Here is a 132,158-nt window from a genome sequence, read left to right as displayed (position 1 = left end):
CTGGGTGGAGGATTGTGGTTTAGCAGTCGGGACGTCGTTGGGGCTATGGCAGTATTAAGTCCGCATCTACAATGAACAGTGGAGTCGTTGTGTTTCTTGACAGTATTGTAGCGAGCTCGGGGGGCAGCCCGGGAACGCCACAGCCGGGACGCGAACCCGGGTCTCCCGCACCACGGGCGATTACGAATTCGCGAATTCGCTACATTGCTGTCACAAGTGGGATGGTGAGATCGTAAAGGACCGTGAGGCCATCGGAAGCGTTTCCCGAAAGGGGGGGGGGTAGAGTAACGTACACGAATAAGTAGATACGTTAGCCCTTGGCTAACGGGTCGAACACTTTAGTCGACTGGTTAACGTAGTCGCTCGTGGTGCGGGAGACCTGGCTTGCACCATTCTGAGTCAGCTAGGTGGCCTGGGACTGGACAGGTCTTTGGTTTTGATGGACTTGAAACAGCTTAACATCAAGGACCTACCTGACTTCTACTGTGGGCTGTTCAAGGTGTGGAACTTGTTAAACAAAGAGAGACTGAGACAACATGGTGTTTTGTTTTGGCTGCTCCAGGAACCAATCATACATGGCTTCCGTTTCAGTGCAGTCTGTCAAGTGGGGCCAACTCTGCTGAGGCAGTTCTGTGTATCGAATGTGGTGACTCTGGGACATGTAGTTCAGCTTGCAGGCCCAGACATGGACAATCCAGATCCTCTTGCCTCCCGCTTGGGACTGAGATTAACTTGTGTCCTAACTCTGTCGCTTAATAAATGGAGGGAAGCTCTCTGAAGTGGTGAGCGGACGCTGTTGGTCCAGTATTATAATGGCTCTGTTAGACCTGATGAGAAGGATGTTCTCCCTTCAATGAACATTTCACTAGAGAAAGAAACAGAGCAGAAGAAAGAGAATGGATGAAGCTGGGGATGATGATGGTGCTGTTTTTGTGTTTGTAAAAATGTTAAGAGCTCGTTTGAAAGTAGATTTTCGCTACTTCATAATGATGGAAGATCTGGAAATCCAAAGGAATTGAATCGAGTTCAACTGGACTTGGTATATATCCGTGAAGACGTTTCGCCTCTCATCCAAGAGGCTTCTTCAGTTCGTGCCTTTCTGACTAGACCAAGCTAGTCTGACTGGCTGGTGATGAAACTCAGCCAGTCAGACTAGCTTGACTGGCTAGTGATCCCACTTCCAGAAATTCGATTTAGTATGATCTCATCCGGACTGACATGTTTACATCCATCCATCCATCATCCGAACCGCTTATCCTGCTCAGCGCCGTGGGGATGCTGCGGAGCTGATCCCAGCAGTCACTGGGCGGCAGGCGGGGAGACACCCTGGACAGCCCGTCAGGCCAACACACACACACACGCACACACACACACACACACACACACAACCCTAGGGACACTGTAGTACGGCCGAGTCACCTGACCTACATGTCTTTGGACTGTGGGAGGAAACCGGAGCCCCCGGAGGAAACCCACGCAGACACGGGGAAAACATGCAAACTCCACACAGAGGACGACCCGGGACGACCCCCAAGGTTGGACTACCCCGGGGCTCAAACCCAGGACCTTCTTGCTGTGAGGCAACCGCGCTAACCACTGTGCCAAGAAACAAACAAACAAACAAACAAACAAACAAACAAACAAACGAAAAGCCAAGCCAAGCCAAGCCAAGCCAAGCCAGGCCACAGGCTGCTGTGTACACTGCTGAGCGGGAAGCTGTATCTGCTCGCCAGTGATTGTGTTCATACTGGTGATACATGCTTGCGCAGAGTCCGTGCGTGCTGGACGCACATGAGAAAGTGGTGTGTTACACCGGTGTTGTGTAGTGTGAGCAGCTGTCGCTGGATTGTTTGGATGATATATGTGCCGTCACGACTCTGCTGTGCAGTTTTACAGCCAGCGTTATTGTATTTAGAAATCACGTCAGGACACAGCGCTGTCGATCGACACAACCGCTACGTTGCATTCTTTATTTAGACTGACACAGCATCACAGGCAAGACCCGATCAAACAACCCAGAGCCCGCAGGCATCACTAATCGATCCCAGCACAAAAGAACAGCATCAAATCAAATGCAGCACTGTCGATGTGTGCAGACATAACATCCCCCCCCCCCCCGGCAGGATTTCAAACATGAAAGGTTGACACAAAGTCCTCTAGGTGGCCAGGGCGTAAACGTGTGCAAACAGGTCGCGGGGCGGCCTGAGGCTGGGCAGGCCGAGGTGGGGAGGGAGAAGGCAGGGGAAGCTGAGGCCCAGAAATGTCTGGGGCCCGTGTAGGAGCTGCATGAAGCCCCGGGGCGTCTCGCCATGCTGAGGGAATGGCTAAGGTTGTGTCACCAGCTGTGTGTGGCGGAGCTGACACCTTCCGTAGACGACTGGAGTGCCACCGAGTGCCATCGCTGAGGAGGTAAGTGGCTGGGCCCAGCTGACGGGTGACTTGGAGAGGAGAGGACCAGTATGAAGCCATTTTATTGTCCCTGTGGGGCCTGCGGACCCTGACCCAGTCTGACACATTGATGTCTGGCACCCTGGTTCGTTTTGACTGGTCAAACCGTTGCTTCATCCGCGTCTCCTGACGAGTGACTGAGGCTCTGACCCCAGAGGGAGGTGCCTGGGGTGTGGAGGGGCGGAGCCTGTCAAGGGGCATGCACAGTTCTCGGCCTAGCATGAGAGAGGCGGGGGAGACGCCTGTGGTCGAGTGCTGTGTGGCCCGATAGTGCAGCAGAGTGTGACGGATGGCCTGCGTGAAAGAGCACCCTTGGGCCATGTGTGCTCTGAGGCCGTTCTTCAGTGACTGGTGAAAACGTTCAACGCCGCCATTGGCCTGGGGGTGGTAGTATGCAGTGCGTATATGACGGATGCCCTTGCTTTCGAGATAAGCAGTGAACTCAGCAAAGACCAGCTGAGGGCCGTTGTCAGTGGTGATGGTCTTTGGGAGGCCCCAGCGAGAGAAAAGAGAGTCCAGGAAGTCGATGATGATCTGTGAGGTCACAGTGGTGAGTTCAGGCCATTTTGAGTGTAGATCGTAGGCGACCACCATGAAGCATTGGTGGTGGGGAACTCCATGGATCTCACCACAAATGTCCAACTGCAGGTGTTCCCAGGGCTGAGAGGGCCAGGCGAGAGGTTGCAGGGGTGGGGGAGCCTGGTGGCCAGTCTTGCCACTCACAAGGCAGGCAGAACAGTCCTTCACCAGAGCCTCAATATCTCTGTCTATCCCCGGCCACCACACCAGGTCTCGGCAGTGCTGTTTCAGTTTCACAATGCCCAGGTGGCCTTCATGCGCCATATTCAAAACACGTGCACGGAGAGCAGCTGGGACCACTGTGCAAAATCCACGTGCGACGCAGGTGTCGTTCCAGCAGGAGAGCTCCTGTCTGACACGGGCGAACGCAGCCAGCTCCTCTGGGACCTTGTGAGGCCAGCCGTTCTGGATGTAGGTGCGGAGCTGGGAGAGGACAGGGTCCTGTTCGGAGGCTGCCCTCAGCTTCTGCAGAGAGACAGTGGTCTGAAGGGGTGTGTGTAGCATTTGGACAATGTCCTTTTCACCACAGTCAGTGTCCGTCTGTGGAGCTGGGGTGGAGACAGAGTGAGAGAGCAGGTCGGAGACAACATTGTCTCTGCCTGGGGTGAACTGCAGGCTGAAGTTGTACTGGCAGAGGCGGTCAGACCAGCAGTGCAACCTCAGGGGTTTGTGGCCTGTCCCAGATGTGGACAGCAGCGCTGTCAGGGCCTGGTGATCTGTCCTGAGGGTGAAGGAGCGGCCATAGAGGTAGAGGTGCCACCTTTCACAAGCCCAGATACAGGCTAACGCCTCACGCTCACCCACGGAGTACCGCTGCTCGGTCAGGTTGAGGGCACGGGAGGCGAAGGCGATGGGCTTCTCCACACCATTCTGGGTTTGAGACAGCACAGCCCCTATCGCTGTGGCTGATGCGTCAGCTGACTCTTGAGATCACGCACAGCGTCACTGCATGCCTTTGACCACACCCATGGCTCGTCCTTATGCAGCAGCTGGCGCAGGGGGGCTGTGGTTGCAGAGTACTGGGGAAGAAACCTCAGGTAGTAACTTGTCATACCCAGGAAGGAGGCGACCTGGGCGGCCGAGCTGGGCTCAGGGATGGCCTGAATGGCGTCCACGTTGGATTGTAGTGGAGTTACACCGCTCGCTGACAGCCGGAACCCCACGAACTCGATGGCTGGCACAGAGAGGACACATTTCTCAGCATTGAGAGTTAGCTTGTGCTTGGACAGGGCTGCGAACACCATGTTGAGGCGCTTGTCGTGGATTTCACTGGTGGGCCCGTGAACCACTATATCGTCCAGATAAATGGCCACGCCCAGTATGCCAGCCAGCACGGAGACCATGATTTTCTGGAAGCAGCTAGGGGCGGAGCTGAGACCGAAAGGCATCCTGGTGTAGCGAAACACTCCTGCATGTGTCACAAAGGCTGTGAGGTTTCGGCTGCTGAGGTGGAGGGGCACCTGTAAGTACCCCTGTCTGAGGTCGAGCTTGGAGAACACCTCAGAGCCATAGAACTGAGCAGTGAGTTCTTCTGAGGTGGGCAGTGGATACTTATCAGGGACCACTGCCTTATTTACTGCACGTAGATCGACGAAGACACGCAGGCCCCCCGACTTCTTCTTAGCCACCACGAGGTTTGAGACCCAAGGTGACGCGTCCACCGGTTCAATGATGCCAGCTTCCAGCAGTTGTTGCAGCTCGGCGGAGACCCCATCATGGAGAGCCAACGGGATGCGGCACAGTGGTTGGATGACAGATTTCACAGCAGGGTTGAGGAGAGGTTGATGGGCGAAGGCGGAGAGGCAGCCCAGCCCCATAAACAGCGATGGCCACTTCTGCTGCCAAGGTGTGGCAACAGTCAGGATTGCTGCCCCCCTTGTATCTAAGAGGGAGAACCCCAGAGCGGAGAACAGGTCCAGGCCCAACAGGTTGGCCCCACGGCGTGCCACATGAAAAACTGCATTGGGCACCAGCTTGGTTCCATAGTTGACAGTCATTTGGAGAGAGCCAACCAGATCGATTTTGGAGTCAACATACCCACAGAGGGCAGCTGAGGGTGCGGACAGTGGCAGTGAACCGAAAAATTGACTGTAGGTATCAACATTCAGGAGAGACACACTTGCACCGGTGTCCAACAGCAGGGGAATGCACACATCATTAATGTTGACTGTTCATGATTTCAATGACCCTGGCCCAGAGCTCACCTTGTGAATGACGGCGGTTGAAGACTGGGGGGTGTGGCCCTCTGACCCAGCCGGGGAAGATCGACAGACGTTGGCAAAGTGATTTTGCTTACCGCAGCTACAGCATGTCTGGCCACGGGCAGGGCAGTTCTGAGCCCTTGAAACACGAGACCGAGATCCACAGTTACCACAGGACTGTTGAGGGCGGGGCCGAGAACGCCGTCGTTGCAGTTGCAAGACGTCCCGAGTGGAGTCGGCGCCCGCCTCGCTCTGGCTGGGTTGCGTCCCGAGGGGCAGCCGTGAGTAGAGGGAGGAGTCGTTGGCAGCGTGACTGGAGGTGGCCACTTGCTGTGTATTTAGCATAGCAGCACACTCAGCTGCTCCCTCAACCTGTAGTGCGATGGTAATTGCTCTGGACAGCAGCAGATCGTCTTTTGCCAGCAGGAGAGTCTCTCGCACCTTTGCGTTGTTGGTGTGTTCGATTAGCTGGTCGCGAACCATCTCGTCCTGAAGCGCGCCAAACTTGCATGAGCTAGCTAGCCCTCGCAAATTAGCTACATACTGCTGCACAGACTCACCAGGCAGTTGATGTCGCTGACGGAATATAAATCGCCGAAGGAGGGCACTCTGTGGAGCAGCAAAATGGGTGCTCATAAGTCCCACAGCTTCGGCAAAGTTTGTGACGTTTCCCAGAGTCCCGAGCACACGATGACCCTCTGCTCCCAAGCAGTGTAGCAACAGAGCCGTCTTCCTAGCCTGGCTCACGTCGTCGAGCCCTGAGGCGATGATGTAATTTTCAAAACTATGTAGCCAGCGAGTCCATGGTACCGGAGGCTCGCCAGGTAATGCCAGGAAGGGGGCAGGTGGTGGGAGAGAGATATCACGTCAGGACGCAGCGCTGTCGCTCGACACAACCTCTACGTTGCATTCTTTATTTAGACTGACACAGCATCACAGGCAGACCCGATCAAACAACCCAGAGCCCGCAGACATCACCAATCGATCCCAGCACAATAGAACAGCACCAAATCAAATGCAGCACTGTCGATGTGTGCAGACATAACAAGCGCATTGGAGTATTTGTGCAGACTTGTTTGTTGGCTTATTTGTGTATGGATCAACAAAGTGCGCGCATATTGCATCATGCACACTTTAACGCTGTTGCACTTTGAGCACACAGGTGTGGCGCCACACTAATTTGGTTGTGTGTGTGGCCGGTTGGCTTTTGTGTGTTGTTGCTGGTATGTTCGGGTGCAAACGGGAGCAGCGTAATTGTTTTCCGCCTCGAGCAGCGGGCGTGCGTGCCAAACATTTCTATCACGTTTAAAATGTGATAATAGCAGCGAGCCCATTCTGTACACAATGGCTTATGTGACATTGGTTATATTAGAAAATAAGACAAAACGTAAACGCAGCATGAGGTAGAAAAAAGACATTTAAAACCAATAAAAAGAGAGTAAAAGTTACAGTACAGTGTAAGATGAAATATTATATTCATATTTAATAAAAGGCAGCGGCAAGCAGGCAAGCGTTCAGTCTGGGTGTGAAAGAAGTGGGTGAGGGATATGACAAGTACAGATGAGGAGAAACATCGTCTCCCTACTGTATAAGTTTACTGTAGAAACGCGCTATGTAGGTTTGTTTATTATCATTATTATTATATCAACGTTGTAAAGCCACGAAGGAGAAAGTAAAGAGGGTTTCCGGTTCCACATGAAATGCGTGTCGATGTGAAGCAGTTTCATGCCGAGCCATGTTTTGTGTGACACCGGTACGCGAACGCTAAGCAAAAACGGAGCTTCTCGCGGACTTGGGCAGGCGGACGTGAGCTGAGGTCCGCGATTGCGTCATTCTGGTCCGCGTACGGTACGGCAGGACTAGGACTTGGCCTTCAGCAAGGACTCGAGCAGCTTTCGTGGCATGCACCGCCCCCCGGCAAGTGTTTTCATTGCATCTCTTCATGTATGTGTGTGTGTGTATTATCTTTGTGTATAAATGTATCGTGTAATGTTTTGTAATTGCGGAATGATCATACAAAAGGACTCGAGCAGCAGCCTTCCGAATCAGCTGCAGATCTGTTCGACCGTTTTGTTTTTATTCATTAAGAAAGACCTGCAAAGACACCGTTACAGTAGTCGACTGGACTGAAGATAAATGCATGGACCAGTGTTTCCAAATCCTGCTGAGACATAAATCCTTGCTATTGGTGTCATATTCAGAGATGACACATGAGAACCACCACTAGTGGGCGCTCGGCTGACATCTGAGCTGATACGTAACATTCAATGCAACTAGTGTCTGTGAATGTTCTCGTTCATCCAGGTCATGGTTATCCAAAGGAGTTGAATCCAGTGCAGCTGGACTTGGTATATATCCGTGAAGACGTTTCGCCTCTCATCCAAGAGGCTTCCTCCGTTGCACTTGATTCAGCTCCTTTGGATAATGCAGACTAGTAGCTGCCGAGAAGGGCGTGGCTTCTCATCCCAAAGCAAAACGTCACTGCTTCAGTTCTTACTGCGGGACACGTGGTTTGGGTGGTTTCGGTTCTGAGCTTCCGTGGTGCTTGTTGTGTGCTGCCTGCGGTAGTGCAGCATCGATAGGGTGTTATGTGCACCCTGCTTGTTGTTGTATTTTGTTCTTATTTCTATTTCATCTTTTATTTCTATTTGTTTCTGTTTTTCTTGTTTCTGTTTTCTTGTTATCTTGTATCTTGTTCGGTTTTAGTTTTTTCTTATTAGAACGTGACTGTCTGTAATAGAACCCAATGTCCCCTCGGGGATGAATAAAATATTCTGATTCTGATGCTGAAAATACACTTAAGATTACGTCCGAAAATATGCCGTTATTGACGCAAACCAACTTGAATCCTCGCTTTTTTCCATTTTATTTTATTATTATTATTTTTTTATTTGTTTTTTTTTTTTGGTGGGATAGGGCCCCAAATTAGCTCTTGAAACGGACCCCCAGATGCTTGAGGGACAACAGTGGATTCGTGTTAGCGAGCCCCTGTTCTCCATGTAGGTGGCAGGGCTGGCTGATGCTAGGGGCAGCAGCCTGCTATGAGCTAGGCTGAGACCAGGAACAGACCGTGTTTCCAACGCCTCAAGAGTGCTACATACTTTTAAAGTTATTCATATAATTACTGTAATAATCATCTTTTATTATATTTATATATAACTTTTAATTGCCCAGTTCAAAACTGGAACACATTAAACGTGTTCCAGTTTTGAACTGGGTAATTAAAAGTTAACGGTTGACGTAGTGTTCACACAGCAACAGACCGACATGCTCAGACACACTGTAGATTCTTTTCTCTAGCAGACACACACACATCTCTGCAGTTCCTCGTTACTCACGTAACAAATCAGGAGGCCAGTATAAATACACACATTCCACCTAATTAAATCAGACCAGGTATATTGCATTTCCCACGCTATGGTTGTAATAGATAAACTTCCTGCCAGATTCAACAAAAGTCACACACCAAGACACATACTGCCCTCACTTTGGCAGCTAGCCAGCATGCTAACAAAGACGTGTACTGCCCTCACTATGGCAGCTAGCCAGCATGCTAACAAAGACGTGTACTGCCCTCACTATGGCAGCTAGCCAGCATGCTAACAAAGACACGTACTGCCCTCACTGTGGCAGCTAGCCAGCATGCTAACAAAGACACGTACTCCCCTCACTGTGGCAGCTAGCCAGCCTGCTAACAAAGACACGTACTGCCCTCACTGTGCCGGCTAGCCAGCATGCTAACAAAGACGCGTACTGCCCTCACTGTGGCGGCTAGCCAGCATGCTAACTAAGACGCGTATTGCCCTCACTGTGGCAGCTAGCCAGCATGCTAACAAAGACACGTACTGCCCTCACTGTGGCAGCTAGCCAGCATGCTAACAAAGACACGTACTGCATTTGCTCAGAAATAACATGCTCAGTGTTATTAGATAGACTGCTTCAAACAAGGAGACGAAGAGAAGATGGGGAGCGATTGTTGAGAGCTGTTGTATACAATATATATACAAATATACAAAACAAGATAGGAAATAAATGTCCAAAAACAAACATAAAGTTCAGGCAATGGTGGCAACAATGTCACATCAAACTAAAACACAAAAAAGAAAAAAGAAACAATTAGGTAAACAGAGAGCACAAAGGAGCAGGTTAAGAGAAATTAAAAAAGCAAGGACCTAGATACAGAAGCACCCGTTTTTGTGTTTTGTTATTTTTTGTTTTTTGTGATTTTCTATTCGCTTTTTCTAAATATTTCAGTGATTTGACGCAATCTGCAAATGTACGGGAAAACATGGTAAAAGAGGGAGGGCTGCCTTTCCAATTTCAAGTGTGTAAATTGTATTTACCCAAAAGATTCACAAGATTAATACTGTCTGAAATGTTTGCATCTAGATTATCCATGAAGTAGATTATATCAATGTATGTAAATGAAGGTAAGTTTACTCATTTTAAAGACAAACAATTATGGATCTCAGACCAAAACAAATTAGAATAAGAACACTTAAAAAATAAATGGTCAATGGTTTCATCCTCAGAAGAACAGAGCCTTCCTGAGCCTAAGCGAGGTAAATTACAACAAACTCGATGCTGCCACCAAGTGGCACTAAATTGCAATTTCAGTAAATGAACTACATTTATACTGTCCAGAACATTAACAAAGACACGTACTGCCTTCACTGTGGCGGCTAGCCAGCATGCTAACAAAGACACGTACTACCCTCACTGTGGCGGCTCGCCAGCATGCTAACAAAGACACGTACTGCCCTCTTGTGGTGCCACTAGATCAGTTTCCAGGCACGTCCTCAGAGGTACAAGGGTTTCCTGTCCCGCCAGGTCAACACCGCCCTGACTTGAGGCTGCAGCTTAATGTTATGAGACGCCTGGCACAATGGAAAGCGCAACCCTACTCCATGACGTCATTTATTATTTATTACCCACAAGGCACCTATCTGCGTCTGTAGAGGCACCTGCCCAACCTTAAACCTAAACGCTCGGTTTATTCCAATACTGCAGCGATATAATAAGATGTGTTTTATTGGGTCCTGTTAAATAACGGCTTGAGTCCGGAACCGCATATCTGATGTGTTGTGATGTGTTGTTCATGCAGCAAAATCGAGCACAAGTCTTTCTTATCACGGCAGGCTTATGAGACGATGTCCTGGGGGGGGGGGGGGGGCGCTGTTATGTCGACGCTGTGTGTGTGAGTGTGTGTGTGTGTGTGTGTGTGTGTGAGAGTGTGTGTGTGTGAGAGTGTGTGTGAGTTTGTATGAGTGTGTGTGTGAGTGTGTGTGTGTGTGAGAGAGAGTGTGTGTGTGTGTGTGTGTGTGTGTGAGAGTGTGTGTGAGTTTGTATGTGTGTGTGTGTGTGTGTGTGTGTGAGTGTGTGTGTGAGTGTGTGTGTGTGAGAGTGTGTGTGAGTTTGTATGAGTGTGTGTGTGTGTGAGTGTGTGTGTGAGTGTGTGGGTGTGTGAGTGAGTGTGTGTGTGTGAGAGTGTGTGTGTGAGTGTGTGTGTGTGAGAGTGTGCGTGTGTGTGTGAGTGTGTGTGTGTGTGTGTTTGTGTGTGTGTGTGAGTGTGTGTGGGGGGGATGGGGGGTGGGAGGGGGACTCAAGTCGGCAGGTTGGCTGGCGTGTTGTGTTATCCGTGTGTATAATTCAGTCTCTCGCCATTACAGGTATGTGATGTACTGCTTATTGGCTCCTTGCTTGTGCTCTAACACACCTTACTTTAAACCATTCTTTGCTTCGACTGAGCAGCATAATCATGGTTGGGGGCGTCCGGATAGTGTAGCGGTCTATTCCGTTGCCTATCAATACGGGGATCTCAGGTTCGAATCCTCCTGTTACCTCCGGCTTGTCGGGCCCCCTGCAGACAGAATTGGCCGTGTCTGCGGATGGGAAGTGTAACCAGGTTAAAATTAATGTTTTTATTTTATTTTGTTTGAGTATGAAATATCACCAAATCCTGTCTGTGTGCTGTTATTTGTGTTTACTACATTTTATTTTATGTCATTATTTACTTTTATGTATGTTTTCCAACGACCGTCATATACGTGTACTGTCGCTTTAAGAGAGAGGTCTTGTGGGTACACGGAAGAGGGAACGCGGGAGAGGCCATTTTTGTTTTGTGGGAGGAGTCTCAAGCAGCAATCGAGCCGAGCCACACGTGTTTCTTACCGTGGGACAGTTTTGCTGGTTGAGGAGAACGTAACCTTGAGTATCCCTGTAAGAAGATACTGCAAGCTGTGGGATAAAATACTTGTTTATCCTTTCTTACATCGGAGTCCCGTGGACGGTTTCTCCTTCCAACGCACACGAGTGGAGTCCGGGCAGTGGTTGAACTTCGACCCCCACGTCCGTAAGAAACACCGCTCCCGCTGGAGGACTGGACGGTTGTCGAAGGGTTTGAATCCAAAATAAATGGCAAGGTGGGCCAAATAGAGTCCTGTGTGTCCCCGCTCCTTCCTTGATCATGATGATGATGATGAGAGACTGAGGGCCCCCCACAACACCTGGGGCCCCACACAACTAGAACACAACGCAGAGCTACTGATGAGAGTGACGGGCATGCAGCAGGCTGACCAGCATAGAACAGCATAGGACTGCCCCCGTTACAGAAGCTAGATGTGGGTATGTGTCCTGGTCGCTGCGCTAGCGCCTCCTCTGGTCGGTCGGGGCACCTGTTCAGGGCGGAGGGGAAATTGGGGGGAATAGCGCGATCTCCCGCGCACTGCGTCCCCCTGGCGAAACTCCTCACTGTCAGGTGAAAAGAAGCGGCTGGTGACTCCACATGTATGGGAGGAGGCATGTGGCAGTCTGCAGCCCTCCCCGGATCAGCAGAGGGGGTGGAGCAGAGACCGGGACGGCTCGGGAAACGGTGTAAAAAAGCATAATCATGTTTAGTTTGGAGAAGAAGAAGAAAAGTGACAGTAGGGCATCTGGTTGACTTCTCTGACCAACCCAGAGAAATCCTCTGAGACCCAGGCTGTCCGGCTGCAAACGAATGTCTGGAGAATGTCTGGAGAAGGTCTGGAGAATGTCCGGAGAATGTCTGGAGAAGGTATGGGGGATGTCTGGAGAAGGTCTGGAGAATATCTGGAGGATGTCTGGAAAAGGTCTGGAGAAGGTCTGGGGGATGTCCGGAGGATGTCTGGAGAAGGTCTGGAGAAGGTCTGGGGGATGTCTGGAGAAGGTCTGGAGAATGTCTCTCCCAAAGAATGCTGTCATGGCAATTTTCTAATTCCACTCTGACATTAAATGAGGAGCGAGACATAAATCTCTGACAGTATTGTCACATTTTAATATGCCCAGATACTGAAGTGAGCGCCCATCAGTATAGAGTCTGTGTGTTCTTCTCCTCCTTATCTCGTCTTCCAGCTCTCATCGCTTGAAGGTCGTGTCTCCATTTCTGCCTCAGCTAACAGCTCATAGGCCTTTATTTGTTCACCTGGACCTTTGTTCTGCCACATGTGAACTTTTATCTAAGCAACACTGATCAAAATGTCCATTTTGAAGCCCCACCCTACTTTGCCTCTGATTGGCTCTAACCCTACGAAACTCCGCCTCTGATTGGCTCTAACCCTACCAAACTCCGCCTCTGATTGGCTCTAACCCTACAAAAACTCGCATGCTCGTTACTGTCATTCATGGTCGCACTGGTTTCTCTTCCTTCCTCCGCTCTCTGTGTTCGAACGAGGGTGGGGCTCAGCCCCTCCACACACACACACACACACACACACACACAAACACACACACACCACTGCTCTCAAAAAAAGACTGGATCGAGCAACTGGCGATATTAGTCCATGGGCCAGAGCCCAAAATTTCCTATTTCGGTACACTCAAGGTGGCAAAACTTACTTATAATTTTTGAAAGGATCCATGTCTGTAGATGATATTTTGGTATGATAACCATTCCTGAGTGGCAGCTGTATCACAGTTATCAGCTCATGAAGTTAACCACCCCCTAAAGTAAATTGCATTTTAGACGCTGGTGCGTATCCTGGTTTAGCCTCATGGTCAGGACATTTTTCAATGTTCTATAATATTGTCTTTGGTATCATTTTAAAGGGTACCTTCTTAGCTTTCATTCAAGCCCTGTTGTGGATATTTCTCACAAATATAGAGGTCACTTGAGCTCTTCAACCCGTCAATAACACACATCTTTCTGCAATGTTCGCCTAAACTATATACTTTCTTTTAGCCCTGTGGCATCTAGGAATATCAGGGACACAAAACACAAAAACTGGAATACTCACAGGACTGTAAAGACTCAGGAAATGTATAATATACCCATACTATTTCATTGTGTGAGGTGATTGTGAACCTTAAATTAGAAGGGCATTATTACTAAGAAACTAACTAGACCAAAGCCAGTTAGTCCATGGGTCAGACCAGATATCGATATCACCCAAGGTGACACAACTTCACTGGTGCCATTTTATTTGGTACACTAACAGAAGTAAAATAATACATGATAACCTTTCCAAATGAGCAGCTATTTCATTTTTCTTTCAGGAAACCTGTTTCTGTGCCTCTCACGATTGTGTATTTGCCCAGATTTTTACAAATATAGCATTTCAACACCCCTGGTACCGATTAGCCTAGCTTAAACTCTGGGACAGTTCTTAGTTGGCCAACAACCAAGGATAACCAGTACTGTGTACTTCCATTCATTGTGCTAAGCTAGGCTAACGTGCAGCCAGATAGCTTTCTACTAAACACATATAGAGGAAACTGGTATCTATCTTCTTGTCTCACTCTGGAGAAGATTGTAAGCTAATTTCCCATAATGTTAGCATGTTCTTTTAATGTATATGTTAATATGATTAGTTAAAGTGGCTACGAGGAACTTTCATCTTGTGTTGATTTTAGCGGCCTCATGTGGACAAAATACAGCTGTTGCATAGCAACTAGGTAATGTATCTATTTGTGGCTATGTAAGATAAATAATGGTAATATGACGCTGGTGAAGCAAAGTAAACTTTGTTTTAGTAGTGTTCATACACCTAAGTTACATGTATTTGTTTGTATGTGGCAGGTGAAAACTGACTGAATATGGCCACTGGTGAACAAGCAAGTTTTTACCCAATACCAAAGCGCCCACGGGTGGAGTGCATTATCCACTGTTCTGATGATACAGATAAGCTGGTTTCACTACAAAGTGTCGACTCATGGAGAACTCTGCTCAGGGCAGCTCAGATACGAAATCATGCACCAGTTTTGAAACTGGCAAAAGACATTCCTGAGGGACAGATTCCAGCAATCTACTACCACAGAAAGTGTCGCAGTATCTTCACTATGAAGCAAATTCTTGATGGCCTCCTTGCAAAAGAAAAGAAAAGTTGTGTCTCTGCTGAAGAGAAACAATCTAAGAGAGTAGCTCGACATGCTCCAAGTACATCTAGGACTTATGATGCAGAGTGTATATTTTGTCAGAAAAACAGCAAATATTCCAAGAGACAGAATACGAGAGAAGTACTGGTGCAGTGTCGAGAACTGCGAGCTGATGCAAAGATCAGGAGTGCAGCCACAAAGAAAAGGGACAGCAGAATCCTTGCCATTGTGAGTAGAGACCTTGTAGCAGCTGAAGGGCACTACCACAGGTCATGCTATAGACTTTACACCGAAGAAGAGGTTTCCAAAGGAGAGGTTGCCAGCAATGAAGATGATGATGCTGCAGCCCAGTATGAAGCTGCTGTGAATAAGGCATACAATGAGCTGTTCCTCTTCATCAGGATGGAGCTTTTTGGCAATCCTCAAGTGATGACAATGACTGATCTCTCTTCTAGACTGGTAGCTTCAATGAACTCCCAAGGCATTGCCCAAGTCAAGGAATCAACCAAGAAGCACATAAGGCGAAACCTGGAGAGTGAGTTTGCTGGAGCCCTGCAGATATTCCCTGATGAGAAAGGAAAATTCCTCCTCTATCCCGATAACTTGTCCATGAGGGAACTTGCCAAAGAAAATCAGTCTCTCAAAAGGGAGCTGCAGACCCTGAAAAGTGTCCGTGCACAAGATGTTATAGCCAAAGCAGCCATCAAATTGAGAGCAGACATTAAAAGTCAAGATGTTCCTCAAACCTGGCCGCCTGAAGTCAAACCAGAAGCAGAATGTCCTACCATTCCAGAGTCGCTCATTATCTTCCTGTACTCTCTACTCACAGGCTCAAATGATCCTGATCATGCATCCCAGAGAGTGCAGTGCCTTCTGCAGTCATTTGGCCATGACATAGTATATGCAGTGACATGTGGAAATACCAAGCCTTCCAAGCACATTGTTCTGCCATTCAGTGTCAAATCGTTGACAGGAAATGTAGAGCTGATAAACATCCTCAACCGACTTGGTCACAGTGTGTCCTATTCACAGATGGAAGAGATCAACACTGCCCTGTGTCTCCAGAAACTCTCATCATCAGGGAGTGGCATTGCCCTTCCAGCTAACATCCATCCTGGCATATTCACAACTTTAGCCTGGGACAATATCGACCGTCTTGAAGAAACTGTCAGTGGTGAGGGAACATCTCACAGAGTCAATGGGATTGCTGTGCAAGCAAAGCCAGTCAACCCACTTCCTGTCCAACCCATGCCCACTGTTCCCAAAACAAAGAAGAGAAGCATTGATGGACCCCCACCAATGTTACCAACTTACAATGCTGGACAACGGGTAGGGCCCCCACAAAGCAAAAAGTCAGATGCCGATACTGCAGCCAATACTAAGCTTGCCAGAGAGAAAAACCTTCTTTGGGTCCTAGCACGCATGTCACAACAAGAAGAACAGTCAGTCAGCAGCTGGACAGGCTTCAACATCCTGACTCGAGGAGAGATGACGGTCATCCCCGACAATATAGGCTATCTGCCTACCATCAATGCTCCAGCGACACAAATGTCTACTGTCAACGAGGTGCTTAACCAGTCACTGAGCATCATGCAGTGCTTAGGCCTGAGGAAGATTGTCTGTGTCTTTGACCAAGCCCTGTATGCGAAGGCTGTCGAGATCACATGGAAAAACCATGACAAGTTCCATGATATCATCGTTAGGCTTGGGTATTCCACACCATCTGCACACTGCTGGCAATAATAGGAAAGCGTTTCCAAGATGCTGGACTCAAAGACCTCTGCATTGAGTCTGGCATGATTGCAGAAGGCTCAATTGCTGGTGTTATGGATGGCCGCAAGTACAACAGGGCAGTGCGACTACACAAGCTCCTGTATGAGGCTCTCATGCGACTGACCTTGAATGGTTTCCTGTCCTGGTTGGAAGAAACTCACAGGAATGACATGGTTCACCTGAATGAGACACTGAAGACCATTGACAGCCTTGGGAAAGAAGTCTCACAACCTGCTTTGAAGGAGGTCCTCGAGAACAGCTCTTGTACACGCATCATGGATCTATTTGAAGTCTACCGTGAGTTCCTTAGAGGTGGAAACGGCAGCCTCTCGAACTTCTGGATGTCCTATTTGGACATGGTTGAAATCTTGTTGGGGCTCATCCGAGCATCCAGAGAGGGAGACTGGATGCTACACTTGGCTAGCATTCGAGCAATGATCCCATGGTGCTTTGCTTATGACAGGATGAATTATGCACGCTACCTCCCCTACTACTACGCCCAGATGTCTGAGCTGCCCATCACACACCCAGATGTGTACACAGAATTCATGGAAGGAGGCTTCTCAGTCCAACTGAGCTCCACCAATCCCTTTGGCCGAATCCCTGTTGACCAAGCTATAGAAGAAACGGTGAACAAAGACACCCAAACAGCTGGAGGGACAAAGGGATTCAGCTTGAAGCCAGGAGCTGTGACCAAATATTATCTCACAGCTGAGTATAGAAGCATGTACCTCAGACAGCTGAGAGACCTGACAGGTCAAGGCAGGTGCAAATGGTCTCATCCAGATCTACAGAGTCCAAGGATCAAGAGAGATGAAGCAGATGTCCAGTCTCTCATGGACCTTATGGAGAATAACTGGCTCAATCCTATGTCCCCTGATGAGATTGATTTGGTTAGCCTCTCCACTGGCAACATGGCTCCACCTGATGTGACCATAGATCTCTTGAGAGCTCTTGAGAAAGGAGAAGAGGCCTACCAAGCATTCCAGCAAACAAGGTTAGATGCAGACCCACCACCTGTGAAATTCCACGACAAGATGACCAAGCAAAGTCTGAAAACATTCTCCAATGTCAGCACAAAACAAGCTCATGGAAAGAAAGCACAGGATGTGGTTCTGAAGGCAGATAGAAACCTTTTCAGTCACATGATCCTGGTGGCTGAAAGCAGGAAGGTGAATCTGAAGGATGTCCTTGCCTACCCATTGGGCCCACTACCATGGGCACTGGCAAATGCTGATGGGTCCTTACGAAAAACAAACAAGGCTGCACTTGCCAGAGAGCTTGAAAAGAATGTATCTCCTGCAGAAGACATCCCAATCCCATCTACTTCCATCATTGATGGGATGAGCCTGGTCCAAAAAATGAATGGCAACAACAAAACCTTTGCACAGGTGGCAGAGTCAGCCTTGACCCAGGTCCTCCATGAGGGAGCACAGAGTGGGAGGATTGATGTTGTTTTTGATGTCTATCACCAGACTTCGATCAAAGATGCTGAACGACTGAACCGGGGTGGAGACATCACTCTCCAGTACAAGAATCTTGCAGGGGGACACCACGTCCAGCAGTGGAGAAAATTTCTGTGCAGTTCCTCCAACAAGACCAGTCTCATCAAGTTTCTGGTGGAAGAGTGGAAACTCCCACGATACAGAGCTATGCTGCATGGCAAGGTGTTGTACATGACCTGTGAGGAAACCTGCTACAAGTTGACAGAAGATGGGTGTGAGGAAGCAGCAGAACTGCACTCCACACATGAAGAAGCTGACACCCGTCTGCTCCTGCATGCATTGCATGCAGCAAATGCGGGCTCAAAGTCAGTTATCATCACAGCTGAGGACACTGATGTCATGGTGCTTTGTCTTGGCTTCCAGAAGGACATCACCTGTCCCATCTACCAGAAGTGTGGGACTCAGAACCGCACACGGTTTGTCGACATCACCAAACTGGCAAGTTCACTTGGAGACAGCATCTGTGACAGCCTAATTGGCTTACATGCCTTCACAGGCTGCGACACTGTCAGTGCATTCGCTGGTCGAGGGAAGCTGAATGCCCTGAAGATAGTGAGAAAGCACACTTCCTGCCAAGAGACTTTTAGTCAACTGGGACAGACATGGAATGTGAGTGATGAGCTGTTCCAGAAAATTGAGCAGTTCACCTGTCGGATGTATGTTGCTAATAGCAGCACTGCTGAGGTGAACAAACTGCGTTACCAGCTCTTCTGCACCAAAAGGGGAGAGGTTGAGTCCAGCCAGCTGCCACCATGTAGAGACTGTCTCTTTATGCATGTTCAACGAGCCAACTATCAGGCAGCAATATGGAAGTGCTGTCTGCAGGCTAACCCTGTGGTGCCAAGCCCTACTGAGTATGGATGGACAGACGATGAAGGCAAGCTGGCCATTTACTGGATGCGCTCCCCACCTGCACCAGATGTGGTCTTGGAAATGCTAACATGCAAGTGTGTGCATTCATGCAAAATGCCAAGCTGCATGTGCCTGTCAAATGGACTTCCATGCACAGACATGTGCAGGTTACAGACCTGCAGTAACCAGAAACAGCAGGATGGTCCAGAACTGGACTTTGAACTTGGGGAGTCAGATGATGAGAGAAACGAGCAGTTTGATGAATGACAGTGTGATGATTCTGATGGTATTACTGTGGTAGTAGTCTATTGATGCACAGGATGTTGATTCTGGACTTGGTTACCCAGAGCTTGATAACAATAATGTAACCATATTCACATATACCCATTACCCTACCCATTACCATTACATATACCCACTAATGATATGGGATTACATGTATCATTGACTAAGTATATGTAAATGTCAATGTTGTTTAAAATATTAAAATAGTTCATTACCTCACTATGGTATTCCTTTTTATCATGTATTTTGATTGTGTATTTAAACAAATGTATAGAGACCAGTTTGTGACCTAACTGGCTTTGGTCTAGTTCTCATTTAAGGCTCACAATCACCTCACACAATGAAATAGTATGGGTATATTATACATTTCCTGAATCTTTACAGTCCTGTGAGTATTCCAGTTTTTGTGTTTTGTGTCCCTGATATTCCTAGATACCACAGGGCTAAAAGAAAGTATATAGTTTAGGCGAACATTGCAGAAAGATGTGTGTTATTGACGGGTTGAAGAGCTCAAGTGACCTCTATATTTGTGAGAAATATCCACAACAGGGCTTGAATGAAAGCTAAGAAGGTCCCCTTTAAAATGATACCAAAGACAATATTATAGAACATTGAAAAATGTCCTGACCATGAGGCTAAACCAGGATACGCACCAGCGTCTAAAATGCAATTTAGTTTAGCGGGTGGTTAACTTCATGAGCTGATAACTGTGATACAGCTGCCACTCAGGAATGGTTATCATACCAAAATATCATCTACAGACATGGATCCTTTCAGAAATTATAAGTAAGTTTTGCCACCTTGAGTGTACCGAAATATCGTCTGGCCCATGGACTATATGAAGTGAAGCCGGCATGGACGACTCTGTTGTGTGTAAACACCAGTCTCATATTCTCATGTTCTGCATCATGATCTTACGTTTACATTTAGAAGTTGTGTCAGCTGTTTTCGCAGCTTCTTGCCAGCTAGCTTTGCAGTGCATTCCTTGCCAAGATGATCCAGTCGTATCTTGCAATAATTACAAGATTACTTTTATAAGATTAAAAACATGATTATCCGTGACAGCTGTGTCGAACATGTGAGGAGCCAGCTCGGGAATTTTCTTTTGACAAATCAAGGCATCTTAAATCAGCAGTTGCTATAGCATCTTGAATGCAAGAGTCAAATAAAAAAGGGTACTTACTTGTGAAATGTTATATCTGAATTGCCACTTTTTGTCGACCCTGTGCGGTTAGAGCACTTGTATGCAGCGCAAATCGGCATTTTAGCTGGCAATTGCAATGCAGTTTGATCGCTTTTTGCTCCACCTAAGATGGCGCCGATCAAGTTCTATTGGCCTTCACAAGTTGGTGGCACGGAATTATGGGTTGCGCGATCTAGTCTTCTTTTTTTTTTTAGATCAATGACATACACACACACACGCACACACACCTGCATAGGCCCGCCAGTGAACCAGGTGAGGGCAGTGTTGCTCGAGTTGGCAACAGCTACACTCGGTACATTACTGTGGGTGCAGTAAAAGCTTCACACCACACCCAAAGCAAACTCTGTGGTGTAACGCTAATACGTGAAGTTGGCAGCAACAACACACATGATAGAAAACGTTAGACTTCATAACGTATTGTATACATAACAGAAGGCATGGGCTGCGTCCGCACTGACTTGTCATTTGGTCCAGAAGCGGACCGCGGTCTGGGCTTTGAGAAGCCCTGTTTTACAACAAGTGGATGGCCAGGTGTGTGTGTGTGTGTGTGTGTGTGTGTGTGTGTGTGTGTGTGTGTGTGTGTGTGTGTGTGTGTGTGTGTGTGTGTGTGTGTCCGCAGTGGAGTAAGTTTCACTTGAACATTGGGGGGGACACATTTAGCGGGGGGTCCGGGGGTCCTCCCCCTGGAAATGTTGAGCATCACACATTTAATTTCCTGCATTCTGGTGAATTTGTATGCACCAATTTGCTCCTTTTCTACATCAATGTATTGTAGAAATGTCTTATTTATGTAAAAGAAAAACAACTTTCAGATAGCCTATAGTGACACAAAAAGGAAAATAATGAAGTAGACTGTCATTATGTATTTCAAATATTTATTCTCCTTCAGCTATTGTTCACAAACAATTGGATTCACAAAAATAACAATACTTCACTTTGTATTTAACATAAAGATTAGTCTAATAATCACTATACAATGTCTGTTCCAAAAAAACATTTTTTTAAAAATCTCTCATGTGCCCGAAATTATCAGTTCAAGTTCATTTAAGCTAACATAAACGTCTGAGGGCTACTTTTAGCAAGCGCTAGCTAGCTAGCTAGCTAGCTAGTTCGTGAGGGGGTCTGAACTGATAACCCCAAACACAAGTTATAAACTAGATAAGGCTATAATTCATCCGGAAATACGTAAGAAAATCTAACTCACAAACCCCAAAGGTAAGACAGGGTGGTGTACTGGGCTAGACAAGTGTAGCGCCTCTCTAGCGGGTTTGGCTATAGTGAGAGGTGGCTATCCTGTGTTCTTTAAAACATCTAATCAAATAAGTGGGGTTTCACTAATAAACATATCAGTGTTTAACTTGTATGTGTATAATTACTACTTAGTAGGCTATATGCAATACTCTTTTTTTAATTAACTTAAAATATCAAAAGTAGTCATTCAACACCACTGTGTTATAAGTTTAAAATATTTACTTAGAAAATATTGTTCAGTATGTAAATGCTTCGTTTTCAAATATGTTTTGAAATCTCCCAGTCAAATGCATACACATACACATTGAAACATAAGGGCCCAAGAAAAAAAATAGCCGGCAATAACCTAGCCTACTTTCACCTACCCAGTTCAAATGATGCAGGCCTGAGTGTAGCTTGTGAACGTTGTAGCCTTAAACAAAATGGCTGCTTCACCTCGCAGGCAAAAACAAAATGGCTGCTTCCCCACGCAGGCAAAAACAAAATGGCTGCGTCCCCACGCAGGCAAAAACAAAAGGACGGTACCTTTCCTCAATGGAATGTAGCCTCCAATACACAAGGTCCAAGGCGGCGGCAGCAGGAGGAGATGTGACAAAAAGATTCACGATGCTGACGATCTCGGCAAAGTCCCCCACTCGGCAACGCCATCCGGCTCCGTCGGGGTCTTTGTTCGCCGTCCGTTCGCAGTTCCACACAGGCTTTACTAGTCGAGGTCGATGGTCGCTAGCTTGTTAGCAAAGTCCATGCAAAAGCACTAGCCAGTAAGTCAGCAGCTAACTTAAAATTCTTTCTGTCTTCTTGTGCTGAGTAGTTCACTCAAAACGGACAGAAATATCACCATTAAAGTTTAGTATAAGTTTAGTGATCACTTTCACTAAAAATGGTGTACACCTTAACAGAACATTTCGTGTTTTTCTTTTCAGCAGACCAAACACTTCTTCCGTCTTAGTCCTTCGTCGCTCTCTCTCAACTCCCTCGTCTCCTACACTGTCTTCACGTTTTTTTCTCCACTCCCTCCCTCGCCCTTTGACCTCCAATGTGATTGGCTCATTCACCAGAGTTAAAAAAAAAACTAAATTCACAAAACATTTGTGTACCTCTTTCTTCCTATTCTTACAGGCATTTTTTAAAGCATTTTCACATATATGATTACACAACAAATATTTAACATTTTTAGATGCTGTATTCAGTAAAACATGAACATTACCCAATATGCATTTCTCTCATTGAGCAAAATCATAACTTCCTTGTTGGTCAATGAATCTTAACAATTTAACCGTAAATTCTATTTATTAAACTACTGTAGAGTTAGAAAACAACGAGACAGGAGACGTGAGAGTAGACGTAGTCGAGGTAGTTTACTAGCTCCAACTTTGCATTTCATACGTTCGACAACGACACTGAACTGTGTACCGGAAGCGGAAGTGCATTATCTGACCCCTCACCTCTCCCCTTAAAGGTGCACTGTCCTCTTAGGTGAATGTCTCTAGTTATATAGATGTGGGTCACCACACAGGCCCCCCCAGAATTCACCTACACAAAACAATGCAAAACAGCAAAAGTGCAAGTCATGAACATAAAAATAGGCTCTACAACAGAACAGTCAATGACATAGTGCCAAGTCACGGGGAAAACAAGTGACGAGTCGGGGGGCGGACCCTGCGGCCATAACGGCTGCGCTTCACAGGAGGGGAAACAGATGGGGCCGAAATCCGGGCCATAGGCGGGGCCGAAGCAGGAACAGAGGCAGGTGCCGGGGCCGACCTAGGAGGGCGTCCCCGCCGCGGGGGTAGGGCCAATTGCATTGGCTCCCCAATGTCCAAGTGAGCGGGCTTGAGATGGTCTATAGCGACCCGCTCCGGCCTGCCCCCCCATGTCCACCACAAAGTTCTTATCCCCCGCCTCCAGGACGCGGAAGGGCCCGTCGTATGGGGGCTGCAGCGGGGACCGATGGCTGTCGTGCCTAATGAAGACGTACCTCGCCGATGGTAGATCCTTGGGGACGTAGGACCGGGGGAGGCAGTGTTTAGACATCGGAACGGGAGCGAAGGCACCGGCAGCGCTCCGGGACGCACTGAGGTGAGAGGCGGCCGACCAGGGAGCCGTAGCATCCGGAAGAAAGTCCCCCGGAACTCGCAGGGGCTGGCCATACACCAGCTCAGCGGAGGAGGTCTGGAGGTCTTCCTTCGGGGCCGAACGCAGGCCGAGCATGACCCATGGGAGCCGGTCCATCCAGTCGCAGCCAGTGGGGCTTGCCCGCAGAGCGGCTTTCATGTCCCGATGGAACCGCTCACAAAGTCCGTTGCTCTGCGGGTTGTACGCCGTAGTGCGGTGGATCTTCATCCCCAGGTGCTCAGCGACCGCCGTCCAGAGCTCCGAGGCAAACTGGGAGCCCCGGTCGCTTGTGATGTCACCCGGCGTGCCGAAACGGGCCACCCAGCAGCCGATGAACGCCCGTGCTACCTCTGCTGCCGTCGTGGAGGACAAGGGAATAGCCTCTGGCCACCTGGTGGCCCTGTCCACAATAGTGAGGAGGAACGTATAACCACGGGAGGGGGGCAGGGGACCCACCAGGTCAACATTGACGTGGTCAAACCGCCTCTCTGGAACCACAAACGGCGCCAAAGGGGCCTTGGTATGGCGGTGCACCTTGGCGCGTTGGCACGCCACACACGAGCCGGCCCAGGCTCTAACATCCTTACGGAGCCCAGGCCAAACAAACTTGACGCTCACCAGCTTGGTCGAGGCCTTCACTCCCGGGTGGGAAAGGCTGTGGACGGTGTCGAAAACTCGGCGCCGCCAGGAAGTAGGCACCAGGGGGCGCGGTTGACCGGTGGAGATGTCACAGAGGAGGGTGGTGTTGGCCGCGTCGAACGTCACGTCCTCCAGCCGTAGCGCCGTAGGGGTCGACCGGTAGTCTTGAACGGTCGCGTCCTTGGCTTGGTCCGCTGCCATAGCGGCGTAGTCGAGTCCCAAGTGAACGGCGTTAACAACCGCCCGTGAAAGGCAGTCGGCGACGAAGTTATCCTTGCCCGACACGTGTTGTATGTCCGTGGTAAACTCGGAAACCGCCGCGAGATGGCGCTGCTGACGCCCAGACCACGGTTCTGAGGTTTTGGCCATACAGAACGTCAGCGGTTTGTGGTCCACGAAAGCGGTGAACTGTCGGCCCTCCAATAGGAACCTAAAGTGTCTGGTTGCGGGGAAGAGACCCAGTAGTTCCCTATCAAAGGTGCTGTATTTGCGCTCGCTCTCACGGAGTTGTTTACTGAAGAACGCCAACGGCTGCCAGCCCCCCCCCCCCACCCACTGCTCACACACGGCCCCCACGGCGTAGTCGGAGGCATCCGTTGTAAGGGCTATGGGGGCGGCAGGCGACGGGTGAGCTAGCAGCGCAGCGTTGGCCAGTGCGGTCTTGGCGGCCACAAAAGCCTCGTCCATCCCCGAAGACCAGTCCAGCTCGTCCTTAGACTTCTTACCCCGCAGGGCCTCATACAGGGGACGCATGATGTGGGCGGCACGGGACAGGAAACGGTTATAAAAGTTCACCATGCCCAGGAATTCCTGCAGCGACTGTACAGTGCGGGGGCGGGGGAACATGGTGACAGCCTCAACCCTGGCAGGGAGGGGAACGGCCCCCTGTGGAGTGATGTGGTGCCCGACGAAGGTGATGGACGACTCCCCGAACTGACACTTAGCTGGGTTGATGATGAGGCCGTGTTCGCTGAGCCTGTCAAACAGCTGTCTGAGGTGCGTCATGTGTTCCTCCGCCGACGTGCTGGCCACGAGGATGTCGTCTAAGTACACAAACAAAAATGGCATGTCGCGGAGCACAGAATCCATAAGGCGCTGAAACGTCTGCGCCGCCCCTTTAAGGCCGAAAGGCATACGTAAAAACTCAAAGAGCCCAAAGGGTCTGATGACAGCCGTTTTTGGGACATCCAGTGGGTGGACCGGCACTTGGTGATACCCCCGCACTAAGTCGATTTTGGAATAGATGGCAGCGCCCGCCAGGTGGGTAGAGAAATCTTGTATGTGCGGTATGGGGTACCGGTCGGGGGTCGTGGCATTGTTTAGGCGACGGTAGTCCCCGCACGGGCGCCAACCCCCGTTGGCCTTAGTAACCATGTGAAGAGGGGAAGCCCACGGGCTGTCAGAACGGCGGACAATGCCGAGGCGCTCCATAGTCGAAAACTCCTCCCTGGCTATTGCGAGCTTGGCCGAGTCGAGGCGTCGGGCCCGGGCGTAAACTGGGGGGCCCACTGTGGTGATATGATGTTCCACGCCGTGCTTGGCCACCGCCGAGGAGAAGGTGGGTGTGGTGAGCTCGGGGAAATTGGCGAGCAGGCGTTGGTATGGATCCCCGGTGGAGAGTGTGTTAGCGAGGCACAGCGCTCCAGCGCCCCCAAGCGTGCAGGGGTATGACGCAAAAGAGACGGCATCAATCACGCGACAGTTTTTAACATCCACCAGCAGGTTGAAAGCACAGAGGAAATCCGCACCTAGGAGCGGGATGGATACAGCAGCCATCACAAAGTCCCAGCCGAAACGTCGGCCGCCAAAACACACGTCCACATGTCTGATACCGTACGTCCGAATGGACGTGCTGTTGGCAGCGTCGATCTGGGGGCCGTGACTGTCGGTCATCGTGTCCACAGCTTGTGCTGGTAGTATGCTGCGTTGAGCGCCAGAGTAAACCAGCAGCCGCCGGCCCGACAAGGAGTCTCTGATGAACAACAGCTTGCAGTCACGGCCGGCGCCCATAGCCGTTAACGAGCGCCGGCCTTGGCGTTTTCCTGAACCTTGTAACTGCAGGGTTTGCGACACCGTTTTGCTTTTGCCCCAAACCTGGCATGGTAATAACAGAGCCCGTCGTCAGGTTGGCGGCGGGCTGTCACCGCAGCCGCGGTGTCCATATAGTCGTACACAGGTGGTGGTGGGGCGGTCTGGTGGGGTAACAGGGCATGCACAAACTGTTGCCGGTTGGCCAGGAAAACCCTGTCTGCTTCAGCAGCCAGAGAACGGTAGTCCTTGGAGGCGGCGAGAGGAGAACTGGCCAGTGCTGTGCGTACAGGTGCGGGGAGCTGCCTCAGAAAAATGTGTGTGAAAAGAAAGGCCGGATCAGCCGATCCCAGCACAGACAGCATTTTTTCCATTAACTCAGACGGTTTGCCGTCGCCGAGGCCATTCAGGGACAGTGAACGGTCTGCCTTCTCCAGCTCCGACAGTTCAAATAGTTTCAGGAGGAATGTCTTTATAGCATCGTACTTGCCAGCAGCTGGCGGAGCTTCCAACAGTGTCATTGCTCGCGCCGTTGTCGATGCGTCTAACGCCGCCACTACGTGGAAGTACTGCGTTGCATCCTGCGTTATCCCTCTCAGCTGGAACTGGGCTTCCACATGTTGAAACCACGGCCGTGGATTATGCTGCCAAAAGTCGGGTAGCTTCACAGTAGCGGTGTAAATGCTAGCGTTAGCAATAGCCATGTTGTTAGCACCGGCGTCGTCGTTGTCAGACATACTCGTATTAGTAGTTCGATCACGTCGGGGTCACCATTGTGGAGTTAGAAAACAACGAGACAGGAGACGTGAGAGTAGACGTAGTCGAGGTAGTTTACTAGCTCCAACTTTGCATTTCATACGTTCGACAACGACACTGAACTGTGTACCGGAAGCGGAAGTGCATTATCTGACCCCTCACCTCTTCCCTTAACGGTACACTGTCCTCTTAGGTGAATGTCTCTAGTTATATAGATGTGGGTCACCACACTACGAAATTATTTATTCAAAATGAAATCTTATAATAATGAATAAATTTCAACAGGGTTACACAAGCAAGCTGGCTAGCTACGTTACTTACACTTGCTTACACGATCATTCATGCTCCGGTCTCCTGGTTGTCAGGAGCAACTGCAAGACAGCAACGAGGTCAGCAATCCCAGTGGCAAGGATAAAATGGTGTAAACTACTAATAAGACACGTTAGTCCCTAGCTAATGATAGCCGAGCGGTTAGTGATGTCACCTTGTGGTGCAGTACACCTCGTATCGAATCCCGCACCGGGCAAGAAAATAACCGGTTACAATGGTATGGTCCAGCATAGGGGTGTATGAAATCGTTGGAAATCAAGTATGAATGACGTTTTAAGTAGTTCGACTGTCTGTGTTGTTATTTTACCTTTTTTGGCGAGGGAGTTAACATTATCTTTCATGATATATTTTTTGGTGGAGACAAATTCACCTCTTATAAATATTGAAAGGGACATGGCCCCCCTTGACCCCCCCATAAGTTACGCCTGTATGTGTGTGAGTAGTTTACCTGGGGAAGAGATGGTACCAGGTTACTCTATGGCGGAGGCAGTGTGATACTCTGAGAAATGGTCTGCTGGGAAACCTTGGGTCCTGGCATTCATGTGGATGTTACTGTTAGGGTTTGTGGAAGACCCCAAGCGCACGACACCAGACAGAGATGGGGTTAGCCGAAAACTGGCGTACTTTATTCCTTACGCATACAAATAGTTAAACATAGGAAGGCAATGAGCGACAAGGAAAAAACGGAAAGTCCAAGGGGAAAAACTCGCGGGTAATCCAAACGGGAACACGGCAGGATACTTCCACGGGGAAACGTTGCAAGGGAAAAACATGAACCAAGGGCTGGGATGAGTTCGTAGAGAAAAGGACCATTGGAGGAGAGTGTCGCTACTGCGGGGAGGTTACAACACGAACTGACAACGGGCACGTGGGAGGCCACCAAACTTAAGGCCAGCCCTGATGACTAAGCCCGGCCCTGACGAGCTGATTGGCTGCCGGCGCGGGGTGGGTGGGCCACGGCGCGGGGTGAGCGAGCCATAACAGTTACGTTGACACAACACCCACCTAAACATGGTTGCAGACCTGGTGCACCCTTCATGGCAGCGGCCTCACGTGGTTTTAATGTTTTGGCTGATCGGTGTTTGTGTCTTTGAAGGTTTAGTTGTTCTTCTTAGCCTCTGTGTTCCAGCATCTGCCTGTACTGTAACCATTTCCTTTCATTGTCTCTACGTTACAGGGCAAACAGTTTTCTGGAGGTTGACACATCTGTCCTCGAGTACCACACTATTGCGAGTACATCCTCACACATGGCGCCCTATATCATCCTCACACACGGTGCTCTATATCATCCTCACACACGGTGCTCTATATCATCCTCACACACGGTGCTCTATATCATCCTCACACACGGTGCTCTATATCATCCTCACACACGGTGCTCTATATCATCCTCACACATGGCGCCCTATATCATCCTCACACACGGTGCTCTATATCATCCTCACACACGGTGCTCTATATCATCCTCACACACGGTGCCTTATAGAATCCTCACACACGGTGCCCTATATCCCCCTCACACACGGTGCCCTATATCACCCTCACACACGGTGCCCTATATCATCCTCATACATGGTGCCCTATATCATCCTCACACACAGTTCCCTATATCATCCTCACACACGGTGCCCTATATCACCCTCACACATGGTGCCTTATAGCATCCTCACACACGGTGCCCTATATCATCCTCACACACAGCTCCCTATATGATCCTCACACACGGTGACCTATATCACCCTCACACACGGTGCCCTATATCATCCTCACACACGGTGACCTATATCACCCTCACACACGGTGCCCTATATCATCCTCACACACAGTTCCCTATATCATCCTCACACACGGTGCCCTATATCATCCTCACACACAGTTCCCTATATGATCCTCACACACGGTGCCCTATATCATCCTCACACATGGTGCCTTATAGAATCCTCACACACAGTGCCCTATATCCCTCTCACACACGGTGCCCTATATCATCCTCACACGGTGCCTTATATCACCCTGACACACGGTGCCCTATATCATCCTCACACGGTGCCCTATATCATCCTCACACACACCCTGCCCTGTATCACCCTCAAAAAGGGTGCCCTATGTCCCCCTCACACACGGTGCCCTATATCATCCTCACACACCGTGTCCTATAGCAAGCCTTTTACCAAAGCATCAACATAAGACGCGTAAGGCCGCCCTCCACATCTGTATAGAGATGTGTCACGTATTCCATAGACTGCAGTTTTAAACCTCTGGCCTAATTTAAGAATATTCATGTCCAGCAATGTTAGAAATATAACTGAGAAGGAACGCGCTGTATATGATGCCTCTCCATTTCCGGAAAATGTGTCCATATCTGTTAAACAATAAGTCCCTAATGGATTATATCTCCTCCCGCAGACTCAGCAGCTGTGCAGCACACAGAGACCGCTCAGACGCCAGAGGAGGGACTGGATCATCCCAGCAAACAAGCTGAAAGAAAACTATGATTACACGTCAAGAAGCTACATTGCCAAAGTAAGAGCCCCTTCGAACCACATTTCATCTTGTCTTTGCTTCCATATAACATGGCTATTGGCTCTTCAGTCCATGACTGTTATGTAAAACCAGGGTCAGTAAAGATTATGTATGGATTCTAGTAGGTTACAGTTCGCTATTAAGTAAGCATTTAGAAGATGATAAACCTCAAAAAAATGTTTTGGTTGAAAGTAGATACACTAATTTCTGTTCATTTCTTTTGAAATACCTACTTTTATTTACATCAGTTCACCACGTACCTCTGGAGATGCTGCTGTCACTAAGAGCAGTGCTCAGCATCCATTTTGATTCTGTTTATCCCTTACTATGACCACCCCGCCCTCCTCTGATGCCTCCCCCCTTCACCGTGTTTACCAGTAGCACTTTTTACAGGCGGCATCTGTGTGCTACTTATACTCACATGTAGTGTAGTTATACTCACATATCATCTAGTTATACTCACATATAGTCTATTTATACTCAGATATAGTCTAGTTATACTCACATATAGTCTATTTATACTCACATAGAGTCTAGTTATACTAACATAGAGTCTAGTTATACTCACATAGGGTCTAGTTATGCTCACATAGAGTCTAGTTATACTCACATATAGTCTAGTTATACTCATATATAGTCTAGTTATACTCACATAGAGTCTAGTTATACTCACACAGGGTCTAGTTATACTCACATATAGTCTAGTTATACTCACATAGAGTCTAGTTATACTCACATGGAGTCTAGTTATACTCACATAGGGTCTAGTTATACTCACATATAGTATAGTTATACTCACATAGAGTCTAGTTATACTCACATATAGTCTAGTTATACTCACATATAGTCTATTTATACTCAGATATAGTCTAGTTATACTCACATATAGTCTAGTTATACTCACATAGAGTCTAGTTATCCTAACATAGAGTCTAGTTATATTCAAATATAGTCTAGTTATATTCACATAGAGTCTAGTTATACTAACATAGAGTCTAATTATACTCACATAGGGTCTAGTTATACTCACATATAGTCTAGTTATATTCACATATAGTCTAGTTATACTAACATAGAGTCTAGTTATATTCATATATAGTCAAGTTATACTCACATATAGTCTAGTTATATTCATATATAGTCTAGTTATATTCATATATAGTCTAGTTATACTCACATAGAGTCTAGTTATACTCACATATAGTCTAGTTATCCTCATATATAGTCTAGTTATACTCACATAGAGTCTAGTTATACTAACATAGAGTCTAGTTATACTCACATAGGGTCTAGTTATACTCACATATAGTCTATTTATACTCAGACATAGTCTAGTTATACTCACATAGAGTCTAGTTATACTCACATAGAGTCTAGTTATACTAACATAGAGTCTAGTTATACTCACATAGGGGCTAGTTATACTCACAGAGTCCAGTTATACTCACATATAGTCTAGTTATATTCATATATAGTCTAGTTATATTCATATATAGTCTAGTTATACTCACATAGAGTCTAGTTATACTCACATATAGTCTAGTTATATTCATATATAGTCTAGTTATACTCACATATAGTCTAGTTATACTCACATATAGTCTACTTATACTCACATATAGTCTCGTTATATTCATATATAGTCCAGTTATACTCACATATAGTGTAGCTATACTCACATATAGTCTAGTTATATTCACATATAGTCTAGTTATACTCACATATAGTTTCTCTTGGGTCTCCGAGAAACTCAGGAGAATTTTCAACAAACACCGCGTCCCGGTATACTTCAAATCCAGTAACACACTCCGACAAAGACTGGCTCATCCCAAAGACCGTGTACCACACACCCAAAAAAGCAATCTGGCGTATGCTGTACAATGCAATGAGGATTGCACTGACCTATACATAGGAGAAACCAAACAACACTACACAAACGGATGGCCCAACACAGAAGGCCAAACTCCACAGGACAAGACTCAGCAGTCTGTCTACACCTAAAGGAGAAGACACACTCCTTCGAGGACAGCAACGTACACATTTTGGACAGGGAAGATAGATGGTTTGAAAGAGGGGTGAAGGAAGCCATCTATGCGAAACTGGAAAAACCATCCCTCAACAGAGGAGGAGGTCTGCGACACCACCTATCTCCCACTTACAATGCAGTCCTTTCATCTCTACCCAGGAGACTCAAGAAGCCTAGCCTCCAAGAACAACAGTCGGTCACTAACGGCTCCAACGACTCTCATGACCACTGAACAATTAAGTCGAAACTAACACCCCCAACGACCGTCGCTGCTTAACATCGGAACACAAAGAGCCATGGACATCTATGGCTCTGATAACGACTCCAAAGAAGATAAATGCTGAGTCTCATCACCAGCCAGTCAGACTAGCTTGGTCTAGTCAGAAAGGCACAAACTGAGGAAGCCTCTTGGATGAGAGGTGAAACGTCTTCAAGGATATATACCAAGTCCAGTTGCACTTGATTCAACTCATTTGGATATGGTCTAGTTATACTCACATATAGTGTAGTTATACTCACATAGTCTAGTTGTACTTACATATCGTCTAGGTATACTCACACATTGTCTAGTAATACTCATATAGTCTATTTTTATACTCACATATAGTCTAGTTATACTCACACAGTCTAGTTATACTCACATGTAGTCTGGTTATACTTACACAGTCTATATATACTCACATGTTCTAGTTATTATCACATATAGTCTACTTATACTCACATATAGTGTAGTTATACTCACATAGTCTAGTTATACTCACACAGTCTAGTTATACTCTCATATATTCTAGTTATACTCACAAATAGTGTAGTTATAATTGTATAGTCTAGTTATATTCACGTATAGTTTTTGATTGCATCAAACCTTCTTGTGTGCTTTCCATTTAAAAGGAGCAGTTATAATGTCTTTATGCTCAATAATCCAGGTAGGAAAATCACAGAAAGTTGAATCAGTTCATCTGAACACAACGTTCAGTGGGAGACACGTTTCATCACTCCACTATGTGACCTCTTCAGTCTCAGCTGACTGCAGGTATCCCACCCTTATAAACAATACAGTGGCACAATGACCCAAACCAACGATTGGTTTCATATGCAAATTAGCGTGACCATTAACTAGAGTTGGGCGGCATGGTGGCACATTGGTTAGCGCGGTCGCCTCACAGCAAGAAGGTCCTGGGTTCAAGCCCCGGGGTAGTCCAACCTTGGGGGTCATCCCGGGTCATCCTCAGTGTGGAGTTTGCATGTTCTCCCCGTGTCTGTGTGGGTTTCCTCCGGGGGCTCCAGTTTCCTCCCACAGTCCAAACACATGTAGGTCAGGTGAATTGGCCCTACTAAATTGTCCCTAGGTATGAATGTGTGTGTGTGTGTGTGTGTGTGTGTGTGTGTGTGTGTGTGTGTGTGTGTGTGTGTGTGTGTGTGTGTGTGGGCCCCGTGATGGCCTTGCAGCCTGTCCAAGCTGTCTACCCGCCTGCCGCCTAATAACTGTTGAGATAGACTCCAGCAGCTCCGCAACCCTGAGCAGGACAAGAGGTTTGGATAATGGATGGATGGATTAACCAGATTACCAATAACCATGGGTACTATTCACAGAGGATTGGGGAATAGCTGCAATCACAGTATTGTAAGATGATGACAGATGTACTCTTAGCCACCCCCCCCCCCCCGCCCGGTTCAGGGATGGTCATTCCCTCTTCACATAGATGGCCTCTTTGACTCCTTGTTCAAACCAGCGTTCCTCCCTATCAAGGATGCTCACATCCTCATCCTTGTAAGAGTGGCCACTGGCCAGTAGATGGTGTAGACCAGGGGTCAGGAACCTTTTTGACTGGGAGAGCCATAAAAGCCAAATATTTCTAAATATATTTCATTGAGAGCCATATAGTATTTTTAACGTATAATAAATTAAATATGTCTTACTTTTAATGCGACTTCTGGTGCTGCATGGTTTTGCTGATGGCCTTGTAGTCTGGTTCATACGTGGTGAGGTTGAGCTTCATGCAGGCGTTGAGGCTTCCATCAGTTAAACGTGAGCGTAGGTTGGTCTTAATGTTCCTCATATGCGAGAATGACTGCTCACATGCATATGTAGAGCCAAACATGGTCAATACGGCAATACTCACACGCTGCATTGTGTGGTATGTCACAGGAAGCTCGTTCCAAGTTTTAAGAATCAGCTGGTCTTCAGGTTGAAGATTTTTAATTTCTGTCCACTTGTGTTCCCTCGCCAGCTCTGCTTGCTGTCGCGCAAGACTTTCCAACTCTCCATTAAGTGACTTGAACTTACTCATCCACATGTCTGATGCCTTCAGGTCAGCAACTTCCAGCTCAAAGTCTCCGATAGAGACCCCGGGGATGCATGTCAGGTCGATTTTGTCCACTGCACACTCATGTGGATGAGTGATGAACTTGAAAAGACCAGTGCGCGCACGAAATTCTCCAAAACGTGCTTTGAATGACTGCAGGAGATTGGACGTAAAGCCAGCTAGCTGCTGGAGATCCAGATGTTGAGTGGAGTCACTTGCTAAGCATGCATCTCTAAATTGTTGCAGTCTTTCAAAGTGCAGAAGACGACCTGTTTCAATGTCCCTGAGAAAGACTTCCAGCTTGCTTTCAAATACAAACACTGCTTGTTGAAGGGATGAGATTGTATTTCCAATACCTTGCATTTTCACATTGAGCTGGTTCAGATGGCCAGTTATGTCCACGAGATAGTGAAACTGCAGGAGCCAGTCAGTGTTGTCTGGCTCAGGATGCTTGACGCCTTTCATTTCAAGAAAAGTCCGGATTTCACTCAGACAAGCTGCAAAACGGCTGAGCACCTTCCCCCTTGACAACCAACGCACGTTGCTGTGTAAAAGCAGACCGGGATAATGATTCCCAACTTCTTCTAACAGAGCTTTAAACTGGCGATCATTTAAAGCTCGGGCAACAATAAAGTTGACCACTCGAATGACCAGAGACATCACCTCGCCAAGCTCCTGGCCACACGTCTGAGCGCAAAGCGCCTCCTGGTGCAGGATGCAATGAAAACTTAGGATGGCGCTCTTTTCATGTTCACAGAGAAGCGCTACAAATCCTTTGTTCTTCCCCAACATACAGGGTGCACCATCAGTACAGACAGAAATAAGTTTATCCATCGGTAGTTTTTTTTTCTTTAGCAAACTCCATGAAAGACGTGAATAAATCCTCTCCTCTTGTTGTCCCTTTCATTGGCAAAACAGCCAAGCTTTCCTCACGCAGTGTGTCACCTGCAGCATACCTGGCAATGATACTGCACTGAGATAGATGGCTAACGTTTGTTGACTCATCTAACGCGAGAGAAAAGTATGTCCCGGCGTTTATGTCCTTAATTTGTGTTTCCTCGACTTGATTTGCCATCATGATGCTACGATCGTGCACAGTTCTTGCTGACAGGGGCATGTCTTTTATTCGTTTGATTATCTTGTCTTTATTTGGGAAGTCATCAAACAGTTCATTGGCCACATCAAGCATGAATGTTTTGGCATACTCGCCATCTGTGAATGACTTTCCATTCCTTACTATTGCCAAAGCAGCCGCAAAGCTAGCGGAATTCCCGTCACCTTGCTTGGTCCACACACGTAGTTGCTGCTGACTCGTCTGCACTCTCCGCTGTAGCTCCTCGCATGCCCTTTTCCTGCTGTCCCCCCCGCTGGAGATTTCCATGCAAATGAAGCATGGTGCGTATCGAAGTGCCGCTTTATATTTGACCGTTTCATCGATGCAATTTTATCATTGCATATTAGACATACCACAGATCCTGCTCTCTCCACAAATGCAAATTCCTCTGTCCACGCAGCCTGGAATGCACGGTAATCCTCGTCTTTTTTTTCTTTTCGCCATCTTTTCCGTTACAAGGGTTGAAGCGGATAAACTAGTTGGCTATCTGATAAAATTGATTTCTTCACCTTTACAATGACCCGGACATGCTCGCGAGCCATTGGTTCCCGACCCGACCCACGGGTGACCCGTGACCCGTGAAATTTATCTTCAAAACTAATTTCTGTTTACTTTAAAATTACAAGTATTATTAAGAAATATCACAAGTATTTTAAAATCAGTTCCAAACTGGTTTTTTTGAAAAAAAAATTTTTCAACCCAAAATTGTCTGGGAGCCATATGCCGTCACCGGAAGAGCCATATATGGCTCGCGAGCCATAGGTTCCCGACCGCTGGTGTAGACTGTGGAGTCCTGGTCTGTAGATGGTGTAGACTGTGGAGTCCTGGTCTGTAGATGGTGTAGACTGTGGAGTCCTGGCCTGATGTGTTAGCTCTCCTGTGTTGTGTCATCCTCTTGGCCAGCATCTGTTTGGTTTCCCCGATGTACAAGTCATGGCAATCCTCCTGGCACCTAACAGGGTACACTATATTGCTCTGTTTGTGCCGGGGGACCTGATCTTTGAGGTGGACCAACTTCTGGAACAGTGTGTTTTGGGGTTTGAAAGTAACTGAGATGCAGTGTTTAGAAAATACACATCTCAACTGTTCCGACACTCCCACCACATACAGAATCACCACTCGTTTACACTTAGACAGCTGTTGTCCTTCTCCTCTCTTTGATTGGCTGCTGCACTGATTGGTGTCTTCCTGCCTTTGACAGACACCCAGCTAGGATAAACACCTGTTTAATGTGGGATTGCTCCCCTTCCCCGTCCGTGGTGTCAGTGGGGACATTGTCAGCTCGGTGGTACAACATCCTGATGACTCCTAGTTTGTGCTCCAGTAGATGATGAGAGTAAGACCTTAAGTACTGATCAATATGTGTTGGTTTACACTAAACATCAACCATCACATTTCCCCCTTCACCAACTGTAATGTCACAGTGTAAGAAGGCTAACCTGTCATGTTCCACATCCTCCCTGGTGATCCAAAGGAGTTGAATCAAGTGCAACTGGACTTGGTATATATCCGTGAAGACGTTTCACCTCTCATCCAAGAGGCTTCCTCAGTTCGTGCCTTTCTGACTAGACCAAGCTAGTCTGACTGGCTGGTGATGAGACTCAGAACTTATCCTCTAGGAGTCGTTGTCAGAGCTGTTGATATGCTTGGCTCTTTGCGATCCGATGTTTACCATTGAGAACATTCACAGACATCCTTCCTTGTGAACTTGATGTGGTGTCCACAGAGTTAATGTGGTCAGTGAAATGTGCTACATCCTGAGATTTAATTTTAACCCAGGTGTCATCCACAAATCTGAACCAATGGCTTGGTGGTGTCCCTGGATAGGACATCAGAGCCTCTTTTCCACTTCCTCTATGTATGTGAAGTAGGTGTACTGAAGACACAGCTTCAGGAGCAGACATACTTGGTCAGTGTTAAGGGTGGTCCTATTGCTAAGGGTGGGGTCGTTTTGTAATTTCATATGGACTACCTCTACTGCTTCATCAACAGGAACACACGTGAAGAGAGACGTAACATCATAAGAGACCATTGTTTCATCCCCCTCCATAATGATGTCCCTCACCTGATCCACAACATCCATAGTGTTCTGAATGTGATGTTCATTACTGTCTACCAACGGGTAAATGTAACCCTGTGGTTAAATTATAGGCCTTAGATATATTATATTGCACTATTAGATAAGAGTTTGGCCTATGTTTGTTTGTTGTCTTGTATCTCTATGTAAACTTACTAATAAAGACTCAATTCTAATTTCTTGGCTCAGGTAACTGACCAATGACTAATTTAATGAATTGGACTTAAATGTACTGGTCTTACATACAGCTAAACACATAAAAAGATCCCAGCGGTGCCTCCATTTATGTAGCGCTATCTATCCCTTTTAACTGTCAAGGACAACGCTCCTGAGTTCTCTATACAACTCGGTATCCAATAAACTATTGAAGTATGGTAACTTCGCTTTTTAGGTGTTTAAGTATGTTCTAAAGGCTCTAAATGTCTCACAGTGTCATCTGGTAACTCCAACTAAAAAGGTTGACTACCCCTTTAAGGCGTTCAAATATGGCATATGACCCCTTTAAGGCAATCTAACATGGTCTAGACACCTCAATGTGTCACCGAGTAACTTATATTAAAACGGTGGACTAGTCCTTTAAGGTTGTCTCAACATGTCACTTACCATAGCCTAGACACCACAGGAATAAACACACATGAATAATCCACACTCACACAGGTACATAGAATTATATATACAAATGTATTATGAGTAATAATTATTAGAATGAATGAAAGTGATAAGCCTCAATGGCTAACAAGCATCTGCATTCAGATATACACAAATTAATCAGACTAACACATTAGCATACAGCTCAATAACCCTATAACTAAGCCGGCAATAAAATAAAAGAAAGTCAACCCCCAGTTGCAGGCCTGTTTCTTTATCGGGTACGTTGGGACCCTAAACAGCCCTCTTTGCTCCCCTTGGAAGCCCGCACATCCAGCTTGTACTCACAATGAATGCTCCTCTTCGTCTCAGTGCAGCAGCGAACGTCAGGCAGGCAGCCATCCTAGCTAACTGGCTAGTTAGTCGTTAGCACCGTCTCACGGTCGAACCGTGCGCTCGCCTCGGCAGCACAACACGGCAACAGACGACTCCTTCTGCGTTCCTCGGTGGTCGCATGAACACAATACTACACTGTAACTGATAACGTTACTTCGCTAAACTAGAAGACGGCCCGACTCACTGTGGTGAGAGCCCCTTACCGCATCCAGTCCATTCGCCCGTCTTGCTGTGCTAGCAACGAACACCGACTGGCTAGCTCGCTCCGTAACGTCGCTGGGTCCACATATGGGACTGACGAGTAGTCAGTTTGTCTCCACAGTCCACATAAACAGTTCCCGGGATGGGTCTCGGTCAGACACCCGCACACATCACTGTTCACTAAACTTCAATTACATTTCTCTCACCGCAATGTAGCATAAAGAAGACACTTGGCTCACCGAGCATCTTTGCTTGCTGACAGATAAAGTCAACAAGGACCGAAAATGGAGGGGAAGAAACCTTATTTTGAACGTTATATGTGCAACCCGACGTCATCCATTTTTCTTGTAAGCTAAATGTTCACTTTTGCACAATGCTACTTATACCTCGAGCATTGTCTTAGTGTGCTAGTTCTGAAAGGGCGCCCTCTGGTTGTGCTGCTTGGCGTTCCATTAATAAGTCTCCGAGCTGTCTGAGCTTCTTGTAGTCTTTTTTAGAGATATTTGGGAAGCGGTCAACTCTTCCAACGCTCTCAGTGATCTCAGGCGCTCCATAACATTTGTTGAGATGTTCCCACATCATCCGGACGCCTTTGCCTGTTTACATGCACAGCTCTCATGCGTTTCACTTGTGCTGCTGACCCTTGAGCCAAACCACCTAACTAAGAGATCCATCTCTTCATTTGCTGTCAGGCTGAGGCCCCTGGTAGCATCTAGGAAGGATGCCTTCAATGCTCCAGACCAGTAGCAACAATTTCACATCGAGCCATGAATTTTGACGAAGTCTGACATGTTCTGACGCTCGCCGCTGTTGCTGGTAAGCCTGGGAAGGCTGTGCAGGTATGTCAGCATGTTGGGAAGCATGGGATAGGGCAGCTGAGGGTTGTGGTCCTACATACAACTGAGTATGAGGAGGTGGGTAATTGCAACCATCTGGTTGCCGACTGCAGCTAGGTGTTATGCGTCACTTCTCCTTTAGGTGAATGAGGTCTGCTGGGGACTGACTTAGCTGTGTTATCACCGTTGTCAGTTACTTCTCTCTTAACGCTAGATGTGGGCTGACGAGAGACATCCACTTTGGCAATGTTGTGCATAGACAGCCCACTTTGCAAAGTGTTTTCTAAAGATACAGGGTCCCTAATGCTGTAGCACTGGTGTTAAATGCTTAGCCTGTGCTTTAGCTTGTTCTTGAACATACTGTAACGTGCATGGATAAGTAGATACGTTGGCCGTTGGCTGACGAGTCGGACCCTTTAGTCGACTGGTTAACGTTGTCGTTTGCGGTGCAGGAGATACGGGTTCGCGTCCCGGCTGTGGCGGTTCCCGGGCTGCCCCCCGAATTCGCTGCACTGCGAACACGTGAGGCGTTGAAAGACTGACTTCTAAGCTCGCTGTGGGACTTACAACTCGACTCGACTGTAAATGATAGTTTACAAGTGCTGCTGTAAGGAGCACTTGTAAACTATCATTTACAAGTGCTGCTGCAAAAGGTTCAAGCTTTGACTATTGCAGCTGACCTTTCAACGTCCAGTACATTCAAACGTGCATCTAAGCACGCCTTTTCTACGTCTAAACGTGCTTTTGCCATTTTCATCTCCATCTCTTTTTCAGCGAACCGTATTTTAGCTTTAGCTGCCTCAGCTTCAGCTCTAGCTTTAACTGCAGCTGTGCCACTAGAGGAGCTATGAGAGCACTTAGAGGACAAAGATACTTCACATCTGGTAACAAAGGAATGGAGAGACGTTGTTTTGCTTTCTTCCATGATAAACTGTGGACCTGTCCGTAGACTGCTGTACTGTCGTTAGCTTGCTCTTCGCCGTGACGATGTAGCAGTGGAGCTGGTCTGGTCCGCTGTAGAACAGCCTGCCTGGTCTGGTCCGTTGTAGATCAGTCTGCCTGGTCTGGTCCGCTGTAGAACAGTCTGCCTGGTCTGGTCCGATGTAGACCAGTCTGCCATGTCTGGTCCGCTGTAGAACAGCCTGCCTGGTCTGGTCCCCTGTAGAACAGTCTGCCTGGTCTGGTCCGATGTGCATCAGTCTGCCTGGTCTGGTCCGCTGTACATCAGTCTGCCCGGGAGCTGTTGTTTTACTGTTCTGTCTCCCTCATGCGTCCTGCATGAGCCGACAGACAGATAACTCCTCCCCCAACCAATCACCTCGTTGAAGACGACATTCAGTTCAACTTCGCTTAATAACTAGAGGCAGAGGAAAACTAGGATCACAATACAACGACTATAACTAAGTTTTACATAAACAAAACATGCATCAAACATGTTGGAGTCTGTTGTATTGTTTCAAACATATAATCCACTCTGTGCATAGTAACTGTAGTCCACTGACTTCCGGTTTCTACTGCAGCGGTCATACCAGTTTCCTGTTTGTTGGCGTATGCTATTGACAATGGCATATTTTTGGCGATGGCTGCAAGATGGATAAATGTCAACCACATGCACACAACTGTCCACACACTTTCACCTGCACCTACCAGCACACGGGTGAACAGTTTCAAGTTGTACATATCAAGTGACGTCACACAAACCTCATAACTGTGCGCAGACATCGCGAGACTACCTCATTGAGATGACGTCATCAGCGAGACCAAGGTCTCTTAAAGAGCATGTAGGAAGGTTTCCGTGCAACGTCATCACAGAGATGCGTGCGCAACTAGGGGGCAGAAAGCAGCTACAGCGCAGAGATTTTAACCAAGACCGAGCTCAGATACAGCAGCGATGACGCGCAGTTGTTGTGCAATAAACTGCACAAACCTCCAAAAGGATGGGTGGAAAATGTTCAACATTCCAAAGGAGTCACATGCATGTGACCCCTTTGGAATGTTGACTCCTTTGGAATGTTGAACATGTTCCTTGTTGAACCGCTTTGGTAGCTCTCAAAAGATTATGCATCTCATAATCTTTTGAGAGCTACCAAAGCGGTTGTGCCCCCTGGCTGCGCACGCACCCAGTAATGTTTGTAAACAGGGAGCCCGTCTATAGAGTTCTTTGGTCTCGACTGCTGACAGTACACATACAGACCAGGTGCAGCCTCCCCTGGGTATTATCCACGGTACAACATTCTGTCATCAGCATTGTCCTGCTGTGGCCTGCAGCCAGGTGAGACTGATGAAGTCGGCTGGAGGACGATGAAACGTGTGTCCCACTAAACGTCGTGTGTACATGAAGTGAACCACCCTTCTGTGTGTAACGATTACATATATTAACAGTTAAACTATACTAAATTTAAGTGAAAAATCATTTAACATATTTAACAGATTTACCACCCGGCTACATAAGGACAATAACATCATCATCCTCAGCATCCAAAGGCAGATGAAATGTTGTATTAAACCAGACAGACCATCATGAGGACGTTATGACGTTACTTTGTTACATGACTACGTATGAGCCCATGGAATCGATCCAGGCGGTGGTCACAAGAAAAAGGTGATAGATTTTCTGAAGCTGTTAGAACAGGACAGTGCTACTGACAGGATGTTGTACCACAGATTATACCCAGGGGGCGCTACACCTAGTCTGTATGGGTTACCTCAGATACATAAACAGGACGTGCCATCGTGGCCTATTGTTAGTATGATTAACTCAGTGACCTGTAACCTCTCTAAGTTTCTGGCATCTCTTCTGAACCCATTGGTAGGCAGCACTGAACATCACATGCAGAACACTGTGGATGTTGTGGATCAGGTGAGGGACTTCATCATGGAGGGGGATGAAACAATGGTCTCTTATGATGTTACGTCTCTCTTCACGTGTGTTCCTGTTGATGAAGCAGTGGAGGTAGTCCATATGAAATTACAAAACGACCCCACCCTTAGCAACAGGACCACCCTTAATACTGACCAAGTGTGTCTGCTCTGGAAGCTGTGTCTTCAGTCCACATACTTCACTTCACATACAGGGGGCAGTACTATAGGCAGAGGCATGGGTGTGCTATGGGTTCCCCAGTCTCACCTGTAGTGGCCTACTTGTGTATGCAGGAAGTGGAAAAGAGGGTCTGATGTCCTATCCAGGGACACCACCTAGTCATTGGTTCAGATTTGTGGACGACACCTGGGTTAAAATTAAATCTCAGGATGTACCACATTTCACCCACCACATTAACTCTGTGGACACCACATCAAGTTCACCAGGGAGGATGTGAAAAAAGAGAGGTTAGCCTTCTTACACATCCCCTTGCTTGTCATTACATTTCCGTCTGTATCTTGCATCGCTGTAACAGGCTGCACATCCTTCTCATCTCACTGCCTCTGTCTAGCCAAAGTCCTTTTCTCCTTCCTTAGTGTCTAACCTGTCATACAACTCACCATACGCCTTTTCCTTTTTCTTTGCCACCTCTCTCTTCACTTTACGCTGTCTCATTGTACTCCTGTCTACTTTCTTCATTTCTCTGACTATCCCACTTCTTCTTTGCCAACCTCTGCCTACTTTGCTGTACTTCCTCATTCCACCACCAAGTGTCCTTGTCTTCCTTCCTCTGTCCTGATGACACACCAAGTACCTTCCTAGCTGTCTCCCTCACTATTTCTGCAGTGGTTGCCCAGCCATCCGGCAACTCTTCACTACCACTCAGTGCCTGCCTTACCTCCTGCCTGAACTCCACACAACAGTCTTCCTTCTTCAACTCCCACTATTTGATCTTCGGCTGTGTCTTCACTCGCCTCTTCTTGGTCTCCAAAGCCATCCTACACACCACCATCCAATATTGCCTAGCTACGTTCTCCCCTGTCACCACCTTGCAGTCTCCAATCCCTTTCAGATCGTGCCTTCTACATAAGATATAGTCCGCCTGTGTGCACTTTTCTACACTCTTGTACATCACCCTGTGTTCCTCCCTCTTCTTGAACTACATAGTATACACCACAGCCATTTCCATCATTTTTACAAAATCCACCACCATCTGTCCTCCTACATTCCTGTCCTTGACACCACATTCTACTGTCTCTTCCATCTCACACCAAACTTGCAGGGCAAATGTGCTAACATTCATCATCCCATCTTCAATTTCCAGCTTCATACTCATCACTCTATCCAACACTCTTTCATGCCATGAAAGAGCACCACAGATGTGATGTTTGCTTTGAGAATGTTGATTGAGAAGTATAGTGAAGGCCAGAAGGAGTTACATTGTGTCTTTGTAGATTTAGAGAAAGCATATGACAGGGTGCCGAGAGAGGAGGTGTGGTATTTGTATGAGGAAGTCGGGAGTTGCAGAGAAGTATGTAGGAGTGGTGCAGGATATGTATGAGGGAAGTGTGACAGTGTTGAGGTATGTGGTTGGAATGACAGATGGGTTTCAAGGTGGAGGTGGGATTACATCAAGGATCGGCTCTGAGCCCTTTCGTGTTTGCAGCGGTGATGCATGTCTTTTTGGTGGTGAGGGAAACCGGAGAACCCAGAGAAAACCCACCGCAGACATGGGGAGAACATGCAAACTCCACGCAGAGGACGACCCCCAAGGTTGGACAACCCTGGGGTTCAAACCCACGACATTCTTGTTGTGAGGTAACAGTGTTAACCACTGCACCACCGTGCCACCTGGGGTTCAAACCCACGACATTCTTGTTGTGAGGTGACAGTGTTAACCACTGCACCACCGTGCCACCAAATGACTTCAGACTTATCACCATTAAATTTAAGCAAATTTTCAGACATCCAGGATTTTATGTCAGAGAGGCAAGTTGTGAGATTTGCTAGGCTGCTAGGATCTGTGGGTTTTAGTGTAATGTATAACTGACTGTCATCAGCATACAAATTGTAAAACACCATGATTTTGAATGACATGGCCAAGGGGCAGCATGTATATAGAAAAGAGAAGGGGGCCATGAACTGAGCCTTGAGGGACACTACAACTCAACTGACCCATTGAGGAAGTAGAGTTACCCAGAACAACAGAAAACATTCTTTTGGAGAGGTGAGAGTGTAATAAACTAATAGCAAAGCCCTTGATGCCAACCCAAGTCTCTAAGCGATGTAAGAGGATATTGTGATTGACTGTGTCAAAGGCAGCACTTAAGTGTAAAAGAACTAAAATTGAGCAGTCGCCTCTGTCTGCAGTCAGCAGTAGGTCATTAGTAACCTTAACTTAGAGCTGTCTCGGTACTATGAAGTGCTCTAAAACCAGACTGGAAACTATTAAAAACACTATTAGTGTTCATAAAAGAAATCAATTGAGATGAAATTAGTCTCTCCAGAACCTGATATAAAAAAGACAATTTGGAAATTGGTCTGTAGTTACTTAGGGACACGGGATCTAAATTAGGTTTCTTCAGCAATGAGTGAACAATAGCATGCTTAAAACTTGTCTGGAAAAGAACCAGAGGCCAGAGAATTATGAAGAATTTGCACAATAACGGGGCTAATCGTTGAAAATACCTCCTTGAGCAGCTTCGTGGGAATGATGTCTAAGATACAGGAGGAGGAGTTCATACGGGAGAATGTGCTCTCTAAGACTGAAATTGTAATTGGTTGAAACTGGGTAAAAGAGGCAGAATTGACATGGTGAATTGAAAGAATGCAATGGCCAGGCTGGATTTGGGATGTGATATCCTCCACCTTATTTACAAAATGAGTGAGAAGTTTTTTTGGACAGCTCAACATCAGGTTAAAAAAAAAAGAAATGTAGGGACCATTAATAACAGAATCAATTACCCTATATAGCTCTTTTAGATATCATCAATTCTGTTAAGTACGCTGATCTCACATCCTTAAATGCCTTCTAGTAAATTAACATTTGTTTTTTTAAGGATGTTATGTGCCAATTTGGATTTGTTGACCTTCCTCTGTCATTCAGATTTTCTACAGTCTTCTAAGGGCACGGGTGTGATCATTCAGCCAAGGGAGGTTATTTGATTTTGACTTCATAGTTTTAAACGGTGCAGTTTGGTCAAGGATGGATAGGTACTGATCATTGAAGGAATTTTAACAGTGCACCTGGATTGAGAGGGGATATAGAGTGATTAAAGAATGATGCATTAGAAGCATCACAGTATTTAACTGCAGATCCAGCATTGAGAATGCAAGAGCATGTTTTAGGAGAGCAACTAGGAATATAGAGCTGTTGTGGAACTTTGACAACAGCTTTATAGTCAGTTACAAGCATATCCAACAGATTAAGACACATGAGAAAGAAACCAAATGAGAGTACAAGGTCTAAAAATCTAAAAATGTTACCTTTGGAATGTGTGGCCCCTTTAACAGACTGAACGAGGTTAAAAGAGTCTATAAGATCCAGGAAATGGGAAGGACTATACACATGAATATTATAATCACCAAGAATAAGCACCCTGTCATATTTTGGCACGACAATAGGTCAGACAACTCAGAAATAAAACTAACTGAAATAGGGGGCCTATAAGTTAAGATCCGGGGGAAAAGGGGGAGGACCAGTGATTAAAAATCATAAAACCGCAAAGGAGATAAAATTACCAAAAATAACAGGATGGCACTTAAGACCTAACATGAAAAAACAGCTAGGCCACCCCCTCCTCCAGAGTGCCTGGGGATAGAGTAGAGGTGGCAAAGGTGGATGAGTTTAAATACTTGGGGTCAACTGTCCAAAGTAACGGGGAGTGCGGAAGACAGTTGAAGAAGAGTGCAGGCAGGGTGGAGTGGGTGGAGAAGAGTGTCAGGAGTGATGTGTGACAGAAGGGTACTAGCAAGAGTTAAAGGGAAGGTTTACAAGATGGTAGTGAGACCAGCTATGTTATATGGTTTGTACAACATGGCGCTGACAAAAAGATAAGAGGTGGTGCTAGAGGGGCTAAAGTTCAAGATGGTAAGATTTTAGATTAAGAGTGACAAAGAAGGGCAGAATTGGAAATTATTATATTAGAGGAACAGCTCAGGTTGGACGGTTTGGAGACACAGTAAGAGAGACAAGATTGAGATGGTTTGGACATGTGTGGAGGAGAGATGCTGGGTATAATGGGAGAAGGATGCTGAATATGGAGCTGCCAGGGAAGAGGGGAAGAGGAAGGCCAAAGAGGAGGTTTATGGATGTGGTGAGGGAGGACATGCAGGTGGCTGGTGTGACAGAGGACAGGAAGAGATGGAAATGGATGATCCGCTGTGGCGCCCCCTAACGGGAGCAGCTAAAGTACTAGAAGAAGTCAATGAACAGGCAGAAAGTAAAACGCAAGGTCAATTGAGAGTTCACAATTTCCTGAAACACTCGTGAAGATCCTCGCAGAGAATCTCTCTACTGAATCTATCTGACTGTACAGTATAATGACTGAGGAACCTATGATGTGGGAAATAACTTTCTTAAAATAGGTGACCGCCTCCTTGATATCTTCCTAAATGTTCTTACTCAGAAAAAAAGTGTTAAAGGCTAGTGTTCTTTGGACAAGACTGCTTTTGATACTATGACAGCTAGCTGATCCTGTCTCTTTCCAAACCCATTAAATATGTAAAACCAATGAGAGCAATTGACTGTGTAGTTGTGTAGTTACTTGTGTCTAAGGCCCATGAAAAACACACCTAAAATTCAGAGCACGTGCCAAACAATACAACATTATATATTCCACTAATGAATCCCCATTCTAATGTCATTTCTCACCGTTTCGCTTACACCTTTCAAGTTCATCTGTTTTGCTAACTTAATTTTAGAAGCTACACATTCTTCTGCTGATAATGTTCTTGAATTGCAGTTTGTTTTGTTTGTGGTTTTTTTTTGTAATGGTGTTGATATGTTCTATACCAGATTACTTACTTTGAGGTCAAGACTTTTACCACCTGGTTGTACCTGCCTTTCAATACCCCTGCGCCAATGGGACCATTATTCTTGCTGAAATGTTTTCTGAGTGGTCCAATTTCCAACTCATTTTCCAGCACGCTTGTCCAGTCTTGTCTACTCTTGTCCAGTCAAGGCTAATTGTGCAGGATAATGCCCCATATTTTCAGAAGGATGGAGCGGGAGATTGACAGGTGGATTGGTGCAGCATCAGCAGTAATGCGGACGTTGCACCGGACCGTTGTGGTGAAGAAGGAGCTGAGCCGGGAGGTAAAGCTCTCAATTTACCAGTCAATCTTCGTTTCAACCCTCCCCTATGGTCATGAGCTTTGGGTAGTGACCGAAAGGGTGAGATTGGGGATACAAGCGGCTGAAATGAGTTTCCTCCGTAGGGTGTGTGGGCTCAGCCTTAGAGATAGGGGGAGGAGCTCGGACATCCGGAGGGAGCTCAGAGTAGAGCCGCTGCTCCTTCGCATCAAAAGGAGTCAGTTGAGGTGGTTCGGGCATCTGATTAGGATGCCTCCTGGGCGCCTTCCTTTGGAGGTTTACCGGGCACATCCAACTGGGAGGAGACCCCGGGATAGACCCAGAACTCGCTGGAGGGACTACATGTCCAATCTGGCCTGGGAACGCCTTTGGCTCCCCCGGGAGGATCTGGAGGGCGTCGCTGGGGAGAGGGACGTCTGGAGTGCCCTACTTAGCTTGCTGCCACCGCGACCCGACCCCGGACAAGCGGCTGAAAATGAATAAAGGAATACATATTCAGAAGCTAGTGCAACATGCATGGCACAGCTGAACCACATGAAGGGCTCATGCTGCCCCGTAAGAAATAAAAACAAATGTATTCTACACATCTGAACCACTGTGGAAGATAGAGTAAACTCTGTTAAAATAGTGCTGGTAGTAGTAATTGAAATAACAGTAGTGATCTGTCTAGTAAACTTTTACCCTCCGATTTGAGATGTGCCCCCTCGTTTCTCATTTAATGAATGGCTTTTGGACTTTCAGAATTACAAACTGCAGCTTAATATTCAGGACTGACATTATCCCGAAACCATTGTCATTATTTTTGTTATCTGAGAGGATAAGAAAACGCAAGCCATTATGTTATTCATGATGTTTTTTACACATAGGCGACATAGCTCTATAAAAGCCACTGGTCCGGGCGTCCGGGTGGTGTGGCGGTCTATTCCATTGCCTATCAACACGGGAATTATCGGTTCGAATCCCTGTGTTAACTCCGGCGTGGTCGGGCGTCCCTACAGACACAGTTGACCATGTCTGCGGGTGGGAAGCCGGGTATGTGCCCTGGTCGCTGCACTAGTGCCTCCTCCGGTCGCTCGGTCAGTCAGTCAGTCAGTCGGTCGGTCGGTCGGTCGGTCGGTCGGGGGAACTGGAGGGAATAGCATTGTAATATTTGCTAGTAATATTTGATTTGCTAATGTCCCTTACGGCTTTCCGTAGCGCCACAACAAAGTCACGTGATGTACGTAACAACGTCAGTGGGAATCCGGTCGGTGAATAAACACCCAGCACGAGAGAAGTCGTCCTTGCTTTATTAATGTTATAAGTTAACATAGCCAGAGGGCACAGATCATTACATGGTGTCAGAGTAGCGGAGTTTAAATACCCAATATGGATTCGTACGGCGTTCCAGCTCCACGGATGGACTGGGAATCGGCGAACTTACCTGAAGCATGGAGACGATTTCGACAAACAACGGAGCTAATGTTCACGGGCCCCCTGCGCGGGAAGAATGAAGAGGAGAAATGCAGCTACCTCCTGCTCTGGATAGGGGAAAAAGGGCGCGATGTGCACAACACTTGGACACTCAGCGGAGAACAAGCCAAGAAGCTAGAAACGTACTACGATAAGTACACTGAGTACATCACCCCCAAAGCAAACCCGATTTATGCCAGATATAAATTTCATGAAAAGATGCAGGGAGAGAGTGAATCCTTCGAACGATTTGTAACTGAGCTAAAGCTCCTAGTCAAAGACTGTGGCTACCCAAATGCCGACGAGATGGTCAGGGACCGCATCGTGTTTGCCACCAACTCACCCAGAGTGAGAGAAAAGCTACTTAGCCAGGGAGCTGAGCTAACGCTAGAAAAAGCCATAGATGTAGCCCGCTCACACGAGCTAGCAAAGCAACAGCTAACGTTTATGGGCCAGGGCAGCACACATGAAACGGTGCACGCAATAGGCAGAAAGACTTACAAACCGAACGCACCCAAAGCAGCTAACGCTAACTTCAGACAAAGGGACGTTAGCACCGCCGCCAGGGCGTGTAGCTATTGTGGAGGGCTACACGGCGCTAAAGCCACTTGCCCAGCTAAGGGTAAACAATGCATTAAATGCAAGAAGCTCAATCATTTTGCTAAAGTATGCAAGTCTAGCTCCCAGGGACAGACAAAGTACTACCGCGGCACAGTACATGCCGTCGGAGAGAACCCAGAAGAGTGCACCACTGACAGAGAACAGGAAGAACTGTACTTCGACAACATTACAGTGGAGAGCACCGCTGTGGGAGAACAGACAGAGCTGTACATAGACTGCATCTCAATAGAGAACAACGGAAAAAGCAACGAGCAGGCTTACGTAGAGGTTGGAATTGGCACACCTCCACAGAAGGTAAAGTTTAAACTAGACACTGGGGCACAGGCCAATACTATTCCCACCAACCTGTTCCAGGCGCTGTTCAAAAATGTGACACTGAAACCAGCAATACACAGACTCACTGAATATGGAGGAGGCACGCTGAGCGTGAAAGGCACATGCAAACTCAAATGTAAGTACAGAGACAATGCAATGATGCTGGACTTTTACGTCATTGACACAAACGCCCCACCAGTCATGGCAATGAAAACATGCCGTGACCTAAACTTGGTAAAAATAGTGATGGCTGTGAGCGAGGAAAACAATGTCACATCACAGAGCATAATGGATGAGTATGCAGATGTTTTCCAGGGAATGGGAGAGTTCCCAGGCGAGTGCACCTTCCGCGTCACACCAGATGCAACGCCGGTCGTCTGCCCGCCACGCAGAATCCCCATCGCCCTACGCAGCAAACTGAGGGACGAGCTTGACAACATGGAGAAAGGCGGCATAATCTGTAAGGTAACAGAACCCACAGAATGGGTGAACGCACTCGTCATTGTTGAGAAGCCAAAGACAGGCAAACTTAGAGTGTGTTTAGACCCCAGAGCTCTTAACAAAGTGATACAACGACCTCACTACCCCCTCCCCACGCTGGAGGACGCCACCACAAAGCTTGCTGGAGCTGAGTACTTTAGCGTGTTAGACGCGCGGTCAGGCTATTGGGCCATCAAACTGAGCACTGAATCCTCAATGTTGACGACATTTAACACAGTGTTTGGCAGGTATCGTTTCCTCAGACTGCCATTCGGAATCGTGTCCGCTCAAGACGAGTTCCAGAGACGCGTGGATGAAACATATGAAGGATTGGACGGTGTGACGGCCATAGTGGACGATATACTAGTGTTCGGCAAGACTAAAGAGGAACATGACCAGCGTCTCAGAGCGATGCTGAAGCGCACAAGGGAGCGAGGGGTGCGGCTCAACCCCGACAAGTGTCACATATGCGTGTCCGAGGTAAGCTACTTCGGCCACACGCTCTCACACGAAGGCATCAAACCAGACCCACACAAGGTGAAGGCGGTCAAGGACATGCAACCCCCACAGAACAAAGCAGAGCTGGAGACAGTCCTCGGCATGATCAACTACCTCGCCAGATTTGCTCCACACCTCTCACAGATAAACTCACCCCTCAGACAGCTTCTGAAACAGGACAGTGAGTTTGTGTGGGATGCAGTCCACGACAAGGCGTTCCAAGAGATGAAGAATCTCATTACACAGCACCCAGGTCCAGTACTCTCATATTTCGACCCGCAGAAAGAGCTGCGACTCCAAGTGGATGCATCCAAAAGTGGCCTTGGGGCTGTCATGCTCCAAGATGGCAAACCAATTGCCTATGCGTCCAAGTCACTCAACAGCACTGAAGAAAACTACGCACAGATAGAGAAGGAGCTCTACGCTGTGGTCTTCGGCTGCAAGAGGTTCCACGAGTACATGTATGGACGAAAAGTGATTGTGGAGTCAGACCACAAGCCTCTGGAGGCAATACTAAAAAAGCCACTGGCAGCAGCACCACCCCGGCTGCAACGGATGATCCTGGCGCTCCAAAAATACGACATCCAAATCATCCACCGCCCCGGTAAGGACATACCGGTGGCCGACACACTGTCACGCAAGTCAATAGAACACCACGACAGTGACCTACAGGAAGGGATGGAGGCCCAAGTGCACACAGTCCTCAGCAACATCCCTGTGAGCGACACAAGACTCACAGAAATCAAGCAGGAAACAGCGCAAGATCCACAGCTCACCGCACTCAGACGAGCCACACTCACTGGCTGGCCAGACACAAAGAAAAAGTGCCCGCCCAGCATCCAGGAATACTGGAACCACAGAGCAGAAATCTCAGAAATGGACGGTATCCTGTTCAAAGGTGAGAGAATCATTGTCCCCCAAAAGCTTCGCAAGGACATGATACAGCGCATCCATGCCAGCCACCTTGGCGTGGAAAAAAGCAAATGCCGAGCAAGAGACTTACTGTTCTGGCCTGGCATGGGGAAACAGATCGAGGATGCGGTAGCAGACTGCAGCATATGCCAAGAACGGCGCAGCGCAAATGCAAAGGAACCAATGATGTCACACGCCATACCCGAGCGGCCGTGGCAAGTGATAGGCACAGACCTATTCACATGGAACTCACAGGACTTCATAGTCACTGTGGACTACTACTCCAGATTCTTCGAGCTAGAAAGACTTTACAGCTGCACCTCATCTGCCGTCATCATGAAGCTGAAAGCAGCAATGGCTCGACACGGAATCCCCGAGACTATCATCAGCGACAACGGTCCGTGCTACAGCTCTGGTGAGTTCCGCAACTTCTCACAGACATGGGGTTTCTCACACACCACCACAAGCCCCCACTACCCACAGAGCAACGGCCTCTCCGAGAAGACTGTCCAGACGGCCAAACGCATCCTGGACAAAGCCAAAGCTGAGAACAAAGACCCCTACATGAGCTTACTTGAGTATCGCAACACACCGGTGGACAACCTGAAATCACCGGCACAGCTACTGATGAGTCGGAGGCTGCGGTCCATTCTCCCATCAACAGCAAAACACCTGCAGCCACAGATCGCCAGTCAGGAGGATGTTCACAAAAGGAGAGAGGTATGTCAACAGCGCCAGCAGGCATACTACAACCGAACAGCCAAACCTCTGCCCCACCTGCCCGCAGGCACACCAATCCGCTTCCGGCAGGAGGATGGATCCTGGAGACCTGCAACTGTGGAAAGACCAGCGAACACAGACAGGAGCTACCACATCCAAACCAAAGAAGGTCAGATCTACCGACGCAACCGTCAACACCTGCGACAAAGCAGAGTGAACACTCACACTACACACACACACACTTCACAGCAGACTGTTACCAGCGCTAACAACAACACACAAGCCCATCAGCAAGAGCATGCTGAACCTCCAGACACGAACAATCAGCGACAACCAGACACACAGCCTGGTTACACCACGAGGTCAGGTCGCACGGTCAAACCAAGACAAATCCTTGACTTATGAATGTAAAAAAAAAAAAAAAAAAAAAAGATGAAATGTTATTACGGTGTCACATTTAGACAGGGAAGGAAATGTTTTACACTACTTTGTTGCAGTCCAGTTATATAAGAGTTCCATTTTCATATTCTTTCTTATTAAGATTGTATTCGCTTATAAACGTGCTCAACGTGGTCTGTATCTCTGCAGAGAAAGCAGCACTTTTCAGAAAAAGGGAGATGTAATATTTGCTAGTAATATTTGATTTGCTAATGTCCCTTACGGCTTTCCGTAGCGCCACAACAAAGTCACGTGATGTACGTAACAACGTCAGTGGGAATCCGGTCGGTGAATAAACACCCAGCACGAGAGAAGTCGTCCTTGCTTTATTAATGTTATAAGTTAACATAGCCAGAGGGCACAGATCATTACAAGCATGATCCTCCCACGCGCTACCTGCCCCTGGTGAAACTCCTCACTGTCAGGTGAAAAGAAGCGGCTGGTGACTCCACATGTGTGGGGGGAGGCATGTGGTAGTCTGCAGCCCTTCCCGGATCAGCAGAGGGGGTGGAGCAGCGACTGGGACGGCTCGGAAGAGAGAGGTAATTGGCCATGTACGACTGGGGAGAAAAAGGGGGAAACCCCTCCCCAAAAAAAGCCACTGGTTCATTCTTACCAAGGTGTCTCAGCAAGATCCTGAAGGTGTGCTTGCTGAAAAGGTGGTGGTCCTGGCTGACCATGCACTCCAACTGAATTATACAATGAAGGAACCGCTTGCTATTTGTGTAATGAATGAAAGATGTTATTATTTTGAAGGTCCTGTCACGTGTTTAACTTGACCTACTCACGGGTGTACGTGCAGTGCGTGTGACGTATACAGGAAGTTAGACGGGCATGTTATGAAGGTTGTATGATGAACGAAACGCTAGTAAAAGCTACACAGTTAAGAACCTACGAAGTCGGCTCATTCTTGAATTATTCTTATGTCAGTAAGACAAGGCGTCTACGGACATTACATGGTGTCAGAATAGTCTGTGTATCTGAACACGAGCGGTCATGCCGAAGTTTAATCCGCCGAGTGAATTCAAGTTTGACTGCCCCGTTGAATGGCCGGAGTGGAAACAACGGTTTTCGCGCTTCAGGCTCGCGACAAAGCTGGATAAAGACGACGGGGAGATTCAAGTGAGTTCGCTGATTTATGCAATGGGAGGCGAGGCTGAAAAGATATTCAGCTCGTTTGACTTCGCGGCGGAGGGTGATAAAGTGGACTATGATATCGTACTGAAAAAGTTCGACGACTACTTTATTCCCCGCCGTAACATCATACATGAGAGGGCGTGCTTCTATCAACATAGCCAGCAGCCAGGAGAAACAGCGGAGATGTACATCCGGACATTGTATGAGCTGTCTGAACACTGTGAGTTTGGGGACAAGAGGGATGAACATATCAGAGACCGTCTGGTAGTGGGCATAAAAGACAAAGTGCTCTCCCGTCAGTTCCAGCTCACAGCGGACCTTACTCTGGTGAAAGTCATTGAACAAGTGCGCCAGGCGGAGGCAATAACAAAGCAGCTCAGCCTCCAAGCTAACCAACCAGAGGCCCAGCTGGCTAACGTCAATGTTGTCCAACGGCGGGACGGACGCCAAAAGAAAAAGGGCGGACAGCGTCATGGTGGCGGCAGTCCTGCAACCAACAAAGTAGATGAATGCGGGAGGTGTGGCAAGACGCAGCACACCGATGAGCGGAAGTGTCCTGCAATGAACAGTAAGTGCAACAAGTGTCATAAAAAGGGACATTGGGAGCGTGTATGTCACTCTAAAGCGGTGAGAGAAGTCACTGAAGAGGTTAAACAGCTGTACTTTCTGGGAGAAGTTGGCAAAGAGAGCAATAAGGAAGATTGGACTGTTAGTTTAATAATAAGTGATGTACCAATAACCTTTAAAATTGACACGGGGGCTGACGCTACTGTTATCAACCAAGGGACATTTAAAAAGCTGAAGCCAAACATAAAACTGGGACCTCCTGACACATGCTTCATAAACCCAGATGGAAACATCAGCTGCATAGGAAAGTTTCAGGCCACAACCAAATACAAGGAGAAACAATACTCCTTTCCAGTGTATGTGATCAAGGGGAGAGGCAGCTGTCTGCTGAGTCGTCCAGAGGCAGTGGAGATGGGTCTAGTGAAGTGGATGGATGAGGTCAGTGGAGTTTTCGGTTCAAGTGGACTGCTGAAAACCGACCCAGTGAAAATAGCTCTGGTGGAGGGTGCCCAGCCATACGCGGTGCATACAGCCAGATGGATACCGCTGCCACTCGTACCACTGCTTAAGAAAGAACTGCAGCGCATGGAAAATGAGGGCATTATTGAAAAAGTGACTCAGCCCACAGAATGGTGCGCCGCTATGGTGCCGGTGCTGAAACCGCACAAGAAAGAGGTTCGCTGCTGCGCTGACCTCAGGAGGCTGAATTGAGCGGTGAAACGTGAGAAATACGTGCTGCCCACTATGGAGGAAATAATGCCAAGGCTTGCAGGGTCAAAGTTCTTCACAACGTTGGATGCAGCAAGTGGGTTTTACCAGATCCCCTTGCATGAAGACAGCAGGGGGCTCACCACTTTCATCACCCCATTTGGGAGGTATGCTTTCTGCCGCCTTCCATTTGGTATAACGAGTGCTCCAGAGATTTTCCAGAGAAAGATGGCGGAAACTCTGACCGGGCTAGAGGGCACAGAGATGTACATAGATGACATCCTTATACATGGAGAGACTGAGGAAATCCATGACCGGCGCCTAGCAGAGGCGCTGGGGGTCATTGAAACAGCAGGTCTCAAACTGAACCAAGCGAAATGCAAGTTCAAACAGAAACAAGTCCGCTTCCTTGGTCACATCATCGACGAGGCAGGCATCAGACCTGACCCGGACAAAGTGGCCAGAATAGAGAACTTTCCTCAGCCCCAAAACGTGACGGAACTCAAGAGGTTCCTCGGGGTGGTGAATTATTTGGCAAAATACGTCCCAGAGCTGTCCACGGTAGGTCAGCCGCTTTATGGACTGCTTAAAGCAACGACAGAGTGGCTGTGGGGACCTGCACAGAACACAGCATTCCAAGACCTTAAAGCAGCACTCGCCACCACCCCGGTACTCACCTTTTATGACGTCACTAAGGCTACGTTGGTGTCAGCAGATGCCAGCAGCTACGGGCTGGGAGGCGTTCTGCTCCAGCAGCACGGGGAACACTGGAAACCCGTGGCCTACTGCTCCCGACGGCTGAGTGACGCAGAGACAAGGTATGCACAGATCGAGAAAGAGTGCTTAGCCAGCGTCTGGGCATGTGAAAGGTTCGAGAAGTACTTGTTTGGGCTTGACAATTTCAGACTTGTCACCGATCATAAACCACTAGTGCCTCTCATGAACAGCAAAGACTTGGATAATGTGCCCATTAGGTGCCAGAGCCTGTTAATGAGGCTGATGCGTTTCAATGCAGTGGCTGAATACGCACCAGGCAAAACGTTAGCTGTGGCTGACGCACTCTCCAGAGGCCCAGAGCAGCGCTACGGAGATGGTGCTTCTCATGATGATGTTGCGGCACACATCGATGCCATCGTGTGCCAGGTGCCTGCCACACCTCAAAGGATGCAGGAGATAAAACAGAGCACGGATGGGGATCTGCAGCTCCAGGCAGTGTTGGGCTTCATCAGACACGGCTGGCCTGAGTATGTCGATAAAGTGCCGGAGACAGTCAGAGACTTTTATCAGGTGAGAGGGGAGTTATCTGAGGTAGATGGTTTAGTCATCAGAGGCAGTCGTATCTCGTCATTCCCACAGAGATGAGGGAGGTGATCTTAGACAGAATACACGACGGGCACCAGGGGATAGTTAAGTGCAGAGAGAGAGCTAGCCAGTCAGTGTGGTGGCCCACAATGACAGAGCACATTACAACAAAGATACAGCAATGTCAATTATGCAGAGAACACAAGAACACACAGAGAAAAGAGCCTTTAATGTCAAGTGAGCTCCCATCCAGACCATGGCAGAAAGTTGGCATAGACCTGTGTGAGTACAAAAAGCAAAACTACTTGATAGTGTCTGACTATTATTCCAGGTTTTTGGAGATCCTAAATCTACCAACAACTACTAGCAGTCAGGTTGTAGCTAGGCTGAAGGCTACATTTGCACGTTTTGGTATCCCTGAAATTGTAGTTAGCGATAATGGGCCACAGCTAGTTTCAGAAGAGATAAGGAGGTTCAGTGAGGATTATGATTTCATCCATGTGACTTCAAGCCCACACTACCCCCAGAGTAATGGACAGGCAGAGAGGGCTGTTCAGATAGCAAAAAGCATATTAAGACAGGAAGACCCTCTCCTCGCCCTGCTGACATACAGAGCTACACCCTCTTCTTCCACTGGAGCCAGTCCAGCGGAATTGCTCATGGGTAGGAGAATCAGAACCACCTTACCCACATTGCAGCATAACCTGAAACCGGCCTGGCCTAAAGAGGAACTGATCAAAACCGCTGACGCCGCAGCCAAATCGAGGCAGGCTTTCTACTACAACCGCAGGAACGGCGTGCGGTCACTGCGCCCACTGAACTCGGGTGACGCAGTACTCACCAAACTTGATGGACAGAAAACATGGACAATGCCAGCAGTTGTTCACAGTCAGAGCTCCACTCCCAGATCCTACATAGTGGAGACAGCTCAAGGTGAACATTACAGAAGGAACAGGCGCCACCTATTGGCCACACCCAAAACACTCACCTTTGTCAGCAGGGATCCTGACCATGTCACTCCAGGGGAGAGTGGAAACACGGATGAGTCCCGAGCAGCAGAAATGCCAACTTCCACACCATATGTTACTCGCTCTGGCAGGGTGAGCAAGCCAGCAATCCGGCTGGATCTGTGAGGCGTATGGACTTGTGTACTGTGGGGGATTTTTTATTTTTTTGTGAAAAGGGGGGTGATATACAGGTTAGAAAATCATCTTAGAGGGGGAGATGTAATGAATGAAAGATGTTATTATTTTGAAGGTCCTGTCACGTGTTTAACTTGACCTACTCACGGGTGTACGTGCAGTGCGTGTGACGTATACAGGAAGTTAGACGGGCATGTTATGAAGGTTGTATGATGAACGAAACGCTAGTAAAAGCTACACAGTTAAGAACCTACGAAGTCGGCTCATTCTTGAATTATTCTTATGTCAGTAAGACAAGGCGTCTACGGACATTACAATTTGTGTGAGTGCACGATGAGTACTGTAAATACCTGTAACGAGTTGATCTGAAGTGACGTTAACACAACTGAATTCCCAGATCAGGTCGGACCTGGATAAGAGGGAGAAGCTGCACTACACTTTGTTGGGTCATGGTGCCAATCTGGAGCCCATTAATCTCTTTGTCGTGGGGGAGGCAACAGGGCTGGTGCGTGTCCTAAAGATTCTCGATCGGGAGGAGATGGAAACTTATTTTGTAAGTACAAAAATATAAAGTACACACAGGACTGAATTGAGAGTTTATGAATCACTGAACCCTGTTTTCTTTCTGAATGATACGAGACCTCTTCAGTTCAGTGTGTCTTCGTGGCTTCACAGCTGACAGGTGTGGCCAGATTCCGCAACGGGACCGTGGCCGAGGGCGAAATCAACCTGAGGCTCGATGTGGAAGACGAGAATGACAATCCACCTGTCTTTCTCCCAGTACCCCGTGCTGAAGTCTACGAGTCAAGCCCAGCAGGTAACATTCCTCAGAACCCTGCAATGAGGAGAGAATAATGTGCTTTCATCAAAATAGATAAATAAATAAATATGCATAAGAATCCTAGCGTCTCTAAAGACAATAGAGATTAAGTTATATACTCTCGCACCACTAAGCAATATTTTCCATGGCACTTGTCCTGCCCTGGGTAAATCAGGAAATCCAAGGCTACCCTTTAAGCGATGGATGCCCAGTGAACACTAGAGGCTTCAGAAGATTTACACAGCTGTGGGGGGGGGGGGGGGGGAGAGAGGGTGTGGAACATCTCAAGAGTCAGGGGAGAAATCATGTTTTATCCAACATACCAAATGACCCACAGATCTAGTTTGAGAAGATCTCTTACCATTGGGCAATGGTTATAAAGTTAACTTGGAAAAATATAAAGTAAGCTACATATATTTTTTTCAATTGTAAGGTTATATGTTTAATTTTAAGTTTATAAAGTAACCTACAGAAGAAAGAAAAGGTTCCTGATAATTATGTAACACATTTACCATTTTAGTTCCCATATAAGTTTCAAGTCTCAAATCCAAACTAACTTCATAATTCATTCGTGGATTAACCAAGAGTCCGCAGGAAGTGAAAATCATAAGAAAAGGTGCTTTGTTGTAATGATATGAGTTTCTCTAAACCGTACATGACTATGATAATAAAGGTCAAAATAAAATAAAAAAATTTAATGACAAAGCTTTGCGTTGCTTTCGGGGAGTGAGTATATCCCTGCAAAGTCTGCTGAATAATGTCGAACAAAACCACAAATAGCTTGAAAATATGGGGTGCCAAACGGGACTAAAATATATACACGCTTTCAGGCGGACTCTCGGTATGGGGTGCCAAATGGGACGAAAATATATACATGCTTCAGGTGCAAATATTCCATTATTCAAGCTAAATATCAGAAATTGTCACACATTTAAGCCAAAACTCATTAAATTTCTGGAATTTATTACTTTCATTACATTTTTAAGAGAATACTTATAAATGTTTTACAGCAAAATTGAACGTCTGACAAATGTCTGAACAATTTCTTAAGTTCAGGGAATTGTTGTTACATGTATTTGTTTCTACATCTGTTCAAGTTAAGAATAGATGCCAGAAACTTGGAGATGTTATAGTTACCCATACTCTATTGTCATACTATATTGTTAGTATAATTAACTCAGTGACCTGTAACCTCTCTAATTAAGTTTCTGGCATCGTTTCTGAACCCGTTGGTAGGCAGTACTGAACATCAAATGCAGAACACTATGGATGTTGTGGATCAGGTGAGGGACTTCATCATGGAGGGGAAGAAACAATGGTCTCTTATGATGCTACGTCTCTCTACACGTGTGTTCCTGTTGATGAAGCAGTGGAGGTAGTCCATATGAAATTACAAAACGACCCCACCCTTAGCAATAGGACCACCCTTAACACTGACCAAGTGTGTCTGCTCCTGAAGCGGTGTCTTCAGTCCACATACTTCACTTCACATACAGGGGGCAGTACTATAGGCAGAGGCATGGGGGCGCTATAGGTACCCCAGTCTCACCTGTAGTGGCCTACTTGTGTATGCAGGAAGTGGAAAAGAGGGTATGATGTCCTATCCAGGGACACCACCTAGCCACTGGTTCAGATTTGTGGACGACACCTGGGTTAAAATTAAACCTCAGGATGTAGCACATTTCACCCACCACATTAACTCTGTGGACACCACATCAAGTTCACCAGGGAGGATGTGGAACATGACAGGGTAGTCTTCTTACCCTGTGGAATTACAACTGGTGATGGGGGACATGTGATGGTTGATGTTTAGTGTAAACCAACACATACTGATCAGTACTTAAGGTTTGACTCTCATCATCCACTGGAGCACAAACTAGGAGTCCTCAGGACGCTGCACCACCGAGCTGACAACGTCCCCACCAACCCGAGCATAACCCAAGGTAAACGATCCACCCAGTTGCCATCCGAGAGCGCAGCACGCAGCGCTGCCTTGAGCGACCGGTGAAAACGTTCACACAAGCCGTTAGCCTGAGGGTGGTACGCGGTAGTGCGGTGTACCTGCACACCCAAGGATCGCGCAAGTGCCGACCAGAGCTCTGACACGAACTGGGGGCCCCTGTCTGAGGTGATATCTGACGGAGCGCCGAAACGGGCGACCCAGGAGGAAAGAAAAGCGCGTGCAACATCCGAGGATGTTGTGGAGGACAGAGGGACAGCCTCTGGCCACCTGGTGGTCCGATCCACCATTGTGAGCAGGTGCGTAAAACCCGGTGAAGAAGGTAGAGGGCCCACCAGGTCCACATGCACGTGGTCGAAACGTCTGGCCGGGATCGGAAACGGTTCGAGGGGCGACTTAGTGTGGTGGCACGCTACACATGCAGCGGCCCACCTCTTTACGTCCTTGCGGAGGCCAGGCCAGACGAACTTGGAACCGACCAACTTCACCCACGCCCGAACTCCAGGGTGCGACAGGGAGTGAATCGGTCGAAAACTCGACGGCGCCAGGCCACTGGAACAACGGGGCGGGGACGGCCGGTGGAGACATCGCAGAGGAGGGCAGGACTGCCTTCCTGCATCACAGCGTCCTCCAGCTTGAGGCCGGTACGCGTTGACCTAAGGGCAAGGACGTCCGGGTCGCTGGGCTGGTCGGCAGCCATAGCGGAGAAATCCACACCGAGGTGCACAGGACACACAAGCACACGCGACAGACAATCAGCAACAGGGTTGGACTTCCCGGCCACATGCTGAATGTCCGTTGTGAACTCGGAGATTGCCGCTAGGTGGCGCTGCCGACGAGCAGACCACGGCTCAGTCACCTTGGACATGGCGAAAGTCAGCGGTTTATGATCCACATAAGCCGTGAATGGGCGACCCTCCAGAAAGAAGCGGAAATGCCGGGTTGCAAGGTGCAGTGCCAGCAACTCCCGGTCAAAACTGCTGTACTTGCGCTCGCTATCTCGCAGTTTGCGGCTAAAAATTGCAAGTGGCTGCCACGCATTCGCCACACGCTGTTCAACCACAGCCCCCACGGCTATGTCAGACGCATCGGTCATTAAAGCTATGGACGCCGTGGGTGTGGGATGGGCGAGGAGGGCAGCGTTAGCCAGGGCGCACTTAGCTCCGTCAAAGGCCTGGACCTGTTCGGGAGTCCAGTCGACAGGGTCGTTAGCCTTCTTAAGCCGCAGGGCTTCGTAAAGTGGCTGAAGGAGGTGGGCAGCGCGAGGGAGGAAACGGTTATAGAAATTCACCATTCCCAAGAATTCCTGCAATGCCTTAACAGGGACTGGGCGGGGAAATTCCGCCACCGCTTGCACCTTAGAAGGCAACGGGACCGCGCCTTGCGGCGAAATGCGGCAACCCAAGAAGTCAATCACCGGCAGTCCAAACTGACACTTGGCCGGGTTGACTATCAGGCCGTGTTCGTCCAAACGACGGAAAACCTGTTTCAGGTGCGCCAGGTGCTCTTCAGCTGACGGACTGGCCACTAATATGTCGTCGAGATAAACGAACACGAAATCAAGGTCACGCAACACCGAGTCCATCAGCCTCTGAAAGGTTTGCGCAGCCCCCTTCAAGCCAAAAGGCATGTGCATGAACTCAAAAAGCCCAAATGGGGCGATCACTGCTGTCTTGGGCACGTCCTCTGCGCGCACGGGAACCTGATGATAGCCGCGCACCAGGTCCACCTTAGAGAAGATAGTGGTACCTGCCAGGTGTATGGAAAAGTCCTGTATGTGTGGGATGGGATAGCGGTCATTGGCGGTGACGTTGTTCAGGCGGCGAAAGTCGCCGCAAGGCCGCCACGACCCATCCGCCTTGGGCACCATGTGAAGCGGCGAGGCCCACGGGCTGTTGGAACGCCTCACTATACCCAGACGCTCCATGATGGCGAACTCCTCCTTAGCTATAGCCAATTTTACCGCGTCGAGGCGCCGCGCGCGCGCAAAAACTGGCGGTCCCACCGTGGGAATGAAATGTTCTACCCCGTGTTTAGTAACCGCGGTGGAAAAGGCAGGTGTAGTCACCGATGGAAAATCCGCCAGCAAACGCTGAAAAACATACCCTGATGCTAAAAAGTTAGCGTGTGTTAACGGCCCGGCTCCCCCTGTCTCGCACGGAACAGTGGCGAAAGACACAGCATCAATTAAAGGGCGGTTTGCAACATCAACCAGCAGACCATTAGCACACAGAAAATCCGCGCTGATAATAGGAACAGTAATGGCGGCGACTACAAAGTCCCACTCAAAATGGCGCCCGTGGAAACAAACAGTCACCAACCTTGTGCCAAACGTCGCAATGGACGAACCGTTAGCTGCACTTAACAGTGGGCCGCCGCCTTCGGTCGACCTGTCTGTCTTAGCAGGAGGGAGTAGGCTCTTTTGCGAGCCTGAGTCCACCAGAAACCGTCTTCCTGACATCGTGTCGTTAACGAAGAGCAGCTCACTACGTCCGCCAGCGCCCACAGCTGCTACTGAGCGCTGGCCCTGGAGTTTCCCGCCGCCTCAAACGTGCACGGAGGGACGCAGCGCCTCGCCTTGCCACCGAACCGCTGGTGGAAGAAACAGAGGCCGCTCCCGCGCCGTCTCCGGGCAGTTACTCCAGCCACCAGCGCCGGGTCCGCGTCCTCCGACGCCGGCTGCAGAGGCTCAGATGCCACACTCTGCACAGAGAACCGTCTGGAAGCCATCAGGACCCGATCGGCCTCCTCAGCCAAACCTTGGCAGTCACCAGCGGCCAGACACGGGGAGTTAGCCAAAGCCGCGCGCACAGGAGACGGGAGCTGGCGCAGGGAAACGAGCGGGAAAAGGAACCCACCTTCGTCCGAGCCTAGCAGCGACAGCATATTGTCCACGAGATCCACAGCCGTCCCGTCGCCCAAACCGGATAGGGAAAGGATTCTATCTGCCCTCTCTGCGGCAGATAGGCTGTACCTCCGGAGCAGAAGATGTTTGAGGGCGACGTATTTACCGCGTTGCGGGGGGGGGGGGCGGCGTGTGGACTGCTGGTCCAGCGCAGCGACGACCAAATAGTATCTGGAGTCGTCCGCGGAGATTCCACGCAGGTGGAACAGCGCCTCGACATGCTGGAACCACGAAGCCGGGTCGCTCTGCTAGAACTCTGGGAGCTTCAACAGCCGCGGCGAGAACGGCCGGCTGGGAGAGTTGGGGCGGCGTGGCCGAAGTGGATTCACACTCATCTTCTGCTCCAAACATGTTCAATTCGGGGTCACCAATGTGGCAGGATGAGGAAAAAACACAGGAGACGAAGGCGAGTTTGCTGTTTATTCCTCAGCTCCAAAACCAAACTAAAGCAGGAACAACCCTGCACCAGCAAGCCTGGGAACGTAAACCACGCCCCCAGCTCACAGTCCTGCTGAGTGAGAGACATAGCCCCTAGTGTCCGCCACACAGTCATTTTAATAACACTTCTGAAGAATGACTGATTTTTTAAAACCGATTTATTTATGTTTCTTTTCACTATTTTTGAGCGCCCTCTCTAGTCTGGCGCCCTTAGAATCTTCATAACGTGACGGCGCCTCTGTGTCCAGGTTTCTCATGGTACATCCCAAACCATGGCAGAGACCCAGAAGCGCTCTGTGTAGGGATGCACATCTGTGTGTGTATGCCATGGACAATTAAAATAATAACAATAACAATAATAATAACAATAATAATAATAATAATAATAAAAGAAAGGTCATACAGAACCAGTTAATACTGTCCTATTGTCTTCCACTCTCTTTTTATTTGTATTTTTTATATATTTTTATCACATGTATGGGAGGAGACATGTGGTAGTCTGCAGCCCTCCCCGGATCGGCAGAGGGGGTGGAGCAGAGACTGGGACGGCTCGCAAGAGTGGGGTAATTGTCTGGGTCCAATTAGGAATAAAAAGGGGGGAAAATCCCACCCCCAAAAAAGTTTTTTTTTTAAAGTGAAAACATACCCTGAAAAACAAAACAGAAAACACATGTTGCTAATCTAACAAACGTAACAAGGCCTATAAAACCTGACATGCAAAAAAAGAACTGAAAATAAATATTGAAACAGTCCCAAACAACGACCGGGACTTACAAACTACTACAACGACCACTGGCGGTCAAAATGACCGCCCACGATTTTTAAACTCTATATTGTGTCAAGATAAATACTCAGTTGAGATATTAATGCATTATATATGTTAGTATGTCTGTTATGAAGCTAACTGACGCCAAAATTAACATTTTAACAACTTTAATACTATTTTTAAACAATTAAAAATGGCGGCTGTCCAACGCTTGTAAATACTGCAGCGCCTTGGTGGTAGTCATGGTGCGTCTGTAACCAGACATGTTGGACATAATCACACATCAAGTGTAGACTATTTCTCTCCACTGGAGGACGCTAGTGTGCTTCTAGGACACAGCAACGAACTTCACCAAGGAAATGACATCACCAACAACGTCATAAATACTGACATGACGCACACCATCACAAGCAGTCATTCTAACCGCGCATGGTCGTTTTAGGTAAATCTTATAACTTTTTTGTGCAGTTGGTCTAAAACTCGTTTGGAAATATATGTATAGGAGATTTCAGGGAGCGGCAGGTCTGTTTCTTTTCTTCACAAAGTTATTAAACTTTGAAAATCCAAAGCAGCCATAATGACCGTCTTGATTTAAGCCTCATGTGACTGAAATGTTAATATCTCCAGTTCATATTGTATTAGCAGCTGTGTAGGACAATAATGGAAAATAGGACAGACAATATGTGTAGGACAACATGGTGCTCACTTCTTTCACATATTCCAACAGCCTGTAGATCAGTCAGGTGAGTGATGGGCCTGCGTGACAGCACCAGACTGCTGTGCAGTGTTGGTGTAAGTACATTCCCAAAGGGCGTCCACATAGTTAGAAGACAAACAGCATGTCCAGGTCTCTCATGGTACATTCCAAACCATGGTAGAGACCCAGAAGCTTTCTGTCTAGGGATGCACGTCTGTGTGTATATGCCATGAACTATAGTAATAACAATAATAATAATAATAAAGATAATAACGATAATAATAAAAGAAAGGCCATGCAGAACCAGCTAATCCTGTCCTATTGTCTTCCGCTCTCTTTTTGTCCAGGCACTGTGGTGGCCAACATGACGGCTACAGATGCTGATAAGCCCAGTACTCTGCACTCGAAGATTGCCTACAGTATTGTGAAACAGGAGCCTTCTGAAAGCTCCAACCTCTTTGCAATAGACAGGAACACAGGACTCATATATGTCAAAGAGCCAACTCTAGACCGAGAGGTGCATGATCTGCAATTTCATTTATTTATTTATTTATTTTCAGGAAACAACATGTTTGAAAAAATGTGTTGTCCAGTAGTATAGGAAAACCATTCTTTCTAATATCCTGGACATAATGTTTTGTTAGAAAGCAATTCTTTGACTGCAACTAGATAACACTGTGTCCCACACTGTCAAACCACTGTCTCTTTGTATTGATGAGCACGATACGTCCGTAAGACCACTCTGGGCTTTGCTTCTGCTGTCCACAGAGAGTAAGTTCCTACAGGCTGACGGTTCAAGCACAAGATATGGATGGAGCACCTGAAGGCAACACAGGCACCACTACTGTCAGCGTCAAAGTGACAGACATCAATGATCACATCCCCACGCTGGAGAAAGACCAGGTTTGAACACTTTCTTGGCTTTTGTTTTTTTCATTTGTCAGCACAACTACAGAGTAGGCCAGGGTACAGCTCAGCTCCGATTTATGTAGCACAAGTGGACTGTCAGAACTGATATGGGAAGACTTGGGTGTCCAGCATCTGAAGACAAATCTTTGAATGATTGCTCGATGACAATTTGATTCTTTGTCTCTTTGCTAGACTAATCCAGGGGTGGCTAACCATGTGCCATGGAGAGCCATGTGCATGCAGGTTTTCATTGCAGCCGGACTCCACACCAGGTGATTTCACTGATTAGCAACCCTTCACCCAAAGAGGAAGAATTGTTCAGTGACGTCACCTGGTGTGGAGTCGGGTTGGAACGAAAACCTGCATACACATGGCTCTCCATGGCACATGGTTAGCCACCGCTGGACTAGACTGAAAGAACTGTCCTCCATCTTAGTGAGTACACCCTTGTGTTTCACAGCAACAAGAGTACAATGAACAAGGTATTATAAAGAAATCCCAACTTTGTGATTTGTGAAGCCTATTATAGGGCGAGGTTGTTGGCTACCTCTCATAACAAGCACAGGACATGCAACTCAGAGCCGGCTGCTAATCTACAGGTCACTTCTACCCACCCTACATATGGCATTTCTGTACCACTAGCTGCCTCTGTATGCAAAGGGTCACTTGGGAGTCTCCGTGTTACCTCCGGCTTGGTCGGGCATCCCTACAGACACAATCGACTCTGCATAACTGTAGTCCACTGACTTCTGGTTTCTACTACAGCGGTCATGCCAGTTTGCTGTTGGTTGGCGTGTGCAATGGCGGACAATTCCGTCCGTCTGTCCACTTATCCTTATAGTTGTGGACGTAACTTGATATGTACTTGAAACTGTTCACCCGTGTGCTGGTAGGTGCAGGTGAAAGTGTGTGGACAGTTGTGTGCATGTGGTTGACATGTATCCATGGTAAATCTCGCAACCATCGCCAAAAATATGCCGTTGTCAATAGCACACGCCAACAAACAGGAAACTGGTATGACCACTGCAGTAGAAACCGGAAGTCAGTGGACTACAGTTATGCACAGAGCCGATTGGCCGTGTCAGCGGGCGGGAAGCAGGATGTGGGTATGTGTTCTGGTCGCTGCACTAGCGCCTCCTCTGGTTGGTCGCGGGCCTGTTCGGGGGGGAGGGGGACTCGGGGGGCAGCGTGATCCTCCACGCGCCACGTCCCCGTGGTGAAACTCCTCACTGTCAGGTGAAAAGAAGCGGCTGGTGACTCCACATGTATGGAGGAGGCATATGGTAGTCTGCAGCCCTCCCCGGATCAGCAGAGGGGGTGGAGCAGAGACCGGGACGGCTCGGAAGAGTGGGGTAATTGGCCAAGTACAATTGGAGAGAAAAAAAAGGGGGGCAGTTCTCTTTCCAGTCATTCCTGTTTTATAATCAGAATGATTAAAAGTAGATTAAATGTGGAAGAATGAAACTTGCTGAGTATATGATGTGATACTACCTACTAGCCTGGCTAACTATCCCTCTGCTTGCCTGTGTACCCTATATTTGGCCCCTAGCTATTGTTATCAAGTCCTCATGTCCACGTTCTTATTTATGTCCTCACATGTAAGTTCCAGCTGACTCATGTCTTGGCTGTATTGCAGTATTCTGGCAGCATTGTGGAAAACACAGCCAACGTGGAAGTCATGAGGTTCAAAACGCTGGACGCCGATGAGGAAAACAGCCACAACTGGCTGGCCATGTTTGAGATCATCTCCGGGAACGAAAACGGAATATTCAGTATAAAAACAGACCCCAAAACCAACGAAGGGATTCTCATGCTTGAAAAGGTAGCTGCTTCTTGATTCTACCCGGATGTAAATTGCAGTTGAACGTAAAGATGACCTGCAGAGTTTTTGGCCACTAGTAGCATTGCTGCGTAAGGTGGGTCTCCATGCAATAACACAACCACTAACATGTGATCTTCCACTCTGAGCTGCGATGCTGAGATCGGAACGTTAACATTGGAGCCTTGTTCTGAGAGCGCTGCAGCCTTCTCTATGTTGAACATTCAGATTTCAGAAACATCTTTCCAGAAACGAAGTGCTCGTCATCACACTGTAACATGCTGTAACGACCAGCGGTTACTAGATTCGTTAGACCTTGGCCAACGGGTCGGACCCTGTACTCGACTGGTTAACGTAGTCGCCCGTGGTGCGGGAGACCCGGGTTCGCGTCCCGGCTGCGACGGTTCCCGGCTGCCCCCCCCCCCCCCCCCGAATTCGCTACAGTACTCAGGGCTGCACAGTGAAACATATATGTCGCACGTGCTACGAGAAGTTCGGTGTGTGCGTTGAATGAAGTCGCCGCAGCAGCACCGTGCGAGGCCGTCCTGCAGGTGTGTGTGAGGGACAGGGTGCAGCGAGAGCTCAGGTCCCGGGTCGCGGCCCCGGGTCGCGACCCTGCAGCGGGTTATATTCCCTGTAATACGGGAGAAGTAAGTTGACACAGAAACGTATGCTGCTTTTCACACGTTGCTCTCAATAGAATCTATTCAAAATCAAACACTTGTTTGTATTTTCTCTTTTTTCCTTTGTTTAAAATTTATATAAAGATATGAATTTGTATAAAATATTCACAATTTTCACAAAATACTATAAGAGTGCACATAAGCCCATTTCTCTTTAACTCGGTGAGCTCACATTAACTCTGCTATACCACACATGTGTATATACTTTAACAAATACCATCATTATAACACCCTATTAGATCGCCCCCTACAGCACAACCTGACCTAATAGTATTTATGGCATTACCTAATGCATCATAATAATGTATTAACAATATGATGTGGCATAACTCCATGTCATGTCATATGACCAGTTACCAGTGTGCTGCATAGTTTTACTCTTATTCAGAACTGTGAACCTTTTATACTGCTAATATAACCACTGCATCCCATCGGCTTTAAATGTACTGGCTTTAGTCAGAAGCATCACACAGGGCCGGTGCCTCTAGGAGCCCAACCTGGCCTGCGTCCTGCGGTGAATACATCCGGTTTCTATGAGCGGTGAATACATCCCTTTTCTATGAGCGGTGAATATATCTGGTTTCTATGAGCAGTGAATACATCCGGTTTCTATGAGCGGTGAATACATCCGGTTTCTATGCCTGCTCTTGCCGCAACATGCTTCTGCAGTGAAATGCCTGTGTGTCAGATGCATTATGCATATAGTCCAGGTGACAAGAACAAACATCTAACAAGTCATTCTAGTTGCTTTCATTTTGATATTGCGTTGTTACGTAGTGCGTGCTCCATCTCGCTGCGACGGAGGAGGGAGAGGGGGGAGGGAGAGGGAGGAGAAGGGGAACAGCGTCGGCTGCACGAGAGCACGACCGATTTCGTAAGCACGAGTCGGGCGCTGAGAAAATAGTCCATGGGCCAGACGATATTTCGGTACACTCAAGGTGGCAAAACTTACTTATTATTTTTGAAAGGATTCATGTCTGTAGATGATATTTTGGTATGATAACCATTCCTGAGTGGCAGCTGTATCACAGTTATCAGCTCATGAAGTTAACCACCCGCTAAACTAAATTGCATTTTAGATGCTGGTGCATATCCTGGTTTAGCCTCATGGTCAGGACATTTTTCAATGTTCTATAATATTGTCTTTGGTATCATTTTAAAGGGGACCTTCTTAGCTTTCATTCAAGCCCTGTTGTGGATATTTCTCACAAATATAGAGGTCACTTGAGCTCTTCAACCCGTCAATAACACACATCTTTCTGCAATTTTCGCCTAAACTATATACTTTCTTTTAGCCCTGTGGCATCTAGCAATATCAGGGACACAAAACACAAAAACTGGAATACTCACAGGACTGTAAAGATTCAGAAAATGTATAATATACCCATACTATTTCATTGTGTGAGGTGATTGTGAGCCTTAAATGAGAACTAGACCAAAGCCAGTTAGGTCACAAACTGGTCTCTATACATTTGTTTAAATACACAATCAAAATACATGATAAAAAGGAATACCATAGTGAGGTAATGAACTATTTTAATATTTTAAACAACATTGACATTTACATATACTTAGTCAATGATACATGTAATCCCATATCATTAGTGGGTATATGTAATGGTAATGGGTAGGGTAATGGGTATAGTATGTGAATATGGTTACATTATTGTTATCAAGCTCTGGGTAACCAAGTCCAGAATTAACATCCTGTGCATCAATAGACTACTACCACAGTAATACCATCAGAATCATCACACTGTCATTCATCAAACTGCTCGTTTCTCTCATCATCTGACTCCCCAAGTTCAAAGTCCAGTTCTGGACCATCCTGCTGTTTCTGGTTACTGCAGGTCTGTAACCTGCACATGTCTGTGCATGGAAGTCCATTTGACAGGCACATGCAGCTTGGCATTTTGCATGAATGCACACACTTGCATGTTAGCATTTCCAAGACCACATCTGGTGCAGGTGGGGAGCGCATCCAGTAAATGGCCAGCTTGCCTTCATCGTCTGTCCATCCATACTCAGTAGGGCTTGGCACCACAGGGTTAGCCTGCAGACAGCACTTCCATATTGCTGCCTGATAGTTGGCTCGTTGAACATGCATAAAGAGACAGTCTCTACATGGTGGCAGCTGGCTGGACTCAACCTCTCCCCTTTTGGTGCAGAAGAGCTGGTAACGCAGTTTGTTCACCTCAGCAGTGCTGCTATTAGCAACATACATCCGACAGGTGAACTGCTCAATTTTCTGGAACAGCTCATCACTCACATTCCATGTCTGTCCCAGTTGACTAAAAGTCTCTTGGCAGGAAGTGTGCTTTCTCACTATCTTCAGGGCATTCAGCTTCCCTCGACCAGCGAATGCACTGACAGTGTCGCAGCCTGTGAAGGCATGTAAGCCAATTAGGCTGTCACAGATGCTGTCTCCAAGTGAACTTGCCAGTTTGGTGATGTCGACAAACCGTGTGCGGTTCTGAGTCCCACACTTCTGGTAGATGGGACAGGTGATGTCCTTCTGGAAGCCAAGACAAAGCACCATGACATCAGTGTCCTCAGCTGTGATGATAACTGACTTTGAGCCCGCATTTGCTGCATGCAATGCATGCAGGAGCAGACGGGTGTCAGCTTCTTCATGTGTGGAGTGCAGTTCTGCTGCTTCCTCACACCCATCTTCTGTCAACTTGTAGCAGGTTTCCTCACAGGTCATGTACAACACCTTGCCATGCAGCATAGCTCTGTATCGTGGGAGTTTCCACTCTTCCACCAGAAACTTGATGAGACTGGTCTTGTTGGAGGAACTGCACAGAAATTTTCTCCACTGCTGGACGTGGTGTCCCCCTGCAAGATTCTTGTACTGGAGAGTGATGTCTCCACCCCGGTTCAGTCGTTCAGCATCTTTGATCGAAGTCTGGTGATAGACATCAAAAACAACATCAATCCTCCCACTCTGTGCTCCCTCATGGAGGACCTGGGTCAAGGCTGACTCTGCCACCTGTGCAAAGGTTTTGTTGTTGCCATTCATTTTTTGGACCAGGCTCATCCCATCAATGATGGAAGTAGATGGGATTGGGATGTCTTCTGCAGGAGATACATTCTTTTCAAGCTCTCTGGCAAGTGCAGCCTTGTTTGTTTTTCGTAAGGACCCATCAGCATTTGCCAGTGCCCATGGTAGTGGGCCCAATGGGTAGGCAAGGACATCCTTCAGATTCACCTTCCTGCTTTCAGCCACCAGGATCATGTGACTGAAAAGGTTTCTATCTGCCTTCAGAACCACATCCTGTGCTTTCTTTCCATGAGCTTGTTTTGTGCTGACATTGGAGAATGTTTTCAGACTTTGCTTGGTCATCTTGTCGTGGAATTTCACAGGTGGTGGGTCTGCATCTAACCTTGTTTGCTGGAATGCTTGGTAGGCCTCTTCTCCTTTCTCAAGAGCTCTCAAGAGATCTATGGTCACATCAGGTGGAGCCATGTTGCCAGTGGAGAGGCTAACCAAATCAATCTCATCAGGGGACATAGGATTGAGCCAGTTATTCTCCATAAGGTCCATGAGAGACTGGACATCTGCTTCATCTCTCTTGATCCTTGGACTCTGTAGATCTGGATGAGACCATTTGCACCTGCCTTGACCTGTCAGGTCTCTCAGCTGTCTGAGGTACATGCTTCTATACTCAGCTGTGAGATAATATTTGGTCACAGCTCCTGGCTTCAAGCTGAATCCCTTTGTCCCTCCAGCTGTTTGGGTGTCTTTGTTCACCGTTTCTTCTATAGCTTGGTCAACAGGGATTCGGCCAAAGGGATTGGTGGAGCTCAGTTGGACTGAGAAGCCTCCTTCCATGAATTCTGTGTACACATCTGGGTGTGTGATGGGCAGCTCAGACATCTGGGCGTAGTAGTAGGGGAGGTAGCGTGCATAATTCATCCTGTCATAAGCAAAGCACCATGGGATCATTGCTCGAATGCTAGCCAAGTGTAGCATCCAGTCTCCCTCTCTGGATGCTCGGATGAGCCCCAACAAGATTTCAACCATGTCCAAATAGGACATCCAGAAGTTCGAGAGGCTGCCGTTTCCACCTCTAAGGAACTCACGGTAGACTTCAAATAGATCCATGATGCGTGTACAAGAGCTGTTCTCGAGGACCTCCTTCAAAGCAGGTTGTGAGACTTCTTTCCCAAGGCTGTCAATGGTCTTCAGTGTCTCATTCAGGTGAACCATGTCATTCCTGTGAGTTTCTTCCAACCAGGACAGGAAACCATTCAATGTCAGTCGCATGAGAGCCTCATACAGGAGCTTGTGTAGTCGCACTGCCCTGTTGTACTTGCGGCCATCCATAACACCAGCAATTGAGCCTTCTGCAATCATGCCAGACTCAATGCAGAGGTCTTTGAGTCCAGCATCTTGGAAACGCTTTCCTATTATTGCCAGCAGTGTGCAGATGGTGTGGAATACCCCAAGCCTAACGATGATATCATGGAACTTGTCATGGTGTTTCCATGTGATCTCGACAGCCTTCGCATACAGGGCTTGGTCAAAGACACAGACAATCTTCCTCAGGCCTAAGCACTGCATGATGCTCAGTGACTGGTTAAGCACCTCGTTGACAGTAGACATTTGTGTCGCTGGAGCATTGATGGTAGGCAGATAGCCTATATTGTCGGGGATGACCGTCATCTCTCCTCGAGTCAGGATGTTGAAGCCTGTCCAGCTGCTGACTGACTGTTCTTCTTGTTGTGACATGCGTGCTAGGACCCAAAGAAGGTTTTTCTCTCTGGCAAGCTTAGTATTGGCTGCAGTATCGGCATCTGACTTTTTGCTTTGTGGTGGCCCTACCCGTTGTCCAGCATTGTAAGTTGGTAACATTGGTGGGGGTCCATCAATGCTTCTCTTCTTTGTTTTGGGAACAGTGGGCATGGGTTGGACAGGAAGTGGGTTGGCTGGCTTTGCTTGCACAGCAATCCCATTGACTCTGTGAGATGTTCCCTCACCACTGACAGTTTCTTCAAGACGGTCGATATTGTCCCAGGCTAAAGTTGTGAATATGCCAGGATGGATGTTAGCTGGAAGGGCAATGCCACTCCCTGAGGATGAGAGTTTCTGGAGACACAGGGCAGTGTTGATCTCTTCCATCTGTGAATAGGACACACTGTGACCAAGTCGGTTGAGGATGTTTATCAACTCTACATTTCCTGTCAACGATTTGACACTGAATGGCAGAACAATGTGCTTGGAAGGCTTGGTATTTCCACATGTCACTGCATATACTATGTCATGGCCAAATGACTGCAGAAGGCACTGCACTCTCTGGGATGCATGATCAGGATCATTTGAGCCTGTGAGTAGAGAGTACAGGAAGATAATGAGCGACTCTGGAATGGTAGGACATTCTGCTTCTGGTTTGACTTCAGGCGGCCAGGTTTGAGGAACATCTTGACTTTTAATGTCTGCTCTCAATTTGATGGCTGCTTTGGCTATAACATCTTGTGCACGGACACTTTTCAGGGTCTGCAGCTCCCTTTTGAGAGACTGATTTTCTTTGGCAAGTTCCCTCATGGACAAGTTATCGGGATAGAGGAGGAATTTTCCTTTCTCATCAGGGAATATCTGCAAGGCTCCAGCAAACTCACTCTCCAGGTTTCGCCTTATGTGCTTCTTGGTTGATTCCTTGACTTGGGCAATGCCTTGGGAGTTCATTGAAGCTACCAGGCTAGAAGAGAGATCAGTCATTGTCATCACTTGAGGATTGCCAAAAAGCTCCATCCTGATGAAGAGGAACAGCTCATTGTATGCCTTATTCACAGCAGCTTCATACTGAGCTGCAGCATCATCATCTTCATTGCTGGCAACCTTTCCTTTGGAAACCTCTTCTTTGGTGTAAAGTCTATAGCATGACCTGTGGTAGTGCCCTTCAGCTGCTACAAGGTCTCTACTCACAATGGCAAGGATTCTGCTGTCCCTTTTCTTTGTGGCTGCACTCCTGATCTTTGCATCAGCTCGCAGTTCTCGACACTGCACCAGTACTTCTCTCGTATTCTGTCTCTTGGAATATTTGCTGTTTTTCTGACAAAATATGCACTCTGCATCATAAGTCCTAGATGTACTTGGAGCATGTCGAGCTACTCTCTTAGATTGTTTCTCTTCAGCAGAGACACAACTTTTCTTTTCTTTTGCAAGGAGGCCATCAAGAATTTGCTTCATAGTGAAGATACTGCGACACTTTCTGTGGTAGTAGATTGCTGGAATCTGTCCCTCAGGAATGTCTTTGGCCAGTTTCAAAACTGGTGCATGATTTCGTATCTGAGCTGCCCTGAGCAGAGTTCTCCATGAGTCGACACTTTGTAGTGAAACCAGCTTATCTGTATCATCAGAACAGTGGATAATGCACTCCACCCGTGGGCGCTTTGGTATTGGGTAAAAACTTGCTTGTTCACCAGTGGCCATATTCAGTCAGTTTTCACCTGCCACATACAAACAAATACATGTAACTTAGGTGTATGAACACTACTAAAACAAAGTTTACTTTGCTTCACCAGCGTCATATTACCATTATTTATCTTACATAGCCACAAATAGATACATTACCTAGTTGCTATGCAACAGCCGTATTTTGTCCACATGAGGCCGCTAAAATCAACACAAGATGAAAGTTCCTCGTAGCCACTTTAACTAATCATATTAACATATACATTAAAAGAACATGCTAACATTATGGAAAATTAGCTTACACTCTTCTCCAGAGTGAGACAAGAAGATAGATACCAGTTTCCTCTATATGTGTTTAGTAGAAAGCTATCTGGCTGCACGTTAGCCTAGCTTAGCACAATGAATGGAAGTACACAGTACTGGTTATCCTTGGTTGTTGGCCAACTAAGAACTGTCCCAGAGTTTAAGCTAGGCTAATCAGTACCAGGGGTGTTGAAATGCTATATTTGTAAAAATCTGGGCAAATACACAATCGTGAGAGGCACAGAAACAGGTTTCCTGAAAGAAAAATGAAATAGCTGCTCATTTGGAAAGGTTATCATGTATTATTTTACTTCTGTTAGTGTACCAAATAAAATGGCACCAGTGAAGTTGTGTCACCTTGGGTGATATCGATATCTGGTCTGACCCATGGACTAACTGGCTTTGGTCTAGTTAGTTTCTTAGTAATAATGCCCTTCTAATTTAAGGTTCACAATCACCTCACACAATGAAATAGTATGGGTATATTATACATTTCCTGAATCTTTACAGTCCTGTGAGTATTCCAGTTTTTGTGTTTTGTGTCCCTGATATTCCTAGATGCCACAGGGCTAAAAGAAAGTATATAGTTTAGGCGAACATTGCAGAAAGATGTGTGTTATTGACGGGTTGAAGAGCTCAAGTGACCTCTATATTTGTGAGAAATATCCACAACAGGGCTTGAATGAAAGCTAAGAAGGTCCCCTTTAAGATGATACCAAAGACAATATTATAGAACATTGAAAAATGTCCTGACCATGAGGCTAAACCAGGATATGCACCAGCATCTAAAATGCAATTTAGTTTAGCGGGTGGTTAACTTCATGAGCTGATAACTGTGATACAGCTGCCACTCAGGAATGGTTATCATACCAAAATATCATCTACAGACATGGATCCTTTCAAAAATTATAAGTAAGTTTTGCCACCTTGAGTGTACCGAAATAGGAAATTTTGGGCTCTGGCCCATGGACTAAAAGGAGAAATTCAAAAGAAAGAAGAATTCCTCACTTCGCTGCGAGGATCTCTGCATAGCTTAGCCAGCTCCTTCAGAGGTGTGGTGCCTGAGCAGGCGTGTAACGACCGGTCTGAAAAACGAGCTCAAATCTGAATGAATGTAGGCTATAGACCTGAAATATTCAATTGTAACATGCTGTCACACTTCAACATGTCAAAACGAAGGGACAGCAGAGCTGTCTTGATGATGTGAAGCCTAGAGTTTTATACTTGACTTTTTTCTTTGAAAGACTATAAACTCAAAACGTCGTGGCTGAGACTATGTGCATGGTGATGCTGTATTATTCTACTTATTAAACATATACTGCACCGAGATTATACGTGTAGTGGAACTAGAACAGCTGTGTGTAGTGGAACTAGAACAGCTGTGTGCAGTAGAACTAGAACAGCTGTGTGCAGTAGAACTAGAATAGTTGTGTGCAGTAGAACTAGAATAGTTGCGTGCAGTAGAACTAGAGTAGCTGTGTGCAGTAGAACTAGAACAGCTGTGTGCAGTAGAACTAGAATAGTTGTGTGCAGTAGATCTAGAATAGTTGCGTGCAGTAGAACTAGAATAGCTGTGTGCAGTAGAACTAGAACAGCTGTGTGCAGTAGAACTAGAACAGCTGTGTGCAGTAGAACTAGAATAGCTGTGTGCAGTAGAACTAGAACAGCTGTGTGCAGTAGAATTAGAACAGCTGTGTGCAGTAGAACTAGAATAGTTGCGTGCGGTAGAACTAGAATAGCTGTGTGCAGTAGAACTAGAACAGCTGTGTGCAGTAGAACTAGAATAGTTGTGTCCAGTAGAACTAGAATAGTTGTGTGCAGTAGAACTAGAATAGTTGCGTGCAGTAGAACTAGAATAGCTGTGTGCAGTAGAACTAGAACAGCTGTGTGCAGTAGAACTAGATTAGTTGTGTGCAGCAGAACTAGAATAGCTGTGTGCAGTAGAACTAGAACAGCTGTGTGCAGTAGAATTAGAACAGCTGTGTGCAGTAGAACTAGAATAGTTGCATGCGGTAGAACTAGAATAGTTGTGTGCAGTAGAACTAGAATAGTTGTGTCCAGTAGAACTACAATAGTTGTGTGCAGTAGAACTAGAATAGATGCGTGCAGTAGAACTAGAATAGCTGTGTGCAGTGGAACTAGAACAACTGTGTGCAGTGGAACTAGAATAGCTGTGTGTGAGCAGGACCTTTTACATCAAGTTTGCACAGGGCCTTGCGCCCTCCTTGCGACGGCCCTGCACATGCCTGTTTAAACTGCTCAACTTGTGGCTGTTTTAGAGATCGTAACAGGCATGTTATACACATGCTACAATTATGTGGCCTGAGCTAAAAGACTATCAAGATCTGTAACACCAGTGCTCTGTAACACCAGAGCTCTGTAACACCAGAGCTGTGTAACACCAGAGCTGTGTAACACCAGTGCTCTGTAACACCAGAGCTCTGTAACTCCAGAGCTGTGTAACACCAGAGCTCTGTAACACTAGAGCTCTGTAACACCAGTGCTCTGTAACACCAGTGCTCTGTAACATTAGAGCTCTGTAACACCAGTGCTGTATAACACCAGTGCTCTGTAACACCAGAGCTCTGTAACACCAGAGCTCTGTAACACCAGTGCTGTGTAACACCAGTGGTCTGTAACACCAGAGCTCTGTAACACCAGAGCTGTGTAACACCAGTGCTCTGTAACATTAGAGCTGTGTAACACCAGTGCTCTGTAACACCATAGCTCTGTAACACTAGAGCTTTGTAACACCAGTGCTCTGTAACACCAGAGCTCTGTAACTCCAGAGCTGTGTAACACCAGAGCTCTGTAACACTAGAGCTCTGTAACACCAGTGCTCTGTAACACCAGTGCTCTGTAACATTAGAGCTCTGTAACACCAGAGCTCTGTAACACCAGTGCTGTATAACACCAGTGCTCTGTAACACCAGAGCTCTGTAACACCAGTGCTGTGTAACACCAGTGGTCTGTAACACCAGAGCTCTGTAACACCAGAGCTGTGTAACACCAGTGCTCTGTAACACTAGAGCTGTGTAACACCAGTGCTCTGTAACACCAGAGCTCTGTAACACTAGAGCTTTGTAACACCAGTGCTGTGTAACACTAGAGCTGTGTAACACCAGAGCTATGTAACACCAGAGCTCTGTGCTAACAAGGTAACATGCAGCCCTGATACGACATGTCTCCATGAGTGAAATGAAACATCTAAAACACAACTTCTTTGTGTGCATGGAAAACTCTGCAGTTCAGCTTTAAGTTCATGATGAAGCATCTTAATCATTTTACAACAGATTCTAGGCAGATATTAATTTTTGATTTGCTACTTTTCACAATCATAGAGGTGGTATGAATTTGAATGCATTTCGAGATGATTCCTTTACTGTAAATTTACCAGAGAAGAAATTTAATCCCTACAGTTTTTGGAAATTAAAACTTTATTGCTTATAGTGCTTAAATTAGCATTAAGTGTAGTTTTTGAAATCAACGTATACGTATTATTTACACGTCTATCATACATACTGTTGTTTCCGTTGCCTTTGTATCCATATCATCTTCAGAGTAAGAGTAAATTCACATGTCTTCAATTCTGCTTCTCCTCAGCCTGTTGATTTCGAAGAGAACCCGGATATAAAGCTTGGTGTGGTGGTCTTCAATGTAGCACCAGCTGCTGAGGTTGGGGTGGAGGGTGGTGGAGGCGGAGGAGGGGGGGGAGATGGAGGAGGGGACGGAGGGGGAGGGGCAGATGGAGGAGGAGGAGGGGGAGGGAATGGTGGAGGGGAAGGAGGGGGAGAAACTGCAGGTGGAGCTGCAGGGGGGGGAGTAGCAGGTGCTGGGGCAGAGACGGCAGCAGGAACATCGGCCAAGTTGAGGCCGGGGGCTGGGATGGAGTTTGGGGTGGGTGTAGGTACTGGATCTTCAAGGAGGAAGGGTCAAAAGAAACTCAAATCTTATCCAGTAAATATTGAAGTGAAAAATGAGCGTGAAGGACCTGCATTTTATCCCAAAACGAAGCCCGTGTCAGTGTCGGAAAACCCAGATCATCCTTTATCACAGGTGATCGCTGTCTACCAAGCTACCGACGCCGACTCCGGAAGTCCTGCAGAGAATGTTCTGTGAGAAGTATTCTGACTTGTCTCCACATCCACTCCTGTCCGTGTTAAAACCCCATATCAGTTCTTTATGTGTATGTTGTCTCAAAGTGACTATCATGTAGGACGAGTACTAACAAGTACTAGTATGTCAAACAGTGGTCATCTGTCCGTTCCATGCACGTATTCAACAAGTATTTATATCTAAGTTCTTCAGCAGCTAAATCTTAAATATTCAACCTGTCAGAGAACCTTTGACGCTGTTATCAGCAAACAAAACGATCTTCTGAGTTGGAACACTGGTGCTCCTCGTTCCCTGCAGATACGCTAAAGGCTACGACCCTGACAACTGGCTGTCCGTTGACCCGGAGACAGCAGAGATCAGGCTTCACAAAGTCCCCGACAGAGAATCGCCCTTCTTGGTTAACGGGACGTACAGAGCTCACATACTCTGCCTGACACACGGTGAGGTCATCAAACCAACTAACACCTTCACTGAAGAGGCTGGCTCTTTTAGGCTCCGGGTACAAGGTACAAACTGGAAAGTGAGGCGTCCGGGTGGTGTGGCGGTCTATTCTGTTGCCTACCAACACGGGGGTCGCCGGTTCGAATCCCTGTGTTACATCTGGCTTGGTCGGGCGTCCCTACAGACACAAATGGCCGTGTCTGCAGGTGGGAAGCCGGATGTGGCTATGTGTCCTGATCGCTGCACTAGCGCCTCCTCTGGTCGGTCGGGGCGCCTGCTCGGGGGGGAGGTGGAACTGGGGGAACAGCGTGATCCTCCCACGCGCTACGCCCCCCTAGTGAAACTCAAGACTGTCGGAGGAGGCACGTGGTAGTCTGCAGCCCTCCCCGGATCGGCGGAGGAGGCGGCGCAGCGACCATGACGGCTCAGAAGAGTGGGGTAATTGGCCGGATACAATTGGGGGACCCCCCCCCCCCAAAAGAAAAAAGATTCCAGTGATATTCTCCTTCATCTGGCTGCCTGCAACAGTGACATTCAACTACTCAGCAAAGTCATTTAAATGTGTGACATGTCCCTGTGCGTCCAACAGATGTCCCTTCTAAGACGGCCACCGGCACCATCGCCCTGCAGGTGGGGGATGTGAATGACAACTGTCCCGAGCTGACCAGCACTGTGGACTACATCTGTACAGACACCGAGGTGGTCAACATCACAGCACAGGATAAGGATGGAGACCCCAACGGAGCCCCTTTCCGGTTCAGCCTCGTGCCCGAGGGTTCTGGCAGGGACTGGGAGGTGAAGCCCCTCAGTGGTATGGAGGGCTCTATTTAAAGCTTGCTTTGCATGTTCTCCCCGGGTCTGCGTGGGTTTCCTCCGGGTGCTCCGGTTTCCTCCCCAAGTCCAAAGACATGTAGGTCAGGTGACTCAGCCGTACCTAATTGTCCCTCGGTGTGTGTGTGTGTGTGGGGGGGGGTCGGCCCTGTGATGGCCTGGCGGCCTGTCCAGCTTCCCGCGACCCCAGCTGGGATAAGCAGCTTGGATAACGGGATAGAATTTATTAGAATATTCACGTGATGTTTAATATGAAATATGGTTAACAGTTCAGATTATAACTATTTTTTCTTACAGTCAGAATAAGATTGAATTAAAAAGCACATTACAATGTAAGAGAAAACAAAACAAAATCAATACGATACCACACGACACGACTCGATACAATATGATACAATATGATACAATACAATATGATACAATATGATATGATACGATGCGGTACGATACAATACAATACGATACAATACGATACAATACGATATGATACAATACAATATGATATGTGATACGATACAATACAATATGATACAATACAATACGATATGATACAATATATGATACAATACAAAACAATATGATACAATACAATACAATATAATACGACACAATACGATACAATACGATACAATACAATATGATACGATACAATACAATACAAATCAATATGATACAATTCAATATGATACAATATAATACAATACAACACAATATTATACAAAACAATATGATACAATACAATACAATGTAATGTGCAAGAGTCCCACGTGGTTTACAGTTGGTACCTTATTACTGTGCAGATCAAAACCATGAACTTAGAATACTGCAAGTTTTATTCCTTTAAACTCGTTACTGTGAAAAACTGATTGCAAAGACAGAGTTATCAGAACTAAGTTGTCTCATTTCACAGTAGCAAAACGCCTCACAGCTGCTGCTGGTGCGACCCAGTAACCATTCACTCACCACATGGGTTTATTTAGTCATCAGTGTGTTGGAACTTGTAAGACACAGATATGAAATACTTCTACAACCCATGCTGACCAAACTGTAAACATGAGGAAGCCACAGTTTTAAAAGTTTACTAAAATAAAAATGCATTATTCTTCTTATCCTCTCTTGAGGGAAATGGTGTGTCTTCCTGAGTGGGTTGAGCTCTTGAATTACTGCTTCTTTTGGTCCAGATACCAGTGCCTCTCTTAGGCCTCTCCGGCCCCTGTGGCCTGGAAATGTCCTGCTTTCCTTCACCATCTGGGACCAGCAGGGTGTGGCCTGCCCAGAGCCACAGCTCCTGACCCTGCTGCTGTGCACCTGTGGCCAGGGTGAGGCCTGCAGCCCAGAGGCCACAGACAGATCAGCTGCTCTCAAGGAGCGATCATCCACCTTTGGAATGCTGGGAATAGGGCTCCTGGTCTTGGGAATGCTGATACTGCTTTGTGAGTATGAGTTTCGTGAGAAATAACAGTAAAGCTGTCCGGGTTGCGTGGCGGTCTATTTCGTTGCCTACCAACACAGGGATCGCCGGTTTGAATCCCTGTGTTACCTCCAACTTGGTTGGGCATCCCTACAGAGACACAGTGTCTGCGGGTGGGAAGCCGGATGTGGATGTGTGTCCTGGTCGCTGCACTAGTGCCTCCTCTGGTCGGCCGGGGCGCATGTTCAGGGGGGCGGGAACTGGGGGGAATAGCGTGATCCTCCCACGCACTATGTCCCCCTGGTGAAACTCCTCACTGTCAGGTGAAGAGAAGCTGCTGGTGACTCCACATGTATGGGAGGAGACATGTGGTAGTCTGCAGCCGTCCCCGGATCAGGAGAGGAGGTGGAGCAGAGACCGGGACGGCTCAGAAGAGTGGGGTAATTGGCTGGATACAATTGGGGAGAAAAAGGGGGGGGTAAAAAGTAAATAGTAAATCAATTCACTCTCTAATACAGCATTGGATCTAAATATGTCTGAAATGTACCATTCATTCAGCCTGTATCAGAAAAATGGAATCAATTTGAAAAAATATGAGGGTTGGTTTCTAGGTTTTGTTTTTTTCTTCCTAGGTCTGTTACTGATGACCTGCTCATTTGGAGGTGGGCCAGCGATGTTCATGGAGCTTCCGTTTGACACCAGAGAACACATGATTCCCTATCACACAGAGGGCCAAGGGGAGGACCGGGTAACACATGTGGAACCGTCGCACAATAATAGATATTACATAAGTTATAAATGAGTATGAGTTTAAATACTTGGGGTCAACTGTCCAAAGTAACGGGGAGTGCAAAAGAGAGGTGAAGAAGAGAGTGCAGGCAGGGTGGAGTGGGTGGAGAAGAGTGTCAGGAGTGATGTGTGACAGAAGGGTACCAGCAAGAGTTAAAGGGAAGGTTTACAAGATGGTAGTGAGACCAGCTATGTCGTATGGTTTGGAGACAGTGGCACTGATGAAAAGACAGGAGGTGGAGCTGGAGGTGGCAGAAGTGAAGATGATAAGATTTTCACTGGGAGTGATGAGGAAGGACAGGATTAGGAACGAGTATATTAGAGGGACAGCTCAGGTTATACGGTTCGGAGACACACCAAGAGAGACAAGATTGAGATGGTATGGACATGTGTGGAGGAGAGGTGCTGGGTATATTGGGAAAAGGATGCTGAATATGGAGCTGCCAGGGAAGAGGAGAAGAGGAAGGCCAAAGAGGAGGTTTATGGATGTGGTGAGGGAGGACATGCAGGTGGCTGGTGTGACAGAGGAAGATGCAGACGACAGGAAGAGATGGAAACGGATGATCCGCTGTGGTGACCCCTAACGGGAGCAGCCGAAAGTAGTAGTAGTAGTAGTAGTAGTAGTAGTAGTAGTGGTAGTAGTAGTAGTAGTAGTGGTAGTAGTAGTAGTAGGAGCAGCAGTAGTAGTAGTGGTAGTAGTAGTAGTAGTGGTAGTAGTAGTAGTAGTAGCAGCAGCAGTAGTGGTAGTAGTAGCAGTAGTAGTAGTAGTGGTAGTAGTAGTGGTAGTAGTAGCAGTAGTAGTAGTAGTAGCAGTAGTAGTGGTAGTAGTAGCAGTAGTAGTGGTAGTAGTAGTAGTGGTAGTAGTGGTAGTATTAGTAGTAGTAGTAGCAGTAGTAGTAGTGGTAGTAGCAGTAGTAGTAGTAGTAGCAGTAGTAGTAGTAGTGTTCTCTTAGCCTCAACTAAAAAACTACAAAAATGCCTTCACAACACTGTAATGAGCTCCAGGCGAATGGAATTAATTTTTGACATATGTGAATTTTGAAAAGCATCAATACAAGCCTTTAAATTGTTGTTTTCTTACTTTATACGATTGTTTTAACACCTTTCCTTTCCATCTGACAGGACGTTCCCTTGCTTGCTTGTGCTCCTGCCCAGATGGCACATGATGGCGTAAGTGCCACCCATGCCAACAACGTGGCAAGTAACATGAACGTCTCCCTGATGGCTGTCAACAGGCCCGCCATCTACAGCACCAGGGCTGAGAGCAAGGACAGGGTGGACAGCAGTGGTTTTGGGGGTTTCTTCCATGGCCAGATGAGCCAGAGGGAGTCCTACACTACAGCAGCACAGCAACGCAGTGTCTACTCACAACACATCGCCCTCCCGGATGTGTACCTGCAGGAATTCTATGACCAGGTCAGCAAATCTGTTAATCTACTGATTACAAGCATATGCACATAGTACTCAGTATCACCGCCCATGTTCTGATTCACGTACTGCTCACCATCAACTGGCTTGCTTTCACATTTTCACAAACTTCTACTACTACTACTACTGCTACTGCTACTACTACCACTACTACTATTACTACTACTACCACCACTACTACTACTACTACCACTACTACTACTACCACCACTACTGCTATTACTACTACCACCACTACTACCACTACTACTACCACTACTACTACCACCACTACTACTACTACTACCACCACTACTACCACTACCACTACTACTACTACCACCACTACTACCACTACCACTACTACCACTACTACTACTACTACTACTACTACTACCACTACTACTACCACTACTACTACTATTACCATTACTACTACTACCACTACCACTACTACCACTACTCCTACTACTACTACCACCACCACTACTACTACCACCATTACTACCACTACTACTACTACTACTACTACTACTCCTACTACTGCTACCACTACTACTACTACCACTACTCCTACTACCACTACTACTACTACTACCACTACTACTACTACTACTACCACTACTACTACTACTACTACTACTACCAACACTACTACTACTACCACTACTACTACTACCACTACTACCACTACTATTACCACTACTACTACTACTACTACCACCACTACTGCTATTACTACTACCACCACTACTACTACTACTACTACCATTACTACTACTACCACTACCACTACTACTACTACTACTACCACTACTCCTACTACTCCTACCACCACTACTACTACTACTACCACTACTCCTACTACTGCTACCACTACTACTACTACTACCACTACTCCTACTACTACCACTACTATTACCACTACTACTACCACTACCACTACTACCACTACCACCACTACTACTACTACCACTACTACTACCACTACTACTACTACTACCACTACTACTACTACCACTACTACTACTACTACAACTAATACTACCACTAATACCACTACTACTACTACAACTAATACTACCACTACTACCACTACTACTACTACTACTATCACTACTACTACCACTACTACCACTACTACTACCACTACTACCACTACTACCACCACCACTACTACTACTACTACTACTACTACTACTTTCGGCTGCTCCCGTTAGGGGGCGCCACAGCAGGTCATCCTTTTCCATCTCTTCCCGTCCTCTGCATCTTCCTCTGTCACACCAGCCACCTGCATGTCCTCCCTCACCACATCCATAAACCTCCTCTTTGGCCTTCCTCTTCCCCTCTTCCCTGGTAGCTCCATATTCAGCATCCTTCTCCCAATATACCCAGCACCTCTCCTCCACACATGTCCAAACCATCTCAATCTTGTCTCTTGTTTTGTCTCCAAACCGTCCAACCTGAGCTGTCCCTCTAATATACTCGTTCCTAATCTTGTCCTTCTTCATCACTCCCAATGAAAATCTTATCATCTTCATCTCTGCCACCTTCAGCTCCACCTCCTGTCTTTTCATCAGTGCCACTGTCTCCACATTTCACATTTTGACAAAGCAGTCAGAAATATGGTAAACAAGGCGTCCGGGTGGCGTGGCGGTCTATTCCGTTGCCTAGCAACACGAGGATCGCTGGTTTGGATCCCTATGTTACCTCCGGCTTGGTCGGGCGTCCCTACAGAGACAATTGGCCGTGTCTGTGCGTGGGAAGCCGGATGTGGGTATGTGTCCTGGTCGCTGCACTAGCGCCTCTTCTGGTCGGTCGGGGCGCCTGTTCGGAGGGGAGGGGGAATTAGGGGGAATGACGTGATCCTCCCACGTGCTACGTCCCCCTGGTGAAACTCCTCACTGTCAGGTGAAAAGAAGCGGCTGGTGACTCCACATGTATGGGAGGAGACATGTGGTAGTCTGCAGCCCTCCCCGGATCAGCAGAGGGGGTGGAGCAGTGACCGGGACGGCTTGGAGAGTGGGGTAATTGGCCAAGTACAACTGGGGAGAAAAGGGGGGGAAGCCAAAAAAGATAAATATGGTAAATAAAAAAGACCAGTCTAATTGTAGTGTGGACAGTGAAGTTCCACAAATCTTGAGAATGAATCGGGAATGGAGTCAGAGCAACATGTAACCCAGCATCTTCCTACATCAACACAACTCACAGTTCTTCTCCACATTTCTTCTAATACAGATGAAACTATATTGCTTGACAATAAAATAACTGAACATTGCCATTAGTTTACAAATGGATTGCGTATTTAAAGATTATTGGAGTGGTGGTTTATCTCATGATTAGTTGGATATTGTGCGAGCTGGTTTTCTACTTGGCTGTTCAGTCTGCAGAAAACATGCTCTTCAGTTTTCATTTCTGTTGTCTTGCAGAGCACACGCCGTGGATCTGAGCACCTGGAGTCAAGAGATAGTCTGCTGGTTTATGAATACGAGGGTCAAGGCTCTCCTGTTGGCTCAGTGGGCTGTTGTAGCCTCCTGGAATCTGAAAATGACCTCCAGTTCCTCAGTGACCTGGGGCCAAAGTTCAAGACACTGGCTGATGTGTGCTTGCCAGAACCTGTAGCCTCTCCAGGGTCTGAAACCTCTGTCATTCAATGTCACGGGAGTCAGGTTAAACAAACTGCCCAGCCTATTTTGGAGTCTAAACAATCCACCATCAGCAATGGGAGTTGTTCTGATAATGAAAATGTCAACACCATCCAGTCATCTACAATGAGTCGTTCCTGCTTTAACCAAATATCCAACTCCAACATCACTACAAGCCAGACCTTCAACAGCACTAGCAGCACTGGCCATGCAGATCTTGTCAGCCCTGCAAGCACAGCTAACCTGGCTATGCTGCATCCGCCTGGCCAGACACTCATACTACAACAGCAACCGATGTACTACACCACCACTCCCGTGCTGCAGCCCATGCCCTGTATAGTCCAGCTACAGCTTGAAGACAGTGCCCTGCTTGCTGAGAGGCCGGTTTCCACCAACCTGCAGGGCATGATAATTGTCAATGAAAGTCTTGGGTATACACAGTGCATCACACAGGAAAGACATAGCAATGGTGTGATTACTTTCCCAGCACCAGTGATAGATGAGGGTGAAATGGTGACTTTTACGAACAAGAGCCACAGGGGAGGATTCCAGACCAAGTCTGATGGTCCAGGACATGCCACATTAAACAACGGAGTAAATGGGCTTCTGAGGGGTGGAGGCGGGGGTCAGAGTGTTCTAGGGGTAGGAGTCAGGCTGGAGAAAGCTCACATTTGCGAGGAGGCACTGCCGGCTGCTCAGAGCATCATGTTGACAGGTGGAGGCATAAACCTGGAACAGGTGGTGTCTGAACAGGCATTGTCAGGGCAGGTGTGTCAAGTTGGCCAACATATCATGATAGAGAGGCCCAGAAATCTGCCCTCAGTATCTCCCAATCCAGACCCTCTGTGTTCAGCAGTCACAAGTCCAGCATCAGCTGGTTCTGGGTTTATTGCTCCACTGCCCCTGGTTGCATCCTCCGCAGGATCAGTGTCAGGTTCCCTGCAAACACTGCGCACGGTTAGGAAACAGGTGACCGAAACCTAGGGAAGATCAGAACAGTGGAGAAAGAAGCGATTACATGTTCAAGATTACATCCAGCTGATGTCAAAAAGTTTGTCACAGCTCTGTTAAAGGTTTTGTCCATTAAAACAAAGTAATCAGATACAATTTAAAAATATATTTTAATTTTTTTTTTGTATTCTGAAGAATTATGTTACTGCTTGTAAGATACGTAGATAAGGAGAGCTTTGACTACAATTTCATTTATGCGCTTTTAGGCTTTTTGGCCATTTTGTATTTCTATTTGCCTAGTTATTAAGGGAACTCTAAGGACAATAATATTCCTTTGTTATTTCTGCTTTATGCATTTATCATCTGTCTGTCTTTCTTCACTGAATTTTCTGCACTATTAATGTTTGTCCATATATTTGCATGATATACTTGGGGTGTTTAATTGGTATAGGCTTGTGACCAATAGTCCCTATTTTGAATCTGACAACTACTGCAAAATCTGACTGACACTCTGCCCTCTTTAGCAGCTAGTGCTGAGGTGCCACTGAGCAGGGTAACTATTCCAGTGATACCCCTGCATTGCAAAACAGCTGCAGCAGTGCTGGGCTGCTTTCCCGGCTCTACATTTGCAAGTGAAGCCCTTCCTAGATATGTTAAAGTTTGAAATTTCGGAGGGCGTCCGGGTGCTGTGGCGGTCTATTCCGTTGCCTACCAACACGGGGATTGCCAGTTCGAATCCCTGTTACCTCCGGCTTGCTCGGGCGTCCCTACAGACACAATTGGCCGTGTCTGCGGGCGGGAAGCCGGATGTGGATATGTGTCCTGGTCGCTGCACTAGCGCCTCCTCTGGTCGGTCGGGGCGCCTGTTCAGAGGGAAGTGGGGGGAATAGCGCGATCCTCCCACGTGTTACGTCCCCCTGGCGAAACTCCTCACTGTCAGGTGAAAAGAAGCGGCTGGTGACTCACATGTATGGGAGGAGCCACGTGGTAGTCTGCAGCCCTCCCTGGATCGGCAGAGGGGTGGAGCAGCAACCGGGGCAGCTCGGAAGAGTGGGGTGATTGGGGAGAAAAAAGGGGGGAAACATCCAGGAAAAAAAGATTTAAGTATCAAAGTAACCTCTTATTTCAACCTAAAAGACAAGAAGAAAAAAAATCTGACTTAAATGCCTTTCCCAGCCAAGTTGTAATGTAAACCTTTCTTTTAAAGCTTATGACTACACTGCAACAGCGTCTGAGAGCTGAGCAGCTATGGTGCTGGACACGAAACAGCGACAGATGGAGGTTGGACAGTGTCCTGCAGCTGTCATGATGCTTCCTCAGGCTACTTGTGTGTGATGCAATTAAAAGGCAAGGGGTACACGGTAACCATTGCATGTGTGTCTTGTTATTTCAGCAAAAATATCTGCACTTGTATACTCCTTTTGAATAAACAGGTGGCTGTGGCATGAACGTTTTCAAAAACGGTCTTAGAAGAAATTCTTAGATGTGCTTGACTTGCAGAGTCTGATGAAAAGCCCTATGAACTGAGATTTGAGTTTGTGGAACTTTTTTAAGTTATTTTGCATGTTGTATATTTTAATCACCAGCTGTGTTTACATGGACTGTCTGAAGCCCACCATCAACCCCCTTGACAATTGTAACCTACAAAAAGACTGACTGGCCGGTCGCCCCCCCTTTAGGTTAGCGACGTCGCCTCGTGGTGCAGTACAACCGGATCGAATCCCGCAGCGGGCGGAAATATATGGCCAGCTACGCTGGGGACCTGTCCCCACCACTTTCTGTCATGGCCCATTTTGACCCTACTCTTTTATTTTCTTTTTCTTGCAAGCCTTTGCTTAGTCGAACTTGGTATTTGGAAAAAAATAAATACGTTTGTGCAAATCTTGTCATTAAAAGAGATACCTAAAATCACTATGATCCAGGTAAATCTAAATCCAAACAACATGTTCTTGAGCGCTTATCTTCTGCACCCTATCTTGCTGCGGTGCACTCGGTATGCAGCAGCGCGACAGACCCCTTAACAGAGTCAAGTTCAGATCCAAAATCAATGGACTGATGAAGAAACGGACTGATGAACTGATGAAGGAACGGACCGGTGAACTGGTGAACAAACGGACGGATGAACTGATGAAGAAACGGACTGATGAAGGAACGGACTGATGAATTGATGAAGAAACGGACTGATGAATTGATGAAGAAACGGGCTGATGAACTGAACGAACAGACTGATGAACTGATGAAGGAACGGACCGATGAACCGGTGAAGGAACGGACCGATGAACCGGTGAAGGAACGGACCGATGAACCGATGAAGGAACGGACCGATGAACCGGTGAAGGAACGGACCGATGAACCGGTGAAGGAACGGACCGATGAACCGATGAAGAAACGGACCGATGAACCGATGAAGAAACGGACCGATGAACCGATGAAGGAACGGACCGATGAACCGATGAAGAAACGGACGGATGAACCGATGAAGAAACGGACCGATGAACCGATGAAGGAACGGACCGATGAACTGATGAAGGAACGGACCGATGAACTGATGAAGAAACGGACGGATGAACTGATGAAGGAACGGACTGATGAACTGATGAAGGAACGGACTGATGAACTGATGAAGAAACGGACTGATGAACTGACGAAGGAACGGACTGATGAACTGACGAAGAAACGGACTGATGAACTGACGAAGGAACTAGTCCATGGGCCAGAGCCCAAAATTTCCTATTTCGGTACACTCAAGGTGGCAAAACTTACTTATAATTTTTGAAAGGATCCATGTCTGTAGATGATATTTTGGTATGATAACCATTCCTGAGTGGCAGCTGTATCACAGTTATCAGCTCATGAAGTTAACCACCCCCTAAAGTAAATTGCATTTTAGACGCTGGTGCATATCCTGGTTTAGCCTCATGGTCAGGACATTTTTCAATGTTCTATAATATTGTCTTTGGTATCATTTTAAAGGGGACCTTCTTAGCTTTCATTCAAGCCCTGTTGTGGATATTTCTCACAAATATAGAGGTCACTTGAGCTCTTCAACCCGTCAATAACACACATCTTTCTGCAATGTTCGCCTAAACTATATACTTTCTTTTAGCCCTGTGGCATCTAGGAATATCAGGGACACAAAACACAAAAACTGGAATACTCACAGGACTGTAAAGATTCAGGAAATGTATAATATACCCATACTATTTCATTGTGTGAGGTGATTGTGAACCTTAAATTAGAAGGGCATTATTACTAAGAAACTAACTAGACCAAAGCCAGTTAGTCCATGGGTCAGACCAGATATCGATATCACCCAAGGTGACACAGCTTCACTGGTGCCATTTTATTTGGTACACTAACAGAAGTAAAATAATACATGATAACCTTTCCAAATGAGCAGCTATTTCATTTTTCTTTCAGGAAACCTGTTTCTGTGCCTCTCACGATTGTGTATTTGCCCAGATTTTTACAAATATAGCATTTCAACACCCCTGGTACTGATTAGCCTAGCTTAAACTCTGGGACAGTTCTTAGTTGGCCAACAACCAAGGATAACCAGTACTGTGTACTTCCATTCATTGTGCTAAGCTAGGCTAACGTGCAGCCAGATAGCTTTCTACTAAACACATATAGAGGAAACTGGTATCTATCTTCTTGTCTCACTCTGGAGAAGATTGTAAGCTAATTTCCCATAATGTTAGCATGTTCTTTTAATGTATATGTTAATATGATTAGTTAAAGTGGCTACGAGGAACTTTCATCTTGTGTTGATTTTAGCGGCCTCATGTGGACAAAATACAGCTGTTGCATAGCAACTAGGTAATGTATCTATTTGTGGCTATGTAAGATAAATAATGGTAATATGACGCTGGTGAAGCAAAGTAAACTTTGTTTTAGTAGTGTTCATACACCTAAGTTACATGTATTTGTCTGTATGTGGCAGGTGAAAACTGACTGAATATGGCCACTGGTGAACAAGCAAGTTTTTACCCAATACCAAAGCGCCCACGGGTGGAGTGCATTATCCACTGTTCTGATGATACAGATAAGCTGGTTTCACTACAAAGTGTCGACTCATGGAGAACTCTGCTCAGGGCAGCTCAGATACGAAATCATGCACCAGTTTTGAAACTGGCAAAAGACATTCCTGAGGGAACTTGCCAAAGAAAATCAGTCTCTCAAAAGGGAGCTGCAGACCCTGAAAAGTGTCCGTGCACAAGATGTTATAGCCAAAGCAGCCATCAAATTGAGAGCAGACATTAAAAGTCAAGATGTTCCTCAAACCTGGCCGCCTGAAGTCAAACCAGAAGCAGAATGTCCTACCATTCCAGAGTCGCTCATTATCTTCCTGTACTCTCTACTCACAGGCTCAAATGATCCTGATCATGCATCCCAGAGAGTGCAGTGCCTTCTGCAGTCATTTGGCCATGACATAGTATATGCAGTGACATGTGGAAATACCAAGCCTTCCAAGCACATTGTTCTGCCATTCAGTGTCAAATCGTTGACAGGAAATGTAGAGCTGATAAACATCCTCAACCGACTTGGTCACAGTGTGTCCTATTCACAGATGGAAGAGATCAACACTACCCTGTGTCTCCAGAAACTCTCATCATCAGGGAGTGGCATTGCCCTTCCAGCTAACATCCATCCTGGCATATTCACAACTTTAGCCTGGGACAATATCGACCGTCTTAAAGAAACTGTCAGTGGTGAGGGAACATCTCACAGAGTCAATGGGATTGCTGTGCAAGCAAAGCCAGCCAACCCACTTCCTGTCCAACCCATGCCCACTGTTCCCAAAACAAAGAAGAGAAGCATTGATGGACCCCCACCAATGTTACCAACTTACAATGCTGGACAACGGGTAGGGCCACCACAAAGCAAAAAGTCAGATGCCGATACTGCAGCCAATACTAAGCTTGCCAGAGAGAAAAACCTTCTTTGGGTCCTAGCACGCATGTCACAACAAGAAGAACAGTCAGTCAGCAGCTGGACAGGCTTCAACATCCTGACTCGAGGAGAGATGACGGTCATCCCCGACAATATAGGCTATCTGCCTACCATCAATGCTCCAGCGACACAAATGTCTACTGTCAACGAGGTGCTTAACCAGTCACTGAGCATCATGCAGTGCTTAGGCCTGAGGAAGATTGTCTGTGTCTTTGACCAAGCCCTGTATGCGAAGGCTGTCGAGATCACATGGAAACACCATGACAAGTTCCATGATATCATCGTTAGGCTTGGGGTATTCCACACCATCTGCACACTGCTGGCAATAATAGGAAAGCGTTTCCAAGATGCTGGACTCAAAGACCTCTGCATTGAGTCTGGCATGATTGCAGAAGGCTCAATTGCTGGTGTTATGGATGGCCGCAAGTACAACAGGGCAGTGCGACTACACAAGCTCCTGTATGAGGCTCTCATGCGACTGACCTTGAATGGTTTCCTGTCCTGGTTGGAAGAAACTCACAGGAATGACATGGTTCACCTGAATGAGACACTGAAGACCATTGACAGCCTTGGGAAAGAAGTCTCACAACCTGCTTTGAAGGAGGTCCTCGAGAACAGCTCTTGTACACGCATCATGGATCTATTTGAAGTCTACCGTGAGTTCCTTAGAGGTGGAAACGGCAGCCTCTCGAACTTCTGGATGTCCTATTTGGACATGGTTGAAATCTTGTTGGGGCTCATCCGAGCATCCAGAGAGGGAGACTGGATGCTACACTTGGCTAGCATTCAAGCAATGATCCCATGGTGCTTTGCTTATGACAGGATGAATTATGCACGCTACCTCCCCTACTACTACGCCCAGATGTCTGAGCTGCCCATCACACACCCAGATGTGTACACAGAATTCATGGAAGGAGGCTTCTCAGTCCAACTGAGCTCCACCAATCCCTTTGGCCGAATCCCTGTTGACCAAGCTATAGAAGAAACGGTGAACAAAGACACCCAAACAGCTGGAGGGACAAAGGGATTCAGCTTGAAGCCAGGAGCTGTGACCAAATATTATCTCACAGCTGAGTATAGAAGCATGTACCTCAGACAGCTGAGAGACCTGACAGGTCAAGGCAGGTGCAAATGGTCTCATCCAGATCTACAGAGTCCAAGGATCAAGAGAGATGAAGCAGATGTCCAGTCTCTCATGGACCTTATGGAGAATAACTGGCTCAATCCTATGTCCCCTGATGAGATTGATTTGGTTAGCCTCTCCACTGGCAACATGGCTCCACCTGATGTGACCATAGATCTCTTGAGAGCTCTTGAGAAAGGAGAAGAGGCCTACCAAGCATTCCAGCAAACAAGGTTAGATGCAGACCCACCACCTGTGAAATTCCACGACAAGATGACCAAGCAAAGTCTGAAAACATTCTCCAATGTCAGCACAAAACAAGCTCATGGAAAGAAAGCACAGGATGTGGTTCTGAAGGCAGATAGAAACCTTTTCAGTCACATGATCCTGGTGGCTGAAAGCAGGAAGGTGAATCTGAAGGATGTCCTTGCCTACCCATTGGGCCCACTACCATGGGCACTGGCAAATGCTGATGGGTCCTTACGAAAAACAAACAAGGCTGCACTTACCAGAGAGCTTGAAAAGAATGTATCTCCTGCAGAAGACATCCCAATCCCATCTACTTCCATCATTGATGGGATGAGCCTGGTCCAAAAAATGAATGGCAACAACAAAACCTTTGCACAGGTGGCAGAGTCAGCCTTGACTCAGGTCCTCCATGAGGGAGCACAGAGTGGGAGGATTGATGTTGTTTTTGATGTCTATCACCAGACTTCGATCAAAGATGCTGAACGACTGAACCGGGGTGGAGACATCACTCTCCAGTACAAGAATCTTGCAGGGGGACACCACGTCCAGCAGTGGAGAAAATTTCTGTGCAGTTCCTCCAACAAGACCAGTCTCATCAAGTTTCTGGTGGAAGAGTGGAAACTCCCACGATACAGAGCTATGCTGCATGGCAAGGTGTTGTACATGACCTGTGAGGAAACCTGCTACAAGTTGACAGAAGATGGGTGTGAGGAAGCAGCAGAACTGCACTCCACACATGAAGAAGCTGACACCTGTCTGCTCCTGCATGCATTGCATGCAGCAAATGCGGGCTCAAAGTCAGTTATCATCACAGCTGAGGACACTGATGTCATGGTGCTTTGTCTTGGCTTCCAGAAGGACATCACCTGTCCCATCTACCAGAAGTGTGGGACTCAGAACCGCACACGGTTTGTCAACATCACCAAACTGGCAAGTTCACTTGGAGACAGCATCTGTGACAGCCTAATTGGCTTACATGCCTTCACAGGCTGCGACACTGTCAGTGCATTCGCTGGTCGAGGGAAGCTGAATGCCCTGAAGATAGTGAGAAAGCACACTTCCTGCCAAGAGACTTTTAGTCAACTGGGACAGACATGGAATGTGAGTGATGAGCTGTTCCAGAAAATTGAGCAGTTCACCTGTCGGATGTATGTTGCTAATAGCAGCACTGCTGAGGTGAACAAACTGCGTTACCAGCTCTTCTGCACCAAAAGGGGAGAGGTTGAGTCCAGCCAGCTGCCACCATGTAGAGACTGTCTCTTTATGCATGTTCAACGAGCCAACTATCAGGCAGCAATATGGAAGTGCTGTCTGTAGGCTAACCCTGTGGTGCCAAGCCCTACTGAGTATGGATGGACAGACGATGAAGGCAAGCTGGCCATTTACTGGATGCGCTCCCCACCTGCACCAGATGTGGTCTTGGAAATGCTAACATGCAAGTGTGTGCATTCATGCAAAATGCCAAGCTGCATGTGCCTGTCAAATGGCCTTCCATGCACAGACATGTGCAGGTTACAGACCTGCAGTAACCAAAAACAGCAGGATGGTCCAGAACTGGACTTTGAACTTGGGGAGTCAGATGATGAGAGAAACGAGCAGTTTGATGAATGACAGTGTGATGATTCTGATGGTATTACTGTGGTAGTAGTCTATTGATGCACAGGATGTTGATTCTGGACTTGGTTACCCAGAGCTTGATAACAATAATGTAACCATATTCACATATACCCATTACCCTACCCATTACCATTACATATACCCACTAATGATATGGGATTACATGTATCATTGACTAAGTATATGTAAATGTCAATGTTGTTTAAAATATTAAAATAGTTCATTACCTCACTATGGTATTCCTTTTTATCATGTATTTTGATTGTGTATCTAAACAAATGTATAGAGACCAGTTTGTGACCTAACTGGCTTTGGTCTAGTTCTCATTTAAGGCTCACAATCACCTCACACAAGGAAATAGTATGGGTATATTATACATTTTCTGAATCTTTACAGTCCTGTGAGTATTCCAGTTTTTGTGTCCCTGATATTCCTAGATGCCACAGGGCTAAAAGAAAGTATATAGTTTAGGCGAAAATTGCAGAAAGATGTGTGTTATTGACGGGTTGAAGAGCTCAAGTGACCTCTATATTTGTGAGAAATATCCACAACAGGGCTTGAATGAAAGCTAAGAAGGTCCCCTTTAAAATGATACCAAAGACAATATTATAGAACATTGAAAAATGTCCTGACCATGAGGCTAAACCAGGATATGCACCAGCGTCTAAAATGCAATTTAGTTTAGCGGGTGGTTAACTTCATGAGCTGATAACTGTGATACAGCTGCCACTCAGGAATGGTTATCATACCAAAATATCATCTACAGACATGGATCCTTTCAAAAATTATAAGTAAGTTTTGCCACCTTGAGTGTACCGAAATATCGTCTGGCCCATGGACTAAACGGACTAATGAACTGATGAAGAAACGGACTGATGAACTGATGAAGGAACGGACTGATGAACTGATGAAGAAACGGACGGATGAACTGATGAAGGAACGGACTGATGAACTGATGAAGAAACGGACTGATGAAGAAACGGATTGATGAACTGATGAAGAAACGGACTGATGAAGAAACGTACTGATGAACTGATGAAGAAACGGACTGATGAAGAAATGGACTGATGAACTGATAAAGAAACGGACTGATGAAGAAATGGACTGATGAACTGATAAAGAAACGGACTGATGAAGAAATGGACTGATGAACTGATGAAGAAACGGACTGATGAAGAAATGGACTGATGAACTGATAAAGAAACGGACTGATGAAGAAGAAACGCTTCTTTCTTCACCAGTGTGGTGATTTTTTGGCTGCAGCATGGATCAAGGGAAAGCAGACACCGGTCATATTTTATTCTACGTAAAAGCAAATAGCTTGCATTGATGTTTATAAAGCATCCTTCGAAAACGAGCTTACTTCTACTTTGATATAAACTAGCCTAATTAGCAGCGTTAAATCTCTGCAGCCACTCCACAAACGTTGGTGCTCACTGTCAGATAAGGACAATTAACTACGATCAACTTAACAAAATCGAAGTGTTGAAAATTGCTGAAGTGAGTTGTGTGCTTCAGTCAAGCAGCTAGCTTAGCTAAACTAGGATAGCATAGCTAACGTTAGCTAACACGAGGGGCCTGCTAAAACCAAGGACCTCGCCAGTGAATTGTCATCTAACTATCAACGAAGCGTTGGCCTGTAATTCTTGACGTCTGGGCGTTTGGAAAACTTATCAAAGGTATTTTGAAAAGCAAAACAAAACTAGGCATGTTTTGGAATGGCCTCATACCTGGTCTGTTTATCGGCTGCTTATAAGTTATCTAGTTTTGTTTGATCGATAGCACAGATTTGACATAAAACGTTAAGCTCTTCATGCAAGTCACCAAGCTCGATAAGCGGAAGCCAGAGAGAGCGAAGCGAGCTGCGGACTGCGGTACACGCGCTAACGGGCATGTGGCTACGATGACTGGCTAAACTAAGCCTCGTGTGAGAATAGCCCTTCTCTAGCATGTCCGAATGTCTCATATTTTAGCAGCTTATAGCACCTCTGTGCTAAGCTGGCGCATGTCACTTACAGTACATCTGTGCTTTGTGAAAATGCTCCGATACCACTTCCGTCTTCTCTCCCGGACATGACGCACAGCAGCAGCAGCAGCAGTAGCCACGACGCACACAACTACGTTAAGAGTTAACGTTTTTTATTTTTTTATTTTTTTTGGTAGTGGGCGCGAGTCCCTCAGAATGGCTGGTTGTAGATCGCCAGTTTTTGTCAAAAAATGATAAATAAATACATACATACATACATACATACATACATACATACATACATACATACATACATGCATACATAACAGTTTTCATTTGTGACTTACTTTTTTCATGAATTTGCTCAGATGACGACAGTGTAGTGGTAATTATGACTTAATTCACGTAGTTGTGAGTTATGATTGGTGGAATTGTACTCGTGACCTTGATGACGTGACCCTAACAACACACACGGAAGCCAGCCATTCACTGTAGTCTGCGTCTGAAAACCGCGTTACTTTCGCAAAGTAATCAAGCAATTTATGATTTGTCTTGGTTGTTCTTTGTCCGCCTGTCCAATAGTTTTCTTATGCATTGTTATGATTTTACTTCTTTATTAATTGTTGTTTGTTTGCCTGCCCAGGGACTGCAGATGCAAATTAGCTGCCAGCTAACTCTGGTGCAGTTGTAAAATTCTGCGTTGTCCCTGTCAAATAAACAATAAACTAAACTATTGCAACGAATTCGGGGGACAACGCAGCCACGGGAACTGCTGCGGCCGGGAAGCGAACCCCTATCGCCCGCATCGCAGGAGACGTCGCTAACCGCTAGACTAACGGGTCAGACCCGCTAGCCAGCAGCCAGCGTGTCTTCTTATTCATGCACGTTACACTATTATGAAAATAACTATGGACACAGAAGAACGCCGTGGGACATGGACAACTTTTAGAGGCCAATTTAAAGGTAAGACAGGCTTATTAATAAGCGTTGCTGCTGTTAGCTAAGTTCGGTGTGTGTTTGCTCAACTGTTGGGGTTACTGCACTGCTAGCTATTAGCTGCTAAACTCTACAGGCTACTGGGAGTAGCTGCTGGCAGATAGCTGACGTTAGCTGGAGAAATATAGCGCTATTTTGTGTAAGTCACAGACCGTTGCGTATAGCAAGGCTAGAAGATGTTCATATTGGAACACAGGGGCAGGAAAAACACCACTGGTGATGTTGGTATCCCGACCCTTAAGTTACTCGGTCCTGTGCTTGCATCCGCCTCTGGGAAGGGACTGTGGTTGCATCCGCCTCAGGGGAAGGGACTGTGGTTGCATCCGCCTCAGGGAAAGGGACTGTGGTTGCATCCAACCGCCTCTGGGGAAGGGACTGGTTGCATCCGCCTCTGGGAAGGGACTGTGGTTGCATCCGCCTCAGGGGGAGGGGCTGTGGTTGCATGCGCCTCAGGGGAAGGGACTGTGGTTGCATCCAACCGCCTCTGGGGAAGGGACTGTGGTTGCATCCGCCTCTGGGAAGGGACTGATGTTGCATCCGCCTCAGGGGAAGGGACTGTGGTTGCATCCGCCTCTGGGAAGGGACTGTGGTTGCATGCGCCTCAGGGGAAGGGACTGTGGTTGCATCCGCCTCTGGGGAAGGGACTGTGGTTGCATCCGCCTCAGGGTAAGGGACTGTGGTTGCATCCGCCTCTGGGGAAGGGACTGTGGTTGCATCCGCCTCTGGGAAGGGACTGTGGTTGCATCCGCCTCAGGGGAAGGGACTGTGGTTGCATCCAACCGCCTCAGGGGAAGGGGCTGTGGTTGCATCCGCCTCTGGGAAGGGACTGTGGTTGCATCTGCCTCAGGGGAAGGGGCTGTGGTTGCATCCGCCTCAGGGGAAGGGACTGTGGTTGCATCCAACCGCCTCAGGGGAAGGGGCTGTGGTTGCATCCGCCTCTGGGAAGGGACTGTGGTTGCATCCGCCTCAGGGGAAGGGACTGTGGTTGCATCCGCCTCAGGGGAAGGGACTGTGGTTGCATCCAACCGCCTCAGGGGAAGGGGCTGTGGTTGCATCCGCCTCAGGGGAAGGGACTGTGGTTGCATCCCCCTCTGGGGAAGGGACTGTGGTTGCATCCGCCTCTGGGAAGGGACTGTGGTCTTATCCGCCTCTGGGAAGGGACTGTGGTTGCATGCGCCTCAGGGGAAGGGACTGTGGTTGCATCCAACCGCCTCAGGGGAAGGGACTGTGGTTGCACTTGGCTGTTAGTGTCTCATGTCCTCGTGTTTGGGGGCTGGCGGTAGATGAGCGCTACCCAGTGGCGGCGTTGTTCATGTTGGCACTGATGTCAACGTTGCTTGTGTAGCCGGGTGGTAAATCTGTTAAATATGTTAAATGATTTTCCACTTAAATTTAGTATAGTTTAACTGTTAATATATGTAATTGTTGCACTGTCAAGCCATGTAAAATGTCATTTGATGTAGTTAAATTGTGAAGCAGATTGTGAGTGTATTTTTATAGTTTTGGTTGTCATTGCATGTTTTGACCAGTAAGTGGCAGTGTTGCGGACTTTTATTGTAACTCCGTGCAAGTTATCCAAGTGCATCTTGGGTATTCTTTCTTTTTTTCTTGTGTGGAGCACCTGAAGATTGCGGTGTGACGGTGCTCTGACTCCGTAGTAAGTAAAGACGCTACTGGAGTTGATGTTCGGTGATTTTGGGCGCGAGCCGTCGACCACTGTTCGCCATTGCAGGCATGACAAGGTAACTGACAGAGTGAGAAGTTGCGCGATCTTCAGGAAGTTCCACATGTCTTTGTTAAACCCTGTTTAACGTACATAGTCCACTGCCGTATTTTGCACCGTATGTTGTATGTTGTATTTATTTTCCTTTTAAAATCTTTTCTGTTAAACTTGCCACATCTGTGAACATTTATGAGCTATTTGCTCGAAAGACACAGGAATTTATGCACTCAGTAAAACGATCTGCATTCGAAGGTTCAAACAATAAAATTAAAGCTACAAGAACCCCGGAAGTAATTGTGTCCTGTGTGGTATCTAATTCCACGGGCTACATAATTTTGGTACCAGGAGTGGGGTGTAGCTAAAACATTTTTTTTTAAATTGGCAACAGAGTGGCTTATTTTTACTTAAAAAAATACGGCAGTGGTGAAGATTGCTGGTGACGTCCGTTGGTGTTGAGTCTGAAGCCATCCTGCTGTGGAGGTGGTGACCAGCGAGAGACGACGTGAGGGGCTCTACGAGGTTCTGGTGCTTCCTGTGTCACACGACTCAGCCGTACCAGCGCAGAGGACTCCAGCGCTAACTTCAGCTACAAAGACCAAGATTCAGCAAGGCTCCAAGTTAAAGACTGTCCTTGTAGTATCCTTGAACCAGGTTTTGAACTAAATATCCTCATTTATACTGGACTGAGTAAAGATTAATATATCATTATGTCTAGTGATTCTGGTGATGAAGGGAGTTCACGTAATGATAATGGCCACACCTCAGGTGGCATAATGGGTATAGGTGAAGGTGCTACAAAAGAAATGCAGACCACCATGCAAGAGCTCGCCAGACTGCGAGATGAGCTCACCAGGTTAAATGGTGAAGCAAGGGCTCAGAGAGCAAGTGATAACAGTGCACCCACACGTTCATACATCTACGTTCCAAGAGAACGCCAGATCCAAGCATTTAGTGGGGAGTGTGGTACAGACAGGAGATCTGTCGAAGAGTTTATTGAAGAGGTTGAAAGGGTTTTAAGATACAGAGAGCAAACAACAGAAGAACAATGTGACTATATACTATCTCTATTGCGTGGCCCTGCATTGGAAGAGGTGCGACTATGCATGAGGGGTCAGTCAGTGGGGCCCAGTGATTTATACTCTTACCTGAGCAATGCATTTGGGGAAAAGCGCAGTTCCACACAGCTTTTGCAGACCTTTTACAACCGTAACCAAACTGATGGAGAAGACCTCCGTGACTACTCCCATGCACTATCCCAGATTTTGAGCTCTGTAGTGAAACAGTCCACAGATGTAATACCTAATGAGAAAACTGTGCTCAGAGACCGGTTTATTGAGGGTTTAAGAGAAGCAGCACTCAGGCGTGAACTCAGGAAAATGGTTAGGGACAAACCAGAGAGCAGTCTTCTAGATGTGAGGAACGAGGCCCTCCTGTGGGAGATGGAGGACAGCAGGTCTCATCGTCCCAGGGTCATAAAGAGCAACCAAGTTACATCAGAGGTTCCAGAAACCCAGTGCTCTATTATTAAAACAAACAATGACCAAGGTACTGCATTAAATGATGTTCGGAGAGCAGTAGCCCATCAGGAAAAACAGCTAGCAGAGTTAGGCAAAACACTTGCTGATCTTGCCTTTGCTGTAGGTGAACTGAGTAAGCGCAGCACTCAACAGACATTCCTAGAGCCCAAGCCACGACCTAGACCCCAGCCAAAGTTCACACCAGATGGTCAGCCTATCTGTTTCAAGTGTAGAGGCATAGGTCACATTGCAAGAAAATGCTCACAGGCCAGAGGGGGTCAAGGGGACGCAACACCTAGTTCTTATGTAGTGCAGGAAAACTCGCACCCTCAGTTGTCATGAGCCACACAACTCGAGGGGAGGAAGCTGGCTCACCAAAAGAGACTCCAGACAGAAGCAGGATCTTAGAGCGTGCAGTCGGAGAATGTAAAACTGTTGAGGTGAAACTACGAGGTGTTACAGTGTCCTGTTTACTTGACACTGGTAGCCAGGTCAGTACAATTTCTGAGAGTTTTTTCAGGGAACACCTGTCAGTGAAAGGTGAAGACATTCACCCGGCATTTGAGTGGCTAAAGATCACTGCAGCTAATGGATTAGACATACCCTATATGGGCTATGTGGAGCTTGATGTAGAAGCCATGGGTCTGACTATCCCAGAGCGAGGTTTTCTGATAGTTAAAGATTCTGAACACTCTTCCTCTGTTCCAGGTCTAATAGGGATGAACATTGTCAAAAAAATGCAGAGAGCTAGTACACACTGAGTTTGACACCACACTGCAGGAGAGGTTTGACTCAAACTGGAGAGAGGCTTTTAATCATCTTCATGCTGTACATGCCACAGACAGACTCTCTTTCGCTAGGGTAGCTGGTAAGGATGTAGTCCATATACCCGCTTCATCTGCTGCTACAGTTATGGCTAGGGGACTCAGGACCGTGAGTGAGGATGGTTCTTTTTTGTTCCTGGAGTCTGTGGGTGCCCCCGTTCCTGGAGGTTTGGTTGTTGTGCCTACTTTGGTTTCATCGGGCAATCACATTTTTCCAGTCCGAGTCATGAACATGTCTGATGAAGATATCTGGCTAGGGCCACGGACTAGGCTAGGGGTTTTGACTCAGGTAGACTGTGTGAAAAGTGATGAGCTTTGTGAGGTACAGTTCCAGAGAATCTCAGCAGACACTGAACAAGTGAATATCAGTGAACACCCCGAAACACCGACAGATGTGCAGGAAATTCTCGGCAAGCTCAATTTTTGTGGTAGCCCAGAACAGCAAGCACAGCTGACTTTGTTACTGGAGAAGTACTCTTTTGTGTTTGCAACAGAAGATGAAGATCTAGGCCACACTGACAAAGTACAACATGAGATCCATCTGACAGATGACATACCTGTAACACAGCCATACAGACGAATCCCACCCACACAGTACAGTGAAGTCAGGGAACATATTGGCAAGCTGCTTAAAAAAGGGGTCATTCAAGAAAGCTCTAGTGCTTATGCTTCGCCCATAGTACTAGTGAGAAAGGCAGATGGTAGTCTGAGGCTATGTGTTGATTACAGGAAACTCAACTCAAAGACAAGACGTGATGCATTCCCGCTCCCGAGAATTGATGAGAGTTTTGATGCGCTGAGAGGGGCAAAGTTCTTTTCGACCATAGATCTGGCGAGCGGATACCACCAGGTAGCTATGCATGAGAGAGATCGGACTAAGACTGCATTTACTACACCGTTTGGTCTGTATGAGTACGTGAGAATGCCTTTTGGTGTTTGTAACGGTCCAGCTACATTTCAGAGACTTATGCAAGTTACTATGAATGATCTCATTTTTCAGATACTCCTGGTCTACCTAGATGACATCTTGGTTTTTTCAGAGACATTTGAGCAGCATTTGGAGAGACTTGAGACTGTGTTTAAGAGACTGGCAGAGACGGGCCTTAAGGTGAAGTTGCAGAAGTGTGCTTTTCTACAACAGTCAGTAAAGTTTTTGGGTCATCAGGTGTCAGCAGAAGGTATAGGAACTGACCCCTCCAAGGTCTCTGCTGTTAAGAACTGGAAGGTCCCAACCACTGCCAAAGAGCTGCAGTCGTTCTTGGGTTTCTGTAGTTACTACAGGAGATTCATTCGAGGCTTCTCACAGATTGCCGGGCCACTGCATGACCTAGTCAACAAATGTTCAGGTGTGAAAAAAACAGGGAAAGTAGGTCACCAGTTTTGTAATATGTGGACACCAGAGTGTGACTCCTCCTTTGAGCAGTTAAAGGAAAAACTTACCTCTGCTCCCATTTTGGGTTTTGCCGACTTCACACAACCATTTGTAGTTGAGACAGATGCTAGTCAGCATGGATTAGGCGCTGTATTGTGTCAGCAGCAAGGTGACACCAGACGTGTCCTAGCATATGCTAGCCGCAGACTACGCCAGGCTGAGAAGAATGACCGAAATTATAGTAGCATGAAGTTGGAGTTGCTTGCCTTAAAATGGGCAGTTGCTGAAAAATTCAGGGGTTACTTGCTTGGTTCAAAGTTTGTTGTCCTGACTGATAACAATCCCCTCTGCCACCTCAAGACAGCCAAGTTAGGTGCTATAGAGCAGAGGTGGGTAGCGCAACTGTCTGTTTTTGATTTCGAGGTTAAGTACCGTCCTGGTTGCAGTAATGCCGCCGCAGATGCTCTCTCTAGGCAGGAGTTTGCAGGGGAGCCTGAAACAGACCCTGACTCGGATTTTGACGACTGTATCACTGTGTGTAACCTGATTGAGCGAGGAACAGTTCTGGATCCTGGTCTTGTCTCTAGAGGTCTGGAGTGTTACAAAGTGAGACAGATCCGTGCTGGGGAGTCGAGGTCTGGTGAGACAGGTACTAAACAGGGCAACACCCCCACACGGCCAGGTTATACCAGAGAGGAGCTGGTAGGTTTTCAGGCCAGTGACCCCACCCTAAAAGAGTTTAGGGCATTTTGGGATCGGGGGAGGAGGCCATGTCCCAGAGAGAGAGCAGCCCTGTCTAGTCAAGTGAAAAGATTGTTGAAACAATGGAGATGCATACAACAACGAGAAGGGTTGTTGTACAGGGTTATCACAGACCCACGTCATGGAGAAGTGTGGCAGTTACTCGTGCCTAGTTGTTTGAGGGACCAAGTTCTAGAAAATGTACATAACAACATGGGACATCAGGGCATAGAGCGCACTGTAAACTTGCTAAGAGGGAGGTGTTTTTGGGTAGGGCTATGTATGCGAGGATGTTGAAAGCTGGGTTAAAAACTGCGAGCGGTGCATTTTGACCAAGATGCCTCAGCCAAAAATCCATGCTCCAGTTCAGGCATTCCTGGCCTCCCGACCTCTAGAAGTGGTGGCTGTTGATTTTACAGTGTTGGAGGCAGCTTCAGATGGCCGTGAAAATGTCCTTGTTGTGACCGATGTGTTTACAAAGTTCACACAAGCGTATGCTACCAAAGACCAGAAGGCTGACACTACAGCTAAAGTTTTGCTCAGGGAGTGGTTCATGAAATATGGGGTCCCAGAGAGACTGCACTCAGACCAAGGTCGAAATTTCGAGAGTGAAATTATAGCAGAGCTGTGCAAAATCTATGGGGTTAAAAAGACACGGACAACTCCCTACAGGCCACAGGGAAACGGTCAGTGTGAAAGATACAATCGCACACTCCATGACTTGTTAAGGACACTCCCACCAGAGAAAAAAAAGCGTTGGCCAGAGCATCTGTCTGAAATAGTATATGCCTATAATGTCACTCCTCATTCCACCACAGGGTACTCGCCTTATTATTTGCTTTTCGGGGTACAGCCACATCTCCCAGTAGATGCTTTATTAGGGCGTGAGTGTGTGTCAGACAGGAAACAGGATTGGTTGTCTGTTCATCAGGAGAGACTCCGACAGGCACATGAGAGAGCCAGAGAGTACTCAGAGCAGGAGGCAGCTGAGAGGATCTCACTGCAAAATGAGAAGGTGTATTGTCCTCCTGTGGACATTGGTCAGTTGGTTTTCCTACGTCACAGACCCCCAGGTAGACATAAGATTCAGGACACATGGACCTCAACAGTCTACAAGGTAGTTGACATCCAGGGTACCACACACACTGTTGAACCTTTTGAGGGAGGTCCCATTAAAAGAGTTCATAGGTCAGAGTTGCGACCTTGTGCAAAACCAGTTCCCAAACCAAGAACTAGAACTAGGTTACAGACCACTACACAGCCTGTAGCTGAGGATGAGCCTGAGTCACCTGAGGCTGATTTTGTTATTGTTGAGGAAGTCATCCCTCGCCGGCTTGTGCAAGTACCTAACCTGCCTCTTGCAGCAGAAAGTGTTAGTTTACATGTGACAGCACCCACAGATGAGAGTGACGGTGAAGGACCTGAGGAAGGTTATTCAGATATGAGAAATTGTGGCACAGAAACAGAATGTGTTAATGATGTGCATCCAGACGTTAGCGACAGTGACTTGCCCATTATTGAAAACAGGGACAGGCCCGCACTAACAGATGATGCTGGTGGAGCAGGACGTAGAACCTATGCACCTAAACCTGCCATTAGGAAAAGCAAGCGGGAAATGGCTGGATCTCATTCAAACCCATTTCATCTGCCTAAGTCAGCCTGTAATGCAGTCTCAGTCAGCACAGACATGGTCTCTAAGGTTTTGACAAGCCTGGGTGCTGCTCTCTTTGAAAAGGCCTTGCAGGGAGTATTTGAGTCAGTTCATGTTTCGTAGTCACCGAGGACGTTGACTATATTTGCAGGGGAATATGTAGCCGGGTGGTAAATCTGTTAAATATGTTAAATTATTTTCCACTTAAATTTAGTATAGTTTAACTGTTAATATATGTGATTGTTACACTGTCAAGCCATGTAAAATGTCATTTGATGTAGTTAAATTGTGAAGCAGATTGTGAGTGTATTTTTATAGTTTTGGTTGTCATTGCATGTTTTGACCAGTAAGTGGCAGTGTTGCGGACTTTTATTGTAACTCCGTGCAAGTTATCCAAGTGCATCTTGGGTATTCTTTCTTTTTTTCTTGTGTGGAGCACCTGAAGATTGCGGTGTGACGGTGCTCTGACTCCGTAGTAAGTAAAGACGCTACTGGAGTTGATGTTCGGTGATTTTGGGCGCGAGCCGTCGACCACTGTTCGCCATTGCAGGCATGACAAGGTAACTGACAGAGTAAGAAGTTGCGCAATCTTCAGGAAGTTCCACATGTCTTTGTTAAACCCTGTTTAACGTACATAGTCCACTGCCGTATTTTGCACCGTATGTTGTATGTTGTATTTATTTTCCTTTTAAAATCTTTTCTGTTAAACTTGCCACATCTGTGAACATTTATGAGCTGTTTGCTCGAAAGACACAGGAATTTATGCACTCAGTAAAACGATCTGCATTCGAAGGTTCAAACAATAAAATTAAAGCTACAAGAACCCCGGAAGTAATTGTGTCCTGTGTGGTATCTAATTCCACGGGCTACACTTGCTTTTAATGTGCTGCAGTTATGACTTGGGATAGCGATGCCAAAAGGTGTAAGGTCTCAGTATTTGGGAAACATGCTGGTGTGCTTGACAGACTTAAACATGTGGGTTTTGTGGATTTCATAAACGTTTCATTGTTTTACATGACAGTGACTTGCAAAACACTAGAATGAATGATGCAGCATTGTGAAGGCCATGTCCTCTATTTAGGCTAAGCAGGTTGACGTGACCGCGTCGTAACCCATAAAAGGTGTCGCTTTTAAAGGTCATGTACATCCCTCGATCGACATTATGAGGCCGGCCCACTGAAAACAGGTGTGAACATGTCGAACCCGTCATAGTCCTCAGCACTTTTCAAAACTCGCTGGCGGTGCTCATGGTAAATGCCCCCGGAACTTTTCCAAAGCAAACGGACGCCCCTACTCAGTTACACTGGTGGCAGCGGTGGGATCCGGAAGTGTCCGAAAACGTGCAGACCCTCAGAAGTCTCATCGGAGCGCGGGAATACCAAAGCGCAAAGGCGCCCTTCCGAGAGAGGGTGACAGACCAATCCCGCAGCAGTACAGGCCAGTTTAGGGGACGCATGGAGACTCCCGACTCCTCTGACGTGGGTTTGTGTGGATGTTAGTGTACAGACTTACACAACCTTCACAAATGAATTTTAAAGCGAAGGGATTGTCGCCCAATTCTAAAACTTAACTGCTGAATTGAAATATGTCGCCTTCAAATTCTCTATATGGAGATTCTTCATTTGTAGGCACGTTGTTCTGGATGATGTTAAGCCACTACACACCGACACTGGCGGATATGAATGTAGAGCAACGCCCCCTTCCAGTTCAGCATAAAACCACAGCGGTCTGCACATTCCCACTCCCAGCTCCTCACATGTGGACGCTTGTTGAGGACGACCTGTCCGTCACTGCCCAGCGCTCCAGGTACCGCCAGGGTTCAACGTGGAGGGAAGCTGTAGGCGCACAAAAACAAAACACAGAAGTGCAGAATGTAAATCTGTCCTTTATCTGTGTGCGTTCATCAACACGATCTCCCAGAAATGACCACCACCTCTTAACGCTCGCGTCATGTGGTTGTGGCACGTAATGAATGTGTTGTGTTAACATTGCGTGCCGGCTCCAGGCTCTCTAAAAATGCTGCTTTGTGTGTGATATAACTCATTTTGATGTAATGGCGTTAGGGTCAGGGTCAGGGTTGGGTTTTTTCAGGCCCTCCGCGTTGGAAGTTGGCGTTAAAGGGGTCCCTGGAGGGCTGAACAGCGGCGGAGAGGTCGCCCTCAACAAGCGTCCACATGTGCCGAGTTGGGAGTGAGAATGGGCTCACCTCAGCCCATCTTTCTTTCTTTCTTTTTAATACAAGTCTTTTTTAATACAATTCTAGAGGGGCGCTGACCCGTGGGGTGGAACATTGTCCTGAGAATTTGCAGCTCGTAAAGTAGAGCGGCATCGGTCCCGGGCTGGATAGACTTGAATTAAAAAAGAAAGGTTTTGCATTAGAGTGTTTCAATATAGTGCTCTAATATTTGACGGGCGTCGGCTGAGCCGTGCACTCCACATGACGCTTGACTCGAGTCGTTGGCTGTGTTTGTGCAGCGATGTGTGCTGGCCTTCAGAGACTCGGTCTTCCCACGCTTAGGATGCTGTGTTAGTTAGTCGCTTGAGTTGTTTGGTATGAGCATTCTGCCAATTCCAGTTCCATATATGTAACAACTCAATTTGAGATCAACAAAACCCGGCTTGCCCTGACGTGATCTGATTTGACTTGAATGCCTCGCAAAGATAATTAGACGCTAGGACCTACAGAAGAACTGGGGATGTGCACTCTAATCGTGGTTGGTGATAAAACATGAAACCTGTTGTTCCTGCTCTGTCCTCGGAGGCTTTTGAGGACTTGCACAGCCGAACAGCGGCAGCACCTGAGGACATGACGCCGCCTCTAGCCTAAACCACAAGGCACACCTTGAGAAAACGCTCGCCTCACACTTGTGGTGGGGCGGGGCTTAGAGGAGAGAGGGCGAGAGAGCTGATGCTGAGGATCAGAAGTGGGACACTGGGAAAGGGATGGGGGAGGGAGGGAGGGGAGGGGAAGGGTCTGCACGTCAAGGTGTGTCTATATGGAGTGGGGTGTGTCTTCAGCAGGCAAAAGCCTCCCCTTATCTAAACTTGATCAACCCTCAGGTCCTCAGTCAGCAAAATTCCGATAAGGGAAAAGAGAAGTTTTACATAAGGCTGTGTACGGTGTGGTGGTCCACACTGCCATGGCTAGGGTCTCCCTTGCATTGGGCTTTGTGCTTCTGTTAATGCTGGCCTTGGTGAGTACTTGCTGAAGCAGCTGAAGTGATAATTTTAATCTTGACAAGACTTGACTTCCTGCATGGGGTAAGGCAGGTTGCCACAACAGGCAATCAATTTGCACCTCAATTAGATTTAATTGCACTCTAACCGCCTTTCTTACAGGTTTTAGCATCCTGATATTACTGCAAAATGGCTTATGTTTTTCTGAAAAGCCACCTGAAATGTTCCGTGTGAAAAACGGTTTTCCATAATTCCAGAGTAAATTGTGACAGTATGGTGCAGTTTGCCAGACAAAAGAAGATATGACGCTTCTTAAGAACATATGACGCTTCTTAAGAACATACGATGCTTCCTAAGAACATATGACGTTTCTTAAGAACGTATGACGTTTCTTAAGAACATATGGGTTCAACCATATGACAAAGGAAAGAAATGTGGGTGTTTCTTGTTGATTGTTTATTACCTATTTTTCTCAAAGTATAGCTCAGCCCAACGACATGGCCAGGTTATACTGGGCGGAGGCAGGTTCCATTATTGTCCTGTTGGAATAGCACAGGCTTCATCCTTTCTTGTTCTATGTGATGTCTGACAAAATATCTACTGCTCACCCAGCCAAAGTTGGCCTGGGAAATACTTGAGAAGTAAAAAGTCACCTCTGCACATTGCAATCTACACAGTTTTCCCTTTCAGTAATACCTGGTGCCCTAAGGGAGTGCCCAGATGATGTCTGGTTAGACCAAAAACTCGCAAATGAATCTGAAGATTATAGATGTTACCTTGCAGAGGTTTAACGTGATTTCTGTCACAGTGTACTGCGACTCTAGGGAAATAGTGCTGTATTCCTAAGTGTTGTTGTACCCTGACCCATTTTTCTGGCGTCAGAGGAATTTACCTTGAGGCTTAAAACTGCTGTGTGGTCTCACAGAAGTGCCTATGTTCATGAAACACAGAGAGCTGTATGCAGGACGATTTGAGCCATCCTAAAATGTTCTGCAAGTCCCTGGTTAAAAGTGTAAAGGAAACACTACTCCACTGCACTTCTCTAAAAACTAGTGATAGGTACATGTATGGCAAGCCGTTCTATCATTTACTCATCGTAAAAAGCTAATCACTAAAAATAAGTCACTAAAATTTATTTTCTAAAAACTAGTAACTATTCTGACTGTCATTAGACGCCATTGTAAAGTCACTAGACGCTAAAACGTAGATGCTAGGTCAATTAAAACAAGCGCTAGTGTGAAATAAGCCATACTGCTCTCTTACTAGTAACAATTCATGAACCGCCAGTTCTTTCATTGCAGTTACTGGTACCTCATTTAAAGGCACTAGACACTATTCTATTGTTCTTTGGAAAATAAACTGCTTATCAACTGAACTTCATGGAGCGTCACATATTAGATATCCACGTTTCATTAATACTAGTCGTATTTATATAGCACTAGTTGTTAATCCACGTTCACTAGTGGTTTTACATTAGTTACTAGAAAGTATTCATCAATGTCAGTTGCACTTTTAATGTTCAATTACTATATATTATTATTTGTATAATATATAATATATTATTATTATTTCACTTAATGTCAGAATACTCCATTATTCATCCCCGAGGGGAAATTGGGTTCTATTACAGACAGCCACGTTCTAGTAAGAAAAACCTAAAACCAACAAGATACAAGATAACATAAAAATAGAAACAAATAGAAACAAGAAAAACAGAAACAAATAGAAATAAAAGATAAAATAAGAAATAGAAATAAGAACAAAATATATCAACAACTATGGTGCACGTAACACCCTATCTATGCTGCACTACCACAGAGCACAACAAGCAGCCACAGCACAAATCAAAACAAATAATATTAATATTATCGTTATTACTATTATTAGTATCGTATTATTATTATTGTCGTTATTATTATTATTATTATTTTATTATAACAATGAAATTCACATTTACATTGTTAGTAGTTGCTGTTCAATATTGACGAGTACTATTTTAATGAGATCTGATTTCTATTCCAAATAAAGATATCAACATGTATGTATGTATGTATTAGTCAGTAATAACTATTTATTAATGCTAGTTGCTATTCCAGCAATTGCTAATGGAAGTCCCACAGTAACTAGTTGCTTTTCAGTAACGCCTAAAAGTTTTTCAAAACAGACAGGCTGCTATTCAATTTGACACCATCGACTTCTTATTTTGACAGGTCAAATGTAAACTGTTAACAGCAACATCTAGTTTTGACTTGTCATCCCAACTCTCGTAACAAGTGGGTGGGATTGGGTGGGAGGAATGACGGGGCTAATGGCTATAGGAAGACTGGGTAAGAATTAACTGGAATAGGGTGACTACTGTTCTTGTTGCTGCTTTTTCCTGCTGTTTGTGTAGCCCACTATAACAGGTTCTGTCTATATATGTGTGGAACCAGTTCAGTTGGACAAGTTGTTGAAATAGCAATGTTTTGTATGCAACACTGGTTCAAAAATCAATAAAAAGATTCAAAAAAATACGTGTCAGGTATTTGGAATGGAAACTATGTGTCGTTTAAAAGTTTGTTGTCAGAACCGAATAGCAACTAATAACAATGTAGCTGTAAGATGAGAAAACCAGAAGAGCAACTAACATCAATGAACAGTTACTATAAATAATGTTTGCTGACTTGTACGACCGGCGTGACAACTAGTACTATTTAAATAGTGACCAGTAGTCAAGCCAAAGTTGATATGCAGTATGCGACACCCCATAATGTTTAACTGAGAGGAAACTTTGTATCTTCGTATTGGAGGGATGGAATACTGACTCGTGCCTTGAAATTGTTTACTGATGTGTTGATGAAATTGTTATCTGTGAAAGAGAAAAGTGTGTAGTTATTATCACATTAGTAAATAGTGCTTCATTTGGTAAAACTAGCACCTCATTTTTAGCAACTGGTTACTTTACAGACACGACTTTGTACTAGTGATAGTAAGTACTAGTGTCTAACTTTTAGTGACCAGTGAATAAAGGATCAAAAGGCTTGCCATATGAATGGACTTCTCTTCATGTCTAGTTTAGCCACAAACAAACAGCACATTTATAACTTATTTATTTATGAAATTATTCATGGATTTATTACACTACATTATGATGTATCGTTAATCAGAATATGTGCTGTAATATAGTCTTATTTGTAGATACTCAACTACAAAAGAAAACAAAAATCCACATCAAAACGTGTAAAAATCTATTCTGTCTTGAGAACTTATCAAAGATGGAAAACTAACGACTACCATACACTAGAAGACTTTGAAAAGACTTTGAAAAGACGAAATAAAGTCTGACTGACACCCTCTCACATCTCAAGACAATGTGTCGTAAGTCCCTGAGTGGCAGATGTACTAATGTGTTAGTTCTTCTGCTGTCTTCCGGGTCAAGATGACCCATAACAGCGTTTAACAGCAGAGAAAAGAATCTACATGATCTTTTTTCAACCTGACGTGATGACTTTTCCTAGCGTGACCCCAACATTAGATGTGATGACTTTCCCTAGAGTGACCCCAACATTAGATGTGATGACTTTCCCTAGAGTGACCCCAACATTAGATGTGATGACTTTCCCTAGAGTGACCCAAACATTAGATGTGATGACTTTTCCTGGAGGGACCTCAACATTAGATGTGATGACTTTTCCTAGAGGGACCCCAACATTAGATGTGATGACTTTCCCTAGAGTGACCCCAACATTAGATGTGATGACTTTTCCTAGGGTGACCCCAACATTAGATGTGATGACTTTTCCTAGAGTGACCCCAAGATTAGATGTGATGACTTTCCCTAGAGTGACCCCAACATTAGATGTGATGACTTTTCCTGGAGGGACCCCAACATTAGATGTGATGACTTTCCCTAGAGTGACTCCAACATTAGATATGATGACTTTCCCTAGAGTGACCCCAACATTAGATGTGATGACTTTCCCTAGAGTGACCCCAACATTAGATGTGATGACTTTTCCTAGCGTGACCCCAACATAAGATGTGATGACTTGCTCTAGAGGGACCCCAACATTAGATGTGATGACTTTTCCTAGAGTAACCCCAACATTAGATGTGATGATTTTCCCTAGCGTGACCCCAACATTAGATGTGATGACTTTCGCTAGCCTAGAGTGACCCCAACATTAGATGTGATGACTTTCCTAGAGTGACCCCAACATTAGTTGTGATAACTTTCCCTAGAGTGACCCCAACATTAGATGTGATGACTTTCCCTAGCGTGACCCCAACATTAGATGTGATGACTTTCCCTAGAGTGACCCCAACATTAGTGTGAAATGGTTTGAAAAAAGGGAAACATTGTTTTTGTTCATATTTCCATGAAAGCTGTACACCACTAGGGTACTAAGATGGTCTTAGGGTCATGTTTGACCCTAAGACATGTGTGGGTCATGTTTGACCCTATAAAAACGAGTGGTGTCCATTGATTAAACGCAGTCTTTCTGCACTGTGACGAGGGAAAAACCAGATAGTCACAATTTACAGTGGCAGCTGGCCAGTAGAGGGCGCTGGGGCGCCGCCCCCTTCAAATATCAAGAGATGAAAATCTACTTAAACATCCATCCATCCATCCATTATCCAAGCCGCTTATCTCAGTCGGGGTCGCGGGGATTCTGGAGCCTATAACCAGCAGTCAATATAATGTAGCTGTATGATGCAAATAATGATGAAATAAAAGTGTTGTCAGTCTGTGAGCAGCATTAAATATTGGTTCAAATGGTATTTGGTTGATTTCTGTCTGAATACATATACTTCCTGTCTGAATACATATACTTCCTGGGTGAGGGGCGCCGGCCAAACCATACCTTATGTAAGCCCTCAGACTTGTGGCGAGCAGGTGACCTGAGGCTGCTGTCTGACTGGTTTCTTCAGATTTTCAGACACAACCCCCTTTTATTGGCAGTGAATTGGTATTGTTTTAATGTTTTTTGATCTAATGTGATTGGACGATTCTCGTGGCTGTCAATCATGTTCACACCCATCACGCCGCCTCGTCTCGACTGTCAATCATCCACCGTCTACGAGTTATAAAAGTCTAAAAGTTTCTTGCGATGAACTGGGATCCTACTGGATGTGAGTGACTCCTTTCCTTCACTAGGTATTTCAGCCCGTAGTTGGCACAGCCAGGTGATGACACTGCACCGAAAAGATGTACCTTCATTCGGTATTCCTGAGGTTGTGAGTTCGTATCTCCGTCTTTCCACCACAGGAAGCGCAGGTAGTTGCGGTCATCCTCCTGGACATGGAATCGGTGAAACATGTTCTTTATGTCACACATGAGACCTACGGGATGCTGTCTGGACCGTATGGGATGCTGTCTGGACCGTATGAGGATGCCCATTAGGTTGTTATCGTGTCTGGCCCCGGAAGAAGGTGTTCGTTGAGGCTTGTGCCATCGTACTTTGCAGAGCAGTGGAACACGACATGCGGTTGTTTAGGGTTTTTGGGGTGGTAAAAGCCATGATGGGGAATGAACCATCGTTCACCGTGAGCGCTGTCTTCCTGTACCTCTTCGGCATCACCTCTCTTTATGACTTCTTTCATGTATGTTGTATAGTCCTTCTTATATTTCTCATCCCTGTAGAACTTCCGTCGTAAATGGCTGAGCCTGAGTTCAGCAAGTTTCTTCTTATCAGGTAAGCGTGGCTGCTGCTTAAAGCGCAGAGGCATCTCATCATGTCCCTAGCCATTTTTCCTTATGCCTTCTTTGAGTTTGCCCAGGAAAACGAGATTCTATTGTGAGACAGTCTTGTCATCTCGTTTGGTGTCCTTAACGCCTGACTCCAGGGCGCTTATCACATCCATCGGCGTTACTAGAGGGAGTTCTTTACAGTGACTCTGTGACACAGGCTGGATTCTACTTCATCAAGGCACGGTGTTGAGCAGCCAACAATGCTCCACCCCAAATCGGTAAGGATGGCATAGGGCTCATTGTCTTCCTGCTAATACCTGTCTGGGTGTTAGTGCTCTGGGACAGTTGTACCCAGTTAGGTGTCCTACATCACAGCTAAGGAGAGGTAGCATCTTATCGGTGATTGCTGTCAAGCGAGGCTATCGTTTTGCTGTTTCGTGAGTGGGTACATGGTCACGGTTCAGAGGAATGCAGTCTTTTGTATATGAAGGAAGAAGGTCGTGGTTGTGAGCTATTATGAATCGTAGCCTCTCACACGGAGTCCAGATACTCTTTCACTCTTCATGTTCTCTCCCAGTATAATGGTACGTTTCAGTTTCACAAGGTAAGTGTCTGCTAGGAAATTCATTGCTTACGTCATTGTGGACGAAGGTGCTGTCACTCTTGAGTGTCTAACAATACATAGCCAAGCTGCTCCTTGGTTGGGTTTGTGGCGGATGACACCCACACAGGGACGACTATGGAAGTGCCGTGGCTGCTGTGGTTTCGTTCGCCGTATTTGAAGCTCTGTTCACAATGGATACAGCAGGCCTTTCTCTACCATCACGTCTTCTGTAGTTCTCATCATGGAGGCAAGTAGGGTGCCTTCCCGTGCATACATCACAAGTGTGGCGGTGACGACCTTCCTTGGTGCTATGACCTGGTTTCACACATCCGTAACGCTGCTCATTGCCACGTGTTTTCGTTGATCCTCAAGGGGAATTCCATGAAGTCTGGGCACTTGGTGAGCTGATGCTTGTCAGCTTTGCACCACATGCGGCGGGGGGGGGGGGTTCTTGATTTCCCATTGCTTGATATTGATTTATCACTGTTTATGGCAGTTTGAGTGGCAAAGACATTGGCTTTGTTTCCCTTTGTTTCCTTCGTGCTTCTTTTGTCATGGGACGAGTTAGATGACATAATAGCATGCAGGGAAGTGACTGGGTTGCACGCTATCTCGGCCTCAACTGACACAAATTTAGTGAAATCCTCAAAGGTGGGAAACTCTCTACCTTCCATGGGGGTTACCGTGACCAGATGATTCCAACGGGATGCTAACCCATCAGGAACTTTCTGCATCAGCTTTTGGTTTCCTTAATATTTCTAGACCAGTCACATGAGGCATGGTCAACATGTTGGAACTTGAAAAGCAAAATTGAAAAAGTGAAAATATTACCTGAAAAACAAAACGGAAACACATGTTGCTAATCTAACAAACGTACCAAGGCCTATAACACGTGACATGTAAAAAAAGAACTGAAAATTAATATTGAAACGGTCCCAAACAACGACCGGCACTTAAAACTCCTAGAACGACCATGGGCCGCCAAAATGACCGCCCACGGTTTGTCAAGATCTGGGTTGTCAAGATAAATTCCCAATTGAGATATTGATGCATTGCATTAGTTAGTGTGTCTTTTAAGAAAAGACTGACACTAAAATTAACATTTTAACAACTTTAACACTATTTTTCAAACAATTTAAAATGGCGGCTGTCCAGCGCCTCGGTGGTAGTCATGGTGCGTCTGTAACCAGACATGTTGGAGGTAATCAAAAATCAAGTTTAGACTATTTCTCTGCACTGGATGGCGCTAGTGTGTTTCTAGGACAGAGCAACGAACTTCACCAAGGAAATGACGCCACCAACACACGTCATCAATACTGACATGACGCGCACGATCACGCGTAAATTGCGAGCCGTCTTTTTGCTTTTTGACGGCTCATTGTCGTTTTAGATGGAGCTTATCTTAACTTTTTTTGTGCAGTTGATCTAAATTAATCTTAACGCAAATAAATTCAATTTTATTAGATTTCCGGGAGCGGCAGATCTCTTTTTTTTCTTCTTCAAAAACTTATTAAACTTTGAAAATCAAAAACCGTCAAAATGACGTCCTTGGTCGCTCCAGGTGGTGCAAATTACGGTTAGAGGGCGGTGATATGCACCGATTACGCAGTCAGCTGCAGGTTTGGTACAGTCAATGTAAAATGAAAAGGCACACCGTGCACTTTCTGCAGACTGGCCAAGTCGCTGTTGGCGCTGCGCTCCCTAACTACATCTCTTGAACCAATTGACTACTGCTACGAATACTACTACTACCTCTACTACTACCTCTACCACCTCTACTAATACTACTACTACTACTACTACCTCTACTATTACTACCACTACTACCTCTACTACTACTATTACTACTACCTCTACTACTAATAATACTACTACTATTACTACTACCTCTACTACTATTACTATTACTATTACCTCTACTACTACTACTACTACTACCTCTACTACTACTACTACTACTACTACTACTACTACTACTACATCTGGCGGCTCCAGTTAGGGGGTCGCCCAGGGCTTTGACCAGGTTTGAGCCCCCCTTTCACCTGTGGTTGTATAGCGCCTATAGGGCTGCCTGTCGCAGTGTTTCAGCACCATAGACAGCGCAGTGTTTGTATCCAGACACGGGCACAACGGTCCATCTGTATCTCGGCCTGTTACCCATCAAATAACATTCAGTCGGCTACATTAGATGGCGTCGTATACAAGCTCTCAACATACGTAGGGCCTGCGCTTTCAACATAAGCGATGCACAGATAGCGCAGACATTTGCAGCAAGTAGCCAGCAGAGTCATCACAACACACGCACACCAATGATCATCATTGTAAACTCGAGGTAACACCGCAGCATCACACTCAAATATTAATACTCAAATAACGGAGCTCACCATGTTGCATCAGCACTGGACATTCACATTCAAAGCAGTTGATGAAAAAAAATAGCTTAAGTTACCCACTGAGGAGGTCTTCTTTCTTGCTTTTCGAGCTGAGAAGTCCGCAATAACATCCTCAAAATCCATTTACCCTAACAAGTCACTTTCCAAAGACGCGCGAGTCCGATGCTTTAGTCTGTTTTGTCCCATGGTGGATCTCATTCTGTTCTTAATCAACGACAGTTTGGAGAACGGCCGCTCCCCAGATGCGTTGGGCCCCGGCAAAGCCAAATATATTCTAGGAGCTATGTCGACGTTGGGAAATACGTGGCTGATCTTCCTTTTCTTCATCATGCGTAAGACTTGCCTTGCGGATTGGTTTTGTTCCTTTTCTATAAGCTCTTTAAAGTGGACCATTTCCTCGACGAAGCCTTCTCGCAAATCATTTGGATATTTCTTTTGTAGGCTAATGGATGAAGAACGAGTTTTGTTGTCTGGCAGGGATTGTATTTTATTAAGAAATCCAAAACACTGATCAGTTTCCTGATATGCTACCCGTGTGTCGACAATACCAGCGAACACGTTCACGGCAACCCTTTCTTTCCCAGACAGATGTTGTTGACCATCAGGAGACACGTGGTGACGTGCCTTTAGCTTGGGCTTCGAACAGGTCATAGTGAGCACGGAGGCCAGCAACGTGGTGTCTCAGTGATGCAACTAAGCCCGCAGCAGTGGAGATGCCAAGAGCAACTTCTTGAAGGTGCCTGCTTACACTTTGAAGCCGCTGTAGCACAGAGCTCCAAAAGGGTGCATAAGAGCGCAGTCTCCAAACGCGTCATTACGCCATAGAGCGCTGAAAAACTTAAAAAGAGACTGAATGACGGAAGAGACCTCCTCGGTTCCCAGGCAGCAGTTAACTGTTATTCACTCCACCTAAATGTAGTGTATGGGCTGCGCACGGGATCCTTTCGGCGAGAGGGTTTAGTCACGTGTGCGTGGTTGCGCTGCTTTATACGCGCCCGACATGTTACTGGCACACTATCGTAGCATTGTCCCCTACACTTTTCCATATCAATTCCCATCCTTTCCAATACTGCTGTAACTTCATGAGACGAGGATTCGCCTGCCTGTGTGACTTGTAATTGGAAGACAGTCCAGGAAGCGTTCTTCCATGGTCCCTTCAGAGGAGACGTATCTCATAAGCACAGTTAGCTGGTCTATGTGGGATATGTCAGGTGTCCAGTCCACACTTATAGAGAAATATTTCGCCAACTTGATTTGGTTAACAATCTCAGATAATACTTTATCCCCCATCAAATTAACAAACTCGTCACAAATAGTGCTTGATAGGAAGGATGGAAGGCCGCCCTGCGTTTCCAAATCGAGTAATATGTTCCTTAAGAAAAGGATCAACTTGACTAATCAGTTCAAGAAGGCCCATGTAGGTCCCGTTGTTGACAGAACCAAAATGTACAGCCCCCCCCCCCCCCCCCGAAAGACATGCCACGCTCAGATAGCAGCTTCACCACCGCACCGCAACTACTCTCTCCAACACACTTTTCCAATACTGGCATTCCTGTGTGACTTGCTTCCTCAGGCCACAGTCAACTTGACCCTGCTCTGCTGTTCTTGTGATCCCAAGTAAGCATGCGTTTAGGGTGGGGTTCAGAAGACTCGTGTTCCAAAACACGTCCATTGGCATGCTCCAATCTGAGTGGCCACATGCAGAGGAAACATGTGAGGGGTGCTCCACTTTTCCCTGAAATAAAAGGCACACAAAACAAAACGCTGCTCCCTTGGAAGGCGAATAAAGCAACCAGTCCCGGGGTACTGCCTCGCCATTACCAAGGCTCTTCCTAAAGAGGCTTTTGGAAAAACTTCTTTTTTGGTGTTTGTACTGTCTTTCCCAAGCAGCAAAACTGTCTGTGTGATTTTGACAGGATAGCGGCCCTTTATTTGTCCAGTAACACCTGGCTTCTCCGGTTGTCTCGCCCCAGCATCCCGGATCATCGCTGGTGTAGGCAGGTGGTTTCACCGGCCTATTTATAGTCGCAGTCGGTGGTGTTGCCGGTGGTGGTGGCGCAGCAGCTCGTTGCTCAACAGCGCTGTCCGAGGTGGATGGTGGAAGTGGAACTGCGCCATCAGGCAGCTCATCTGAGCCTAATAACGTTTGAAACAAGCAAAGCACCATCTGTAAACGGTCGACTTCTCCCAATTCGATTCTTACCCTACATTTTGATGCTCCTAGTCTAGACATATCCTGCATTGCTTGCTAACGTTAGCTAGCCTACGGTAGCTAACTTAGCTGACCAAGCTACGTTACCTATCTAGCTCAAATCCCTACTTATGGCTACTATTCATTAGCCTAATGATTGCTAACTAACATAGATAAATAATAGACAACGGACTAATCCCTCAAATGTCAGCTTTTTAGAAAGTACCTAGCTCACCCGCTGCAGTTGTTTCGGTCTCGGATGTCAATGAAGGGCAACCTGCAGCATTGGCATTGGCATGATGATCGCTGGTGCTGGATGATTTGGTGAAGCACCCTGTCAGTTTAGAGATTTCCTTGAGGAATTCGCGAGCATCTTTTTCTTTTTTAATTTTTTCTTTTCTGACCACTGCTCAAGCCGCTAGTAAACATAGCTGCTGCTAATCCTACCTGCTAGACTAGTCCCCTAACCTGCTAACATGCTAGTCCTCAGCCTGCTAGCCTGCTAACCTGTTAGTCCTCAGCCAAAAACGTAGCTCTTGCGGCCGACCTACGTAACCGCCAGCCTATGATTTAATTCGACCATAACAATGACAGAAACGAGCCAAAACGATTTCAATCATTTTTATTGGTCAATAACCCCCCCCCCCCCCCGTTGTCCATTGCAGAGACTGTAAAGGCCGTTGAAATTTGAAAAAAACAACTTTTTTTTCTTCTCCCCAACCATTGGGCCCTCTGGAGCTCTGGGCCCACGGCTGCAGCGCCGCTAGCCCGTGCGTTAATATGGCCCAGCCTTCCGGTCCTCTGCATCTTCCTCTGTCACGTCAGCCACCTGCACGTCCTGCCTCATCATATCCAAAAACCTCCACTTTGGCCTTCCTCTTTTCATTCTTCTCCCAGTATACCCAGCATCTCTCCTCCACACATGTCCAAACCATCTCAATCTTGCCTGTCTTGCTTCGTCTCCAAACCGTCCAACCTGAGTTGTCCCTCTAATATACTCGTTCCTAATCCTGTCCTTCTTCATCACTCCCAATGAAAATCTTATCATCTTCACCTCTGCCACCTCCTGCTCCTCCTCCTGTCTTTTCATCAGTGCCACTGTCTCCACACCATATAACATAGCTGGTCTCACTACCATCTTGTAAACGTTCCCTTTAACTCTTGCTGGTACCCTTCAATTGCAAATCACTCCTGACACTATTCTCCACCCACTTCACCCTGCCTGCACTCTCTTCCTCACCTCTCTTCCACACTCCCCGTTACTTGAACAGTTGTCCCCAATCATCACCTCTACTCCTTGCATCCTCACCTTACCACTGTCCTCCCTCTTGTTCACGCATAGGTATTCTGCCTTGCTCCAACGGACTACCATTCCTCTTCTCTCCAGTGCATACCTCCACCTCTACAGGCTCTCCTCAACCTGCACCCTACTCTCACTACAGATCACAATGTCATCCGCAAACATCACAGTCCACGTAGACTCCTGCCTGATCTCGTCCGTCAACCTGTCCATCACCATTGCAAACAAGGAAAGGCTCAGAGCCGATCCTGGATGTAATCCCACCTCCACCTTGAACTCATCTGTCATTCCTACTACATACTTATTTGCCACTCCCGACTTCCTCATACAATACCACACCTGCTCTGTCGACACCCTTGTCATATGCTTTCTCTAAATCCACAAAGACACAATGTAACTCCTTCAGGCCTTCTCTACAGACGGGTTTCCTGTTCACAAACATTACTGGGTCCGTGTGCAGCCAGTGATTATGAGATGCATAATCTATTGAGAGCTACCAAAGTGGTTCAACAACGAACCTGTTCAACATTCCAAATGGGTCACATGCCTTTGCTTTGGAATGTTTACAATTTCCCCCCTATCCCTTTGGCGGTTTGTGCAGTTTATTGCACAACGACTGCGCCTCATCTCTGCTGTATCTGAGCTCTATCTTGGTTAAAATCTCTGCGCTGTAGCTGCTTTCTGCCCCCTAGTTGCGCACGGATCTTCTCTGTGATGACGTTGCATGGAAGCCCTCCTATACTCCTCCATCAACATTCTCAAAGCAAACATTACATCTGTGGTGCTCTTTCCTGGCATGAAACCATACTGCTGCTGCTGATCATCACCTCTCCTCTTAACCTTGCTTCTATTACTCCTCCCCATATCTTCATGCTGTGGCTGGTCAACTTTATACCTCTGTAGTTACTATAGCTTTGAAAATGTTGTACCAGTATACTATTTCTCCACTCCTCAGCCATCCTCTCACTTTCCAAGACTGTGTTAAACAATCTAAATAAAAACTCCACTGCCCTCTCTCCTAAACATCTCCGTGCCTCCACAGGTATGTCATCAAGTTCAACCGCCTTTCCTCTCTTTATCCTCTTCGTAGCTGCCCTCACTTCCTCCTTGCTAACCAATCAGTCAGTCAAGTTGCATTTTTATAGCGCTTTTCTTGCTGCAACAGCCACTCAAAACGCTCTCCACTGAACTCCCTGATTCACTATCCCCACATCATCCAACCTTCTCTCTCTCATTTTCTTCATTCATCAACCCCTCAAAGTACTCCTTCCACCTTCTTAACACACTGCCCTCGCTTGTCAGCACATTTCTATCGCTGTCCTTCATCATCCTAACCTGCTGCACATCCTTCCCAGCTCGGTCCCTCTGTCTAGCCAATCAGTACAAGTCATTTTCTCCTTCCTTAGTGTCCAACCTGTCATACAACTCACCATACACCTTTCCTTTGCCACCCCTCTCTTCGCTTTACGCTGCGTCTCCTTGTACTCCTGTCTACTTTTTTCATCTCTCTGACTATCCCACTTCCTCTTTGCCAACCTCTTCCTCTGTATACTTTCCTGTACTTCTTCATTCCACCACCAAGTCTCCTTGTCTTCCTTCCTGTCCTGATGACACACCAAGTGCCTTCCTGGCGGTCTCCCTCACTATTTCTGCAGTGGTTGCCCAGCCATCCGGCAACTCTTCACTACCACCCAGTGCCTGTCTTACCTCCACCCTGAACTCCACACAAGTCTTGCTTCTTCAACTCCCACCATTTGATCCTTGGCTCTGCCTCCACTCTCTTCCTCTTCTTGGTCTCCAAAGTCATCCTACAGACCACCATCCGATGCTGCCTAGCTACATTCTCCCCTGTCACCACCTTGCAGTCTCCAATCCCTTTTAGATAGCGCCTCCTGCATAAGATATAGTCCACCTGTGTGCACTTTCCTCCACTCTTGTATGTCACCCTGTGTTCCTCCCTCTTCTTGAAATATGTATTCACCACCACCATTTCCATCCTTTTCGCAAAATCCACCACCATCTGTCCTTCCACATTTCTCTCCTTGACACCATACCTACCCATCACCTTCTCATCACCTCTGTTCCCTTCACCAACATGCCCATTGAAGTCTGCTCCAACCACCACTCTCTCCTCCTTAGGTACCCTCTCCACCATGTCATCCAACTCACTCCAGGATCCTTCTTTCTCTTCCATCTCACACCCAACTTGCGGGGCATATGCGCTGATAACATTCAGCAATACACCTTCGATTTCCAGCTTCATACTCATCACTCTGTCCGACACTCTCTTCACCTCCAGCACACTCTTGACCTACTCTTCCTTCAGAATTTCCCCTACCCCATTTCTCCCATTTCTCCTCCCATCCACAGAATGGTAGAAGAGTTTGAACCCACCTCCAATGCTCCTGGCCTTATTCCCCTTCTACCTGGTCTCTTGTACACACAGTATACCTACCTTGCTTCTCTCCATCATATCAGCCAGCTCTCTCCCTTTACCAGTCATAGTGCCAACATTCAAAGTTACGACTCTCACCTCCACCCTTCTACCCTTCCTCCTCTCCCGCTGCCCCTGGAAATACGTTTCCCCTCTCCTTCTCCTTCATCCAACAGTAGCATAGACTTATACAAACTGAGTGAACCCACAAGTATTAGCCAGCACCAGAAAGGCTTTTCTTAGATGATCAGCAGCCTTATTCAGATAAATATTGAAACCACTAAGAATTAGAATGTAATCAGAATGAGTAACAAGACCTGAGATAAATTCTTCAAGTAACAGTAAGTATGTGCCAGGAGGCAGATAGATCACAATGTGGACTGAGCAGAGTCTGTTCGTGGCTGCGCGAGATGGTCTTAGAAAAAGAGCCTCAAAATATTGGAATTTAGATTCAAGTTTAGAAGTTAAATCGAATATACATTAAATATTAAGGCAGCACCCCCCACCTTGATTATATGCCCAAGTTACATGGGCGTAAGTATAGTCAGGTGGGGAAACTTCTTTTAAGGGAAGGAAAACATTTGGTTTCAGCCATGTTTCACTTAACCCAGTCATATCAAATCGATGTTCGAGAATCATCATTTATTAATAAGGCCTTGATAGACAGTGATCTGACATTTATGAAACCAAATTCAAGTGTCTTGTTGAAGTGATCAGTCACCCCCGGAAGGGTGAATGCCGTCCACTTTCAGCAGGTAAGGGCGGCCCCATAAAGAAGGCCAGTTATCAACAAAACCAAATCCCTGCTCATTACAGTAACGAGCTAGCCAGCGGTTCATTGAGGTGAGCCTACTGTACATCTCATCATTACCCCTCCAAGGTAAGGGACCAGAGACAATTAACGGATGCAGACACATCTTTCTGGAAAACTCAAGCATTCTGACTAGGCTGGCTTTTGTGATCTCTGATTGCTTCATCCTAGTATTATTGGTGCCGACATGAATAACCATGCTGCTGAAAGTAGTGGTGCTGTGTGCTTGGGTTCCCTGACTCTCCCTCCGTGATGCCAGCACCCTAAGATTAGCCTCTATGTCGGAGACTCTGGCCCCGGGTAAACGGTGAACCAAGGCTGGAGAAGCTAATCTGATATTGCAGGTAATGGAGTCTCCTATCACTAGCATGCGTTAGATTACTCTGTCAGCAGGAGCGGGAGAGGTACGCTGGCCGGTAGGACTACCAACAGGGCTGGTGAGGGGCAGTAGCATTTTTCCACAAGGCAGCATAAATCATTAGAACACCGGCGTAAAATGCCCTATGATGGCCTGGCGACCTGCCGAGGGTGTCTCCCTGCCTGCCGCCCAGTGACTGCTGGGATAGGCTCCAACATTCCCGCGACCCTGAGAGCAGGATAAGCACTTTGGATAATGGATGGATGGATGGATGGATGTTTCTCATAATGTGACTCTGATAGGCAGAGTTGTAGGAACATTTACGGCTCAAGATTGAAGATTTATAGTACAATACTGTGCAATACTGAAAAACAGGGAACAACCTAAAAGAAGTAGATTGTGCAATATTGTAAAAACAATATTGTAATTGTACAAAGATGACCATTTGCCTAAGAGCATGGATTGGTTAGTTTCTAAATTAGTAATTGTATAATTGCAACTGAGTTTGAGGTGAGAGGAACACTCTACCCTGTCACACAGAAAATTCAAGTTTGTGACCAGGGCCGTCACAGGAGGTGTGCGAGGCCTTGCTTATTGACATGCAAGTGCATGAATCATGGTCACACGCACATAGTTCTACTGCATGCAGCTATTCTAGTTCTACTGCATGCAGCTATTCTACTTCTACTGCATGCAGCTACTCTAGTTCTACTGCATGCAGCTATTCTACTTCTACTGCATGCAGCTATTCTAGTTCTACTGCATGCAGCTATTCTACTTCTACTGCATGCAGCTATTCTACTTCTACTGCATGCAGCTATTCTAGTTCTACTGCACGCAGCTATTCTAGTTCTATTGCATACAGTTATTCTAGTTCTACTGCATGCAGCTATTCTACTTCTACTGCATGCAGCTATTCTACTTCTACTGCATGCGTGCAATACATTTTAACAAGTACAGCATCATCATGCACATAGTCTCAGCTATGGCCTTTTGCTATTATAGTCTTTCAAAGAAAAAAAAGTAAGCTGTAAAACTAGTGGCTTTACGTCATCAAGACAGCTCAGCTGTCACTTTATTTTGGCATGTTCAAGTGTGACACTATGTTATAGTCAATGTTTCAGTTCTATAGTCTCCATTTCATTCAGATTTTAGCTAATTTTTGAGACCGGTCATTACACGTAGCCTACAGTCCCAGTCACATGCACCCACTAGCTTTGGACACCAGGGGCCTCATATATCAGTCGTTACTCGGGGCAAATGTGTTCTTACACACCCATGGGATATTTTAGCCCTGAAGTTTGTCTCAGAGACCAGTGCAGAACCTGGGTAATGTTGTGACTTCTCTTATGTACACTATTGTAGTGTTACTATTCGTGGGTTACTAACTTAATCACTAATATATATAAGTACACGGAGACGAGGATGCGGCACAAGTCTGATCTTTACTGACGGAGACATCACACACTACTAGGCTCGACCAGTGTATTACAGAACTCAGTAGTGGTGACAGTCCAACACAATCGAGCACCGAGTGCTCGATCCAATACACCACATCCCTCTTTTCCAACTGAGATGTGGCCTACTCATCAGTTGCTTCAACAGTAGACCCTTTACCGAACCATTAACACTATGGCATTAACACTGAACAAGTCTTTTCTACTTGCGTAGTTCAGTGATTAATACAGCATTTTTTTTAAATGACAGATGACTCTCATTAAACAACATAAACCATTTCCTTTTCACATTCTGGTGGTTAGCATGTAAACATTTTGAACATTCAGCAATCTTGCAACATTTCAGGTTAAACACACCTTGTACTCTTTGTTTCACCTTCTTTTTTTCATTTTTTTTTCTTAATAAACACTTGAATGATCACACAAAAGAACCCTGAGGTTAGTCATTGTATCTGGCAGGGCGCCTAACTGCTCTGCTGCACTTTGTGTAGCATGTGGGTGTACTGCCTGTAGTCACCGGAGGAGGGTCGTGTGGTGGCAGGTCATGTGGTGGTGAGTCGACTGGCACAGGCGCTTGTGAGGGTGAGGGTTGTACCTCTGAGTCAAAATGTTCATCACTGTCCGTGTCTCTGAATAGGCTCGGATGTATCCTCCTCAGATGTCGCCTGTTCCTTCTTTGCATCCTCCCAGCCAGTGTCTGCACAGTGTAGGACCGTGGTTCATCTCGCTGTCGGATGACAACGGCAGGCTCCCAGCCGCGCCGCGTTTGCATGTGTACGGTGTCTCCTGGGGTCAACACTGGCAGGGGCTTTGCACACTGGTCGTAACGTTGTTTTTGGCGGAACTGCAGGTTCCGGATCTTGCTGTGAATGTGCTGTGGGACTGATTGTGTCAGCACAGCACTGGAGCACGGAAGTGTGCTTCGTAGAACTCTCCCCATCAACATTTGTGCAGGTGATACGTCCAGTCCTGTCACCGGTGTGTTCCTCAGTGACAGCAGCACCAGATGTGGGTCAGTGCCGGTCTGCATTGCCTTCTTCAGTGCACGTTTCACTGTCTTTATGGCTCTCTCAGCCGTGCCATTTGAAGAGGGAAAACCTGGGCTGGAGTGTGTGAGCTTGAACTCCCATGAAGCTGCAAATGACTTCATCTCATAGCTGGCAAATGGGACATGGTCACTCACTATCTCCCTAGGAATCCCGTGTCTGGCAAACACAGACTTCATCTTCTGGATTACTGTGTATGCTGTTTTGTCAGATATGTTGAGCACTTCAGGATATTTGGTTAGGTAATCAACTAACAACAGGTATGACTGACCGTGTAGCTCGAAGATGTCAGCTCCGACTTTCATCCATGGCAGTTTTGGGACCTGATGCGGCATAAGTGGCTCAGCCTGCTGTTTGGGCTGTAGCTGCTGGCATTGCACGCACTTTTCCACCATTGCCTCTATATCTCGTGCCATGCCAGGCCAGTAGAGAGACTTTCTTGCTCTGGCTTTTGTGCGCTGCACTCCTTGGTGTGCAAGATGCAGCTTCTCCAAAATCGTGCTCCTGAAGCTCTGGGGTATGATGATTTTGTCTCCAACCAAGACAATGTCATCTTCCATGCTAATAATGTCCTTTACTGCCCAATAGGCGTGTAGTTTTCTGTCCAAACTTTTCTTTTTCATAGGCCAGCCTTTCTTGTGTTTCTCACACAAAGCTTGCAGCACACTATCTGCTGCCGTTGCTTTCTTTAATTGGTTGAGTGTTTCCTCGCTCAAGGCATCTGTGGCATCCAAGGCATACACAACTCTCTCATCACAAGGGTTTTCATCAATATGGTCACCTTCTCTGCTAGCTGTAGCGCGTGAGAGTGTGTCGGCAATGTACATGTGCTTGCCTGGTGTGTATGTTACACTCAGATCATACCTCTGCAGTTGTAAAAGCATACCTTGCAGCCACGCAGGTGCTTTGCTCAGCGGCTTGCGCATGATGACCTCCAGAGGCTTATGATCGGACTGGACAGTTACTGGTCTGCCGTAGACATACTGGTGGAATCTCTTAGCAGCAAACACTATAGCGAGCAACTCTTTCTCTATCTGTGCGTACCTCTTTTCTGTGTCGGTGAGCGCTCGTGAGGCATAGCACACTGGGCGGTCGTCCTGCATCAGACAGGCTCCCAGTCCATCCTTTGAGGAGTCTGCTTGTAGAGTGAGAGGCAGCTTGTGATCGTAGTATCTCAGCACAGGGGCTTGTGTGAGGGTGGTCTTTAGTGCCTTTAGCGCTGAGCTGTGGTGCGGGCACCATTGCCACGCTACATCCTTCTTGAGCAGCTGTCTGAGGGGTGCCGTGAGTGAGGCTTCGTTTGGTATGTATTGCGCTAGGAATTTTGTCATTCCCAGCAGACGTTGGAGACTTTGTTTGTCTTCCGGGGTTGGCATGTCGACAATCGCTTTGATCTTTGTGTCGTCAGCTCTCTGTCCTGCTGCCGTGATGACGTGTCCCATGTACTTTACAGTATCAACTTTAAACTGGATCTTGTCCCTGTTAAATTTCACATGTGCGGTCTTGGCTCTCTCCATTACTTTCTGCAGGATTTCATCGTGTTCCTGCTCTGATGACACTGCGATGATCATGTCGTCTGCTATAATGTACACACCTTGGATATCGCCGAAGGTCTCACAGTTCTTTTGTTGAAACACTTCGCTGGCCGATTTGATCCCGAATGGGAGTCTGAGGAAGCGGAACCGGCCCCACGGCGTGTTGAAGGTGCATAGCTTAGACGACGGCTCATCTAGCTTGATCTGCCAGTATCCATCCTTTTCATCTAGGATGGAGAAGATGGATTTTCCTATTAGCCTGCTGCGCACGTCTTCCGGTGTAGGAATGGAGTAGTGTTGACGCTTGACTGCCTCATTCAGGTTGCAAGGATCCAAACATACCCTTAGCGCACCGTTTTTTTTCTTTGTGGCAACAAGACTGTTCACCCATTCTTGTAGGTTCATTGACAGGAGTTGTGACTTTCCTGTTCTGCAAGTCTGTGAGTTTCTCTCTTAGTGAGTCCATGATGGAGAGTGGTACGTTCCTGCACGCATGAATCACAGGCGTGACGCTGGGGTCAATGTGTATGTGATGAACTCCAGGAAATTCGCCTAATCCTGCGAAGACCTCCGCATACCTCTGCAGCAGCTCCTCTTTGGTGGCCGGAGGTTTTGCTGGTTGTGGGGACTCCACTGCAAGCGCCTCGACTCTTCTCACCAGCTGCAGCTCTTCACACGCACCTCCACCCAGGATTGGCTTGCCAGCTCGGCTAGACACATGGAAGTCCAATATAGTCGTATGCTTAGACATGCGGCAATCTAGAGATGCAACACCATCTGAGAGTAGTCGTGCCCCACCAAAAGCAATCAGCACAGTCTTTGTGGGCCGTAACTGAACGGGACCTGGTAGCTGCCGGAATATGCGCATAGGAAGCACATTTGCATCGGCGCCTGTGTCCAACTTGAAGTTAATTGCTACGCCTCTGACCGTGGCTGTTTCACGCCATACAGTGCCTTTAGCTTGGTGGGCTGCTTTGTTTTTGTATTTTCCAATCATGCCTATATATAAGGAATCAATTTCACTTTCTAGATTATGCACTGTCTTTGTCTTGTAATTGCCGCTTTTTTCAGTGCTTGATTTACACACCTTGGAAAAATGATTGTTCTTACCACATTTGTGGCACACTGCACCATAAGCTGGGCATTGACGGGGCTCATGTTTAGTTCCACACTTGTGGCAGAGAGTTGTTGTTACATGCCTCTTGCTGCTCGTTTTGTTCTTGTTCCAGCTGCCCGTGCGCATTTGCCCTGTTGCTTTCTTTAATGCATCCACTGAGGCGTCTTGGACAACATGTGACGTCTGCATCGCTTGTATTTGTGACTTAGCGAGCTCGGCTGATCTACATATCTCTACGGCCCCGCGCAAAGTAAGCTCATTATCACGTAACATCTTTCTTTCAAACGGGCATCATTTATGCTGAACACTAATTTATCCCTTATCATGTCATCTTCATGTCTGCCAAACTCACAGTCTTTGCTCTTCTGGCGCAGTTCTGTGATGAATCCGTCCACCGATATTCCTGCTGACATCGTGTGCGACCAGAATTGATGGCGTTCGAACACGACGTTCTTCCGAGGGCTGCAGTAGTCCTTGAAGGCTTTCAGAACGTCCTCCATCGATTCGTCGTCTCCTTCTGGGATGACGGTGAGTGTGTTATACACTTCTAGCGCCTCCTCGCCGATGGTGTGAAGCAGAATGGCTATTTTAACCGTCTCTTCCTTATCCAACGCACCTGAAGCGGTCATGTACAGCTGGAAACGCTGTTCCCATCTTCTCCAGTTTTCTGCGACATTCCCGGTAAGTATCAGCGGTGGTGGCGGCTTGAACTGTTCCATATTTGTGCTCAGGCTAGCACTTGTTAGCTAGCTGCCTCAGCTACCAGCGAACTCGTTGAAGTACCGCCTTCGAATTATACCGTAACTCCGTCTTCTGACACCATGTTGTGACTTCTCTTATGTACACTATTGTAGTGTTACTATTCGTGGGTTACTAACTTAATCACTAATATATATAAGTACACGGAGACGAGGATGCGGCACAAGTCTGATCTTTACTGACGGAGACATCACACACTACTAGGCTCGACCAGTGTATTACAGAACTCAGTAGTGGTGACAGTCCAACCCAATCGAGCACCGAGTGCTCGATCCAATACACCACAGGTAACCCCCAAATTTAGACACCGGTTGGCTAACGCTGATGCCTCTGCAGGCCTGGGTGATTGCTCGTTGCAAGAGGTGGACGATAGACGTTAGGAGGAAGGAATTACAGATAACCATCATGCTTTGCTGCTGACTGTCAGGCAAACTT

The 132,158-nt window shown here is 46.7% G+C and overlaps 1 protein-coding gene across 1 annotated transcript; it reads left to right on the top strand.

The window, feature by feature from the left end:
- The first annotated feature begins 12,225 nt into the window (after nucleotides 1–12,225).
- Nucleotides 12,226–88,171, top strand: LOC130109765 (desmoglein-2.1-like). The gene is made up of 16 exons (XM_056276747.1): nucleotides 12,226–12,392; nucleotides 28,474–28,529; nucleotides 29,674–29,819; nucleotides 58,227–58,382; nucleotides 58,505–58,609; nucleotides 61,771–61,813; nucleotides 65,763–65,932; nucleotides 66,184–66,318; nucleotides 67,961–68,146; nucleotides 79,151–79,662; nucleotides 79,961–80,103; nucleotides 80,694–80,915; nucleotides 82,117–82,368; nucleotides 82,979–83,094; nucleotides 84,258–84,551; nucleotides 86,972–88,171. Exons 1-16 carry the CDS (start codon nucleotides 12,226–12,228, stop codon nucleotides 88,169–88,171), a joined length of 3,903 nt encoding a protein of 1,300 aa, XP_056132722.1.
- The last annotated feature ends 43,987 nt before the right edge of the window (nucleotides 88,172–132,158 follow it).

This window comes from Lampris incognitus, chromosome 3, assembly GCF_029633865.1.
Source record: "Lampris incognitus isolate fLamInc1 chromosome 3, fLamInc1.hap2, whole genome shotgun sequence".
In the NCBI taxonomy this organism is placed as follows: domain Eukaryota; kingdom Metazoa; phylum Chordata; class Actinopteri; order Lampriformes; family Lampridae; genus Lampris; species Lampris incognitus.
Note: the sequence above shows the minus strand (reverse complement) of the source record. Positions and strands in the feature narration are given on the sequence as shown.

Coding starts and splice junctions, on each gene's coding strand:
- LOC130109765 (XM_056276747.1), top strand. CDS start 12,226: ATGTCTGGAGAATGTCTGGAGAAGGTCTGGAGAATGTCCGGAGAATGT. Junction 28,530..29,673: donor CGAGTACCACACTATTGCGA/GTACATCCTCAC, acceptor TTAAACAATAAG/TCCCTAATGGATTATATCTC. Junction 68,147..79,150: donor GGATTCTCATGCTTGAAAAG/GTAGCTGCTTCT, acceptor GCTTCTCCTCAG/CCTGTTGATTTCGAAGAGAA.